The 144,179-nt window shown below is 38.4% G+C and overlaps 1 protein-coding gene, 1 long non-coding RNA gene and 1 other non-coding gene across 3 annotated transcripts; all 3 read left to right on the top strand.

Annotated features, from left to right (window-relative positions):
• Positions 1-20,902: 20,902 nt before the first annotated feature.
• On the top strand, positions 20,903-21,065 carry LOC132530981 (U1 spliceosomal RNA). The gene has a single exon (XR_009543985.1). It is a non-coding gene; the product is annotated as a U1 spliceosomal RNA (small nuclear RNA).
• A 1,446-nt stretch (positions 21,066-22,511) lies between these two features.
• Positions 22,512-25,199, top strand: LOC132530552 (uncharacterized). The gene is made up of 3 exons (XR_009543816.1): positions 22,512-24,276; positions 24,558-24,647; positions 24,849-25,199. It is a non-coding gene; the product is annotated as an uncharacterized LOC132530552 (long non-coding RNA).
• Positions 25,200-27,603: 2,404 nt separating this feature from the next.
• MOXD1 (monooxygenase DBH like 1) lies at positions 27,604-112,822 on the top strand. The gene is made up of 12 exons (XM_060167342.1): positions 27,604-27,918; positions 52,558-52,704; positions 54,341-54,508; positions 54,629-54,712; positions 89,246-89,425; positions 90,068-90,170; positions 91,639-91,805; positions 92,902-93,093; positions 94,650-94,709; positions 98,545-98,687; positions 108,773-108,941; positions 109,475-112,822. Exons 1-12 carry the CDS (start codon positions 27,655-27,657, stop codon positions 109,634-109,636), a joined length of 1,839 nt encoding a protein of 612 aa, XP_060023325.1. The 5' UTR covers positions 27,604-27,654; the 3' UTR covers positions 109,637-112,822.
• Positions 112,823-144,179: the final 31,357 nt, after the last annotated feature.

A 144,179-nucleotide genomic window follows, 5' to 3' on the forward strand; every position in this document is an offset into this window, starting at 1 on the left:
TTCCTTTGGAATATTTTTTCTCCTCTCTTGGGTAGCAGCCACATGCTTTGGGTGGAATTGACTCCAACCTAACTCCAGAGATGGTGGGCACTACTTTAGATAAATCAGCCCATCCCATTCCTTTTGCCTTAGTGATTGGTTCAGGGAAGGGCAGAAACCCAGTCTAAACAATCAGCTCAAGGATTCCTCTCCTCCAAACTATAATCCAATCTGGATACCATGTGGGTTGTGGTGCACTGGATATGAAGCTGGACACTAGTGCAACATTTTAATACTATGAGGGATGATACAGCTTCAAGACAAGGATGTGAAGTTGGGTAGAGTCGTTCATTTATTCAATAAGAATTTGCTGAGTGCTTAATAAATACTGGGCCCTAGGAAAAGCAAAATCTTATTTAGCAAATTCTGACATTGGGGACAGTGAAATTGTTTATAGCTTCCACAACAATTAGAAACATCTCTTAAAACTTCATCCTTGTATCTAGGAAGACTTTTGCTTTTCCAGTCAGGAATTTTAGTTCCAGAAAAAGAACAAGACAATGAAAACATTGTATGAAAGGTTTCTTTCAAACTTTTCTCAATCAACAGTTTCTACCCCAATCATCATGATGCTGAGAGGCTTCAGAAACACAAGTGACTCTGTGTTCAGGCCAAGTACTTGGCCTCAGGAAGATGAATGATCAAACCTACTCACCATATGATTATAAGGGTCAGGTAGTTTAAAAAGAAATTACAATCTGAATTGAACCATGGATGAACAGTGTTGCTATTGAGCTTCAAATCCTAGCTAATAAGCATAACCTTGTAAAGAGAGGTTAGCGTTTGGGCAACTGCATGTTCTTGCAGAAGAGCAAAGCTTTTGCAATATAAATAGTTGTGAGTGTACTAGCTTTCATCTTTGATGCCTTAACCCTCTGTGTTTAGAGTTTTTGTATCCAGGGCTGGATTGAGAATTTTAGAAGCTCCAAATACTAAAAAGATTGTGATGACAACCCCATATGTAATTCAAAAGAAAATTTATTTTTTCAGAAGGTCATAAAACACCTAAATACTGAAATTAAAATGACTTTTTTCTAGATTTTCTTATTTTGAAATGCTGCATAAATTCATCACAGTTAAAATTTCTTAGTAATTTCTGGTTCATCTGCTTTGTTGGTATCTTAAGCACTTAACTTAGTCTGTTGGGTAATAATTCAGCATCAATTGCATTTTACATTATTAATTTTTCTGTAATTTTCAAAATACAGACGGAGGGGAAGAGTATTATTTCAGAGAGGGATTTGATCACTCACAGCCAACAGTATCCTTTGATTTGGGGGTAGTCTAGACTTTTTTCCTGAATAGTTCTAATAAGGAAAAACCTTTAATCCCAAATATATTACACACTGACAAAGTAATATGGGTTTTAGAAAAACAAAGTAGGTCTTATTTTGGTACTATGCAATGTTTGGTTTAGATTAAACATGGTTGGAGGAGACACTTAGGTGTGTAAGGATCACTGGGATTCATGGGTCAGGCCTTTTGCTGACTTGCTTTTCTAAGACTTGGTAGTACTGTGCCTCAGAGAACTAGGGTGAGGTTAGCCAGTCATTTTTGACTAAACAAAGAAGACTGCTTAAAGGTCTACTTTTTTCTAATCCTCAAAGCTATTTATGATTTGTAAAGTAGTATGATTTAACCTTTAAAAAAAAATCATTGTATTAAGAGAAAAACGAAAAGACCAAAGTCTCCCACCTAATGATTTCAATATGACATTTGTATTTTTTTTTTTTCCATCTAAAAACCCCCTCAAGCTCTATGGAACAGAGCAAAGAGAAATTGACTGCTTTTTGTTGGGTGAGTAATTCACTGGAAAACATTTGTCATATCAAGATCTTAGAGCAAGAATAAATATTGCCCTCACTGAGGAAACCAAAAAACCTCAGTTACATTATCCTTCAATACTTTTAATTTAACTTTTATTTCTCTGCTTATGACTATTTCCAAATTATCTAAATTTAATGATGTTTTTTAAGTTTAATGATGTTTTTTATATAATGACAGTACTGTTTGGAAGACTGTTCTTTTTTATTGAAGCATAATTATTGAGAAACAGAGATACACACAGGCAAGCACATACTACAGTGGCACAATTTTATCGGTTGAATAGCATTTAAATCACTGTTTAATATGTGGTGTTGTCCTTTGGGTCATCAATTATACCAAGTTATCTCAGACTCTTAGCTTCTTTGCCCTTGTAATTCCTTTAAAACTATCGGGGGGTGCTGTTGGGAAAGCCGTTAACAGGGAGAGGGGAAAATGGCCTTTCTATCAATAGCATATTTTAAGGAGATAAAGCTAAGTAGTTGTTTTCATTTAAATTATAATATGCAACTAGAGACTCTCAAAAAGAATGAAAACACTATAATTGAATCACAGTACTTCTTAGTTTACATCAACATTCTATCACCTATTCTGTAGGTCTCTGCCTTTTAACCAGCAAAGAGATAGTTGCCTTTTATTAAGACTCTCTTCAGTGGATAGTGACTTCAGTTCCACAGCTGAAACCACCAAAGGGAGAACCCATGCTCCTTTCTCCTTATGAAAGCTATCATAATGTAAGAAAACTGTACTGAGCAGATTAAACAGGCAAGGGAGACTTTATTAAATACTATTGTAATAGGAGAAAGAGATTGAACTTACCTCCACTGAAACAAAAGGTAAGAGAACTTTTAAGCACTGAAGTGAGGTGGTGAAAAGTACTGTTGGGCATTATTGGGGAGGTTAGTCAATGCCATTAGGCCATCTCTGTTTGCCAATTGGTGCTTATTGAGGTTAGTTCCCTACCTTTTCACAGAGACTAGGAGATAAACGTGCAGTCTTTCTAGATGATTATGTTTTAATGGGATGGCTCCCAGGTCCTTGAGAAAGACATTCTTGGTATTAAAAATATAACATTGGAAGGCAAGGTTGGTTTACATCTAAAAACAATTAATGTTACATACCATATTAATTGAATAAAGCAAAAAACCGACTTGATCATCTTAGTATATTCAGAAAATTCATTTGACAAAATTCAATACTCATTCATGGTAAAACTCTCAACACACTAGGAAGAGAAAGAAACTTCTTCAACCTGCTAAAGACATCTTCAAAAAAAGCTAACACCATCTAAAATGGTAAAAGATTAAATGCTTTGCCCCTGAGATTGAGAATAAGACAAAGATGCCTATACTCATCACTTCTATTTAATATTGTACTGGTGTTTATAGCCATTGCAATCAGGAAAAAAATTTTTTTTAAAGGCATCTGGATAGGAAATGAAGCAGTGAAACTGTCACTACTTTCAGATGACGTGGCCGTTTATGTAGCAAGTTAAATGGAATCTAAAAAAAAGCTACTAGAACTACTAAGTGAGCTTTGCAAAGATGGAGGATACAAGGTTAATGTACAAAATCAATTGTATTTCTATATACTACCATTGAACATTCTACAAATTAAGAAAATAATTTCATTTCACGTTAGCATCAAAAAGAGTAAAATGCTTAGGAATTAATTTAACAAACGATATACAAGACTTGTACACTGAAAACTATAAAATATTGCTGAGAGAAATTAAAGATATCTAAATGGAGATATAGTTTGTGTTGATTGGTTGAAAGCTCAATATTGCAAAATGGCAGTTATCTCCAAATGTATCAATAAACTCAGTGCAATCTCAGTCAAAATACCAAGTGGAATTTTTGTAGAAATTGACAGGCTGATCCTAAAATTTATATGAAAATGCAAAAGTCATGGAGTAGCCAAAACATTTTGAAAAAGAAAAATAACATTGGTGGATTTCTACCTGATTCCAAAGCTTACTACAAAGGCACAGTAATCAAGACAATGTGATATTGTCTCAAGAATGGACATATAGATCAGTGGAGGAGACTTGAGAGTCCTGATATAAATTATTACATTTGTGGTCAATTGACTTAATTAATTTAAACCTCGTCAAAATTAAAAACGCTTCTGTCTTCTGCATCTGTCCCTGCAGGGTCAGCCCTTGCTAAGTCACAGCCTGAATGGGAACCAGACAACAGCTTGTGTTGAACAGACTAGTGCCAGGTGGATAGGCCTTCTTTAAGAACGAGAACACAAAATTATGAATACAAAAATAAACTGTGAATTGTGAGTATTTAGAATGAGAAATCACAAAAAATTACTATATTTTAAAAAGAAAAATAGCACAACACAATAAGTAATGTTGATGATTTATGATGACAATAATCTGCCTAACACTTTTATAACTTTTTTTCCTGCATTTTCAGGCTGCATACACTTTTATCTCTTCATATGAACATTTTTTGTAATACTTTTTCTTGAAAGACTAGAAATATAGTTCATTCTTTCCTCTATCATGATTGATGGAAATTGAGTGATCAGAAAGCTTTCTTGCCATTTCTTCATTTGTTACCGGTAATGCCACATCTGAGTTTCTTTCTCAGGCATTGGTCAAGAAAATTATAAGAAAACTCCAATATCACTGGATATGGACCCTGATAACCCCTGCCACAGCAGATGGTTCACTTTTATTAGGTCTTTGCTGCTCCCTCTTCCCAGTGGGCAGTACCTGAAATGATGGACAGAAAATATTCCTGAATTCTCGGTCATAGTTGCCCATAAGCAGGGAGACATCTCCTTGGGCTCAAAGATAGGGTCCGGAGGCCTGATGCTATATCTGGAGTCCCAGGATGATACAGTAGTATTCCTGGTAGCCGCTAGTACCAGTGCAGTTCCAGTACTACCGTCAGGTTGTAGAGGGTGACCACCAGGCTGGGCAGTACTTCCTGCTTCCTGTCCATGGCTAGGGCCACTCCTTCTCTAGTCATCCAGAGAACACAGCAAGCCTTAGAACGGGTACAGTGAGAGGCCCTAAAGATTAAGATTCATTAACAACGTAGTAAATCTACCTCTGACCACAGTTGACATCTTTCTGGAGGGTGTGTTTGTACATCGCCAAACAGATCCTCAAAGCTTCTCTGTCACGGAATGTTAGAAGGCAATTAGCCACATGCTTTCATTTACATAACACCCCTACCAAAGACCTTAAAATTAGTTCAGAGTTTGGGTTTAGTCGAGTGGAGATATGCCAATGGACAGACGGAGTACGGTGAGGGGGATGGTGAGTGTAGAAGTGGAGACAGATGGCAGGAAAGCACAAGAGGAGCCTTTGGGGGAAAATATCCAGTAGTAAACTGTGTGGCAGTTAGACTCAGTAACAGTGCTTGACTGGTGTACTTTACAACGTGAGGCTGCCATAGGGACAAAAGAGAAGAACAGTATAAATTGCCACCGGGGCTATTTCTCGACTGTGAGAACTTCTCTTTGAAAGAGCTGGACACGGGGAGAGGACAGTGCTTTCCAAATGGCAGAGAGAAAGCGGTCAACACTGGGTATCAGAAGGCATATTGCAGAGAGCGAAGATCTCAGACAGGAGATGGCAGAAATGGGAGCATGAAATCTGTCCCAGGTTAGCAGAAGCCAGGTTCTGATTCACACAGCTGTGGGCATCCCTTAGCTGAGGCAGCCAGCACCACTGAAACTCCATGGACCAAGAGGCAGGAAAGAAGAGCTCTGGCATCTGCAGGGGAAAGTGGGCCCCGAGAAGATCACACTGGAGTCAGTATCACCCCGTGTGTCTCCTAGCGTGGCTGTGGGGCAGATGCCTTTCCTGAAGGCAAAGCGTTTACTGGTAGTAAGTGACCAATGAGCTAGCTCTGACTACACATAACACACTCCTGTTTCCTGGAAAATTCCAGACAGACACAAGAAGGGAGACCTGAGGCTTTGTCGCTTGGTAAACTGAGGCTCTTAATCCATTTATCAAATGTAAGGTTAAAAACAACCATGCATGAGATACCATTGATGGGCCTCAGGAGAACATTGGGTGACATATTCTGAGTGCCTTCACACTAAGAATTCTCCAGGAAGAACCGTCTTTACCAAGAGTCACCTGATTCCCTCCAGACCAAGAAATGACCAGCAATATGGTCCTTCCTCTGCAACTGACAGTCTCTAATGAAGAGATGCTGTTGTTCTGCTCCCCACCAGAGTCTCCTAGAATATGTGGCAGGGATGAAGGTTGCTTCATTGGTCCTGTTGGCCAGCCAGCAGAGAGAGTCAGAATGACAGTTTATACCTTCTAAACAACACCATCGGGACTTCCCTGGTGGCGCAGTGGATAAAACTCCGCACTCCCAATGCAGGCGGCCCGGGTCTGATCCCTGTTCAGGGAACTAGATCCCACATGCTTGCTGCAACTAAGGAGCTGATGAGCTGCATCTACGGAGCCTGCCTGCTGCAACTAAGACCCGGCACAACCAAATAAATAGTTAAAAATAAACACAAGCAGCTAAATTTTCACTATGTTATGATTTTAAACCAATACATAAAAATAATGATCATGAAAATATCTTTACTGATTTTCATGTTTATAAAGATAATTCATGCTTATTTTTAAACGATGTAACAATATAGAAGGTAAAAAACAATATCCCCCTTCCCAATAAAAAGTGTTTAACAGTTTGGTTTACACCCTTCCAGAATGTTTTCTAAATAAAATAGTTTGAGTCCCCATCCTAGGTCGTTTGGGGAATCTAGCATTTTCTTCAGTTGTTTCAGTGATTCCTGAGGAAGATGCTAATATAGTGGTTGCGTATTCGTCTTGCTCTGGATCCTATTGTGAATTCAGTTGCTTATTGCTTTGTGTTGCCTCCTGTTTACACCTGCTGACTGCTCCAGCTTTTCTCTGGTTTTCTTGGCTCCAAAACTTCAAAACAGGAATTTCTTCTGTGGACCATGCTTTCCCCAATGTGTTCAGCAGAGAAAGGGATTGCTTCCTCGTAAGTTCAGTAAAGGACCTTTCAGGAAAACAGGTGATTGTTTCAGTGGAAAGCTTCAGTGAGTAGAATGACTCATCTTTCAGTCCTAAGACCTGCCTGATGACATCAGTACAACAGCCTATGTGCCATGATGCCCGCCTTCATTTTAAATCCCTTTGAGCTATGCTTTTTGGCTCCTGCAGAAGTATGTGCCTATGGGTACGTTTGGCCATGCTTACAGAGATTCATTTAAATCTTAGCATTGGTAGATTAGAAAACCTGTTTTAAGTGGTTTATAATTTTCAGGATATTTGTTGGTATTATTGTTCTTAAATATATTTATGTTTAAAAAGCAAGCTTATATAGGATAAATGGAATAAGCTTGACACAGAACTAATACATATTTTAGTTTCACATGTAATAACATGCTATTTCTCTAAAGCAGAATCCCAAACATTCAATGATGTGCTTATTTATTCCTAGTAAAAACACCCTCGGAATTATATCTTTTTTTAATTTTGTAGGCCACATTATTTGATATCTAATTTGATTCAGTTGATGATGTGTAAAGAAGAGATTTCACAGGAAAAAAAATCAGTTAACTAGTCCAAGAAATAATATATCTAAATATTGAAACGCATACTTTAAACCAATAAATGACAGAGTTGAGAGACGTTTAACCTTTAAAGAAGAATAGAAATAATAAGATATTTTCTGTTTGCAGCCTCAGATTTTGTTTAAAATAATATTGCACAGTGTTGATTACTACACCATTTGGCTCCGTTTGAAGAAAGAACATGATTGTAAGAGCAACTTTTGACATTTGAAAATCAACGTTGTTTACATTTGAGAAAATCACTATAGGTTGTTTTTAATAAATTTAAAGAGATTTACAAACACTCATATAAACTTTATTCTATGTTCATATTACTTCAATTATATTTTTCATAAAGTTTAATAACTGTAAACACTCTAAATGAAGCCATATGTCCAGAGCAGGCACTGATTATAATTCTTTTATATTATACTTGAGTTCAAGACATTTCCCCAGTTACAAATGATTTAAAAGCTAACAGGGCTTCCCTGGTGGCGCAGTGGTTAAGAATCTGCCTGCCAATGCAGGGGACACGGGTTCGTGCCCTGGTCTGGGAAGATCCCACATGCCGCGGAGCAACTAGGCCCGTGAGCCATGGCCGCTGAGCCTGCGCGTCTGGAGCCTGTGCTCCACAACAAGAGAGGCCGCTATAGTGAGAGGCCCGCGCACCGCGATTAAGAGTGGACCCCGCTCGCCGCAACTGGAGAAAGCCCTCGCACAGCAATAAAGACCCAACACAGCCAAAAATAAATAACTAAATAAATACATTTAAAAGCTAACAAAAGGTGAAAGAGTTGGTAGGTTCATAATTGGAAAACAAGTTATGAATAGAGAAACTAATGATTGTGAATTTGTATCCAGAACATACAAAAAAAAAGAAAGAAAAGAAACACGAAAAAAATTTTACCCAGTTATCTGTTGGCTTTCTGATACAGAATATGGTATTAAATCCTATACGCAACAACATACATTATGGATATAGATGTTTTACCAGTCAAAAACATTTGGAATTTAAAAAATTCCAAACAGAATGAGTTTGTTCAGTTAGGGATTGAGTTTCATGTTTGTATTTTTATCCTTCACCCTTTACTCTTCATCCCCAAAACATTTACTGAGTGACCAGTATGTAGTCAGTTGATACATATTTATCATTTTCAGGTCGAAGATAGCAGCTGAGTGAGTGTAATTAGTGAAGGAGGATTTTCAACGGGCACTCATGTTCTAGGACTCCCAGTTTAAAAGGGGAGACAGAGCTAGGAGAAAGATTTGTTGGACGCAAATATGAGTAGGAGTAAGGGACTATACCCCTTGGATCAGGAAATTAACCCCTTTCTCTTGTGTGTCAAAAGATACTCTAAGAGGGCTTCCCTGGTGGCGCAGTGGTTGAGAGTCCGCCTGCCGATGCAGGGGACACGGGTTCGTGCTCCGGTCCGGGAAGATCCCACATGCCGTGGAGCGGCTAGGCCCGTGAGCCATGGCCGCTGAGCCTACGCGTCCGGAGCCTGTGCTCCGCAATGGAAGAGGCCACAACAGTAAGAGGCCCAAATATGGCAAAAAAAAAAAAAAAAAAAAAAAAATACCCTAAGAAAAAAACATCTTGCGATGCCCTCAGGCTTATGCTTGGTGAAGGCAGGAGCCCAGGGACCTAAGTGTTCGGATATCTCAGTAAAAGGGTTTACGGTCCTATTGTGTCCCTGGCCTTGTCTTATGACCTTTTTCCCTTTTCAGCTGCAATAATCCATTCCTTCAATAACCTTGCTATCTCTCATTATATACTATACGTACATATGTATAGTATATATAAAATGCATAAGTAAAGAAAACCAACCCAAGTTCATCTTCCTCCTTCAAGTTTAGGGATTCTCTAAAGATCAACACAGACTTTCCCTCCTCAACTTCCACTGAGACCTGGAAGTCTCTGTCTTCTCAGTGGCTGTTGACCCTACTGGCCCACAAAACATTGCTGATTGCTCTAGTTTCTGTATAAGTCTTACATTAGCTCATCTAAAATTAATTTAGTTCATATTTCCTGGAGGACAGTAGCCTGAAAACCTACTGGAATGGCATCTGCAGGCACAGGTACACTGGGGAACTTTCCTCCAGGAAAATTACATGCACTTAGGTTTTGTACCAACTTAGTGAAAGCTCTTCCATGTGCTGAAAAGATACACGCATGACAGCTTGATCTCCGGGCTGCAGGTAGACGGAGGAATGAAAGGTGTGCTGATCTACTCTCCCTTCCTCCCCCTTCCCTCCATGTATGTTTACATACCTGTTTCCATTTGCCCCTGTGTGCACCTGAAAAATCTCTCTAGTGAACTGAAAGCAGTTTAAACTCATTTCAGAAGGGGTGAGTTGGTTTTAATAAAACAACGTATGACTATCTCCAGGAAAGGAGAATTTTGGATATTTTATATGTAATTATGAATTATATTAACTGTTCACTGAAAGTGACAATAACAATAATAATATCCTCATCATTAGAATATACTGTGGGCAATGGGTTCATATTTTCTTTTTATATTTTCTGTATTATGAAAAAAAACCCTGGAGAACTAAAAATTTATTCTATTTTGGTAGGCATACTCTTGATTCTAAGTGACTTGATTCTCTGTTGTATCTCTCCACCACCCTGACAGCTGAATTAATCTAAAACCAGCAAACATTTTCTAGTGCAGTTGGCTTGGTGCATTTGTCATGTGGAGATCTGACTTTAGTCAGCCAAATAGCAGTCTCATGACATATTTAAAACATCCCTATGCTCCAGGGATAGAAATAACCTTCTTCTCCATACTCTGTTCAAGTAAATATTTCCTGGTAGGATTTCTCAGGGCAATATTGCTTACGTGAAAAACCAACTGTTCCTTGCATTCTTTTTAATACAATAAATGGACATGCTTTAATTGGTGTTCTCTGGCACAACAAAAATCTGTAAGACGAAAGCAAGGAATAAGTCTAATTAGGTCACATTCTTGCTTTTGGAAATGAGCATTCTTCACTTTAATACTTACAATAAAAAAACACAACTTTTTTTTAATGAAGAATAGCCAAATAAACATAATCTTTTTGTGGAACTTTAACATTAAAAGACCATTTTGGCTAAATATGCAAGGAGGAATAAAAATTTTTAAAGCCTTGTATTTAGTTTTCTTTTTGGAGTTTTCTAATGTTACTAGGTGTAGGAGTCTGTATTTTCAAATTTAACTTTATAAGGAACAGGGTTTACAATGCCTAAGTTTAAAAATTAGGTGAGGTGATGGAGGAGATGCTGAGCCAAAATAAATGGGTGAAGTTGTGAAATTTATACCCCTTTTCTGGTTTCAGAGACCTGAAAAGTGTTAGTTCCAATATGGAGGATTTTGTTTGTTTGTTTTTTTTGTTTTTGCGGTACGGGGGCCTCTCACTGCTGTGGCCTCTCCCGTTGCGGAGCATAGGCTCCGGACGCGCAGGCTCAGCAGCCATGGCTCACGGGCCCAGCCGCTCCGCGGCATGTGGGATTCTCCCAGACCGGGGCACGAACCCACGTCCCCTGTATCGGCAGGCGGACTCTCAACCACTGCGCCACCAGGGAAGCCCCTGGAGGATTTTTTTCTATCAAAATAAGATTTAAGAAGTAAATAAGAGATCAAACTTGGGCCAAAACAAACTATTTCTAGAAAAATGGGAAACTCAGGGAATTTCACTAGCCAAAAATTTTAATGATAAAGAGCTAGAATAGTGCTATAGACGTTAAGAAGGATAGAAATGAACTGGAGGGAGAGCATGGCACACTTCACCTCCAAATATGGAGAACTGAGGCTTCATACTACTGGGAATTACGAAAGCTTTGGGGAGATAGAGTGTAATAGAGGAAGATCTTATCAAGATAATGTGACTGAAACTCAGGCTACAATTTCATCTACTCCGTTACGAATTCTACAAATATTTCTTGGACATTAAGTTTTTGCCAGGACATGAACTGCTGTCTTTGGGTCACAGCAGTGAGCTAGTCAGAACAAATTCCTAGCTCTTAGTAGAATATATGTTCTAGTTGGAATATAGACAGTTTTTTAAACTGAGGGCTTCTCTGGTGGCGCAGTGGTTGAGAGTCCGCCTGCCGATGCAGGGGACACGGGTTCGTGCCCCGGTCCGGGAAGATCCCATATGCCGTGGAGCGGCTGAGCCCGTGAGCCATGGCCGCTGAGCCTGCGTGTCCGGAGCCTGTGCTCCGCAACCGGAGAGGCCACAACAGTGAGAGGCACGCGGACCGCAAAAAAAAAAAAAAAAAATCCTCTCCCTAAAAGCAACCATAAACCTGGACAGAACACCATATGGTCATTTCAATAGTTACAGAAAAAATATTTGGCAAAATTAATACCATTTATGAAAAAAATATCTCAACAAATTAGAAATAGAAGGAAACTTCCTCAACTTGATAAAGGGCATCTGTTAAAAACCTATAGCTAACATTGTACTTAATGATGAAAGACTGAATGTTCCTTCCTTGTGATCAGGAACAAGGCAAGGATATCCACTCTTATTACTTCTATTCAACATTGCATTGGAGGTTCTAGCAAGAAAATGAAAGGCATCCAGTTTGAAAAGAAAGAAGTAAACTTTTATTTATTCAGGTGACATGACTCTGTATTCAGAAAACCCAAGGATTCCATTAGAACTAATAAGCATGTTCAGCAACGTTGGATACAACATCAATACATAAAAATTGATTTTATTTTTATATACTACCAACAATTTGCAAATAAAATTAACACAATTTCATTCATAATTTCATTAAAAAGAATTAAATACTTAGGAATAAACTTAACGAAAGAAGAGCAAGATAGGTAGAAGAAAAAATATAAAACTTGGCTGAGAAAATTTACAAAAGATCTAAATAAATGGAAAGACATTTCATGTTTATGGATTGAAAGACTTAATATTAAGATGGCAATTCTCCCTAGCAGAAGATTTGCAAAAATTGATGAACCGATCCTAAAATATATATGGAAATGCAAAAGACCAGGATAGCTAGAACAATTTAGAAAAAGAAAAGAAAATTGGAGAATTTAGAATTCTTGATTTCAAAAGGTAGTATCAGCCTGCAGTAATCAAGATAATGTAGTATCCTTTACACTTATGGTGAATTGATTTTCAACAAAGGTGCCAAGGCAATTCCTTGGGGAGAAAGGCTAGGCCTTTCAATAAACAATACTGGGACAATTGAATATCTGCATGCAAGAAGAGGAATTTTAGGACTTCCCTGGTGGTCCAGTGGTAAAGAATCTGCCTTCCAGTGCAGGGGACACAGTTTAGATCCCTGGTCGGGGAAATAAGATCCCGCATGCCTCAGGGCAACTAAGCCCACGCACCACAACTACTAAGCCCGGGTGCCTCAACTAGAGAGCCTGCGTGCCGCAAACCACAGAGCCCACTCTCTCTGGAGCCCGTGCGCCACAACAACATAAAAAAAAGATCCCACATGCCTCACAGATGATCCCGCGTGCTGCAACTAAGACCCAACACAGCCAAAACACTAAAAATAAAAAAATAAAAAAAAAAGAATTTAGATCCTTATCTCACACCATATACAAAAATTAATTCAGATCGATCACAGACCTAACTGTAAAAGCTAAAATTAACTTTCGCTTTATGTGTGTTATTCGTTTAGTTTTCTATGTATGTGGCTCATATCTATCTTTAAACTCTAACTTAAAGTCTAAATTTTCTCTCAAAACCTCCAACACAACAGGTACCCCATCAGTTTCAGAGTTTTGGAAGTTCTCCTGGAGTGTTCTGTTCCATGCCCATGTGGACTGATTCCTTTCCATGACAGAGTCATCACCTCTGAATCTCTCCCCATCCAACTCTTGGAGGGCTCTCCCTTTGTCTCTCCCATATCTAAGACCCTGATTCATGGCTCTTGCTTTATTTCCTCCAGAATATTTTTGAGAAAAGATGTATAGGAGATAAGTTTTTGAGATTTTGCAAATCTGGAAATTCTTTATTGGTCACCTTATCCTTAATTGGTCATTTGGCTGGGTGTAAATTTTTTGGTTGGAAATAATTTTCCTTAAGAAATTTGATGGCTTTGCTCTAATGACTTCATGCCAGTGAGCTACTGGGAAATTTGACTCAATCCAATTCTCACTTTTTTTACACAATTTTTTTCCCTTCTCAGGCAATTTTCAGATTGTTTTCATCCCATGTTTTAGTGATTTCATGATGATGTTCTTTGGTATAATTTTATTTTCATCCTGGACCCAGGGGACCCATTTCTACAGTTCTGGGAGATTTTCTTGGATTATTTGATAACTCTCCCCTCCTCTCCAGTCAAGTTACTCTGCTTTCTTTTTCTGGAACTTCTGTTATTTGGATAGAAGCTTCTTTGTTAATTTGGTGTTATTAAAAATAGCTATTTTGCATCTTATTTTCATCTCTCTTTTTTTTGCTTTGCTTTCTTGTGTGTTTTTTGTTGTTTTTTGTTTTGGGTTTTTTTTTAACATTATTCTCTATGCCTTCTTTTGAGCTTTTCATTTACTGTATTTTATTCTTAATCTCTCAGCTTCCTTTTATTATCTGATTGTTTTCTCTTATGGCATCTTGCCAGTTTTCACAGATGCTATATTATTTCTTAGCTCTCTGAGGATATTAAAGACAAAGTTTTATTTTATTTTGTTTTCTGAGGATAGCTTCCATTTCCTCAAGTTGCATTTTTTTGATGATTTGTTTTCTGTTTTTCTCCCTCTCTGACTTTCGTTTTAGAACAGTAGAGAATTTCCTCAAATACCTTGTGATCTTTTGCAGTTCATTCATACTGAAAGTTGGGGAGTGAATGGGAAGTTCTAGGGTCTAGTGGGACATGTATACTGTGGGGTGACCTGACTCGGCTGTTTTATTGGGAAGCGCCCAACATCAACATCCACATCCTTAGGCTGAGTAGATTCTCCAGTGAATGATCTTCTGTCTGGTGAGTTTAAGTCAGCTCTCAGGGTTCTAGAAGCTAGTGGAGACAAAACTGTAATCTGACAGTCTGTACTTTATGTATTCCCCATCTTCCCTTCCAGGGCTGTTGCCCTCAGTGCTGCCTGGTCCCCTCACCTCCTTCCCCGATTCGAGTTGCTCTGTTACCCTTTCTGGAGAATAAACCTTCAGTTTGGGGCTGGAACAGATGAGGGTCATTGACGCAGGTGAGTAGAAGAGAGGGGATTTTTTTATCCAACTACTTCCTAAATTTTCAGAATCTTGCTATTTTCACTGTACTCCCCAGCCCATCACCTTCACTTGCAGAGGTATATGGAATTCACTGGCTTGGTCATTTGGAGATGCTTAGATTCAAGTCACTTTTCTCCTTTCAATAGAGAAATAGACTTTCTCTATTGCCAGGTTAGGATTTAGTTTTTTCAGATTTGCTAAGTTGGTTACCATCGATCCATATGCGTTATGGTTTCCAAAAGTACGCTGTTCTTTTCTCCCCTAACATTCTCTTTTTCTGTGCGTTTAAGGCTTTGAAAAACCATGTTAGTGCATTTCAGGAGAGAGAGAGGTCGGGCAAATCAAGTGTTCAGTTAACCATCTTTACTTAAATGTGTGTTATATTATTCTTTATGTCTTTTTGTGCCAGAAAGTTTTCATAATTTAAATTAATTAGAAGAATTTTCTGCTCTGAAATAGGTACATTCAGAATAAAGCTGGTGGTTGATTATAGCTAAGGGGATTGATCCCAAGAATGACAGGCACTGTATTGTCAGCAGAACCCTAAGGAACCAGCTTTCTCTACTACACAGAGAAATTACATTTCTCCTGACCTCAAAGGAAATTGCTATCCCTTTCTTGGTAAATGTAAATAAAAAAATACTTCTGGCTTGTTTCTTGCTACATATTGTACTTTTTTTTTTTTAGCATAGATTTGAATAGTGATTTAGTAAATTGGAAATTAAGGAACAATAAAAAAATAACCCCCAAAACTCACATTTTAAATTTCCAGAATTAATGACTGGTTCAAAACGATTTCCTAGGCCCACAGATTTGTATTTTAACTTTCCTACAAATGAATAGCTATCTCAGAACACTTTCAGGCACTAGATCTTTCCATCAGGTCAGAGGGCAACATGACGCAGCTCATAGAAAGCGAGTGCTTGTGGGGTGATGTATAAAGCCTCAGGGAGAGTCTGCAAGTCTGAGAGGGGCTTTATTCATCCCAGTCAAACTCAAGGGTCCCAAGCAGTCACCACTCAAGAGACAAGGGAATGCAAGGTCTAATTTCAGTGTGCTCCTTGATCTTCAAGAGTAACTGCCGGTAACTCCACTTAGAGGCTCATCTGCCAGATTTGGTGAAAATTTGCACTTACGGTCAAAGCTGCTGGTTTGGTTAGTCTGCTGGATGACGTTAAACCCAGCCTGTCCTGGGAGGTTGGGTGGGACCCCTTCGCACTAGCTCATTCCCTTTGCCTTTGATGTGATTTGCCCTGGAGCTCTTCACCTCTGTATTTATGGTTAAGAGCAGACCACTTCTCTTGGAACTGTGTTTTTGGAGTCAGCCAAGGGCAACAGGACTCTTTGCATGCTTTTAATTATAGGCTGTTTTTAATGTTTTCTTCTGCACTCCTATATTTCACTGTTAGTCAGTTTTGCTATACTTTTCTCTCTTTCCCCTCTGCTGCTCTAAAGTCATTTAATTTCAGAAGGAATCCTGCCTTATATTAATGACCAGTGGAGTGAAAACAATAACTTCTGGAATTTTTATTTACAAATGTGAATTAAATGGACAAGAAGGAATCAATTTCAGTTGCTTGAAATAGAATATATTTGTTGGGCAAGGTTGGTGCGATGGAGGAGGTAAACAAAAACTGGGTGGCTTGACTAACTTTCCATAGTTTTCTTCTAGAGAAGTTATTTCTAAGTGAAGAGCAGTTTTGTCTTTAGGCTTATTCATTTATTTTATTTAACATGTATTTAAATAAGACCTCCTAGTGCCAAGCTTTAAGGAATTTATAAGTATGAGCTCATTTAATCCTAACAATCTTATGAGATATCTTTAATTTTATCCACATTTTATAAAGGATAAAAAATGAGGCACAGAGAAGTTAACTAACGTCCTTAAGGTTGCACAGCTGGCAAGTGGCAGGGCTGAGATTTAGCTCCAGGTGGTCCTCTGCTCCAAAGTCTGTGCTCTTCTTTTTCTAAAATACTGAAACCATACCTTGTTACCTACAGGTGTGTTCTGCTTGTAGAAATTAAACAAGGAAGGAAGAAAGGAAGGGAGAGAGGGGGAGACAAAAGGTGTGGAGAAGGAGGAAGGACAGAGTGAAAAAGAATCATAAATGACAATGATTAGTCACTTTCAACACTACATCACAAGCTGGGTTTATTTAATTCAGTACCATACATTTAGAGTACATGCCATTTGAAAATGCTTCCAAGGTAATCTTCTATATGCTGCGAAGCCAAGTGTACCTGTACTTGAAAACACTGAAATAGTGCATTCCAATCTGAATCTGCTTTAAATCAAACGTTTCAATTTTCTAAGTAGACAAGGATTGTAGGGGAATAAAGAGATTATTTCATCATACTTTTCAGAGTATTCAGAAGATTCACAATAACTGGCTAGGGAGAATATGGGTATCAAAAGGAAGATTTCAATTTCTACTGTGTTCCTAAAAATTGTATTTTCAAATGTAGATTCAATAACTGAGTTTTAACTTTTGCATAAATTGATTAGATAGATATTAGAAAGATGTATGTTTTTTGGGCAAATACAGCTCTCCCACAGCATACAGATATTCTTAAGCATGTGATTATGAAATATATGATGAAATTGGAGATGTATTTTAATCGCGCGCGCGCGTGTGTGTGTGTGTGTGTGTGTGTGTGTGTGTGTGTTGCAGGGGCAGAAGTCTAGAGGGTGATGTCAGGACACAGAGGAAATAAGACTTCAGAAGTGAGCTGAAAGAGTGGGATCCAAAGAGTGATTGTGTGTCAAGCAATCTGAGGAAATATAAGACAGGAGGAGATAAAAATATTTACATTACACAGTTAATGATTCAAAATGTCATACCTAAACATTCATTTGGTTGACTGAATTTGCTTCCTAGTAAATTAATTTGATGAGTTGAAACAGCTCTGCTTTGGAGCATCACATAATGAAATGCATTGGCCTTTCACCCTCTCTCTGCTCTAGTCCTGCTCAGAATGGCACATCTCCATTTGTTTCTTTAGAGCCTGGATGCATTATTTCTTTACGGTGGTTTAAACTTTGTGTCTTGGCTCCACTAAGAGTATCTTGATGCAGTTCTCTCTTATATAAATACTCTTCCCCCCAATTTTTGCTTTGTTTTAGTTACTCTCCATGTTCCTATAATTCTTACCACATGGAGCAAAACATTTCAACACTATTTATTCAGAATGGAGGCCCTCATTTTGTTCTTTCTTTTGTTGGAGCTCAAAATAAGAAAGTGACAATATTTCAAAAATGGTTTTATATTAAAGAAAAATGTGTGCTGTATCCAGCTCAAAAGAGGAAATCTTGTCAGGTTTTTGACGAACTTAATTTGATTCTTTTCTAATGCTCCCTGAGTTACTTAAATCACTAAAATGCAAGCTCCATGAGGGAATGGATTTTTTTTTTTTTAAATGGGGCTTTTTCAGCAATATCTCCAGCATCTAGAAGTGTAGGCACACAATAGGTTCTCAAAAGTATAATGAATAAATGAATAAAATAACATCCTGGAATGCAATCTAAATAAAAAATTCACAAATTTCAAATTAAAAAAATATTTAAAGGGATTAATCCCAACAAACTAAGGACATATTCTTTCATAGGGTTGTGTAACCATGATGATTTCTTAGAAAGGTTTTGTTTCACAATACATGTGAAAACTTTATGTGTGCTTGTTTAGACGTTCTCATGAACACCAGCTGCTCTGATAATTTTTAATCATTGCTAAAAATCCAGAAACTTGTAAATTCTAGTGACTATTGACAAAAGGCTGAGTAAAAAAAACCAAACTTCTCCATTAGAGAATGTATGCTGTGAACATTTCTTTCTATTAAATATTTGAGTAGCATTTCTTAATTTTAAAATGTTCCTTCCGTAAAAATCACAATATTCTTTTTTTTTTTTTTTTTTTTTTTTTTGCGGTCCGCGGACCTCTCACTGTTGTGGCCTCTCCCGTTACAGAGCACAGGCTCCGGACGCGCAGGCTCAGCGTCCATGGCTCACGGGCCTAGCCGCTCCGCGGCATGTTAGGTTCTTTTTTTTTTTTAAATCACAATATTCTTAAACTTTCTGATTTTTCTGGTGCTCCCCAACCTAAAATTTCTCCTATAGATGGAAATCTTTCTTCTAACCAAAACTTCATAGAAGACTCTTCACAAGTCTGATGTCATATATCATATATACCTTAAATTTTGTCTTCATCTTTAACTTTCCTTTTCAGGCCGGGTCTTTAAATAAACTCAACTCCTACAATCATCTCTTTGCACCAGCTCATGTTAGCTGGGCAGAGCTGTCTTGCATCATCTAGTTAAGTTTCTGTTTTCTGTTGGAACATTCCAAGCTTCGGCTCTCCTGGTTTAGAAGCTCTGTTGTGAAATACCGCCAACTAGCCAAGTCGGGGAAATGGCTCTAACTGATGGAGAGTCACCTTAAAATGGGTGATCCAACAGAGGTGGCAATCATGTGGGCTGAAGCCATGAGACTGATGTTGGCAGGACTCTGGTATGCCCCTTGTCACCCTTGTCCTTTTTTACACATTTCTCACTCTTCTGACTCACTCAGTGGGATTCGGTCTGTTGCTTTTTCTAATCTCTCTTTTTGCATTCTTGGCCACCAAAGAAACATACAGCATTCACACCACCTTAGACAAACACTTTTCAGGTAATTCCTTCATATAAAAGGTAATTCAGAATTGACAATAAATATGCTTTAAGAAGTGGCTACCGTATAGTTTAACAGTTTGCCTAACTTTGCCCCCCTCAGATAACATGCACTTTATCACATGGTGTTTGCTGTTGTTCACAGTGAATCAAATTAAAATTAATATTCTTTACTTGGGAGTACTTATTATTTCCTTGGGGGAATATATTGTTACAGGAATATCTGCAAGACTGAATTAAAACATCATTTTTAAATAGGAATGGGGACTTCCCTGGTGGTCCAGTGGTTAAGACTTTGCCTTCCAATGCAGGGGGTGCGGGTTCGATCCCTGGTCCGGGAGTTAAGATCCCACATGCCTCATGGCCAAAGAACCAAAACATAAAACAGAAGCAGTATTGTGACAAATTCAATAAAAGCTTTAAAAATGGTCCACATCAAAAAAAAAAACTTAAAAAAAAATAAAAGAGGAAGAGGAAGGAAAAATAGAGCAGGAGATGGTCTGTCTGGATGATATTTGGCCTCTTCTCTGTAGGAGGCGGATCAAATTGATCCCACAGGTCAGGTCAAACCCCTTTCCGGGAATATTTAGGCCTCCTAAATATTCTTCACACAAAAAAACCTACCTTACAAAGGAATATTTTAAAAAATATTTTCAAATCAAAACATTGGTTATGCTAGTCAAAAAAGATTTTTAACAATATTGGAGATATAGAAATGACACTTTGATTTCTCTGGTTTATATCCCAAATCATGATTTTTTTAAAAACTCCCTTAGGTTTTTTTTCCCTGACTTAACAGTCCTGCAGTATAAGTAGCAATAATAAAACATTATTTGTCAGTTCTTCCTTAAAAAGAAAATAAATTTTCTTTTTAAAATTAGGTTTTCAAACTATTTTACACCCACTAACTGGTTAATGTTTGTATCATGGTCTAAATTACCTAAAAGCCTTCACTCCCTAATGTCACTAGGGGTCATAGAATTAACCTACAATTTGAAAAACAAAATGTGATCATGGCAATTTTCTGTATAACTTCTTGCTGCTGTGAATTCTAAACACTGATTATATACTTGAGGAAGAGAGATTATTCATTTTTTTTCTAAGTTATTCCCTACAAGACACCAACTCTCATTTTATATCACATGAAGTTTAAATTTGCAACATGTTTAGTTTTTCTCTCCTAACACCTGAAAAGTGGAGGAAAAAAATGGATTGACAATTACCATTCTGCCTAACAAGATTAACTGAGTGACTTTAAGTTGTGTCTGAGTGTATGTGTGGAGAGAGAGAGAGGAGAGAGTATAAAGGAGAAATACTATTTTAAAAAGATGACTTACTTTCTTCAATTTCATTCAAAATTTCACTTCCCCTCTTCACCCTCACCATGAATTTTTAACATTAAATTTTTATATGTTCCATTGCCATTGAACCAATCTTAGTATATAGACACTCCTCAAGGAACTCAGTAACCACATACAGTTTTAGAAACTTGTGTCAAGAAAGCTCCAAATATTTGTAGCAAATTGATTACCTGTGAGTTTTTGTTTATTTTATTTATATTCAATAAAAATACTACCAGTAGAGTTGTTTGATAAGAGATGTAAAAAAAATACATACCTGGCAGGGGAGGTACCATGATCTCGAAGGTAGTTTTCCCAGGGGGAGGTTTATCCATTGCCCTTTGGATGTGCTGACCCGTGCGATTTCCCCAAGTGTGGGAAACTTGACTGCATAATTTGTAGCATTTGGGGGACTGTGTTTATGGTTTCCACAGAAAAACAAAGAGGTGTAAAGAAGTTTCTAAGACATGTAACAGTTTATGGTTATTAATAAATATTTAATATTATAAGAAATTTCTTCCTTTACAGTTGAGAGAAGATCCTGTTGTCTTTGCTTTTATAGAAGTTGAAAAACGTTTTTCCCCCAGTTTCCTTCAAATAGGGAGAAAAAAAACACTGACTTCATAAAGTTACTCTAAAGATTAAATGTGACAATTCATGTAACATGCCTGCGTCACTTTAATAAACATATTGGTATTATTGTGATGATCGTTATGATTATTATGATTTTACTTCTAAGGCTATCAATACTTGGCTCTCCCCATATCCTCATTTTAACAGTTATTCTTTATTCTTTTGGTGTGTCAAGCTCACTGTTGGCATTAGTTTTACCAAATATTAACTTCCATAAACACACGGGAAGGTGAAGAGTAGAGATGAAGAGGTCGTGAATACAGGGAAATTCTCAAGTGTAGGGCTCCCTAGAAATTACCCTCTGGTCATGCTCCTGTGTTCTCATTAATATTAATGGTTTTACTCCTAAGGCTTTTGTGTAATGGCCTGGGGTTTTGATAGGCTCTTTTTGGGCAAACTCTGCTGTAAGTGAGGTGATTGACCAGCAGTTATCTAGTCAATTAACAGTGACAGTCAACCTGATTATTTGTTTTATTTGTTTAATTACCTAAAGAAAAAAAAGATGCCTTTTGAAGACCAAATTGTGTTTATGTAAGGCTAAGTCGATTAATCTTTAATTTCTAAGTTAATTAATCTTTAATTTCTTTAACTTCTAATTTGGATATTTAAATGTGGAAATTTCCAAAGAACTGAGACTAGAGCTTAGATTTAAAAATGAAAAGAAATAAAATCTTGCAGCATAGGAAATAAACACACACATTTTTCCTTTTTTATTCAAGAATTGATTAGAGAGCTTCAAAACCTAGTTTAACACTCATTCCCAGACTATGTCTTATATTTGCCAGTTTCCACATGGAAAAATAATTGCTAATTATTCCAGTTTTGCGTTTAAGGGAACCTCTTTTCATTATTTATTATGCTTAGTAATGATTGTAATTACTTTCATTATTTTTTTATTTATTATGTTTTAGGCTGCTTTGGGTCTTATTTGCAGCACACGGGGTCTTCATTGTGGCATGCAGGATCTTTCGTCGCGGTGGCACCCAGCCTTCTCTTTAGCTGTGGCTTGCGGGCTCCAGGGCGCGTGAGCTCAGTAGTTGTGGCGCGCGGGCTTGGGATCTTAGTTCCCCTACCAGGGATGGAACCCGAGTCCCCTGCATTGGAAGGTGGATTCTTTACCACTGGACCACCAGGGAAGTCCCCCATTATGTTTTTTAATAATTACATTTTTATAGTTCTAGTCTTTATGTTTTTTCATTATAGTATAGATTTCTTTAATTTTTTTCCAAAACCTCATATGGAATTTTGGAATCAAGTAGTACTGAATCGTCTCATTCATATTCAGTTTTTGAACTTGATGCTGGTTGCTCATTTTGACTAAGTACGTAAACTTTTCTTGAAATTGATGGTTATAGAAGCATAAGCCCATAGAAGCACCAGCATTTAAAATACCAAATCTACTGTATAACCAGAAGGGTAATATCTAAGGAGAATATTACTGTACTCACAATGACTTCTTTCTCCCAACATGTTCACAGAGGTTAAAATTTGGTAAACCAATACCAGTGGTGGACATGAGACATCCAAAAGAATAACTGTTAAGAGGAGGATGTGGGAAGAGCCAAACATTGTTAATTTTGTCAGGCAACCACCTTTCCTGCTTGTATCTATTAAAAAATTGTAACTTTGAATAACAATTCACTTCTCTCTAGGACTTGCTAGCTTCAGCTGCAAGATGAGAGTATGGACTGCAGGGTCCTTGAGGTTCCTTTCAAGGCAAGTCCTAGGATATTCCTAGGACTAACTCAGCACATTTTATCACCCCTCATTTCTCCTCCCATAATCACTGACAGCTTCAGTTGCTTCGCTGCCATAGAAACTAAATTTAGAGAACATGGTTATTTTTCTTCCTCTAAAGATCACTCTGATAAAGAGCACAATTCCGGGGTCTATTGCTCTCATCAACGCCCAAACAACTTTTTAAAAAGGCTTCACAATGCTATAGGCTGAGTGCTGGTATAAATCAATTTCTTCCCTACCACGGTATTGATACACATCATAGTTACTTGTAAACGGAAATTCTAACTAGTGATAAAAAATAAAACAGTATTATTTTTTTCCTCTAAGAAAATTTTACTACTTTTTCTAGTTGAAACAGTTTGATTTCAGAGCGCGGTTTATAGATAATACCGAAGTGCAGGTTCTGCACAGAGAAAGTGGTTTGCTTGTTGTCATCTTCATATGGAGGGATTTCCAAGGCCAACTGGCACGTATTTTCAAAGTAACCTCAAGAACTCAGTTAAGCCCATTTCAGTTTTTTAATAATAAAAATAAATGCACTTCTTCGTCCGTGCCACCATCATCATTGGTATCATCCGTTATTAAAATAAGGAGTATAATATTGGGCTAATAGCGGATCACGGCATCTGGCTCGTGTGAAAATTAACAGCCCCGCTGAAAGTTTCATGAGGATGATCTGGTAGCTTTAAAAATTACTTTTTTTTTTAGTGGATATGAGGTGAGAGCTAAGGAAAGTATGTAGTCAAAAAAAAAAAAAGAAGAAAGAAACCAAAGTTCTATTTTTGGCTTTTCTGCCACTGACTCACAGTATTAACTTGAACCAGTGGCCAACTTTCGTCTACTAACTAAGCCTATCCACACAAGAGGCTTAGTTAACAGATGAAATGAGAAATGCTTCAGCTTCCCTCTTTGAATGCTGGAGAACTGCTGAGATCACTTATATAAATATTTTTCTTTGAGCTCCCTAGAAGACAGGAACTTTATAAATATTTAGTTTTATTGTTGCACCTTAGGTACAAGTAGACCGGAAATTATACTCCCATACTTAAGTAAGAAATAACCTATTTCAGATAATCCTGGTTCATACCAAGGACTTTGCATTGGCTTGTTAGGGTCTCTTGAGCTTTCTTTTTTTCCATCCTCCTCCGCCCTTGCAGTTGACAAACGTGGAAATATAAATAAACCTTCCACAGCAGCGAGGGTTCCAAGGTAAGGAAGCCCAGCATGGATGCAGACACGCTGGCTGATGGCAAGCTGTGTATCAGAATGGGTAAGGATTCAAAATACACATCACATTTAGAATTCCTGATTGAAAAGTGTGAAAAAATGATTCATTTTTTTAAGAATGAGTAATTTGGTTGAATGTTCTGAACTCAAGAAGGACCTCACTGAATCTCTAGTTTTGTATTTTGTTTCTTTTTTAGATACATGTGTAGAGAAGAAACCTAAAAAATGTGATTGTAACCAGCAGGTTTAGAGTCACTCTGTTTATTTCAAGAGGAGTTTTACAAAAGTAATTCACCTGTTACTTTGCAAATTCTTATTCAACAGGCTCTTCCTTCAAGGTTTTAATGGCACTAGGTTCTGGAATGATGTTCTCGGAATTCATACAAGTGTTATTTTTGGATGGTGGAATTTCAGGTGATTTTTTAAGTTTACTTTCTTATTCATATTTTTTGCATTTCCTGATCATTTGCTTTAAATAAGGAGCAACTATCATTTTTACAAAAACAGTAGTTAAAAAAGTAAATTTGAAACCTCTTGCCACTGATTTCATTCTCTTCTCGGCTCTATACCCTGAGTTTTTAATGGACCTGTGATTTCTTCCTGCTTTCCTTACAGATTTAAGACAAGCAGTTGTACAGTAATTAATTTCCCAGCTGGGAAACTGCGACTTGATGCAACTGAGCGGGGAGATGGTATTGATCTAGGGAACTCAGGCAGCTTATAAAGCACACTTAGATAAAATTGTCTCTTTTGTCTTCATTTACTGGGGTGATTCAAGCCAAGGCAGAATGGGTCTCTTGAGGATGAATTATGCTAATGATGTTCTGTTTGTTGACCTAATCTCAATACGATTATATTAGTTTTAATAGTTCTTAAGCACTCAGGGTGTTTTGGATGCAATGCCAGTTACAGACAAGCAAAGGGCAATAACTTCACCCTCAACATGCTGACTTTATGAAAGAATAAAGACCATTTAAGACTTTCTCTTTTGTGTATTCATGTATGGTCTCCTTTTCTATTTTTACCTCAATACCAGGGCAGAGCAGAACATTCAATCATATCTGGGGGCCAAGCTTTCCCTTCACAGCCCATCTTTGTTAAGAGGATGCTTCCGGGAGGATCTGAAAATGCATCTATTTATTCTTCCTACAAGTATTTATTAAGCACTATTGCATGTTCAGCCATATTCTAGGCAATGTGCTAGAACAAGGAACCAGAATCTGTTCCTGACTTAAAAGGCTCCTGGAGGAAAACAAGCATATGGACAGACACTGAAATGTTAGGGGCGCCATCATGAGGTCTGGACAGAACATTCCATGGGCATGGGTACCACTGTGGAGGGGTCAGTGCAATCTGACGGACACGTGGGAAGAAGGATCAGAAAATACTTCGAAGAATGGAGGGAAGAAAAGGCAAGTGTGGCAGAGTGTGAGCAATCTGAAAAGGCACAGTGATGGGAAACAGCAGGGCTCTTTTTTGAGGATTCTAGAGGCAGCTTTTATGTGTCCGGTTGGAAGTGGGTGAGTGACATGGCAGTGATGGAAGGTAAAGCTAGAACAGTAAACAGGGGTCAGATTCCAGATGTGAATTTGGGATTTATATAACAAACCCCAGGAAGCAGATGTAACCATGTATTCCAGGCTCCTCTATGCTAGGGATAAAAGTGGGGTCACAAAACAGGAAGTTTGCCTTTGATCACTCTGCAGTAATGTAACTCCCCTGAAATGCCTGTGCCTCACATGGTATCAAGACCCACTCTTCTTGGCCTCCATGTCCACCATTTTGTTCCCCTCTCTCCACATTCCCTTTCTCTTCCTGGCCAGAGCAACAGCAGTAGCCATGCCCCTGTGCTTGTATAAATGCAGTTCTAAGGATGCGATTCTTAGTTTGCTGAAGTTGATGTCTGCCCAGGGAGCCCTGTGGTGGCTGGTAGTTCATACTCTCAATGCCTCAGTTCTTTAAAGGCTTCACAGGCTCTTTTATTTCTTGCCTTATCCCAAGGTTTCAACATTGCTCTACTCTGATGGTGGTCTGTTTTCATTGACTAAACCTGTAGACTTCAGTCCCCTCTCTGCTTGGGATGAGTCCCTTCTCAAGCAACTCCCTGAACTCCCTGGTAAACAGATCCGGTGGAAGGTTGCTTTCCAGAATTAGTCAAATATGCCCGAATCTTTGGGAGAGCACAGTTTTGATGCATGGTGGCAACTCTGGAAAAGTTATGGGAAAAGGAATGGCAAGAGAAAATAGGAGCAGGAAAAAACAGGCTGAAACGTGACTCGAAGAGAGAGAATTAATATAAGCAGCTTGTGTGGAGCCTCCAAATCCAAAGGAAATAGTACATATTTGTAGTTTTCTTCTTACCCATATTTTTTTAATCTGATATCCTCTTATTTTTATATTTTGTATTATTTGTATTTTATAAGCCACCTTAGAACTCTTTTGAAACATGGCAGAATATAAATAAATGAATAAATAAAGAAGGTAATTTGCAGTTGCCACACGGAGTCATTAGCATTCTGAAGACAGGAGTGATGTGGGCACTAGTGATAAACATGACTAGGGCCAGAACTTGAAAGAGCAGGAAACGAGGATATCAAATTAAAATCTAACTCCCAAATGATGCTTCAACCCTGACCTATTTGCTGATGGCAGAGTGGTTTGGCAGAATTTTGTCCCCTCAAGACCAAACCAAATCAAACAAAAACCCGGCAGAAGGAGGCAAGCCTGAAGGTGCTGACTCCTGCCGTCAGGAACCAGATCTCCCCAGACTCAATGAAAGGGTGAGAGAGATGCGCTAGACGAGGTGAACCGTGTTGCCGGCGGGGTAGAGGCATCGCTGTGTACAATGGTTTCGGAAAATCGACAGCAGCGAATACCGAAATATTAAGCGGTTAACCCTGGACGGGACTTTCTCTTACTTGCCCTCCAGCAAACCCAGCGTTATCCCTTTGATTACTCGGGTCCTCCCCTCCTCGGTTAAGCTAAACTTACCCTCTGTCGGCAATTCCTTATTCTTTCCCCTGGGATCCCCACCCCCTGGTCCCCAAGACGTGCTCACTCTCCCCGCTCCTTTTCCCTCTGCCCCCGACCCCCTTGCCTCGGCTTCCACCTCCTTCTTTCTCCTCCCAGGACGTCCGTCGCTCCGCTCCTCACTGAATCCCACCTCGGGGACCAAAGCAGGGGCGCGGGGTGGCAGATGGATGGGCGGCAAGGGCGGGACGCAGCTGGAATCGGCGGGACCCGGGCCGACGGGCTGGAGGGCCGCCCGGGCCTGGGAGGGAGAGCGGGACGGTCCGGCCCCTCCCGGCGGGCGGGACGGGGGGCGGTGCCCAGCCGCCGGCTCTCGGCCGCCGCTCGGCGTGCGCCCACCGCGTTCCAGGCGGCGGGAACCCAGGTGCCGCCAGGCGGGACGCGCCCGAGGATGTGCCGCTGGCCGCTGCTCCTGCTGTGCGGCCTGCTGCCCGGCGCGGCGGCGGGGGGCTCGGGCCGGCCCTTCCCGCACCGCACCCTCCTCGACTCGGAGGGCAAGTACTGGCTGAGCTGGGGCCCGCGGGGCAGCCGGCTAGCCTTTCGCCTCGAGGTGCGCACCGCCGGCTACGTGGGCTTCGGCTTCTCGCCCACCGGGACCATGGCCGCGGCCGACATCGTCGTGGGCGGCGTGCTCCGCGGGCGGCCCTACCTCCAGGTAAGCGCGTCCCCTCTCGGAGCCGCCCCGCTGCGCCCCGGCCGGTCCCGACCCCGGGCCACCCGGCTTTCCCTCCGTCCGAGACTGGACGCCGTCGCGCCCCGCCGCCCCGCCGCCCCGCCGCCCCTGCCCGGCACCCGTTTGCCTTCGCCGTCCGCTCCTGTAGCCTCCGGCGCCCAGGTTTCACCGCTGAGCACGGTGACCCCAGGCAGCTTTTCGTCTCTGAGCACTTTCCTGTCCCCAGCGCCCCATTTAATACATCCCCCAGGTACACACCTGCCACGCACCCCCCCCTTCATCCCTCACAGGAAAGGAGAGGGACCCCGGCTTTGGGGGCCTAACGAGACAGCTCTCAGGGTTGAAGGGACCAGAGAGCCGTAGCATTTGCTGTCTTGCTATCGAGGGTCGGGGATCTCAGAACTTCCCACATCTCGGCTATTCTGAAGCCTCCTGGCTCGCGGGCTGGGTCAGCTACCTTACCCGAGAGATGAATGAAAGGTCCCCAAGAATCGCTAGGAGTTTGCTATTCTGAGAGCCGTTTAGGAAGCCGCAAAACCTCCAAAACCTGGAGTCCCCAGGCAAAACCCCCTATTAAGTGGCAAAACTTTTCACTTACTTTAATAGCAAACAAAATCAATTTGACAGCTACAGTTTTGCTTTGAAAGAGCCCGAGTAGAGTCGTTGCCTGTTCACAGATGTTTTTATGAATAGGAAATTTTTTTTTTTTAATTATGAGATGACCAGAATGATTAGGTAGGTAAGTTTTCTGGACATCTTTGTTCGATCTTGACCGACATTTGGACACTTCTCCACGACGACATAACATCGTGGTAAATATAGTGTTGCTTATCAAAGTTCATCCAAAAATGCTGACCATTGCCAAAAGTCTCTTGATGCAGATGAAAACTAGTTGCTCTGGCATTGTATTAAGGCTTTGATGATGTTAAAATCGGATGTGCATGATGGATTTCAAAGAGCATTTCTCAGTAATTTTATTTCTGACTTCTAAGTTTGATTTCCACAACATTCTGCAATTGATTTTTAACGCTAATTTTGGCATTGGCCTTTTAACTCCGGCTAGAAATTAAAAAAAAATGACAGCAATAAAAACTTTAAAACCATTCTGTTGTCTATATTTTCATAAATTAGTCCTTTCCTCCCCAAAATAAGGACAACTCCAAGAAAGTAAAGTTATATGAGGATTACACTCTGTTGAAGTCATTGATGTATAAATTTTCTCCTTCTGGAGCATCTCAGACATTAAATTTGTAAACCAAGAATTTGACCCCAAACACAGGCCTCACTAGCTGAATAACTTAGCTCTCTTCTGATATGAAGTAGACAATACCTTATTTAAACACCTGTTGAGCCACATCTTTTTGTTCGTTTGTCTGTTTGGTTTTTTAGGGTGGGGAGAGTCAAATGCCCCTTAACTATCCTTGCAAGTTTTGTTGAAGGGCGCAAGTCTTACTATAGTGATATCATAAAACAGAGCATGTATACTTTAAAAGATAACTTGATATTGATTTCCCCAGAAGAGTAGCAGTTCTAGAAAGCCCATCCAATTTGATATCAAATGAAAGACTAAGAGTAGAATTCTGTTTCAACATGCCATAATGGGCACACCACAAACACAGGGTTTGTTAAACTACAGTATTTTCACACTGCTGGTGGTTCTTCATAAAGATCACATAAGAATTAATTAAGTGCTCTTTAGATGGGTTTTGAAACATAGAACTTTTCTGAAAGTGATTACTGAACACATATCACTATGAAATAAGCCTTGGAAACGGATCCTTTCCCAATATATTTAATGAGCACGAAGTAGGACTTTCCCCTCTGTTTTTATTCCTAAGGAGATGAAATCTTTATTTTCGTGTATGAAGGATCACCATTTTCTTAGTTGACTGACATCCTTTACTATTCCATGTTTTTAAGCATCCCATTCATTTTAGGACATATAATATACAATAAAAATTATGCTTATCAGTTAAGGAGAAAGAAAATTTATTAAAAACTTCTTCAATAAAATGAAAGACCCCAGACACTAAAAATAAAAAGAAATGTATCAGTTCTAGCCGGATCATCCAGGCTGGGTGATTCCATTTCCCAACTCTTGAAATTGTATCTTCCCCCTAGAAACTATTGATTTGAGATTCTTCATGCAATGGTGTGATAAGGGTATCCTCAGCAACTATACCAAAAGGTAAATAGGGTTGTTAAACATTGTGTATGTGATTCCACTAGTAGACTGAATTTTGTGTAATTTTACTCCCAATAAGAACAACTTTTGGGGCTTCCCTGGTGGCGCAGTGGTTGAGAGTCCGCCTGCCGATGCAGGGTTCGTGCCCCGGTCCGGGAAGATTCTGCATGCTGCAGAGCGGCTGGGCCCGTGAGCCATGGCCGCTGAGCCTGCGCGTCCGGAGCCTGTGCTCCGCAACGGGAGAGGCCACAACAGTGAGAGGCCCGCGTACCGCAAAAAAAAAAAAAAGAACAAATTTTGCATGAAACAATACAACAAAAAGCATTGGCTTCTGGGGCACAATGTAGGATGGCATCAGAGTGTATGATAACAACCTAGGTTGACATCCTAGTCACCTCCCCTTGTGGCTATTTTCTATATATCTTATTTCATCCTTTCTTATTTAATTAAAAAAAACTTGACCTTTACATATTTTTTATTCTTTTAGTATTATGACTTTTAATAATGATGATTATTAAACTCAGTTTATTATTAAACTGATGACCTTAAACTCTTCTTTTCAATAGAATGTTAACTCCTGGATAACTATTTAAGAATAAATCCTAACCAGCCAGGCAGAGAATTGTCGTTGAAACAGATGTCATAAACCCAAATTCATGTAGAGGTCAAGCAGCAAATGTAAGAGTGACAAGTCTTGAGTGGAACAGGCAGGATTGTAATGCAGCAGAGTAGAGGGGAGAGAAGAAACCCGAGTTTTTGCATGTGAATTACTGTTATGTAGAAATGCAAATCGAGTATTGCCAGATCTTCCGTTTGTTTTTGTTTTTTTGAGAGAAGAAACTTTTTTTAAAAATTTATTTATTTAACTTATTTATTCTTGGCTGCGGTCTTCATTGCTGCGCGTGGACCTTCTCTAGTTGCGGTGAGCAGGGGTTGCTCTTCCTTGAGGTACGCAGGCTTCTTATTGTGGTGGCTTTTCTTGTTGCGGAACACGGGCTCTAGGCGCGCGGGCGCGCGGGCTTCAGTAGTTGTAGCATGCAGGCTCAGTTGTTGTGGCTCACAGGCTCTAGAGCGCAGGCTCAGTAGTTGTGGCGCACGGGCTTAGCTGCTCTGCCGCATGTGGGATCTTCCCGGACCACGGCTTGAACCTGTGTCCCCTGCATTGGCAGGCAGATTCTTAACCCCTGCACCACCAGGGAAGTCCCAAGAGAAGAAAGATTTTTAGTTTGTGTGTGTGTGTATAAGTAAAACCTTCTGATTGGTAAATAGCAGCCACAATTCAAAGTTGTACAAAGCGCCCTGTAGTGCGCACGTACATACACAATTTCAGTTGAGGTATATCCCATGGACAGCTTCATCCGGGACCAAGAGGAAAAGAAGCTAAAGTTAATAAAGAATCAACCCAAATTATGAAAATCCAGAAAAGGCAGAGAGGCAGCTCCCATTTCTCTTCAGGCCAGATTTATTCTGTGTCAAGAAACGTCCAGCGGGGACCTTGCCCCTTCTTTTGGTTGTCTGTCATTGTGTAACGAAGCACCCTGTACCACAGTGGCTTATTTTGCTGCAATCTGAGCAGGACTTGGTGGTGACAGGTCTTCTTTGCTCCACGTGGTGTCAGCTCCAAGGTGAGTGCTTGAGTCACCTGGAGGCTCTCTCACTGGTTTGTCTGACAGGCAATGGATGCTGGCTATTGGCTGGACCTCCGCCGGTACTGTGTCGGGAACGTGGCCTCTCCACGTAGCTGCCTGGCTTCCTCCCAGCAGAGTGGCTGGGTCCCAAGAGTGAACATCTGGAGAGGCCCAGGTGGAAACTGGATGGCCCTTTATAATTTAGCCATGGAATGACGGACTGGGTCTTCTGCTGTAGTCACAGCCCCACTGGATTGAACAGAGAATGTAGATGCCACCTCAACCTCGTGCTGGGAGGAGGTCACATGGGAGGGGAAGGTATTAGTGTGGCCATCTTCGGAAAGTCCACGCAGCCACACCCATCGTCACCAACTTGCCAGTTCCCTTCCACCACCGCTTCTGAGTACCTGTCACCATGTAGTCACCCTCTCTTGACACTGCGCGGTTTGGGAGGCAAGTGCTTACTTTTTCATCTCTTTCCTTACCCCCCCCTTCACACTCACACACACACACACACACACACACACACACACGCGTGAGCGCGCACCCGCGTTACTCACAAGAAGTTAGTGAATGGTTAGCCTCCCAGTCCCCATTCCTTCCACCCCTCCCCCCAGAAGAAGAGTTCTAAACCTCCACAAACCCACATTTTTCAGTGGTTGCCCATCACTAATTCAGGGCTGGACCCAATGAGACTGTCTCCGGAGGGCAGCGCGACATTTGCTTGTAGAGTTGTGGAGTGAAAAATCAGATTTTGATTTCCTTGCCTCAAGGCAGTATACTGGCTTGGACATCCTTAAAACCACACCCAGAGATGAGGTATTGTGGAAATTTGCCCTGCCCGTTTTGTAACCCTCCGACCCCGTCTGGAGATATTTCTTCAAATGTTGTATAACCAGGTACCATCAAAATGGTAAAGAAAAGAGAGAAACGCGGTTGTGAAGTAAAGCCCGTCCCAGTGTGCCCTGTTGGGTAAGTTGCTCTGGATCGGGTTACACTTGGGGACACGTTACCCCTGGGATGCTGCTGAGGTCAGTTTCAGAGACAGTGTGTTTCACAGAACAGCCAGGGGTGGGGGTGGGAAGCGGTCTTTCCTCTTGCGTCGGCTTTGGAAAGCCTCACTATTTTGTCTCAATGAATTAACTCAACTCTCACTTCCCTGATGCACTCAGATTCGTGTCCTTTCCTTGTACTTTGCCCCTTTTTGACACAGAGTGATCCCACCCCGACCCAAGCCACTTAGCAACTGTGAGTCCCCATTTGGGGGAAGTAATCCGGGTTGATGAATGCCTAGCTTGTGTGAGTTGGAGAAGAGGGCAGCATTGTCAGATGTGCCTGTTGAATTTGCACAAAAATGGATTCACTCTTCCTTTGGGGGTGTAAATCGCTGGGGAATGGAGGCTGAAACCTATGTCATCATTTGTTACAGCCTTGCTGGTTGGCCGTCGCTAGGACTGAAACTTTTCTCTGATGAGAAGGAAGTCTTCAGCAGCAGGGTGATTGCTGCAGGGCTGCTCCCTGAGGAAATGTTCGGAAATTATGCTGTGATTTGAAATCACAGAAAACAGTGAGCATTCTTTGTGGTTAACGATGTGCTCCTTTTAAGTGCACCGGGGCCAACGGCAACAAAGAAATGTTTGGAAAGCAAATTGAAAAGCTGTAAGGGAAAGATGAAGAGAGTGTGCAACCCTGACACAGCTCAGCTGGGGCTTTGTTAAGAGATATTTATAAATCTTCAAATTATGTCCTCTCCCCCCCCCACCATCAATTTCCAGATGATGAAGGGACCTCTCCAAGCTTCATGCTTTGTGCATTAGTAATAAGTACACATGCACCAATGTAAGCTGGAACAGCAACACACCAGGATACTCTTCAGCTGTGTGGTTCTCCCTGGAAGAGCAGATGATTTCATAGCGCCAGCCTGAGGAAAGGGCAGAGTAAGAGCGAAGAGAACAGTGCACCTGAATTGACCATCAAGGTTTAAGACTTCAGGCAACCAACAGCCTATTTCTGGATTCTTGGAAGGAGAGGCAAGAATCCACTTCAAAGAAAGTGAACGGTGGTTTATTAATTCATCATTTGTAATAGAGCCTTATTAAAATAAAGTTGCTGGCAAAAGGAATGAATTCATTATATATCATGTTTCTGGAAATGTTTGATCCATATGTAAAAACAAAAAACAAACAAAAAAACACCTCTGTCTATGGATGCCTCACAATGCTGCTTATTGTAACTTTTTATTTTATTTTATTTTATTTTGGCAGTACGTGGGCCTCTCCCGTTGCGGAGCACAGGCTCCGGACGTGCAAGCTCAGCGGCCATGGCTCACAGGCCCAGCCGCTCCGCGGCACGTGGGATCTTCCCGGACCGGGACACGAACCCGTGTCCCCTGCATCGGCAGGCGGACTCTCAACCACTGCGCCACCGGGGAAGCCCTGCTTATTGTAACTTTTAAAAAATAATTAGTACAGAACTTTTTTTTTTGTGGTAAAAATTTTTTGTTTATTGAAGTATAGTTGATTTACAATATTGTGTTAGTTTCAGGTGTAAAGGGATGCAGTTATATATACATTCTTTTTTTATATTCTTTTCCATTATGGTTTATCACAGGATATTGAATATGGTTCCCTGTGCTCTACAGTAGGACCTCGTTGTTTATCCATCCTGTCTATAATGGTTTACACCTGCTGACCCCAGCCTCCCACTCCATCCCTCCCTGCAACCCCCCCCACCTTGGCAACCATAAGTCTGTTCTCTGTGTCCATGAGTCTGTTTCTGTTTTGTAGGTAAGTTCATTTGTGTCATATTTTAGATGCCACATAAAAGTGGTATCATATGGTATTTGTCTTTGTCTGACTTACTTTACTTAGTATGATAATCTCTGGGTTCATCCATGTTGCTGCAGATGGCATTATTTCATTCATTTTTAAGGCCGAGTAATATTCCATTGTATCTGTATATATCACATTTTCTTTATCCATTCATCTGTCAATGGATATTTAGGTTGCTTCCATGTCTTGGCTATTGTAAATGGTGCTGCTATGAACACAGGGGCGCACGTATCTTTTCAAATTATAGTTTTGTCCGGGTATATGCTCAGGAGTGGGATTGCTGGATCATATGGTAGCTCTATTTTTAGTTGTTTAAGGATCCTCCGTACTGTTCTCCATAATGGCTGCACCAACTTACATCCCCACCAGCAGTGTAGGAGGGTTCCCTTTTCTCCACACCCTCTCCAGCATTCGTTATTTGTAGACGTTTTAACGATGGCCATTCTGACGGGTGTGAGGTGGTAGCTCATTGTAGTTTTGATTTGCATTTCTCTAGGAATTAGCGACGTTGAGCATCTTTTCACGTGCCTGTTGGCCATCTGTATGTCTTCTTTGGAGAAATGTCTATTTAGGTCTTCTGCCCATTTTTTGATTGGGATGTTTGTTTTGTTGTTGGTGGCAGTATGATAAAAATTGAGCTGTAACCCAAGTGAACTCTTTGGGGTCCTCAAAAAAATGTTCAGATTGTACAGGGGTCCCGAGATGGAAATGCTGGCATGTCACTGGTGTCTGTCAGTCAGGCAAGGGATGCGTGATGAGCCGAGTGGCTCATCCAGTGAAAGTGCCCCACGCACAGTTCAGTTCAACCTCTTTTTCCCCTATTGTTATTTTTCTCCTTTGTGTGGGTTCCCGGGAGTGGAGTTTCCAGATTAAGAAGCAAAAAGGCTTTGGAAGCTCCCCACTCCAACTTATAATTACATATTTCAACATTTTTAAATTTTATTTTAATTTTTTTCCCCAATCATGGATTGGACCCGGGCCCTCAGCAGTGAAAGCACCGAGTCCTAACCACTGGACTGACAGGGAATTCCCTAAACATTTTTTTTTTAACTGTGGTAAATTATATGTAACATAAAATTTACTGTCTTAACCATTTTTAATCGTATCTTCCCAAACTGAAACTCTGTCCCCATTAACCACTCAGCCCCCCATCCCCCTCCCCAGCCCCAGGCAACCACGAACCCATGCTCTGTGTCTGTGGATCTGCCAGTTCTGGACGTTTCCCATCAATGGAATCACACACTCTGTGTCTGGCTTCTCTCACTGAGCATCGTGTTCTCAGGGTCCACCCATGTGGTAGCAAGGGTCAGGGCCTCACCCTTTCCGTGGCTGAGGGACGTCCCCGTGTGTGGAGGGACACGGTGTGTTTCTCCGTCATCTGGTGATGGACACTCAGGCTGTTTCCACCTTCTGTGCTGCTGTGCACACACACGTACAGGTTCGCTTTGGAAGTTTGTAGGTTTGTGTTGCTAAGCCCCTTCCCCTGGCTGGTCCCCACGGGCACGCTCTTCAGCAAAACTGCCTCATCGGTCCCGGGTCCCGAGGATGATCCTGTTGCTGAACGAGGGGGAAGGGCTGCATGTGTTTGGGTTCCTGCAGCTTCTTTCCCTTCTGCTCCCGCTGACCACTTACTCTTCCAGGGCCACGGCGGTGAAGACTAGGTCCTCAGCGGGTGCCCCCCGCACGTCTTCCAGGATCTGCTCCTCCGTGGGGGGCGCCAGGCGGGTGGGCAGCACCACGCGCTTCTTGGCCTTGGGGCCCATCCCTGGCGGCAAGACTTCAGCCACAACCGCGGTCCAGTGGCCACTAGTACAGAACTTTTAAACACAGAATATTTCTCCAGGAAACCTCTTCCCAATCTATGTCTTTTTAACTTGTTAAATTTTAAAATAGACTGGGGAAAAAAAGCTTCACATTAGGACAACATACAGCACACACATAAGCAGAGAATTCTACAAAAATAAAAATAACTTCAAATATATCACTTTTTGTTAACTGTAAAAATGGGATTATATATGAGTGCAGTGCAAATAATGTATAGACCAAATTTAATTTACCACTGAGGTCTTTTGTCGTCATCGAATGTAGCCAAAAATTATGAGAAAGTCTTTAAACAATGTTTGCTTTTACAAGTTAAATGTTGATGTTTTGGGCATTTACTTCCTGCTCGTAAGAGCTCAGAGTTCAGTTGATTCCCCTTAAATTTCCTAAACCACCCCCGCCCCAATTTTACGGTTAAGAAACTAGGCCTTAGGTACCTATTAAACGACTTGTTGGAGGCCATACAGATCAGTAGCCTGGATTCATTTCCTCTCAGTCCTGGTTTGGTGGTCTTTCTTCTCCTACAAGCAACTGGTAGCTTACATAAAAACATATTAACAGTTTTCTTCCTCAATAGTGAAAAACATGTTAATAAAATGCATTTTTAAAAAGTGATAAAATCATAGTATCTCTCTCACTACTTTTGTTGTACTATGAATGTCATAGATATACATTTCTATGATGTGATTTTTTCATTCATGGAGTTCTTGGGTTGTTTTTCGGCTGTGTAGGGTCTTAGTTGCGGCATGCGGGGTCTTCGTTGAGGTGTGTGGGATCTTTCGTTGTGGTAGCGGGCTTCTCTCTAGTTGTGACGTGCGGGTTTTCTCTTCTCTAGTTGTGGCGCACAGGCTCCAGGGTGCGTGGGCTCTGTAGTTGGTGGCACGTGGGCTCTAGTTGAGGTGCACGGGCTTAGTTGGCCCGCAGCGTGTGGGATATTAGTTCCCTGACCAGGGATGGAACCCTTGTCCCCTGCACTGGAAGGCGGATTCTTTACCACTGGACCACCAGGGAAGTCCCTCGTGGAGTTCTTAATATATGCCATACCTTATGATAAGTCCTTAAAGTGTGTTATCTCATGTAATTCTCACAATAGCCCTATAAGGTTAATATCTTATTTCTCCCATTTTGTAGATGTATAAACCTGAGGCTCCAGGCCACACAGCATGAGAATCATTTGGGACTTGCATATGACTGTTTTAGTAAAGTACTCACCCATAGGCAGAGAATGTTAGAATGTTCATTCGTTCACTTGACCAATATTTATGGAAGGTTTATTGAACAGTTCTAGATGCTGGGGATATAGCATTTAGTGGGAGGAAATCAGTGGTATCGGGGGCTCACATTTTGATGGGGAATAAACAAATAAACAAGCAACAAAAATATCAGAAAGTGGTAACTGCTGTGCAGAGAATTAAAATAGGGTGATGTGATAAGGAACAACAGTGGGGCTGTTTTAGACTGGGATGCTTAGAATCAAAACACGAAGGAAAACAAATATCCCAAGTTTAAAGGTTGTCTTTCAAGATTAACCATAGTGTTTACAATTCAAAATATCATATACTATGAAGAAGATTATCTGGCATGGGCATCAAAGGACTCAGTAGACCTTGAATGTAGGAGACTGCCTACCAGGAGGAAATATAATTAACGTGTCTGAACCGCATGAGCTCTCTTTTCTATTTCTGTGGCATTGTCACACAGATGTTTAGTAAGCTTAACTAGAGTCTTTCAGGCTTTGATCTAGAGACTCGGTGATTTTATTTTATTTTATTTTATTTTGCGGTACGCGGGCCTCTCACTGCCGTGGCCTCTCCCGTTGCGGAGCACAGGCTCCGGACGCGCAGACTCAGCGGCCATGACTCACGGGCCCAGCCGCTCCGCGGCACGTGGGATCTTCCCGGACCGGGGCACGAACCCGTGTCCCCTGCATCGGCAGGCGGACTCTCAACCACTGCGTCACCAGGGAAGCCCAGACTCAGTGATTTTATAGGAGTTTCTTTCTTAATACCAGGTATGAATGTTTTTCTCTTATGCTCTGTGTTCTTTCTCGTCTTCAATAATATGAGAGAGCTAAAGGACTTTGAGAAGCTAGAGCAACAAAACCACACGCGTCTGGGGAAGATTTCCATCTTTCAGGCAATTTTTAGACTAAAACTTGGAAGTCTCAGTTTCTAAATTGCTACCATTTTCCCCCTGCAAACTTCATGCACAGAAACCCACTCATACAAGGAAGTTCTTGGTAGATGAAACCATGTAGAAGCAAGGCCTCTGGTACTTTGGATGTCCAGATCCCTTTGGGCAGGGCTGAGGTGGATCTGTGCTACGGTGGATTGGAATCCAGTGGTGAGCAGGCAGAGCTAATGGAAGACTGAGAACTGGGAAAGATGCTTCCTTCATCAGAAATTCCCACATTTGCACATTAGAATCACCAGGGCATCTTTTAAAACTTTCACCATCCAGGCAACCCCCATCCCTCCTTAATACCCATTAAATCACAATCTCTGTGGAGTGGTGGACACAGGCATTAATATATTTTAAAGTTTCTTAATTGACTCTGTGAAGGCAGTTCTGAAATGTGCAGACAAGTTCGGGAACTACTGACCTTATGTGGTTAGGCTCTTTGATCAGAATCGGGTGACTCCTGTGTGGTCCACCTATAGAAGCTTGGAAGATGCCAGGCACCAGGCATGGGGACGCATAGCAGGATTCTGGACAAAGCAATTCAGAGTGACCACTTGATGTTTGAAGCAAGGGCAAACATATGCTTAGATAGTTAAGATTATTTTGTAAAGTAGAAAAATAAAGTGGGTTTTTCTAGAATTGAAACACTTCTGAAATGTTCAGCAGATTTGGTGATACTTCTAAGTATTTTCTCGAAAGTACATGCTGAAACGAGAGCAGCAATGGAAGAACTGTGGGTAGTGGTGTATTTTAAAACATGCTGAGCCAGAAATCTCCCTCCTCCTCATAGCCCTCTACCATTCCTACACACCTTTTGTCAGTCGGTACTAGCTGCTGTATTTCTAAGCAACAGGAATATCTGCCCACACAGAGTCTAAAATTCATAAGTTATATATGGCCACAGGGCATTAAAGGAATATTAATAAATGAAAGTCTTAGATAATTTCTCAGCCTGTTCAAGAGGCGTGTTCTGCTCTAAAATCTTTTTTTAGAATTACCAGTGACAAAATGGACTCCCTTTGTATTTGGAAAAATTCTGAAATGTCTTTCTAGTTACGTAAATAGATCTTCTTTTCCTTCCCTCCTTCATTTTCCAAGGTTGCTAATAAGTGAAATGCCCTAAAGCTATAGTTGCAGTAGGGAGAGGAGGAAAAGAAGCAGGAGTGGTGGATGATTAATGTTTTATTAGGGTGGGGATGCAACATTTACAGGTGGATGAGTATGGCCATGCTGCCACAGTCTTCCTGAGGGACCAGGAAAGAGTCCATGTGCCTGGCGGGTCCTCAAGAAATACCTGCTGAGCAGCTAAAAGCAGGAAGCCCTGCTCTGAATCCCAGCACTGCTCGCTATTTACTCCTTGTGTGGCCCTTGGCAAACTCCTTAACGTCTCTAAAGTGACAGTTCCCTTTATGAAGAAGGGAATTATATCTAACACATGGGGCTTTTGTGAGGATTAAATGAAATAGGCATGTAAAGCTCTTAGCAGAGTATGTGGCACATTAAAAGTACTCAATAAATACAAGGTATTATTATAATGAGTCGCTCAGTGAAATATCAGAATTGTCAGATGATTACATGGAGAGAAACGTCCCAGATTTTCAACTTGGGGAAAAATATCTACTGAAGGAGTAGATGGGGGAGATTCATAGTAATTTTTTTTTTTTTTTTTTGTGGTACACGGGCCTCTCACTGTTGTGGCCTCTCCCGTTGCGGAGCACAGCCTCCGGACGCGCAGGCTCAGCGGCCATGGCTCACGGGCGGACTGTCAATCACTGCGCCACCAGGGAAGCCCGATAGTAATTTTTGAGGAAATTCAAGGACAAACTTTAAGCAACTGGTTTGTGAATGCTTGGCCCTAAGCAATTGGTTTGTGACTAGAGGTCAGCATGGTTTCAATAAACACAAGTTATACTCACAAGACTGCATTTGCTTTTGCATTTGATTTGCTGAACCAACCTGTAGTTGTGGTAATAAATCAATGGTGTGTCTGAATGATTCTAAAGTAATTGGCAGGTCTCTTAGGATGTCACAACATGTTGATAACAGACCGCCTACATTAGTCCGCAGAATAAGGACTCAAAAGATAGTGATATATGGGGAGGGGGAAGGGTGAGCTGTGACAGGGCGAGAGAGAGGCATGGACATATATACACTACCAAACATAAGGTAGATAGCTAGTGGGAAGCAGCCGCATGACACAGGGATATTGGCTCGGTGCTTTGTGACCTCCTGGAGGGATGGGATAGGGAGGGTGGGAGGGAGGGAGACGCAAGAGGGAGGAGATATGGGAACATATGTATATGTATAACTGATTCACTTTGTTATAAAGCAGAAACTAACACACCATTGTAAAGTAATTATACCCCAATAAAGATGTTAAAAAAATTAATTTAAAAATTCAACTACAAAAAAAAAAAAAAGACAGACCTACTAGAGAATGGACTTGAGGATATGGGGAGGGGGAAGGGTAAGCTGTGACAAATCCAGAGAGAGGCATGGACATATATACACTACCAAACATAAGGTAGATAGCTAGTGGGAAGCAGCCGCATAGCACAGGGAGATCAGCTCTGTTCTTTGTGACCACCTGGAGGGGTGGGATAGGGAGGGTGGGAGGGAGGGAGACGCAAGAGGGAAGAGATATGGGAACATATGTATATGTATAACTGATTCACTTTGTTATAAAGCAGAAACTAACACACCATTGTAAAGCAATTATACTCCAATAAAGTTGTAAAAAAAAAAGGATAGTGGTATATTAAAATAACGGAAGGAAACTAAAAGTTAAAAATTCACTGAGAATACAAATAAAGTTAAACGCTTGGTTTAAAGATTAGTTGTGTATGTACAAAATGTGTAAAATTGGACTTAATTGGAATTCATATGAAAAAGGTCTAAATATTAGTTCTTCTTAAGCTCAAAAGATGTGCTTGTTGAACACAAATATGCAATATTAGCCTATAAACTCTACGTTTACATCAAGGGAAGTAATACTGACATTGTAATCTGTACTAGGCTAACCGTAACAGAAGATACCTTCTTAAATAACTTCTTTAAAGGATGTGTGGGTGAACTGGATCATTCTAAAGGAGAATTCCAAGGATGATTGAAATCTCTGGAAATTGGGGTACTTTAGTAATGGGAGACCACTGGCAATGTTTGCTTGGAAAAAGAACAATTAGAAAAGACATGATCATTGCCCGTGAAATAGTGGACAGTCTTCCTCAAGAAATATGGATTAGATGCTACCTATTAGGTTCCAGAAGGAAGAAAAAAGACCCAATTAGTATACTCTATTTTAGGTTAGTGTAAGAAATACATTTATGACCATCAGAGGTGTTAAAATTGAATGAGTTGCCTTGTGAGATTGTGAACTCATGAGCTTTGTCACTGGAGATATTGAATACTGTGTGATCCTCTCTTAAAAACATTTTTGAGAGAAATCTTCTTGATAGGAGCTAGGATTAGGTATCCTTCAGGCTGTCTTCCAACTTGAGTGTGATGCTGAAAAGAAATTTACTCCACAGGTTATTCTAGAAATTAACAGAAGGGAAGACATTAGCAACTATGAAACTGTCTATGTTGTTTTTTAACCTGCCTCAAGAAGGTCTGCTGTCTCTGTGGATAGCTATGCATTGAATCTTTACATTAGTTGTGAGAGTATTTCATTTCTTTCCCTACTATATATTTCAGTATATTTGAATTATATTAGTGAATATATGTTAATCATATATAGTGAATATGTATTAGTTTTGAAACCGAAAAAATGAAAAAAAGAATGTCTTATGACTTGTATATACTCAAAAGAATTTGGAGGGCTTCAGGAGCCTTTATATTCAAGGCTGAATAAAAGTTGGTAAGTTTCAGAAGCTTGGTTGATGCATTTTTTTGATCTAAGAGCAGTCTACATATTCTCTGCCTCCTGACCTTCTCACCTGGATGTCTAGGTAGCATCTTAAATCTGCTTCTTCCCCAGCCTTCCCCATCTCAGTAAACGGCACCTCTGGGTACCTCCGGTCAAAAATTAGGGGTCATCCTTGTTTCTTCTCCTTCCTTCTTCCCACATATAAAACCCACCTCTTCAGATTCTATTGACTCTTCCTCCAAACTAAATCTAAAACCTGCCCACATCCCTTCAGTTTTACTACTACCACTCAAGCTTGAACCCCTGGGACCGCTGTGTGACTCCTGTCTTCTGATCATGGCTCTTCGTTTTTCTTCTTTTCATTCTCCACACGGTAGCCACAGTAATACACACACACACACACACACACACACACACACACACACGTATATATATATTTTCATATCAATCAGAATATGTCTCTTTCTGCTTCAAGCTCAAATAACTTCTATATAAGTTTAGTATTAAATCTGAACTCCCTATACTGACCCATAAGGCGTTCACAGCATCTGGGGCCTCATGTGATCTCTGTTGACCTCATTTTTCTGTTCCGGGCACTACAGTTCAGTCACCCTGGTTTTTATTTGCTTCACCAAACTGGATAAAGCTCGCCTTGCCCCCTTCTAGGTCCTTTCCAATAGCTGCCCTCTCTTCCTGGACCTACTTCCTCCTCACTTTCCATGGCTGGCTCCTAGCTGTAGTTTATTTCTCAAAGTAAGTTTGTGTCTCAGTGGTGACTTTTCTGATCCCTCAACCCAAAGGCTTTCGAATCTGTGTCTAGAATCTCTGTTTTATTTTCCTATAAGCACTTATCAAAATATTTTTGGTTATATTGTTATTTAAGTTTAAAAAATTGTCTGCTTATCCTGCAACTCCACTATCAGTTTGATTATAATAAGGACTTTGTCTTATACTGTCTGTACTGTACAATCGTGTGCTCTCAGCCCTACATCAGGGATGAGGAATAGTAATGCAATGAAATATGTGTTGGAAAAAGGAGAGGAAGAAGGAAGGGAGGAAGGGACAGAGGAGGGAAGGCAGGAAGGAAGGGGCCTTCTCTTCAAAATTTATTCCTTTCATAAACTGGTCATGGAAAATTAAGAGAAGTCATCTAAATTTTTTTAAAAATTAAAGTGGTGGAATACGGTGAAAGTAAAGTAACATCTTATGTCAATGGTAAGATTTGGAATTGTTTTTTCCATTGAAGCCTATTGTTAGAGATCGAGTCAAAGTTTTCATTTTACACTTTATCTGATAATTCTGTAATTATCGCAAAGTCTTAAATGACCTATATGAAAACTAAAATGAGATGATTGGCTGTGGGAGAAAATTCAGGATGTGTATTTCCAGAAGGTGGCACTTAAAGGACAGATTGCTCAGATGGGCCCCCCATGGAACGCAAGCCAATAGGGCGCACATTTAGGCGTTCTGGCAGCATTTAACAGATCCCTTCTCAGAGCTAGAGAGTTTCAGTTTTATCTGAAGTGGTTTCTGGAAGGCAAGCCCCTTCTGTTTTGACATTCCTCTCAAATTTCCAAGATTAGCGAAGAAATAACATTAAAATCAGCTTATACTGAAATCTGAAGATTATGTTTATATAGTTTGTTTATATGGTTTTATGGTTTTTTAGGATCAAGGATTCTCTTGAACACAAAAATATCTATTATTATACTATCGGTATTATTAAACTACCATAACACTTATTATAGAAATGGATATTACAAACAGGAATGTTGGAAGTAACAAGGCTTTTGTGATTTAGAAAAAGAAAAACTACAAGCACCTGTTGAAGAAAATGATGACGGATGGTAACATTTTTCTCAAGGGTCCCTCTTCAGCTGTGCTTACATTCAGTTCCCCAGGCTGAACCGGGGTTTATTCATATCTTTTATTACACCATAAAGAGTTTTCACTTCATCCTGTTTAACACAGCACCGGTCAAAGCTCTTTTCTGTTAACAGAGATTTTATTCAAGAGAGGGAAAAAAAGACTGACAATGAGTGAGAACCAGTTTCACATCTGTGTAATCATATTTTTTAACGAGAGGTCATAGCAATCTTGTGGATTATCAAAGCTAGTGTTTTTGGTTTGTTATCTTAGTTTGAAGGTGGCAGTCCGTACTCTGGCTACCATGCGAAATGCTAATGCCAACTTCTGCTGATGCTGTCTTTACTATTGCCACACAGCGTTTTGAAACCTCAGTAATACACTTTATCATTTATTTCAAAGCATAACATGTTCAAAAGGAAAAATATCCTGTGAGAATATGCTTCAGAAGTAATATTTTATTTATTTTGAATTTTATTTAGTTATTTATTTATTTATACAGCAGGTTCTTATTAGTTATCCATTTTATACACATCAGTGTATACATGTCAATCCCAATCTCCTGGTTCATCCCACCACCACCACCACCCCAACTTTCCCCCTGGTGTCCATCATTTGTTCTCTACATCTGTGTCTCTATTTCTGCTTTGCAAACCGGTTCATCTAGAAGTAATATTTTTATGACACAACTGCAGGTTAATTTTATTACGAGTCTAATTATCAACTCAATTTTCAAAGGTAAAAGCTAATATTTTATCTTTAAAAAGTATAAACAAGGTTAATACATGATTAATATAATAATCTGCAATAAAAACAAAAAATAATACCTCAATGACAATTCATATTGAAGCTGATATTTATGCAGATATTTGAGTTAGAATATGATTGAAATCCACATAAAACCATTTATCTAGGGAAATGTTACTTCACATTTCACTTCATAGAACATTAAAAATGAATAAGTACAAAGAAGAATGACTTCTGCATACCAGCTTTTATATTTACACAATTAAAACTTCTACATATTTTTATTCTTAAATACTTACAAAATCTCTATAGGATCATGATTCTCTGAACCCTCCTCAACCCTCTTGCCCTCATAAAGTCAATTTTTAATGATACTTAATCGGAACCTACTTTTATTTATCAGCATTTTATGTTACATTTATAATTTATAAATATATTTAATACATATACAATGAGATTTTTATAATGGCTGTTATTTTTATAATGAGACCATGACAATGAGAGTACACTGTGATCAATATTTCTATTTTTATTTTTTTTATTTTTATTTTTTTTTATTTTTTTTGCGGTACGCGGGCCTCTCACTGTTGTGGCCTCTCCCGTTGCGGAGCACAGGCTCCGGATGCGCAGGCTCAGCGGCCATGGCTCACGGGCCCAGCCGCTGCGCGGCATGTGGGATCTTCCCGGACCGGGGCACGAACCCGTGTCCCCTGCATCGGCAGGCGGACTCTCAACCACTGCACCGCCAGGGAAGCCCTCTATTTTTATTTTATAAGTCCTGGAATATCAAACACTACAGCAAGGTGGCTGAGGAATGGCCTTCACCACAGATGTACAGTGAAGCTGCATCTGGCCCCACTTGCTAAATGGGATGTGGAGTGGGAGAGAGGGGCACCATTTTGTTCGAATTCTAAAGGTGAAAATCTGATAGTAAAACTGATCTGGAAAATTTCCTTAAATAGCCCATAAGTACTATACTGTATGGTTTTGTGAATATAAATTTCTAGGTGATGTTATCAGTATTCAAATTCTTAATTGGTCAATGTTTTGCTGTTAATTTCATTCTCCATTTTTTTTCCCCTAGAAGATGATAGTAACAAAATAAGTATTCCATTTAATTATCCCCTTGTATAACATTTATCTCTTTGTCAGACTGTCAGGAAACCCTTAAACTCGCTAAATATACTTTTTTTTGGTTTGGCCAATCCGCAGGATAAATTCTCAAGATTGTTCTCTGAGTGACTCGCTTTATTTTCCTCCTTCCTTCTTCCTTTTTTCCTCCCTCCCGTCTGTCCTTCCTCCCAGGGAGAATAATTGAATGATAAGAAATTTGAGACCCAGATTTTTTTTGCCTTTTTCTCTCCTCTTGCCTCATTTAATTGTGCTTTTAAGGTTTGCCAATATGCCATTTCTTACGGTATAATATTGACACCATCAGTCCTGTGTTTGATTATAGTTCATGTATCTTCTTAATAGAGGCTGAAGGAAGAAAGTAGGTGCTACTGCGGGATATTTTGCTCCCACCAAGTTAAACTGTTCCTTTACCACAAAGATGTGAATATCGGAGGATAGGTTATGGGTCCTTATCTTTTAGTTTCAAGATTATCCCCGCATTTAGATTTAGCAAAAGGAAAGGCAGGATTCTTCTTTCAAAATTGCACATATTTAATGAGGCTCTGCAATATGCAAGTCCCTCCATTAGGCACTGAGGATATAAATTAACATCAGAAAACATTCTAAAATAGGGTTTCCCTTTCTCAGATATTTTTTTAAAAAAATTTCTTTAAAATAGGTAGGGAATACCATCCTAGTGTAAAAGGATTTCAAAGAGCTGTGGCATGTATAAACTCTTTTTCTAAATGTTGATGTCAGTTTCGTAAGATTCATGTCCATTTAGGGGCTAAAAGGTCATAACAGCGTTCCCAAATTTCAGTGCCAGATGTGTCTGCATCACACGTCATGCAGACCCAAACTCATTCTAGCATCTGGTTAAACACCTTCCACACCAGGTCTTAACCATATGTAAATATAATTGAGAGCAAATGGGAAAATAATCTATTTTTCCCTTTTTTTGTTCCATTTACAATGTAAACAACTTTTCTAAAGGATAAATTTATAACTGGATTAACAGGACTTGCTGTCTATTTCTAGGCAATTACCACTGGTTGAGAAGATAATGTTGTGTGTAGAATATATTGCATGCAACACGGGAATGGAAATAGAGGAATAAAAATTCAGAGAGGGAATGATCACTTCCAGTTGGAATGCTCAAAGAAAACTTCGCAGAGGAGAGAGAATCATGAGTCTTGGAGAGAAGGAAGCATTTCAGTGGAGTTGTTTCAGTGGGTGGAGGTAGTGGAGTGGATATCTCAGTGGGGTGAAGAGAGGGGGGAGATAAAGAGGAAGAATGAACAAAAGCAAAGGGCTTGAAGAAGATAGATTATTTGAGGGGAATAATAAATAGATAATAGAGATCATGTGGTGAGATTTTTTTTTTAAGTCTTTATTGAATTTGTTACAATATATCTTCTGTTTTTATGTTTTTGGTTTTTTGGCCACAAGGCATATGGGATCTTAGCTCCCCAACCAGGGATCGAACCTGCATCCCCTGCATTGGAAGGTGAGATCTTAACCACTGGACCACCAGGGAAGTCCCATGTGATGAGATTAATGATAGACACTCTGGAAAACCAGGTTAGGCTAAATTCTAGAGAAACTTGAATCTAAATTATAGAACTTTTCACTCTATACTGTTGAATAAAATGTAATGACACGTTGAGAGTGATTTCCAAGGAAGACCTTGACAGAAGTACGAGGTGATAGAATCTGAACTGAGATAGGAGAAGCTGAATGGAACAGAAGTAAAAGCTGAGTTATTTTTTTAAAGGAGGAACTGATAGGAGCAGAGATTATCTGTGGAGGTGTGAGTAGTAAAGGAAGAAGTTATAAAACTGTGGTTTTGAATTTGGATGGTTGGGAGAATGGCAGTACCAGGAAATAAAAATCCTTATAGATAAAGGGTGAATACAATTTTGGATACATTGCACGTGAAAAGACGGTAAGACTTCCAAGTGAAGGTATCCAATGGACTTTTTGGGTATGTAATCCTGAATAAAGGTGATGATTGGAAACTCCTGCAGTAGATGAGATTCCCAAAGGATGAAAGATGAAGACAGTGTAGTATAATGTCAAGGACAGAAGTTCCATGACTGTAATTAGGGAATGGGAATAACAGACAAACTGTCACAGGCGGACAACCAACAGTGGAACCTTCTGGAAGTGGGGAGTAGGGCCATCCTTGCCTTATTTTCAGGACTTACTTGTTCCCAAACTTAGTGGGGAAGAATTCAGCCTTTCATTGTTAAGTGTAATATTAGCTATAGGTTTTTATAGATTCCTTTTATAAGGTTAAGGAAGTACCTTCTGTTGCTAGTTTACTGACAGATTTTGCCATGAATAAATGTTTTTCTTTTTTTTTTTTTTTTTTTGCAGTACGCGGGCCTCTCACTGCTGTGGCCTCTCCCGCTGCGGAGCACAGGTTCCCGACGCGCAGGCTCAGCGGCCATGGCTCATGGGCCCACCCGCTCCGCGGAACGTGGGATCCTCCCGCACCGGGGCACGAACCCGCGTCCCCTGCATGGGCAGGCGGACCCTCAACCACTGCGCCACCAGGGAAACCCTGAATAAATGTTTTAAATGGATTTTCTACATTTTTGAGATGATTGTATGATTTTTTTCCTTTTTAGACTTTAGTATAATGAATTGCATTGATTGATTTTCTAAATCAACTCTGCATGGTCATAATATCTTTATTTCTTTTTTTTTTTTTAACATTATTGGGTTCTATTTGCTACTACGTATTTTTAAGAAAATTTGCAGTTAGGCCCATGAGAGATATTGATCTTTTTTGTAGTGTCTTTGATTTTGGTATCAGATTAATGCTGGCATCAAAAAATGAGTTAGGAAGTATTCCCTCCTCTTTTATCTTCTGGCAGTTTGTGAAGAATTGATATTACCTCTTCCTTAAATATTTGGTGAAATTCCAAGTGAAAACACTTTGACTTAGAATTTTCTTTGTAGGAAGATTTTTACCCATAGGTAGACTATAGGGCTATTCAAAGTATCTGTTTCACTAAGTTTTGCTGGTTTGTGTCCTTCAGGTATTTTGCCCATTTCTCATCTAATTTATTCAAGCTTTTTACATCAAAGTGTGTATAAAATTGTTAACCTCTTAATGTTTGTAGGATCTGTTGTAATATTTCTTGTTCATTTCAACTACATCTATTTGTTTTCTGCTGGTCCCATTTACTCTTTGTTTTATATTTCTCTTTTCCTGCCTTATTTTTTTAATTTATTTTTTTTAACATCTTTATTGGGGTATAATTGCTTTACAATGGTGTGTTAGTTTCTGCTTTATAACAAAGTGAATCAGTTATACATGTACATATGTTCCCATATCTCTTCCCTCTTGCATCTCCCTCCCTCACACCCTCCCTATCCCACCCCTCCAGGCAGTCACAAAGCACCCAGCTGATCTCCCTGTGCTATGCGGCTGCTTCCCACTAGCTATCTACCTTACGTTTGGTAGTGTATATATGTCCATGCCTCTCTCTCACTTTGTCACAGCTCACCCTTACCCCTCCCCATATCCTCAAGTCCGTTCTCTAGTAGGTCTGTGTCTTTATTCCTGTCTTACCCCTAGGTTCTTCATGACATTTATTTTTCTTAAATTCCATATGTATGTGTTAGCATACGGTATTTGTCTTTCTCTTTCTGACTTACTTCACTCTGTATGACAGACTCTAGGTCTATCCACCTCATTACAAATAGCTCAATTTCATTTCTTTTTATGGCTAAGTAATATTCCATTGTATATATGTGCCACATCTTCTTTATCCATTCATCCGATGATGGACACTTAGGTTGTCTCCATCTCTGGGCTATCGTAAATAGAGCTGCAATGACCATTTTGGTACATGACTCTTTTTGAATTATTCCTGCCTTATTTTAGATTGATTTTTTAATGATTCCATTAAGTAATATTATTTATACTAGAAAGAAGGCAAGATGTGAGCTGTCATGTATCATAACTGAAATTCTCTCATGTATCAATTTTCTGAATATTGAAAACTCAGTGGTTTACATGAGGCAGATGAGCTCAAGGGATTTTCAGTAAGTCCTGAATGAAGTTTCTCCTGCTTTGTCATAGCTAAGTTATCTGAAAAGCCAGAAAAAGGTGGAATAGCTGAAAGGAATTGGTTTTGGTGAGTGGAAATAAAACAAATGGAAAATTGGCAAGCCAGCTGGATATTTTGTGGGACTAAGGTTTTGGAAACATATTTGCAAGACTGGGATAATTATTCTACTCTTTGAACTGATTACATTTTGTACTGTATTCCTTCTGTTTGCAAAAACTGTGACTACTTGAATCACGTAATGAAATGTGAGCTTGGTGTAAAGGCACAGTCAGTTTATCTAAATCCCTTGTTGTCCACAGGCATTGTTATTTCATTTACATACTGAAATCTATGTGATCAAAAGTGGGAAAACCATAGTATCATAGGAATATTTCATTTGAATTGCTTCCACAATTACAGCTGGTTCTCAGGAAAAAATGTTGGACAAACCCTGACTTCAGCAGTAGAAGAAGTAACATTTTCTGTGAAAAAAACTTGATAAGATGATTTTGTAGCCAGAAAGATAGAAACTAACCCGTCCTTTTCCAGCCGTGGCCACTATGATGTAGAACAGTAAAGAAGGATAACCTAGGATCTGACTGCCTAGGTTTCAATACTGGCTTTACAACTTACCAGCTGTGTGACCCTGGGCAAGATGCTAACCTCTTTATGCTTCATTTTATCTCATACACTTGATCTGAAGATTAAATGAGTTAATACGTGTAACATGATTAAACTATAGAATGTACACAGTAAGTTGTAGTTGTTACCAGAGTGAAAGAGGTTAGTTAGGCTCTGTGCATTACTGATAATGTGGGGTCTGAACAGTATCTAGATCTGGTACCCTGGGTATCAAATTTACACACACTTGATAGCTAATTTAAAAAGGTGCTAGGAGGGAATTCTCTGGTGGTCCAGCGGTTAGGATTCTGCGCTTCCACTGCAGGGGGCACGGGTATGATCCCTGGTTGGGGAACTAAGATCCCACATGCCGCACGGCCAAAAAGAAGAAAATAGATGCTAGGAATAGAAATGCCAAATACCATCCATTTGAGTATGACAGTTATAGACAATTTAAGGTTCTTCTCTTGTACACTGTATTTTCTCTGTCAAGCATGCAATCATTTCTTCAAATGTTGATTTTAGTGTTAGAAAAACTAATTATAATTATGTTTCAACATGTTTATTCTAAATCAAGTCTTTGTGATCATCAAAAATAAAATATCCTTATGTACTGAAAAACCAGTATAATTACGGCAAATTTTGTGTCTTCTGTTAGTGATAAAAATTAACAACGTGATTTTTATAACTCTAAACATAGAAAGCTAATGGTAAAAAGCATGGAGAATATTTTCGGGAAAAACCAAGCTCTAATTGCAGAAGAGGGAAGGAGATTGGCATTGAATGAGCTCTAACCATGGTTGGCAGTTTTTTCCCTCATATACTATTTCACTTATTTATCTTTCAAAATCCACAAAATAAGTATGTGTCATCTCAATTTTATTAATGTTAGAACAGAAGTTCAGAGTTTGACTTCAACAATTCGTCAAGACATTTCAGAGTAGAGCTGTGGGTCAGATCCTAGTCATTTGATCTCAAAGCCCACGCCCTCTCCATTGCATCTGTCTGCCTCCCAGAAGTGGTCTTACACCACTGAACAAGCTTAGTATGAAAATTATAGCTGAACCACCAAAACAAAACATCCCTAGCTTTTCAATATCTTATAATTCAACTAGTGTCATTTCTTTCCATATTTTCCCATTGCATTTCATTTTAATAAACATATGCCATTGAAGCTCCTACTAAAACAACCTATAATCTCAGGATGGGTCTCCTTGCTTTTAGGAGTGCAGAAGGGAAGCACCACAAGGTATAACAGTGGAAAAGTGCTGACCCTGGCCCTGGTCCTGGTGTTGCCATGAACTAGTTATTTCATTTGGAGCAAGCCATTTCACAGTGTTGAAGTTCTTTTCATTTGCAGCATGAGGAAAAAGTACTCAGCAATTGTGAATATTCATTCATTCCATCTCTTTCAGTGCTCTGTGATACTATAAATCCATTACTGCCTTTTCCTGAAGGGCCAGAAGTTCAAAATACGGACCAGTTTCCTAGGGAACTGTCCCTAGTCCCAACTATGCTGTATCCCATACTCCAGCCCCTTGGAAATTCCCAGGACTTAAAAAATGACTATAAATACAGGGTTTTGTAATAAGCAAACTGAGAATTAATTTTTTAAGGTGATATATGTATACTCTTAATCTAAATTATTTTCACCCTGAATTTAGGACATCCTAATTTTTCTTTTTCATATTTTCCACAGGATTATTTTACAAATGCAAATAGAGAATTGAAAAAAGATGTTCAGCAAGATTACCACCTAGAATATGCCATGGAAAATAGTACACACACAATAATTGAATTTACCAGAGAACTGCATACATGTGACATAAATGACAAGAGTATAACGGTAAGGAGTCTATCAGTGAATGCAGGCATGAATAGAGTGTACATTTGCAATTGGGAAACACTTTACAGAATAAAAAGAAACAAATATTTTAAAATAACCATTAACAACAAAGTCACATAGTCTTTGGAATATTTTTGAATTCTCTTTAGAAGCCACAAAAAAATCTAAGGCTATAAATTTCAGTGAAGGCAATTTTTGTGTGAATCTAAAATTTTGAAGAGCTGTTTAAAGTGTGTGAGATTTTTACCTATAAAAGGTTTTAGCTTCTTTATAAAGTTTTAAAATAGGTAATAGATAAAGGTTGGAAAAATTGTATTACACAAGAGAGAATTATGATACTGAATATTAGGCTGTAATTCATCTGAATTGTAACTGATTCATTTTTGTAAATTTCTAAAGTCAAGATGAATAGTAGACTGTTGAAAATTGCCTGTCAACATATTATACAAGATTTCTTATTGTCAGACATCATGCAAAAATTAACATCTTTGTGCATATGCAAATTAGGTATTTAGAGGATCTAAAATTCATGTGGTACTTTGAAGGTTTCCATAAATTTCTTGAATCAATTTCGTTTTGTATAGACCAACAAAATTATCGTTTTTATTTGCTGAGTCAAAGCTTTAAAAATGGGAATGTAAAAATCTGAAGCAAATTTGATTAACATTCAGCATAAAGGGTAAAAGAGGAAGAAAAAAAACACATGCAAAGACATGGGCCTCTTTTTTACGTAATATACAGTGCAATTATGCTTTAATTGGAGTAACAATTATAGTTGTTTGACTTAAGAAAGAATATAGCTTTTAAAATAAATAGCTGTTGTTTTATTATTTATTTTCAGAGTTCTTATTATGAAGAGCTGGCAAAGTCATCTTTATCTGTGGGGGCACTGAACTGTTTATACCCCAGCAAAGCCTCCCCACTGCCCCGCTGCCCTTTGGGCAATCTCTCATTTACTAAATGGAAACCGATTTCACTTGACAGTGCTCTCCCTAGTTGGGATACCCCAGTCCCTAGGAAATTCCCAGGATTCATAAAATGACCATAGATAGATTCTAGGATAATAAACAAACCTAAAATCAGAAGTTCCTGCTGTATTTCCACTTTCTGTAAATACATACATGTGAGTGGGCTAGTGTCTGGGAAAAATCTATTGTGAAAATAAAAATCCTGACCTGGGAAGTCATTTTAATTTTCATTTTATTTATTTGTTTTCCCTAAAATGTTCCATTGCATAAAAATAGGTTGTAATTTTCCCAAACCCCTGCTGCTTAACAAGAGTATTTGCTTGGTAACTACTAGTTTGCTCGTTTGGAGGTTTAGCGTGACTATGATTTACTGTTGCCGTAAGCATGAAAGCATAACTACTAAATCAGTTGCCCTTCATTCTGTTTTGGAACACATAATCTTGCATGGGGGAGATGATTTCTTCCAAAAAGGAACTCATCTATTTGGATTGTTAATGACTTAATCAGATTTACACAGTTCATGTGAGAGACCATATTGATAACTCCAAATGTCATTATTCTCTTTTTTGAGCTTCTATATCCTGCTTTGAATAGAGTTCTTTAAACTCAATTCAATGGTAAGGAAAGTGCTCTCATGAGACATAATCATGCCCCTGTCTGATCACCAGGAGAGCACGGTGAGGGTGATCTGGGCCTACCACCACGAAGATGTGGGAGAAGCGGGTCCTAAGTACCACGAATCCAGTCGTGGTACCAAGAGTCTGCGGTTATTGAATCCTGAGAAAACCAATGTGTTGTCTACAGCCGTACCATACTTTGACCTGGTAAATCAGGACGTAAGTATTTTTTCAGGTTTTTATGGTTCTAGGGGTGGGTTTATTGAAAATGTTTTATTGTTTTTAATAGAATGTCAAGAGAATGTGACTTTTGTCCCCCTCTCCTTTTTTTTAAGACAGGTCCCCATCCCAAACAAAGGTACAACATATTGGTGCCAAATGTTTAAGATTCCTGTGCTCCAGGAAAAGCATCATGTAGTAAAGGTATGTGACTCGCTCACAGGCTAAACTTAGTTCATATGAACAGAGGAGAAATTGTTGTTCTTAAAACGAAAATAATATCAAATTTATAGAAGTGATTTTCAGTTATTTAAAAGTTACCTAGAGAACAAGGAACTGGCTTATCTGACCCACACACTGTCCTAAAAGTCACTGAATTTAGTGAGAAACTCGGATTGTAGCTAGTATTTTGTGTTTTGTCTCCTAATTTTATATGTTTAAAGGTTAAAGTTTTGGGATGCATTTGTACACCTCTGGTTATTTCGTAGGCAACAATTCAACATTTGGAATGATTGGAATTGCAATTTAAAATCATATATTTATGTATCAATAAATTCTATCTGGGAAGTTCACATTCCCCAATATTGTTTGAGAGTATCTGCTTCATTGAAAATACTGGATATTGTCATAAAAATAACTGTTACAGTATATTTTTGAAAACAGGAAAACAAGAAAATTGTAGTGAATTTCTACAGAGTTGTAAAACACAGAATGGGGAATAAATAAAGCCTAATTTGCCGGTGGCATCTAATTCCCTCCCACCTCCTCTAGGGATAGGTCTCCCAAATCTTTTGCGTCTAGTTAGTGACTGAACAAGTATTTTTAAAAATTTACAAGTCCTTGGCTCTGTGCTAGGAATTGTTTGGGCAGTTCCACGGAGGCTGAATACATGTTTCATGCTTTCAAAGAACCTACAGTGAGATTGTAGGAGACGTGACCAAGACACAAGAAAGAATAAGATAGAATTAAATAGTGCACACAAAATACTGCAGACATTCAGAAGGCCAGACATTGCCTACTTTTTGTCCTCCCCCAGACTATGTAATGAAGTAGTGTGGACGTGAGAAAGGGAGAAACTTCTAGATTCTGAAATCTAGAGGGAAATATGAGGGTTCAAATAGCAAGTTGGCTCTTTAACTATGTGGTCTCAGATAAGTCACTCTGGGGTAGCGCTGCAGGCCCCATTTCCTCATCTGTAAAAGAGGGTTATTCGTCCCACTTTTCCTACCAACCTCAAACCATTCTGGCAAAGATGGAAACACTGAGCACATTCTATAAAGTGATTTAAATGTGTTAATTTCTAATGTATTTCTCCAGTGGCACAGATCTGCCTTTTGTTTACAGAATGATTCATAACTACTTAGAGAAGCAAGAGGGGTAGGTTGAGGAAATGTTTATTGAATTAATAAGTAGTCCTAAATATTTGTAGGTTATTTTTACAATCAGAAGACTTACCAACAGTGTGACTGTGGATGAGTCAATTCACCTCCATGCAATGTTAGTTTCTATTTCTTGCATGTGAAAGGGGAATGCAATTCTATTCTTACATACTTAATATAGTGCCTGAGTCCTTCCCTTAAACCAATGAAAAGTCTTTCTCAGAAAAGAGAATGGTATATTTATACATACTGTGTGTCATACATTACTATGTGTCATTTGCAGTAAATTTAACTGGAACCTGGCTTAAGGGTCAAATGTAAAACTATAGGTTAAGCAAATATTTCACAAACCAGGTCCTTGATTCATTTTTCAGCAAATGTTAATTGACAGGATGTAAAGTCCTTAACCACTTACATGAATGCATTTTTATTCTTGTTTTTATTAATGCTAATAATTAAGTTAAATGAAATAAAAACAGTTGTCTACACTTAACGGATGGCAGTATATGTTCTGACCCTCTATGTAGGGTATTTGCTTAGTACCTCATCCAAGAAGTCTTAGCTAGCTTTCCTGTCACAAGCATATCATAGTAAAACTCAGATATGTGTGCATCTATTATCTAAGGGTGTGCTTTGAATTAAGTACTTCCGGGTTCACATTGCTGTCTTCATAGGTATCAGGAGGGATCTCAGTGACTGGAAAGGCTTTGGAGCAGTTTTTTTTGTTTTGTTTTGCTTTGGGTTTTTTTGCAGTGGTTGGAGATCTGTAAGATGACAAAAATTCTTTACCCTGAACAAGAGGGGATTTGAGGGAGGGGCGGCAGGTTGGAGAGCAAGGCTTATACAGACTTTCGTTGTTTCCGGGCAGAGGGTTGGTAGCTAAAATTTTAAACTCTTATTACTCATGAATACCGCTTATAGACCAGATTCCTGAGCTTGTTGGTAATCCCTAAAATATTTTAAGTCATTAAGTATTATGAAACATTTAAGTCGCAAATGAACTCAAATAGGATAATATACAAAAAACAACAAACACAAAAACAAGAGAGAGCTCTATTGGGAAAATAAATTGAAAATATTTAGGTTGTATAAATTTTGAGATAGTCTTTCAAAAACGGTTTTAATTTGCACTTCACAACAAAATTTTAATAAATATTTAAAGTAGAATTCATAGATTTCTAATTTACCTTAAGAAGTTATCTAATTTCCATTCTCTTTTCCTTAGCAGAGATGATTTCTAAGAATTTAAGAAAAGTGTATCTTCTTTTCATAGAACCAAAGACTCCTATATTTCAAAAATCCATTGGCTAAGTGCTTCTCCTTATTCCTTATTTTATATCCCACACATTGGCTGCATGAAAAAGCCTCAGTCCTTCTCTGATACAAACAAAAAGTGCTTTCTCAGAAAAAAGAACATTGCTTTTATATTGTATTATGTTGTGTGTCATTTGCAATGAGTTTTAAGAACATATTGATTACACTAGTATTATGAGAAATCAGTTGTATTCTCTGGACTCTATTTCAAAGCAAATGTTTATAATTGAAGTTTAAACATTGATAGTATTGCCTAGTATACATTTAGTAGTTGTAATAACTATAAAACTAAGCAGATAAATAAAATATATCGGTGATTTGATCAGTGAATACATTTAATAGAAATGACTAAAATTCAAAATACTAATTACAGCTTAAATTTTAATCATATAATGATAAAAATGATTTACTACTAAAGCACAAAATAATTTCTAAAATTATAACAAAGATAAATAATTTTATCCATAGGAAAGGTGGGATTATGATATAAATTATTGGTCGTTCCAATTTACTTGTGACTCCAGTTTATTGATTTGTTTTTTTTTTTTTTTTTTTTTTTTTTGCGGTACGCGGGCCTCTCACTGTTGCGGCCTCTCCCGTTGCGGAGCACAGGCTCCGGACGCGCAGGCCCAGCGGCCATGGCCCACGGGCCCAGCCGCTCCGCGGCATGTGGGATCCTCCTGGACCGGGCCACGAACCCGCGTCCTCCGCATCGGCAAGCAGACTCTCAACCACTGTGCCACCAGGGAAGCCCTATTGATTTGTATTTTGATGCTTGCAAAAAATGTCTAAAATTATGACCTGAAAATGTTGATGTTGTCAGATGACAGATATGGAGATTGTGAAAAAGAAAATTCTTGGTAAATTATATTAAAACCACACTTCTCACATGAGATCATCTCTGTGAGTCCCTCTTGAGACCTACACTCCAGCCCATCTCCTCATATTTAAGCATGACCCTATTTGAGCTTTGCCAAATATGTGATATTACCCCAAATTTAAAATTTTTAGAGAAAGTGATTCTTTCCACTCCCTTTAGTCAATATAATATCATTATCCCAACTTATAGTAACGCTTGGATATACTCTGCTAGAAGCTGGGGCTATCAGTTGGTTTAACACACTTTTTATTTTTCTTGAGGAGCTTTTAGCGTCAGGGGATTTTCCCCACAGATGAACTAAACTTCTAATTCATCTGTTTAAATCAGATGTGTCTTAATCAGTTTAATAAATAGTTGTTGATGGCTTATTATGTTAAAGAGGAGGAAAAAGAAAAACAACCAGGTTGAATCACCATCCTTAGTCATCTCCGCTTAAAAGAGATGACTCCCTAATAGGGAGGCAGTAGGGCGGGTTCTAGGCTTTGTTGGGCCAGGGTTGAATTCCTTCTTTCTACTAGTCACTGAACGGCGAGAAAGTTATTAATCACGTACAACTCAGTTTTACATGGGAATGATACTTTCCTGATGGGATTGTTTAGACTAAAGATTAAATAGCAGGTTTAAAAAAAATTTTATTAGCTCTTAGTACAGTATCTAACACAGAAGAGTCTTAATAAATTCAACTACTCTTATCAGTCCATTTATTTTCAGTTTTGCTCTCTGAATGACTTTTCACTGAAAACTACTATTTTGTGTGAAGGCCCAGAAAAGGACAAACATCATGCTAGAAGGTTGACTATTGCTGAGTTTTAAGAGAGGATTACTTTGACTAGTTGTGTGATCATGGGCAAAGAATTTACTGTCCTGTACTTCGGTTTCCTCATCTGGAAAAATGGGTATAATAGTTCTCACCTAATAGGGTTGTTATGACCATTAAATGAATCAAAAGCATTTAATATCTGTAATTTAGAACAGGACCTGGCACATAGTGTTTGTTAAATAAAGTAACTTAATAAAATTATGTTGATCACTAGTGATACACAGTTGCTAATCTGTTAAACATCTTGTTAGGCTTCTGGGTTTCTGAGGGATTCCAAAACAGCCAACCCTTTCTACACAGTCAGAGTTCCAAATAAAACAGAGATTGTTGCTCATTTCATTTAGGAAGGCCACCTTGAGAACTCTCTGCTCAGGAGAAATGTGAAGTTGAGTGAAAAAAACACTCATCATTCTCCTCTTCAGCAATCTACACAAGAAGTGAAATGCTGTGCTTTATACTTGTTACTGGACAGAACATCTTTCTTGCCATGAAATTAGATGCCGCTGTTCTTTTCCATTGCTGGCATTCATAAATCTGAGTGATTTAATTTGGGGAATGTTTCCTAGGATAAGAAAATCTAAGCACAATTGACACCGAATAACCATGAAATGTCCTTGAAGCCAGAGTACTGTATAGCCATGAAATAGTCACTCAAAAATTGATTTTCCTATGCTAGACACACGGCATGAACCTTTGACTTTATATACGAAATTAAATGAACACTGCCGTCCAGTTTCCCTATTATGTTCATTCCTTCTTCTTTTTGAAATAGAAAGACGCCATCAACTGGAGAAATTTAGCATTAACACATTCTGAAACGTCAAGTGTGATAGTGGGTTTCTATTTCTGAAAATGTGTAAGACTTCAGGATTAAATTTAGTAAAACTTGGAAATTCTCAGTGTCAAACTACATGATTTGACAACTATTAGAATGATCTCTTCTCAGTCAGTGTATCTTCCTTTTTTCCCTGAAATGATATTTCAAAATATACTTTCGTTCATGTGATCTTCTGCCCCCTGATGGAAATAGCATTTTGGTTTGTCATCACGATGCATTTTCACAGACTCCATGCTTTAGTTCTCATTCTTTGATTGTGTGTTTCACTTTACTCTGTGGCAGACTAGTAGGTGTTTGTTATTGACTGTTGACTGAACAGTTGTTTGTATTTTCACCCATTTTCAGTCCAACTCTATAGTACTTTTTTGGGTTTCCTGATGTTTCCCTTTTATCTTTTCCTAATTCAACCATATTTCCTAAAGGCAAACTTTAGCTCTTCAGATAGATCTGTTTAGTATGTTGAAAGAAATTAGCTTTCAAAGTATGCTTCACGTACAAATACTTTCCATTCCTTTTAAATACTTTGCAACACTATATGTGGTTATTAAATTCTTAATACCAATGCATGACCACTGGCACCTGTGGATTTCATCACTGATTGACAAAACAGATGATTTTTGACCTTCTAGAAAAAAATCATGCTGTAAAAATATAAGAATCTTCTTCTTTGGGAATTTGTCATCCAAAATTTGTAAATACCAAAATAATTTTACCCTTATGTCCAAGTATATCTAAGAATATCTGAAATGTTGTACAGCTTTTATCTACCAGAGAAGAGACAAAATTACTTGGGCATTTACTGTGGCTAAAACTATAACTTTGAACAGAAGAGAAGTTGGTAAGAGCACCGCCCCTAGCAATAATGAGTTGACTCAAATTAGCACATTTAAAAAATTGCTGACTTAGATTGTTCAGTGCTGCCAAGTTCTTTCTAGATCCTCGTGGGTTATACTGACTTCACGGAAACATTGGAGATTGCCGAGCTACATGGGTGTTCTTAATAGCCACTTGAAAGTGGAGGTAATTGAATTCACTTTGAAAGCATGTCTTTTCATGGAAGTGATTTATTGCTAACTCTGTCTCTAATTAGCTTTCTGACCCTAGAGAAAGTGCTTAACCTCACCATGATCCTCAAATTCCTTGTCTGTAAGATAAATGGATTGGACCAGATGATTTCAATTGGCTCTTTTTTACTTCTAAATATCTACGACTTGCTGAAAAGTAAAAGTGAAATCTGTGCTGGGGTTTGGATGCCCTGTGGTGTGACTTCCTGATACACTTCATTCTCACTATCCCTGGGCATGCCAGGGTGACAGTGCTTAGGACCCCACTGCCTCCCTTAAAGTTAAAAGCCCTCCTTCTTGAAGTTAAAAGTCTCCTTCTTTAGTCCCTCGGTCATAGGCTCTCTTAGCATACATTCTGAGGCTTAGGTTTCCATCTGTAATTGGGGCTAATAATAGTACTCATCTCAAATGGTAACTGTCATTATCAAATGAGATAATATCTGTAGAGTTCTTATATGTTTGGCATATATTAGATAGCTCAATAAGTACTAGCTATGTTCCCAATTTACATTGGTTTTCAGGTACCTCTAAATCTTGGACATAATCCAAATAAAATAACTCTAAATAAACAGACAAACAACTAACTAACTCTAAATCTTGGGAATAATGTCCTTTTAAAATAAGGATAGAATCAAGAGTGCCAGGGTGAGGAAGGCTTATAGGTTGGCACAACGCACAGGGTGGACTCTAGAGACAGGTAGGGGTTGTGTTCTAACTCTGCTTTTCATTAGCTCAGTGACCCTGGGCAAACTGAACTCTCAGTGTGCATCTTCCCTTGTGAGGTAGGAAAAACAATTTCCAGTGAAGATGAAATGGTTACAAGTGAAGACACCTGTTGCATAATCGGCTCATAATTGCTTGTTTTCTTCTCTTGATGGGGATTATAGAGATGGATGACTATAAATTCATCTAGTATTTTCTCATACTTAAAGTCAGGACCGCACTGAAACCACGGTAGGCAGTAAGTCTCTATTTTCTTTTGACGAAAAGATTCCCTGGGAATTAGATTTCATAGCTTGTTTCCATTATTCTAAACCGAAGGAAATTTAAGCTAATTTCCTCCTGTTCTGGCTAAGTAAGGATAAAAACCAGCTGGTGACTAACCTCTGGGAAATATTCTTTCACATTCTTAGGTCACCCATTAGCCTTCCTCTCTATGGCCTTAAGTGATCTTCAGCCGACATTAAAAGGTAGTTGTTATTCTTTGTTGCTCTTCTACCACCCAACTCTGCCCCCAATCTAGTACACCTATTTTTTTTAAGTAGTTCAAAAGGTTGGATGACAAAATTGAAAAGCATTAGCCCATCTGTTGATAATTATTGGCTATAAAAATTGGTAAATAATTAACAGCACTTCTATTGAAAGAGTACTAAGATGTTTAGGTTGGATTCTAGATGTTGATGGCACTATAGGATTGAGAAGTGTGGTAATATTAAGATACGAATGACTTTTACTTACATAAAGCTGAGTATGTAAGCAAAATACTTACCTATGTTTTTGCTACTTTAAATACATTATCTTGTTGAATTTTTCACAGCCTCCCTTGAGGTTAGTTGAATTACCACCACTTTCCAGATGAACGTAGTGAGGCATGGCAGGCATAAGTAACTTGCTTAACATTGCACAAATTCTGTGAAGCAGAGCCAAGATCTGAACACAGATCTTCATAGCAAAACTAGTGGATCTTTCTCTCTACAATACTACTAGCCCAGGACTTAGGATTTTTCTAGGTGATCTATATCAAGGAAACATAATGTGAATAAGTTACTCAGTACCCAGGCTACTTTTATGTCCTATAGCATCAGTGCATAGACAGAGGGCTACATGAGCAGATCCCACTGGAACCTTCCAGAAATATCAGTATAAAGATCCTGGGAACTGACTTAGACCTGGTTGGATGGCATTTGAGTACACAGAGGCCTACTGTTTTCACTCTTGGGGATTGGAAATGCTCACGAACAAGAGATGACACCTATAAAGTTTCATTTGTGATTTAGGAAGTCATTTAAATACAATTCGATTTAGGCTGATTAGGTGAAAGATTAGGCATATGGATACCAAAGGGCACGGAACGTTAGATCTCAGAGATGATGTTAGGGAGACAGGAACTTCAGTGGAAAGAAGGTAGCTTGCTAATCTGATTGGGCATGTCTTGTAGCATAAGGATCATTGGAAACAAGCCCGTAGCCTTCTCTATAAGCTGAGTTACAGTCCTCTTTGGAGTTAAGTGAAAATAATGGCAACGACCTATTTTATTGCCCTTCACTGGCAATGTGAGAAAAAATACTAACATTTCCATCTGGAAGTTAAATGTATGGCAAAGTGCCTAGAGAAAAGTACCCCAAAAACGAGAAGAGCCATGTTGTTGGAGAGAGGTCTTGAAGTGTTGATATCTCCGAGTGGCCTAAGAACCAGACTGAGTGTGGGTTCTAATCCTGCAGTAACCATTGGTCAGGTGATCACTCATGTGGCTGCACCACAGTGCTTCTCAAGAGATTGAATTCATGTTAAAAACACAGTCCAAGACTATAAATCTGTATAACCAAGAGGTTGTTCTAAGTGATCTTTAACCCTTAAAATTCTATGCCTTTAGTGAAATATTGAAATTGATAAAACTGGAAGTGTATAAAATAAATATTGAAATTGATAAAACTGGAAGTGTAAAAAATAATAAGTGTATAAAATAAATATTGAAATTGATAAAACTGGAAGTGTATAAAATAAATGTATAAAATAAAAGTGTATAAAATAAAATAAATTGATAAAACTGGAAGTGTATAAAATAAATCGACACATTCATACAATTTATAAAATAAACTGTAATAAAAAGTTATACTAAAAATTATAAAAGGAATGAAGATAATTTGTGTGTGTGCGTGTGTGTGTGTGTGTGTGTGTGTGTTCTCATGGGATATAACATGCCAATTTTATTTTGATGTCTATTTTCAATGTAAAAAATTCTATACTTTTCAAAACAGGATGACATCCATTATTTCCTTTTTAATGCAACACTGAAATTTCTTATAGTTTTTATGAATGGAGCTTTTAGTAATTAGTAGAGAAAAGTATATATGTGGTAGAAACTTAGTTTAAATAAATCAGTTATTTACTATTCAAGTTTATAAGGCTGCACAGTTGTGTTCTTTAAAATACCAGGCCTCTCAGTGCATTTAAAATGAATGTATTTCGGGCTTCCCTGGTGGCGCAGTGGTTGAGAGTCCGCCTGCTGATGCAGGGGACATGGGTTTGTGCCCCGGTCCGGGAAGATCCCACATGCCGCGGAGCGGCTGGGCCCGTGAGCCATGGCCGCCGAGCCTGCGCGTCTGGAGCCTGTGCTCCGCAACGGGAGAGGCCACAACAGTGAGAAGCCCGCGTACCGCAAAAAAAAAAAAAAAAAAAAAAAAAAAAAATGAATGTATTTCTACATCAGAAATTCAGATTATACCTAAGAGTTTAAAAATATATCTGTTTTATGAAGAAGAATATTACATTCACATATCAAAAAAGTTATGGCTGAGTGTTGCTTCATTGAATAATTATATTTTTCTTGACTCCTAACCTAGGGTACACATTAGAACCATGTGGATAGAATCTTTAGGATGAAGTCCAGGCCCTTACGTTAGTGGTAGTTGTTGCTGTCATTTGGAAAAGTTCCTTAAGCGATCTTGATATGAACTCTGTGGTTGAGAATCACTGTTTTATATGTATTAAAATTTCCCAGGAGACCATACTTAAATTATATTTTATAGCACCTAGTAAAATGCTCTTCATATTACATAGCATCGGTGCATATTTTCATAGTAATACACTGTCTTATTCAACAAATGTTGTAAAAATTGAACACGCATCAAACATCTACTATTGAAACGCACTGTTAGTTGTCTGCACATGAAGATTTAAGCAATTTATGGTTTGGAGATAGTTTATTCCTGATGCATTGCACATTTTTTGTGCAAGTGGAGAGGCGAAAACACCAGCTGTTTCCTGGAGCCACAGCTGACATTCATTATAAAATTTCAACATGAACTAATTCAGATATATGGGATACTTTCTCCTACGAAGGAAAAAAGACTTATGTTCTAGGGAAATGTACACCTTGAAGTTAACTCTATACATTAATGCTTATAATGTAACGGATCCATTTTAGAAACTGTATACGGAAGACCACCTTCCTGACTTTTGAATGCATCCCATTACCAACAAAGAGACATCTTTTCATCACTGAAATCCCACTGAATTGCTCTATGTGGAATCTTAAATATTGACTGATGGTCAGACCATGTAAATAACTGTTATTGAGTACATAAGTGCTAGAGCCTTTCAGCCTTTTAGCTTGGCGTGAGAAGTCCTGAGAATGTAGGAGAGCCACTTTGTGATATGTTTCAGAAATCAGACGTGTACTTAATACACAATATGCTTAATCAGCTAGAAATATACCTTCATACTATCCTCTAAATCGCAAAGAAGAATCAGTGAGTGTCTAGTGAGTGTCCACTTCAGAAAATTCTATGTCTTTTGTCAGATACAAGGCAATATAAGACCTAACCTTTCGCCCCAATGATGTTCCAGTCTAGATGAGGAGAAGAGATGCACACATGCATAACAGAGAAACCCCAGAGCCGGCAAGTGAACATGGTGTCAAACTACAAAGTACGGGCAGCTGAGGCAAAAAGAAGGGAGAGAGCAGTAAAGTTTTGGGCACAGTCCCATGCTGTATGGAAAGAATCATTTGGGGGAAAGTACAACCAGATGGATCTTAGGTAAGGATCCAGGTGTGGTGAGGATGACCAGGAGGCAACCTCCCTGTCTATGTGCTTCAGCGCCAACATAAAATGAGATGAAAGACAACATTTACTGAGAACACTGTACATTCTGTGAGGCATCAATCCTCATAAAAAAACTCTAGGAAAGTAGGTAGTAGTATTATCCTCATTTTAGGAAACTGAAGCCTAGAGAAGTTACATAACTTACTCATTGCTGATACTTCTCCTGTTCGTATACTTTTCCCTGAGGAAGAAATGTCTCAAAGAATCCTTGATGCTCTGGCCAACATCTGCCTGTGCTAGAGCTAACCAGCAGGGCTGGCTGAACTTTAAATTCATAGTCATGTCAGATTAGAATGCAGAATCCCTGCAGTTACTTGTTGTCAGGGTAACTGCATTTTTTGATCAGAGAATGCCTTGGGCATACTACGCCAAAGCCCCTAGTGTCAAATATTGAAAGGGACTGTAGACTGTGGCCTTCACTACCTAAATAGGGTCACTGATTTTATCTTGAATGGTACCATTGTGTAGCTTTATCCCCAGTCATGAACTTATAGTTTTACTTAATGTTAGACCTCTGGCAAGTTGCATCATACACTCTAAAATAGAAACCAAGGCTACCTCTTAATTGCACACATATGCATATAACCATTTAGTTCTTTAAAGAAAAGCTGCAGACAGTTCCTCAGAAGAGAGTGATGGCCTTTCAGTTCTTATGGAAGTGAGAGGTCTTCCCCAGAGCTCCAGTCACTGTAGGGTGACTTGACTATTGAGTTTGTTGGACATCCACTCGCATTGTCAACATCAGTCGAGTTTTCTCAGTAGTTTACAAGTATGTAATGTGTGGGCTTCTTTATACAAGAGGTTTGTATCACTTAGCTGTTCATTTTGTTGAATCATGGACCTGGAAGATCTCGAGATAGTTTATTTATTTATTGCCTGAGCTTTGAAGAAATATTTCTTTAAAACCACCCTCCAAAGATGAATGTTTCTCATAATTATTAAAATATTCCATAGACTTTCCAAATTTATCTTTATTAATGAAATTGGATATTTTCTCCATAATAGCCGATTTTAACTTCATGACTTCAAGGCAAATTAGTCCTTTTGAATGGAAACTGAACACAGTTTCATCACAGCAGTAAATACCATGGTCTCTTATTGAATATGCCCCTCTTACCTTTTATGATCTTGGTATCAGTATGTACCCATCTGCAAAATGGAAGTAATAATTCCTGTCTTCTCAAGATTACTCTGAAAGTGCTTTAAGAATATTGAGTTTTCAAAAACAAATATTTGTTGATTGTTCTTTAGGTACCAGGCACTGTGCTTTACTTACTACTTATGTCATTTTGCAGATGAGGAAACTGAGGCTCAGAAAAATTAGATGACTTTCCGAATGTCACAGAGGATTTAATATTATAAAACGTATCCCTGTAGTCTAGCAGTGGGAGCTTACCCAATTTATTGAACTTATATGAACCTAAGTATCGAGGACCTTGTTTTCACGGTCACTTAGAGCTGGTTTCAAATCCTGGCTCTCCCATTTGCCACTTGTGTGACCTTGGGTAACTTAAACATCTCTGGATGTCACTTTCCTCATTGGCAAAATGGAGACACTACCTATTCACAGATTAATTATTTGAAGATGCTTGTAGAGCATCTGCTCTAAAGGCATCTGATATACTTATATTTTACTCTGACACTCTAAACCTTCTGTTTGCTTTTGTCATCATTTATTTCATGGTTGCAGAAAATGAAGTCTCATGAAAAACAAAACTGCCTTCCTCATCCAATTAATTAATTGAAACTGTGATTCAAATTTAGGTCATAAATCCCAAATTGCTGTTATTTATCTGTGTCTTCAGTATATGAAATACAAAACAATTTTAAGGTAAAAAATATACCCAAGAGTTATATCCCTTTCTACTCGGTCATCTTTTAATAATCTCTAATGAAAGAATTTTTAGAGCTTTTGGAAAAGCTCTAAATTACTTAAATGTAACTATCCAGTAATTTAGAGCAGTTGTGAAACTCACTTTGATTTCATTGACTTTTATGAGACATTAAAAAGAGGGAAACATTGAAATATATTTATATCCAACTGGATTTCATATGGTATATTAGCTCTTTATAATTTGCCGTTCACTCTTTCTACTATCTTTGCTTTTTGTTTCTATATTCACTTTTTAGATAAAGCTTGATTCCTCTAAGAACTAGCCTGCCAAACGTATCTTATTTGTTATGTAAGGCAAGCTCTCATTGCAAGAAGTTGTAGGATTCACAACTGAATTAAATTTACAAGGTTAGAGAACTAAGTTCTTTTTTTAAATGATAAACAGGAAATGTCAGTACTCTAAGTAATATTTTCCACTCATATAGCAAATAATTCCAATGGAGTTTTGGGTTGGTCACTTTATTTCAAAGTGTATTTGTTCCAAGTGCTAAAAGATATTTTAAAGACTACTTTATTTCTTCTTCAGCTTGAATTAATAACCATATGAAATTTGAATATGATATGATGTCCTCCAGGACTGACCTTTAACAATCTTGAAAAGAGATCACAACTGTTGAAATTTTATCCCTCATTAGTTGAAAGATTAAGGAGTTTGTTCTGCGCACTGTTTCTCAAGAGAATGCTTTAGTTTTTTCTTCTTTTTTGGGGTCTATTTTGTATAATGTTTTTGTCTACCTGTGCTGATTGGATATAAAATTTGAAAACTGCATTTAGTGAAGTGACTAGATGTTCTTATTTTTAATTTAAATGCTGGGAGTTTTTTAAAAAAGTATTTTCTAACGTGTGTACATACTTCATTTTCAATGTAATGAAAACTTGTTACAACAAGAAAAAAGTTAACTGTATAAAAGAAACAATAGCGGTGTCCCCCTTCTTCCAAATTCCACTTCTCTGGGGTAACCAATGTTAACAGACTTATTTGTTAATTTCTATAACTTTATGCTCAAGGAAAAAATTACAGAATTATATAGGATTTTATTGAGTTAATATCCCTTCTTTTTTGAAACAAAAGTAGGATAACTATATATATATATATATATATATATATATATATAACTTTGAAATTTGCTTTTTCAAATTACCACCCTTAATCACTGCAGGTCAAACTATAATAATACATACGCTTTAATATTTATATAATTAAGTTCCTTATTACGTATAAACCACAATTCTTGCAGCGATCCACAATTGATGTGCATTCAAGGTGATTTAAATTTTTTCTGCTGCTATGAACAGTGCTTCAGTAAATATTCTTGTAAGCATATGCTTATGTATTAGTGATTTCATTTCTGTAGGATAGATTCATAAATGAATGAGTTTGCATATTAAATAGTTTATAGATAGATTAAATAGTTATAGATTTTAACTACTTTATAGATTAGTTTATAGATTAAATAAATGAGTTTATAGATTCATAAACTTTAACCTTGAGTAAAGGTTATCTGCATTACAAATTTTAATTTATTCATTAGATTACTTTCTAAAGTTTACACACTAGCAATGTGCCGATATTTCCTCATTCCCTCTCAAGTACTGAATATTTCAGTCTTTTAAGTTCATTGCTTACTAATGGATGAAAACTAGTATTTATGAGTGCTTTAACTTGCTTTTTTCAGTGAGAGACTGATGCTCTTTTTATTTATATTACCTCTTTGGTGAATTTGCTGTTCAATTCCTTACCGATTCCTTTTTAAAAAATCCTTTTACTGAATTAGATATATAAAAGTGTACAAACACTAGTATATGACTTACTGGATTTTCAGAAGGTGAACTGACTCATGGAATCAGAGTCAAGATCAAGAAATCAGAACATGACCACTCCCCTGGAAGTGGCCCTTGAGATCCCTTCCAGGTACTGTTTCTCTCCAGATATAACCACTATTCTGACTTCAGTCATTGTTTATTAACTTTGCCTGTTTTGAACTTCATGCAGAGAGAATCAGATATTCAGACTTTTTGTGTCTGCCTTCTTTTCCTCAACATGCTGTGTGAGTAGCCACGCTTTTGCGTGTAGAAAATAATGTGTTCATTTTCATCTTTGTGTGATATAGCGTTTGTCTGTACATTCCAGATTTTTTATTTGTTTGTCTCAGTTAGCTATTGCTGTGTCCCAAACCACCCCGAAATTCAAAGGCTTTAAATAAATACACATTTATTATAGTTTACAGATCAGCTGGCAGGTGTTCTTCTGTTTATTGCTTTGCTTACTCATAGGTCTGTAACAAGCTTGGGTTGTGTAGGCGGTTCTTTAATGGTGGCTGGGCTGTCGCATGTGGTTGGGAGTCAGCTCTTTGTAGGCTGGTCTAGGCGTCCTCAGCTGGGAAGTGGGCTCTCCTTTACAGTAGCATGTTCTCCAGAAGTCTAGATTGAGCTTGTTCAAAGATGGTGGCAATGTTCCAAACAAGAAGGTAGAAACTCTAAGGCCGTTTGATGTCTGCCCTTGGGATTGGCATACCATTACTCTTGCCCCAAGAATACAGTTTCAACCTAGATACAGGACAGTTTTTCAAAGTGTGCAATGGTTCTAGTTGCTCTGTATCCTTGTAAATACTTGATATTACCAGTGCTTTCCATTTTTAGCCATTCTAGAGGGAGTATAGTGGTGTTGCATGGTGTGATTTTTAACAGGTTTGCTGAGATATAATTGATGTCCAATGTCTTGAGACACTGCTCAACATCGTTACTCATTAAGGAAGTGCAAATTAAAACCACACTGGGATTAGCTATCACATATAAAGCTACTACGAATACTCTTTTACAAGTCTTCGTATGGACATATGTTTTTATTACTCTTGGATACATATCTAGTAGTGGAATAGCTGGACTACATGGTGTGTATGTTTAATTATTTAAGAAGTAGCCAAATAGCTTTTCAAGGTAGTGGTACCACTTTATATTCCCATCAGCAGTGTATTAGAATTCCAGTTACTTCACATCTTGCCAACCCTTTAATTTTAAGCTATTCATATGGATGTGTGATAGAAAACTGATAAACAACAGAAATTTATTTCTCATAGTTCTGGAGGCTAGGAAATCCAAGATCAAGGTGCCAGTAATGTGGGTTTCATTCCCAGACCTCTTCTTTTTGCTTGTAGGCAGCGGCCATCTCACTGTGTGCCCATATGACCTCTTCTTTGTGCAAGCACAGGAAGAAAGAAAGAGAGAAAGCAAACTCTCTGGTGTTTCTTCTTATAAGCCTTTAATTCCAATATGAGGGTCCTACCCCTGTGACTTTACTTAACCCTAATTACCTCCCCAAAGCCCCATCTTCAAATACCATCACATTGGAGGTTAGGAGTTCAACATATGAATTTGGGGAGGACGTATTAACCCAGATTTGTGACAGAAGCAGATTTTCTCATTGGCTGCCTTTGGTAGCATTTAGATTTTTCTAGCCTACATTTCACTAGAGTTGTATCAAATTGAGGGGTCCAGGTTCTATGTCTAAATGGGGGAGGGGGAAGAGATATGTGTCAAGTTCGGTCTCCCCTCTCCTATCATTCAATTAGCCTATCCTGTCACCGTTATTCCTGGAGACTCTAGGATCATAGTATAGACATACATTCTCATAGGAGCCTCAGTTTCTGTTTTTGTTTATCACTTTGATTTCAAACATATATACATATAAATTTACCTTTGAGAAATTTCCCTTAATTTCTTACCGAGCTTATCAGTACATTTGATGGTACGTTTAAGTTTTGAGAATCCAGATGTTTTCCAACTGAGGGGTGTTTAAAACAGCTAGCTATCCTACTGAAAGCTCAAGCTGTGATGGATACATTTCAGTTTTGCCAGATTCAGGATTGAGGAGGCTGGAATGCCATGACCACAGGCGCAGAGAACGGATCTTCCTAGTAATGTTTGAGGGTCTTGTGACATGATCCTTGGAGCATGGGTAGGAGGTTGAAAAGTGAGTTTCTCTTGAGGCAAAGCAGAACTGTTGCATTCTGACTAGAGGAATGGCATGATTTGTTGTTGAGATTTTAGAATACAGAAGCTTAGAGATAGGAGTTTAGCCTCTAATCTAGGACAAGTATACGTGAGAGGAAAAGACAGCCTCCACTGGGAGAGTGGCTTGGGAAATAAGGAGAGAATACACACAAGTGTTGTTGTAGAGGTGGAAGTTGAAACACTTGGCAGCTCACTTGATATTAGGGTTAAGACTTTAATAAAAATCCAAAGGAAGAGATGGTTCATGGGGAAGAGAAGATGACGAGTTCTTTCTTGGAACCATTATCATAATTCGATTTATCAGATCATTTTTAGGTTTCTTCTTTCAACTGCCAAGAAAGGAGATTGGCCACATTTCTGAAACTGCACATTTCTCTCGTAATATGAATACCTATGAAGGTTGTGAATAATGAAGTTTAGACTGAGTGTGGCTTTTATCTGATTGAGAAGGATATGGAATAAATCACCCATGCTTTTTATGTTTCTCTCATAAATAGATCCATTTTTTGTGTAATTACTATAACAGCAGACCTAAGAATATTTAAGCTCTGATAAAAAGTATTGATTGCAAAAGCTATTTGAGATTTAATTTAAAGAAGATGGAGACCATGTTTAGGAAAAAGAAGATCAGACCTGTTAAGCCTAATGACCCGTGAGTTATTCCTTGAGATTCTGAATGCCTGAGTTTGCCATTCAGGTCACCATTGAGTGCCTGGTGAGAAGAGAGAAATGTGCTGGATTTAGTGGGGGCAAAGAGGAAAAACAAAGTAAAAATGACAATATGCTAATTAATTCTGGGTGGTTGCTATTATAAATGATGTTATTTTCTATAGGTATAAACTTTTTAAAATCAGAAACAAGCAAATAACTTAAAAGATTAATGAGATACTTGCTTTGCTTTCCAGAAACCTACATCTAGAGGAGAAGACTTATTTATTCAAATAGCTAGAAGGCAGCAGGAGACTGAAGGGCTTTGAAAAGGTGAATTCAGTGTGATCCTGTTTACTAAGCTAAGCAAAGGCTTCGTGGAGGAGGGGTTATCCATCTAGAGTGGAGGTTCACCCACAGAAGAGCAGTGTTAACTCAGCCATAGCCCGAGTGAGACACTCTTCGTTTTGTTGTTTTCCCCTTTTCATGGAATTGCCCTATAAATGAGGACTTCTTTTTATGGAGGCCTCATGTTTAAACATGTAGAGAATAAGAAAGAAACAAAGAGGCGAGCCAGAATTATAAAAGCCATTCGCTGGTATTTGTTTAATTTTCCTGAAATGTAAAGACTATACATACGTATTTCTTTTAATCTTTAAAATTTTTTTTTATTTAAAAATTAAAAAAAAATTTTTTTGACCACATGGCATGCGGGATCTTAGTTCCCTGACCAGGGATGGAACCCGTGCCCCCTGCAGTGGAAGCACGGAGTCTTAACCACTGGACCGCCAGGGAAGTCCCCATATGTATTTCTTAATTGTAGTAATGGCTAATCACAAATTCTGTGAGATCACCTTCTTTTTTTATTATTTTTATCATCCCTTTTCCAACCAGAGGGCAAAGTTCCATAAATAAAATCAAATGACTCTTTGAAACAGTACTGTAGTGTTAAAGTACAAAATTATTTCTGAGCCTTATTCCAATTCTTTTTCTAACCATAGCTCCCCCTTCAGATCCCCACTGCAGTCTGTGTGGAGAAGAAAGGGAGACAAGAACTGTCCCCCAGAGAATGGGACTTAAGCTAGTCAGCCCTGGGTGCAAATTCAAGCCTGCTACTCAGCAGCTGTGTGAGTTTGTTCCATTGACTTAACTGTGCCTCAATTTCCTTGTCTATAAAATGAGGCAATAATACCTGTCTCTGGATGGTATGAAGATGAAATGAAATTAAATGTGATAGTATGTGTAATGTGCTTGGTACACATAAATACAATTGATAGCTATTACTGATGCTATAGCACCTATATATTTCCTATGGGATGCATCTTTTTACCTAACCTTAGAAGTTAAGCCCCAGGGCAGTTGTGCCATGCTCATCCTTAGACCTTCAGTTCTGGGTACAGTTCCTGACAATGGTGCTTAATGAATGCTTGTTGGATGAATGACTCAAATCTAAATTCAAGTCAGTGATGGTGAATTATAAACAATGTTCAGTAAAGTATCTCTTATCCCTGAAACAAATGAACTTTGAATGTGTGGCACTGTGGATTATGTATCTAATTTCTGGGCTGAACTGAACAGTTCTGCTCTGTTACTTGTAGACACTTCATAGAAAGGGCCAAAATTCAATGAAGTGAATTATGATTTGGAAACCTGCATTTACTACCAGCTCTAAAGCGACATTATTTTGTATCTTAGAGAAAAATACTTAACATCAGTTTCTCCTACTTTCATTACAGGATAAAAACATAGACTATGCCTTAAACTTAAATTTAATTTAAATTTAAAGAGCAGTGAATTCTACACCTCTGGATAAAAGCCAACATAGAATTCTGCATGAGGCAGTGTTATTCATTTGTATTGCTTACAGTTACATCTAATCTTTAAACTATGCGTGAAGGAATAAAAAATGCCATGTAATGTTTATTTCCATACTCCTAGAGGAAAAAAAAAAGTTGGCCCATCTATTAAATTTCTCCAGGAAAAACAATCCTTAAATTATGATGAATCAATGCTAAAATAATACACTTTACTTGAATGTGCCAAAATTATTATGATAAATTATATATAAACACAGGTACTAGAAGTTTCAGGATGTGGAAACAAGTCTTGAAGAGTTAGTTTTAAAATATGCAGAATTACATCAGTTATTTTTACATGTAAGTTGTATTGGGCTAAATGAAAAACTAAATTTTTTCTTTCCCCTAATTTGGGGCTATGGCATTTTAACTTGTGGATCATCTGTTAGTAATTGAGTTCTGTCCTTTCATGGATGGAATTATTAGGCCTTTAAACCATTAAAAAAAAAAAACAAAACACACACACAACAACAACAAAAACAAAAAGCAGACCAGCAACTGTAGCATCAAAGGAGACCAAGAAGCAAAAACAATCCAGGGAGACAGAACATGTTTGATGCAGAACCAAGGAAAGGTCTCGGTGTCTTTGCCGGGACCCTCCCAGCAGGAGCTGTGTCTGTTCAGAGGTGAAGCCAACTCAGTGACATCTGCCAGTGGGCTGGAAAGTCTTGACAACAGGTTTGGGGAAGAAAACTCTTTTATTCTAAGGGCTTAAAAATCTGGACGCTATAATTGGGTTTTCAGAGGAACAGAATGTTGTTCCATCCTGGTCAATTATTACTGTAAATAACTAATTTTAAATTAAAAAATCATGAGAGGAAACAGACTATTGTTGCATTGACTCAAGATTAGGGAAATAAACATTTTTTACATTTTTGGGGACTGTATTATATATTCAAGTGTAATAGCATAACACAAATGAGGTATATATGTAACATTCAAGGAAGTATCCTAGATAGATTATGGATAGGAAATATGAGAACTAATATTTGATGTTTGTATATACCATGCACTGTTGTAGGAGTTTCTAATATCTCATGTGATTCTCACAATCACCTTATGAGGTAGGAAAAAAAGACTCAATTAATTACCTTGTCAGGGGCCATTCAGCTAATAAGTGATGAACCCAGAATTCTTAAAATATATTATAAAATTAATATTTCTTCAGTGTAAACAACTCAGATACAGAAGGCCATACAATGAAAAGCAAAAAGTTCTAATTTCTGCCATTCAAGTTCTGCTTCTCATAAGCCATCATTAATGTTTTCTTGTATTTTTCTGAAATTTCCTATACATATGCAATCATACACCATTATGTCTATTTCTGTTTACATTTTAAGTCCTCTCTCTTTACATATATATTTTTTCTTGTTTTTATATTTAGACTTCAAAGGAATTAAACTATATATTTTGACACTTGCTTTTTACATTTAACTATTTCTTGGAAAATGTTTCACTTCAGTATGTACAGATCTATTTAATTCTTTTATGACTGTGTAGTAGTCCATTGTCTGAATTTAATATAATTTAATTGATAACATTAAATATTTTCAGTTTTCTGCTATTACATACTTCCTGTCTGTATTAGTTTGCTCAGGCTGCCATAACAAAATATCAGACTAGGGTGGCTTAAACAGCAGATATTTATTTCCCACAGTTCTAGAGGCTACGAGGTCCAAGATCAAGATGCTAGCAAGGTAAGTTTCACTCTGAGGCCTCTTCTCTTGAGTTGTAGATGGCTCTTTTCTCATTGTGTCCTCCCATGGCAGAGAGACAAAGAAAGAGAAAGAGAAAGAGAGCACTCTCCTGTCTCTTCTTATAAAGACACTAATCCTATTGGATTAGGGCCCCACACTTATGACCTCGTTTAACCTTAATTACCTCCATAAAGGCTCTCTCTCCAAATATAGTCACTTTGGGGATGGGGACTTCAATGGATGAAATTTTGGGGGATACAGCATTCAGTCCACTCTCCGACATTGCCTTTTAACAAACTTCTAACATGTTGCCAATCTGATAGGTGAAAGAGTACGTGTTTTCATTTCCATTTATGTAGTTATGAATGACTTTTAACAACTTTTTCTCTATTTGTAACCACTTGTATCTCTTTGCTATATACTTTTCACTCATGTAACTTTGCCTGTTTCTACTATTGTCTTTTTGTTTGTTTATCAGAGCTTTTTTATATCAAGGGAATTGGTGCTTTGCTTGACATAAATATGAATATTTTCCTCATTATTTTGGTAATTTAATGTTTACTTATCTTTGCTCAGCTCAGTGTTGCTTCCAGTTCTTTCATCTATTAGCCTATAGTCCACTTCTCCACAGTAGGAGGTTGGGTCACTTTAGATAAAGTTGGAGTGTCCATGCATTTTTATTGCACTGTTCTGTCTCCCCTGTCATTCTGTGATGTTGAGCTATGTTCCTATCAGATATCCCCCATTTCTGCAGTTTTTATCCTTCATAAAACATGTTGGTCCACGTGTGTCTCTGTACCCTGCATAGGATTGGCAAAAATCCAGTTATACTCATACCTTTGATATATGTATCGTTACATTGAATAGCATGCACTGACTAATAGCACTGTTGGATAAGTTCTCTGAACCATTTTTCTGCAGTATGAAACAGCAAATTATATCTATTTTATATAAACAATATGTACTTTTGATTCCATGAATTGCTAGAATCTAAATGCAAGTTTACCTAAAACTTCAATTCATTGTTTAAAAACAGCTCACACAAGTAAGTTAGAAATTGCATGTCAGAGAATAACTAGCAATAACTAGTCTTGATGTTCTGTTTTCTTAATTAAAGCACAGAAATAATAAAGACTTTGAAGAAGTCTGCTCCATGTAATGAATTGTCAACAAGTGGTAAGACAATGAGTTGCTACTCCAAGTAGGGAGAAAAAAACTCATGTATGGAATTATTGCATCCAATAAGGAAAAAATGATAGATGTGCTAAGTTATACAGAACTGAGTAGAGTTTTCAACCTCTTACTATGAATTATTATGTGCTAGACACATTTTCTTTTACTTTTTTTTTTAACATCTTTATTGGGGTATAATTGCTTTACAATTGTGTGTTAGTTTCTGCTTTATAACAAAGTGAATCAGTTATACATATACATATGTTCCCATATCTCTTCCCTCTTGCGTGTCCCTCCCTCCCACCCTCCCTATCCCACCCCTCCAGGCGGTCACAAACCACTTAGCTGATCTCCCTGTGCTATGCGGCTGCTTCCCACTAGCTATCTATTTTACGTTTGTTAGTGTATATATGTCCATGCCACTCTGTCACTTTGTCACAGCTTACCCTTCCCCCTCCCCATATCCTCAAGTCCATGCTCTAGTAGGTCTGTGTCTTTATTCCCGTCTTACCCCTAGGTACTTCATGACCTTTTTTTTTTTCTTAGATTCCATCTATATGGGTTAGCATATGGTATTTGTTTTTCTCTTTCTGACTTACTTCACTCTGTGTGACAAACTCTAGGTCCATCCACCTCACTGCAAATAACTCGATTTTGTTTCTTTTATGGCTGAGTAATATTCCATTGTATATATGTGCCACATCTTCTTTATCCATGCATCTGTTGATGGACACTTAGGTTGCTTCCATGTCCTGGCTATTGTAAATAGAGCTGCAATGACCATTTTGGTACATGACTCTTTTTGAATTATGGTTTTCTCAGGGTATATGCCCAGTAGTGGGATTGCTGGGTCGTATGGTAGTTCTATTTGTAGTTTTTTAAGGAACCTCCATACTGTTCTCCATAGTGGCTGTATCAATTTACATTCCCACCAACAGTGCAAGAGTGTTCCCTTCTCTCCACACCCTCTCCAGCATTTATTGTTTCTAGACATTGGCTTCTAAACCAAGTCTTTGGCTTCAAGCTACCACAGAGTATTGCCTCCCAAAAGAAGTTCAGAGAAACAAGGCAAATGTGAGCCAAAATAATCAGAGAAGGAATCCAGGGAAAACAAAAGCTGGGCTTTCAAGAATGAGTAAGACTTTAGCAAGCAAAGTTGAGTAAGGGGAATGTATTGGATGGAGAAAACAGTGTTAATGAAATCATGGAGGTAAGAACGAACATGATGCATAAAGACAAGTGATTCTTATGGATGGAAATTCACGCATATAGGGCTCTGTAACTAACATGCAGTCAACGACAGAGCGCCCCGGATGTCAGAGAAAGAAGTGTGGACTCGATTAGCTACCAGATGGGTGGTATGGAGCCGTTGGATAGTATTCAGATTGACAATGTGGAAAGTGGTAACCTGTGAAGATGGTTTGGCTGGGATATGGAGTGTGGTCCAGAAAGCAAGCTCCTAAACAGTTAAGAAGATGAGTATGTGGCTATCGGTATAATTCAGGTAGGATGTGCAGGAGGTGTAGAGTAGGATGAATGCTGTGACTGGAAAGTAGCTTGAAGGATATTTTGAAGATGAGAAATATGAAATAGGATGAGCCACATTGCTTTGGCATATTCTAAATATTCAGTGTTCTCATGAAAAAAATCAGCTTTCAAATATGTTATAGAACCAGAGACGCAGCCATTAGCTAATATTTGGGGAACTCTTTTTTTTTTTTCAGAAGTCTTCATTAACAAAGCTTCTAACTTTATCCAGGTTTGGGTGCTTATCTCAGTTTGCATTGTTTGTCTAAAGAGAGGGAAGAAACAAATGAAGGGTAACTGAAGAAAATAATTGTCATTGATAATTACTGCCAGCATCAAACCCATTTTTATTTCAACTGAGCATTGCTTGCATTTATTTCAGGCAAATCTGTTAGTCTGGTGGTTTGTGATGTTTCAAGAGCTGCAGCTTCATTTTGAGTTTGGCCTTTACCATTGTGTTGTCTTCATGCTTAGGCTGTTTTCCCTCATGGTAGGGAAATGGCAGCCTCAATTCCTGATGTAACACTTTCTCTTTCACATCTTGAGGAAGGGAGAGGACAGCTCTTCTGTCAGCCACCATGGAAAAGTCCCTGTGATTTGACCAATTTAAGTTCATGTCAAGGATGGGATCACATAAATGGGTTTAGGCCACTCAGGGGAAGTAGGAATCATTAGCCCAATGGTGTAGTTAAGCAGTTCAGGATTCTGGTAGGAAAATCAGTGCTGGAAGGCAACCAAAAATGATCATTCTCTGGCCTTTGCTTCTCTACCGTTCTAGAATATGAGCCATATGACTGTCAGATTCATGTACGATGCATCTTTGTTTCCCCCCTTGGCTCCTAACAAAGAGCAAACAGTAGAGTAGATATTGGTGTGTGGGGGGGGGGGGTTGTTTTTTTTTTGTTTTGTTTTTTAGTTGATTAGTTGAGTGCGTGAATGGAGGGCATTTAAGAGAAAAGATTTTCAGAGCAAAATGATAAGGAACATGTATATTCAAAATTATACAGCAACACACATAAGTGTCAATGTAGCTAAGTTTCTTTTGGAGAAAGGAGGGTGGTCGTAATTCAGAAAAAGATCTCTGTCAAGAAAATACGGCTCAGTCTTATGTCTACAAATTTGAAACTCAAATCCTAAATAAATTGACAAGGCACATATAAATTTGTATTTCATATGATGACATATTTTGCAATAAAACATTTGACCATGGTGATATTTTTTTGATTGAATATTTATAACATAAAGCCTTAAAATTTGATTTTGAAATACTGGCGTTTGTGAATAAATTATTTGCATAGTTTTGCTTGTTATCTATGTGGGCACAGTGTTAAAAATGTATTTAAAAACCCAGAACCCAATTTATAATAATACATCACTTTTTGAGCACCTACAAGGTGTCTGTTGCTTTATAGGTACCAGCCATTTGATTCTCAAGTAATCTTGTGAGTAACTTTCATTATCACTGATTTTCTGATAAAGAAACTGAGATAGAGAAACAGAGCAACGAGGAAACAGAGATAGAAAGTCACGTAATTATCAATTCCTTTTTTTGTGGTGGGAATAATTAAAATCTAGTCTTTAACAAGTTTGATGCAATTATATTACGGTGTATAAATGTATCAAATCAGCATGTTGTACACCTTAAATTTACACAATGTTAAATGTCAAGTATATTTCAAGGAAAATAAATAAATATGAAAGTAATGGAGCCAGATTCAAACCCAAGAAAATGTGGTCCAAAAATGCTCTTCCATTATGCTACTTGCTTTAGGTTGGGTTCCCAGATTCAGTCCTTTAAGACAAGGTTTTATGTACAAGGATTGATTAAGGAAGTACCAGGAGAAAACAGTAGGGGGCAGAGTAAGGCTAGGGAAGGGGAAGAAGCCAAGCAAGTGTGTGACTGCCTTGTAGTTCCAGGTTTAATTTAATCCCATTGTCTTAGCCCGTTTGGTCTCCTCTAACAGAACACCATAGACTAGGTGGCTTCTAAACAACAGAAATTTATTTCTCACAGTTCTGGAGGCTGGGAAGGCCAAGATCAAGGTGCTGGCAGCTTTGCTATCTGACGAGAACCTTTTCCTCAGAGATAGCTGTCTTTTCACTGTGACCTCACATGGAAGAAGGGGCAAGGGAGCTCTCTGGGGTCTCTTATAAGGGCACTAATCCCATTCATGAGGACCTGCCCTCATGACCTGATCACCTCCCAAAGGTCTCACATGTAATACCATCAGCTTGGGGGTTAGGATTTTAATATATCCATCTGGGGGGGGCAGGGGCACCAATATTCAGTCCGTAGCACCCATGAAGAATATAAAGTGTGTTTAGAGTTGTCCTATTTAACACAAGATTACCAGACATTCATATTCTCTTACCTTTCACCTTCCGTAGAGGAATGTACATTTTCTGGTATTTCTTGCTGTTTGCAAAGTGAATCCAGAATCATGCCTCTGGTGCCTAGAAATTAGGCACCAGAACCTGGGTGATCGGTCCACAGTAAAGGCTACAGGGAACTGAAGTGATCTTGGTGGAGTAGACGCTGCCCCATCTACTACCCTGCCAGTAAAGAGGCCAGTACATCAGTGTGGTGGTTAGGAACACGGACTCCCAGTCCAGGCCGCCGGAGGTCAAACCAGGGCTCTGACACTTGGGCAAGTTTCTTAACTTATATGTGTTTTACTTTCCATTTCTATAAAATGTGTGAAAATTCTGTTACCTAAGCTCATCAGGTTGTTTTGAGGATTAATGAATGTAACATATATGTTTATATGTCTAGTCTGTATATAAATTAGAGCCTTAGAGCCTGATGGAAAGTAAGAACCAGTGTGATGGGACTTGCTCAAGGTCATGTCGCACAGCCAGTTAGTGGCACAGCAGGAAGTGAACTTGGTCTCCAAACCTCCAGGTCATTCCACTACTCCTTGCTGGCCATATAGGTGTTAATTTAAATTTTCTTAGAGTAGGTAGGTGATCTCTAGCTTATTAAATATCTCAGTTAACCAAAAATTAATATATAAATATAGGGCCAGAAGCTATCTTAGAGTTCATGAATAGTCTATTAAAAATTCAAAAAACAGTACATACACTGAGCATGCTGTTATGAACTTTCTTAAGGGTAATTTTCTGTTTTATTTATTTAATATGCTTGAAGTGTTTGGCAAAAGTACCTCATTAATTCACATGCAGAAATTAATGACTGTAAATCATAATGTTTTACCTTTCTCAAGGGTATTTGCATGTTCACCAAGTAAAACAGCCTTACTACTAAGTGCCTATGTGGAATCTCAGAAATCAATAAGCAAGGGAGAGAGACATTTATGTGTGTTAGAGGGGGTGATTTTTTTCCCCCATATTGCCTATTAAGGGCATTTTATTGAAGTAACTTTGTTATTAACTTACCCAGATCCAGTTAAGAATAATAATTAAGATAAAAGAGTAAAACAAAAGCAAAGCAGTTTTATATGGCAAGTTTCCTAAGAGAAAAAAAGATATTTTCAGATAGCATATACATAAATGCACACACATATTGATAAGTTGATGATATATAGTTGTGTGATTATTAATCAGGGCTCTTGGTTGCAAGTAACAGAAACCCAACTTGAACTAGCTTAGGAAATAGAAAGGAATGTACTGATTCATGAAATAAGAGGAAAGGTTGAATAAGTAAGCCACAGAATGGCAGAGATGCAGCTGGTCTCAGGAACAGCCTAAGTTAGGTATTCAAAGACTGCCTTGGCTTTGGCACTTTCCTGTGTGCTGACTTTATTGTATCTCACCACATGCTGGCTTCTTCCACAATCTCCGCCTTCTAGAAGGCAGTGGGTTCTTTTTCATAGTTTGAAAATCCCCAGAAAGGATGGATGCATTGGGCACCCATCCCTGGACTGGTCAGTTGTGGCTGCATGGGCATGGTCATGCGTGAAGACGGTAGTTCCTAGGAGAATTCAGCGTTGCAGTAGGGAGTGAATTATTTCCCAGCGATCTCCTTTCCCTCGGTGTTTCCCTTTTCTTCATTCCTTTTAGTCATCTCCATCTGATTTGAACATGATTTCCTGGGCTTTAGCTGCCAAGTCCGTTCAAGCTGTGACCTCTTGATGCCATATCAATAAGTCGGGTTTTGCTTTGAACCCTGAACTTTTTCAGAGTGGATTACCTGTGGGACAGTGATATCATTCTCTTGCTCAATTTGGGTGCCTCTTAAAAGTCAGATATATTGTCATTCTCAAAGAGTTCTCCTCATCAGGGATGAAGATAAAGAGGGAGAAAGGGAGCGAGGGAAGCAAATAGTCACATGACCTTATAATCGTCTATCTATACTACTAGTTCTGGCTGAAATGTTCTCATAGGCTGCATCACTTTACGAGCCAGGTGCCCTTTGGATAACCTTTGTCAGAGCTGGTTTACCTGCTATTACATGGACAGCAACCTGTGCTTCGGGTGCGTATGTAAAGAGGGATGCCAGGAACAAGGACGGGCAGGAAGAAAAGTGGTGATGGGGATTTACAAAATTTCCAGCTCATTACAGATTCCACCCATCACCTCTTTCCTTTTGTTTTAATTTTTAATTTATTAGACTGCAAGTTGGTTTTGGAGAGCTATGTTCCACTCATGTTCCAGCAAGTCACATCTTAAATGGGTAGACTTGGAAGAATAAGTATAGGAAAATTGTTCATAAGAGCTCTAATTACTTCCTGTTTTTCTCACTGAGCTCAGTATATACTTAGACCAGTCAAGAAGGGCATTTTATCCCCCTCTTTTTTACCTGCCAAAAATAAAAACAAAAGCAAGATAACACATATATTTAGCTATAGGTAATGAATCTTATTTGTTTTTACTTTTTACACTTTTTATTTTGAAATAATATCAGACTTACAAAAAGAGTTGTAAAAATAGTAGAGTTTCCTAAATGCTAGCATCTTACATTTACTTGGTTTGATTATCATAACCAGGAAATTACCCTTGATACAATATTATTAACTAATCTACAGATCTATTCAAATAAGAGGAAACAATGTATATTTGTGATAAGTTCACATCACAAACAAATGCAGAGACAACCATGGCCTAGGTACAGGTGTAAAAATCTGATAATTGTTAGTTTTTTATTTAAAAAAATTGAGATGGGGGGCTGTATTAGATTCCTAGAGCTTCCATAATAAATGACCACAAGCTGGGTAACTTGAAACAGCAGAAATTGATTCTCTCAGAGCTCTGGCAGCCGGAAGTCCAAAATCAAGGTGTTGACCGGGCCATGCTTTCTCAGAAGGCTCTAAGGGAGAAACCTTCCTTGGCCCTTCCAGCTTCTGCTGCCTTCTGGGGTTACTTGGCTTGTGGCAACTTGACTTCAGTCTCTGCCTCTGTCTTCACGTGGCCATCTCCGTGTGTGTGTGTGTGTGTGTGTGTGTGTGTGTGTGTGTGTGTGTCTGAGTCTGAATCTCCTTCTCCTCTCTCTTCTATTAAGACACTAGTCATTGGATTTAGGACCCATCCTAAGCCAGTGGAAACTCATCTTAACTAATTCCATCTGCAAAGACCCTATTTCCAAACAAGGTTACATTCTGAGGTTCCAGGTGGACATGAATTTTGGAGGAACATTGCTCAACCCAGTGTAGGGGAATTAAGCAAAAAATAGGTTTCTTTCTGCAAGTGTTAGTACTAAGGTAATTGATATTTGAAAGTTGAGAAAACATGGTTACATTCAGGCTACCTTTTTTTAAAAAATAAATATATTTATTTTATTTATTTATTTTGGCTGTGTTGGGTCTTCGTTGCTGTGCGCCGGCTCTCTCTAGTTGTGGCGAGCAGGGGCTACTCTTTGTTGTGGTGCGCGGGCTTCTCATTGCAGTGGTTTCTCTCGTTGCGGAGCACGGGCTCTAGGCACGTGGGCTTCAGAAGTTGTGGCATGTGGGCTCCAGTAGTTGTGGCACGTGGGCTCAGTAGTTGTGGCTCGTGGGCTCTACAGCGCAGGCTTGGTAGTTGTGGCACACAGGCTTTGTTGCTCCTTGGCATCAGGCTACCTTTTAAAGGTAGCACTCACTGGACTTGTTGGTCGACTGCGTCTCTGGGAGATGGTGAGGGAAGTGGGATGCAGCATAAGTCACTGGAGTTGAGATGGTCAGGAAGTTAGGAGGCATTGCATTTGATGACTCAGCCTTCTTAATGTTGGCTTCATGAAAAAGGGAGTAGTCACTTCATTTCCATTCAATAAGTAGTTATTAAGCAGTCTGGGTGTTGCAGGGACTTTGCTTTGACCTGACTAAAGAGGTCAAGAAAAGATGGGGTCATGAGAAACAGTATAAATATCTGGGACTTTTCAATGTCTAGGTCATTTTACCGTCGATGTTAATTTTCATCTTTGTCTTGCCTATGCTTAGCAGCTCTTATTTCTTCTTCTTCTTCTTCTCTTTTTTACTGCTAAGTCCTCTCAAGAGTATCCCAAAGTTCCAGTTTCTTGAACTAACTGGAGGGGTTGTTTTACCTGCTAAAATCCTTCAGGTTGAAGACTTCCCTCTTTTTCATCTGCGTTTTTGCTCCCTGGCTGTGTTTTAGTTTGCACCCATGCTAACAGATAACCCGTGGCTGCCAGGCCGTCCTTCCCTGGCTTCTGTTGCATACGAAGGTGGGCGTACCGGCCTACCATCTGCTCTAGGTCTGTAAATTCCAGCTATGTGTAAGAACACAGTGGTCAATCACACAGTTTAATATGTCATGAGGTGGGTGTCATTGCCACCCACTTCCATAGGCACTTTTAAAAAATATTTCTTTTTATTTATTTCTTCTGCTGGCATACAGCCAACTAAAAGCAAAATTCAGTTAAATGTCCATGACAGTCTCAGGAATGCCAGTTTATTTATATTTGTGTACTTTATCTTGCCATGACCTTCTGTGACAATTTCTATCATTGTAATACTTTTCTGAATAGAGGCAACTTTTGGCATTCCCATTTTGATTGTGATAATAATGTGACACCTATGAAGTAGTAATCAAAATAGGAAATCCTTTGTAAGTGCTGTCCCTTATAGCACTGATAGACAAATAAGCCTTACAGCCTTATTTGTCTCAGAAATATTTAAATACAAAAGTATAGCACTCCACCGTTGTTTCAAACAAGGCAGTGATGCAAAAGGAAAATTCTTTCGTGTGGACTGTTACCAAGAGCACAAGAAAGAGTAGTGTTGAGTGTTTGCATTCAGCCAACAAGCAGCATGAGTCATGGACCCCTGGTGCACCTCACTCTCCTTCAGATGCACTCACTGGTCTCTGCCTCAGCCTTACCTGGGAGAAAAGAAGGATATCACCACAGGAGATAAAACTCAAGTGCTGTGACTGCTTCAGATGTTCGTGGAACAGGTTGCGGCAGCAGAAGATAACGTGCAGCCGTCATCTGGTGATTGGTAGCCATGCACTGGCGTCACTAGGCTCTTAAGCATGACAGGAAGCTTTGTGGGAAATTCTCTCCTGTGCTGGGCACCATAAGCCAATGGCCCTGTCCCGCTCTCATCAAGGAGCTCACGTTCCCTGGAACTTGGACCCTGCGCTGTCGGGTTATTCACATCTGTGGGGATATTCTTGGTGTCTCACTTAATTATCCCCCATGGTCAACTTAAAATTCTCTATCAAGAAATTCTCCTCTTTTCAGGAGTTTGCTGACTCGTATTTTTCCTCCGTCCGTGGCCTCTTCATTCAGTAGTTATCCTTACCTGTCATCCTCAGACACTTCTCTTCCTTTGTCTCTTTCATCTCACAGTAGAAAAAAAATTCTTTTTTTCCAAGGGCTTCACTTCTTCCAGGGCTTCCTATATTTTCTTATGATCAGTACCTAGGTTTGCCTGCAGTAAGTTTCCTTCTTGTTTTATGAGTGTATTTTTCTTAGGAAATCCTCATTTTCTAGGCTGTACTGTCCATTTGTAACCTGGGGCTTGGATTGCAATTTAATTCTCCTTAAAGCCTTCACTGAGTTTTGAGGAGAGACCTTGTTATTTGCTCTCCTTAGGCGAGAGCACAGTTAAAGGTCACAGTCTGTCTCCTCTCCCTAGAGGCTAAGGGTACTTGGACTAGGTGGCAAGGAGGGCAGGAGACTCCCCAGGCATGACGCTCCCTCCCAGTCTGGCACTGCTCCCCTGATGGCATTATGGCATGGGGATTCTCATAGTGGCTCTGAAAGCACCTCCTGGCATTGACATCTGCCCGACAGCTGTCGGCAACTTGCCTTATGTGAAACCCTTCATCCGCCCGCTCACTGGGAGCAACCTCCAAGGTCATTGGTGCATCTCCAACGTATCTTCCTTCAACAACGTGTTGCAGCAGAAGAGTACTGACCTTGGGGTCTGACCAGCCTAGTTTCAAATCCCCATCCACCACTTCCTAGCCATGGTACTTTGAACTTGCTGCCTAAACCTCTGAGTCTTAGTTTTCTCATCTGCAAAATGGAGACAATAACATTTACCTTATAGATTTGTTATAAATAGTAAATGAAATATGTGAAATGACTCAATAGTGGCTGGTAGTTAGTAGGTGCTAAATAAAAGACAGACGTTACTGTTATTGTTCCTAGAATGCATTGTTAGCTTGGCAACTTGGTGTTGGCTTCAGCACTTCCTTTGTACATACAAAGGCACTTGTTCTTAAAGAATTTTTTTTTTTAAGAAGTTTATTTGAAGCTCCTCTAAGACAGGCACCACCCAGCCTCACATACTCTGCCCCCACCCTCTCTTAGCGCCCTCTTGCTGTGCCATTATGAAGGCCTCTAGTTTATGTAGCTGCCTTGGCAACAGCCAACCCTCATTTGCCCTAAGGGCTCCTATCCAGGACCTACCTTGTAGAGCTCGGTACAACCTACAGGTTCTGCCTGAACTTAGAAGGCACATAGCAAAAATCTCACATGTGCCTGAATATTTTACTATGGACATATTAGCAGTTTCCTGTCCCCCTTGGAGTACTGAGGTGCCCAAATAAGTACTCGCAAAAAAGCTCAAACTAAATGTGCAAACTACAACCTCGTAGAAATCCTGGGCTGTCCTTCTGTGTACTTGTTATATATTACGCAATCATGCCTGAACAATAACTGTCATTTTCAAGCAAAATAGAAAATAGTTTCTGTCTTCAGGGCACACGATCCTCTAGAGATGAGGCGAGTGCAAACACAACCATGTGCAGCGTCATTTTCTGTGAATGTGATGTTAAAAATGTACGTGTGGGTTAGGTGTGGCAGGACTCTGCAACACAAAAGAAAAGCTGGGTTTAAAAACTTGAACCTCTGACTGCCCGTTCAGATCTCTACTCACTGCCTACTGCTTCTCTCTTTGGCTGCTGAGATTTTCATATATATATATAAACATATATATAAACATATATATAAGCATATATATAAACATATATAGAGAGACATATACACACATATATATAAACATATATATGTATAAACATATATATATACACACATATATAAACATATATAGAAAGACATATATATACATATATATAAACACATATATGTATAAACATATATATAAACATATAAAAACATATATATATAAACATATATAGAGAGACATATATACATATATATAAACACATATATGTATAAACATATATATATAAACATATATATATATGTAAACACATATATATAAAGAAAACTAGAAAATCAAAATGGAGAGACTTAGGAGAAAATAGCTGAAAACACTTCACCTTTATGACTGTCTAAAGCAAGGATTTTAAAATGAATTTTTTGCATTTGAGTAGTTAGGGCTAAAAGCACAAATGTGGATGAGCTCTAAGACAGCTAAACTCTTGGAAATTTAGGAACACACCAGGCCTTCTTTGGCAGATGAACAGAAGGTTCAAAGAACCCTGTAACTAATGGCAACACCTATAGCCCAGCTAAGCTAAGTACAGGGCTCGTCCACTTCCTCTGGATATAAGGCTCTTTGGGTTGTTAGAATGTGCTTTTAGCTCATTCTGGGTTCCTGGACAATGTTCTGAAGGGACTTACAGAAGGGACAATGGAAGAAGCATAGTCACCTAAATCACGCTTTCAGGACCAACTTTACCACTCATTCTATTTTCACCAGTTTTCTTCTTCTAATTTGAGCAGTGTCACAGGAGTGCATCGCTACAGTGACTTTTTCTCTCCTAAGTTCTAATGGTAACATTCTTGTTAGAATTTGATTTTAATCACTAAAATAAAAATATCCTTTATTGAGCCCTCCTTTGTGCCTAGCACTATGCTCTGTACCATATAGATAGATGATAGATAATAGAAAGATAGATAGATAGGTGATACATGATCTATTACTGCCAGTAGGGTTGGGTAAAGATAACATTTTGAGGTGGTAGAGAGGGAGACTGAAGGCGTTTATGCCTGTGTGATTTTTTCTTTTCTATGTGAAAAAGAGAGAGACAGAGAGACAGAGACAGAGAGATGGAGAGAGAGACAGAGAGAGACAGAGAGTGCCAGGGCAAAGTAAAACCTGGAAGAGAGCAAGCAAGTTTTGAAACAGCTGCTATGCAGAATGTTAAGGGAAACAACAGTGAGTTAAAAAAGCAAACCACAGATTAGTGAAGTCCTAGGATTCTCGGAGGAGTAAATGGTTATCGCATCTTTGCTGTTGCCATTGTCTTTGCCACCACTGTCAGCACCACATCATCACCGTCATCGTCTCCAGAACAAATTATGCTGCAGCCGCATAACCATTACGTAGATGAGAAAACGATTCCTTTGAAAAACTAATAATCATTTATGCTCATCTCATGCTTATCGTAGGGTGTTGTAGGCTGTTTTTATTCACTGCATTCACCTGTGCTTGCTTAGGTTAAGCCCGTGATACAGAGAGGCCACGAGAGTCTGGTCCATCACATCCTGCTCTATCAGTGCAGCAGCAACTTCAGCGACAGCGTCCTGGACCACGGCCACGAGTGCTACCACCCTAACATGCCCGATGCCTTCCTCACGTGCGAGACTGTCATTTTTGCGTGGGCCATTGGTGGAGAGGTGGGCCAGTGATTACTGAGATGTAACGAAGTTAATTGATCATTTTTTCCCCCTACGAGTCTAACACTTACATGTAAAACTCTATATACTTTTCTTTTAATGTATTTATTTATTTTGGGCTGCGTTGGGTCTTCATTGCTGTGCGTGGGCTTTCTCTGGTTGCTGCGAGCAGGGGGCTACTCTTCATTGCAGTGCACGGGCTTTCTCATTGCGGTGGCTTCTCTTGTCGCGGAGCATGGGCTCTAGGTGCCCGGGCTTCATTAGTTGTGGCACGTGGGCTCAGTAGTTGTGGCTCACGGGCTCTAGAGCGCAGGCTCAGTAGTTGTGGTGCACGGGCTTAGTTGCTCTGTGGCATGTGGGATCTTCCCGGACCAGGGCTCGAACCCGTGTCCACTGCATTAGCAGGCAGATTCTTAACCACTGCGCCACCAGGGAGGCCCTATATGGTATTTTTGATATGAGGGTGGTTTATTTTTCTTTCCATAGGAAGTAATTCTTTCCTTAAGCCATTTTATTTGATCAACTATAGATGAATGGAGTTGAAAAACGTTGAAATATCGTTGAGAATGGCTGGATTTTGGGTGGAACAGAGCTCTGAGGGACTTTCACAGGACAGTATGTCATGGAATTTTGCTTGTTTAGGGTTTTTCCTATCCACCTCATGTTGGATTATCCCTCGGTACTCCGTTAGACCCTCATTATGTGCTCCTGGAAGTCCATTACGACAATCCAACATATAAGGAAGGTGAGTGTATTTTTTATACATTCTACCTATGATTTTAAAAGTTTTGTAACTTTTTATTTTAACGGAGTTAAACAGACTTAAAATAAAATAGCATCCAGTGGTAGAAAGAATTAACCTATACATTTGTCATCCAATTAGGATACTTTTATTAGAATGAAAAAGGGCACTATTAGTAGTTACACTGGGACAACAGTCATTAACCAGCAATGAACCAGGCAAATGGGCGCATGTGATCACTAATTTTAAAAAGCAATTTGCATATTACTTACCAGGAAGTAGAATAATAGACTTTTCCCTTTATGATGTAAATTAGTCCCAAATACATGGTGCTTACAAAATATTTTCTTTCTAAAAGCATATTTAAAAAACTATCATTCATCACACTAGAAAATATTAAGCATTTTGTTGTGTGATAGGCAAACCATAAATATACTCAAAAATATTTATGCAGTGACACTGTGTAATATGATGTCAAAATGAAGAGAGGTAAGTATTTACACCTGAATTTACTATGTAATATTCCAAAGCCAAAAAATTGAAGGATTTAATATGAAATTATCAACAGAAGAAACTTAAAGTTATTATTTTACACTGATTCGTGCAATTTTTCAGCAAATACTGAGCACCAGTGATGTGCTGGATCTGTGTTTAACAACATAATGTCCCCACCCTCATGGACATTATAGTGTAGGGGAAAAGAGAAACAATAAAATAATCACAACAATTGATACAAAATTATATATATGTTAATTGATCAAAGGTCAGTTCGGTAGTCACAGGTAGGTAAGTCATCACTGCAGAGAAGAAGCAATTAATTTTATAGTGGAACGGATTTATGAAGTGTTGGGGCTCATACTGTCCGTCCTTATGATAACTTATGTCACAGAAAGAGATGTGTCTTATTCATCTTTCCTCCCCACTGTGCCTGTTGTTGTGCTGTTCACATGATAGATTCTTAATAACTGTTTGTTGATCGAATGACTGACAAATTATTAAAAGACTGGTAATAAACTATAAATAAAGTTAACCATTAATACTTTTCTCCATCACCAGATGGTTTCTAGACCAAGGGGTTTTCACCTCTACGTAAATGTTACTGAACTTCACCTGAAAACAATATAAAATGAAACTCCTGTTGAGTTATTCTATATTCTAATGAATGACTTTAGAATTTTTGTTCTGTCTTCATGTTAGGTAATTGTGGAATATATCAGCTAGTCAACACAAGTGTGTCTCCTGTGGTATGCTGTGTAAGTCAAGAATGGTTGCAGACCATATGGCAACTCATCTTTTAATACCTCTTTGTGAAGCTGAATGTTGCCATCCATTAATCTTTGCTTGTACTCCTTTCCCTTGTGAGATTTTTAAGAAAAGCCAATGAACCCATTTCAACTGAATCTGGAAAACTTTTTCTTTTTTAAGAACTTAAACTCACTTTTAATTATTCTTGTTTAAACGCTCGTTCCAGGCTTATTAGATAATTCTGGATTGAGGTTATTTCACACGACAGATATAAGGAAATACGACGCTGGGGTGATTGAGGCTGGCCTCTGGGTAAGCCTCTTCCACACAATCCCTCCAGGCCTGCCTGATTTCCGGTCTGAGGGTCACTGCACCCTGGAATGCCTGGAAGAGGTATGCTATGTCTGAGTCTATGAGCTGCTGTTTCCAGATTAATCTATGCTCTTAGAAACTATGTTTGGAAAATTCCAAGTTAGTTTATTATTAATCTTTTTCTTGTTGTCATGCTGTAAAACAATTATTTACAATTTTAGCAAGACCTTTATTGCTTTTTTAAATCTTGAAGACTACAGGTGTAGAATTCTAAAGACAGGAATAATTTTCAGGGTGTTTTCCTTCCTTTCCCCTCCTTTGATTGTTTCATAGTGGATACTTCACTTTCTCTTTTACAATTTTGACCTTTGTTTGTGTAGTCCCCTTTTCCTTTCTCAACTTTATCTTTTATTCATATTTGTTTTTTCCATGATTCATTTTCATTTTTTTCTCATTTTCTCTGATTTGTAGTTGCCTTCCCTTCTTTAACCAAAGAGCCAGAATAACTAATATAAAAATACATATTGGATAAGAGAAAACCATATATAAGTATTTCATAGTGGCTGCTTCCATTTATAGTTCTTTTTCCTTGAATTAAAGTATTTCGACATGGTTAGTATTCCTTACGAATTATAGGATATTGTGGTTGTAGACAGTGTGGCAGACTGGTGGAGTGGAAAGATTGTGCTCTTCTGAGTTATTTAAGCCATTTAGACCATGAATTAAATTGCCATGACATCAACCACTAGCTGTAGGACCATGAGCATTTCATTTAATTTCACTCTCCCAGTTCAGTTTTCTTATCTGGAAAAGTGGGAATAGATTCTCCTTTTAAGAGTTTCAATGTGCAAGCTACCAACATACTGGAAGCTTTCTGCCAGGAGCTTTGACTGCTTTCTTACCTACTAAAAGAAGAAAGAAGAAAGATAATATTTAGAAGTGGTCCAGTTGGTCCTCAGCAAGCATTAGTTCCTTTTTTTCTCCCAGCCAGTATTGCTTCACAAAGATATCACTGCTAGGTATAAGTCAGGAAAAATCCAAATTCAAAATGTCTGGCAGCTCATGCATTCACTCAAATTGTGTAAGCGTTTCTTCTCAGTTGTCTCTACAAGTCTGTTTTAAGATGAACTGTCTGAGCTTATTTGGGCTAATCAGGCCTCCCCTGTGTCCCCTGTAGGCTTTGGAAGTTGAAAAGCCAAGTGGCATCCACGTGTTTGCTGTTCTGCTCCACGCTCACCTGGCAGGCAGAGGCATCCGGCTGCGTCATTTTCGCAAAGGGGAGGAAATGAGATTACTCGCTTATGATGATGATTTTGACTTCAATTTCCAGGAGTTTCAGTACCTAAAGGAAGAACGAACAATCTTACCAGTATGATTGTTTTGTTCTTTTTCACTGAATGTCATCAAAGTCCTGAGACGTAGGTCTGCTGAGAATTAGCCAGGTTTCTACTGGTGAAATGACTCGCTCATCCATATCCTCAAAGCCACCCACGTGGCTGTCGCACAAGCCACGTGGAACGTGTTTGCTCTGTTTTCCCAAACTGAAACTCATTTTTCTTACTATTCCCAGGGGCAGCTCAAGTTGTTGATTAACAAAGAAAATAAAAACTTGGGTTTTGTGCTGTAAGCATCATTTTTTTTTTTTTTTTTTTTTTACTTGACTCCCCAGTTAACGATCCTTTGGCTTGCAGTTCAGGTAACGGTAAGATCAGAAGTTTGCTTTCACCATAAGATAGTTTTTGGAAGTTTCATTTCCGTAAAAATGAATATAAGGTAATTCTTTCATTTGACAAAGATATTTGGACATAGCTAATTATTCTATTGTGTGTAATCCAGCTTGCAACAGTACTTGGGGTTCTAGTGGAAGGACACAGAAGAGGATTTTATGTTTTATAATAATGAAGAATTTAAAAAATTTTATGATGCTTCATTTTGTCAAATTTTTTGTTTAATGGCCATCAAGCTCAATAGTTATATAAATTCCTACCCTTATTCTCTTCTTAAAAGTCAGGTACTTATACTAGTTATGAAGTGAGAGTAATAGCAATATCTTTCCTACATGCAGAAATTCCCTGATACACCCTGAGAGTAGGAAGATGAAATTTGAGAAACAGTGATCTCAAGATTCTTAAGGACTACCCTCCATTTTATGGTGTTGTCTTGTCTTGGGACTCTCCAGCCAGTTTTATTGGGTTATCTCAGAACTCCTTGTGACACATAAGTGGTGTGCCATAAGTAGGGTATAAATATGTTGAGCTACTGATCTCTGGGCTCTCTGAATATCTAGGCAGGGAGGACAAATCTGGGGGCCATTATCCAGAGCTCACTCCCTCTGATGAACAGCCTGTCCACTCACCTGACTGGGGAGCCATAAAAAATTATTTTCATTATGTGCAGAACTGTTCAAAAGGTTGGAAAGTACGGGAAAAATAAATTACTAGTAATTTGCCTCATAAATCTGTTTTAAGAAAATGAATACCTAAGGACCTTTAAAGAAAATAATGTAGATGAGGAGATAATCACAATAACTAGTATCTGTGGCTAACTTTTATGAAGTGTTTTATCTGTACTAAGAGCTAAATGTGTGCTCTGTCATGTAATCTCCCAACAGCTGTGCAAGATAAGTGCTATTTTTATCATTATTTTTTTAGATGAACAAATTGTGCCCAGTTGAGTCATTTCCTTACCTAGGTCATGCAGCTAGAACATGGTGGAGTCTGGCTTGAACAAAGAGAGCCTTATTTGTTTCTTTGTTTGCTTATTATATGAGCAAACCTAGAATTTAATAGATCAAAGGTCTTCTTATGAATCAAAGTACTCAATGCATGCATTCATATAGCAAATTAAACTGTTGGTCTACAAATGTATTAGATAAATAGAACAACATGAAACTCCAATCTGAAAGCTTCTACTTTTATGTTTTAGGGAGATAATCTAATTACTGAGTGTCGCTACAACACAAAAGATAGAGCCCGGATGACTTGGGTAAGAAGAATTTTATTATTATTAAAATTTATTTGTGGAGGAGGAGGAATAAACTTTGATCTTAGAAGAGAAATAAGTGAAAAGCATTCACATTTGGAAGCAAAATTCCTGAATGTCTCGAACATGAATCATCACAAAAGTAAAATCAGAGCTGTTTTAGCATTTTATCAGATTAACTAATGATACTTTGGTAGTATTTGCAGTATAATTTAGTGACCCCTTCAGGAAAAGCTATCCTTAGTCTTTCAGTTTTTCCTCACCAAATATTATTATAAAGACCTGTGGTCACTAATGACCATGCGCGTGAGTCTGGACTTAGATGAATCGAGACTTCAAAAGGAAGAATAAATTCCATGACCTTAGCGCTTCTGACCCAAAGAGAAATCTGGTCCCAACAGATTTACTGGGGAGTTCTGCCACACATTCAAGAAATAAATCACTCATGCCTTCCTCGGTCTCTTCCAGGGAGCACAAAAAAAGGGGGAACACCTTCTACGAACTCATTTTAGGAAGTTAGCATAAGCTTAATACTGAAACTTGATATGGGCAATACGAGAAAGGTCCACAACATGCACCAGAGGGAAGTAACTTTGACAAAGTATTGACAAACCAAATCCAGCATTATATAAAACTGTAATGTTAGGACTGATTTGGGCTTAACTGAGGAATGTAAAATTGGTTCAAATTAGAAAATACACTAATGCCATTATACATTAAGAGATCGAAGGAAAAAGACTTATGATCACTTCGATAGGGGCAGAAAAAGCATTCATAAAATTTGTCAGTCATGGGGGGAATAAAGGACATTTAGCAAACTAGGAATAGGAGAGAATTACCTTAACCAGATAAACATTAGCTGTGAAAAATCTATAACAAATATCAAACTAAGTGAAATGCTAGAAGTAATTCTTTAAAGTCAGGAAGAAGACAAGGATGTTTATTATCACTGGTTTTATTCAATATCGTAGTAGAAAAGAAAAAAATGAGATATAAAGATCAGAAAGGAAGAAGGGAAGAAATAAAACATTATTTACAGATATTGTAATTTTCCACATCAAAACCTCCCCCAAACTGATAAATCTAAAGTTAATTGTATTTTAGTGTACAATAAATTATCTCAAGAAAATTCAATTTAAGGCTATAAATCCTATAGAAATAAAATAACATTAGATGTGTTTGATCTCTATGGAGAAAATTATTAGTCATTATGTAAGACATTAAAGATCACCTAAAAAAATTAAGAGATACTGTGTTCATGGATAGAAAAGCTCAGTGAAGCAAAGATAATCTTTCTTTTTCTTTTTCTTTTTTTTTCTTTTTAAATTGGTTTATAAATTTGATATAATTTCAGTAAAGAAAGGTCAGAGAGCTTTTATGATTTGGGGTTTTGGTGTCTAACTAAGAAATCTTCACCTAGCCAAAGGTTTTCTCCTATTTTTTAAAAAAAAATTTCTAAAAATGTTAGTTTTAGCTTTTACACGGAGCAAGTTGATTGTAAAATCTACATAAAAGAGCAAAGCGTTAAGAATTGGCAAGACACTACTAAAAAGAACAAGATGGGAAACAAGCTACTAGATTTGATGACTTGTTTTAAAGCTATGGTGATTAATAGTGTGGTTTGGGTCCAGAGTTGGAAGAGTGGACCGGAATAGGGATCCTGGAAACAGACCTACAAACCCCCTGTATGAAAACTTGGTTTAAGATCGAAATGGCATTCAGATAAGTGGCAGAGGATGGACTTTTTCATTAAAGAATTACTGGCACAGTTGGGTATCCAGATGACAAAAATAAAATTACATCTTTATCTCCCACAATGCACAAAAAAATAATTTCTAGGGAGATTAAACATTAAAATGTGAAAAACAAAATATTAAAACCACTAGGAGAAATATATATAAATATAACTTTAGTACTTTGGGGTAAGAACTTATTAAACAGAACATAAAAAGTGCAAACTATAAATTAGAAGATTGATGAACTTGATTACCTTAACACTTTTGGTTACCCAAAAAACACTATTAAGTGAAAAGATAAGTTCTAAACTGAAAAAAAAAATTGCAATACACAAAGCATTAGTATCCAGCATATAAAATAAATTCTGTAAATCCATAACATAAGACAAACATACAATAGAAAAAAAGCAGAAGTGTGTCCCTCACTGGACATTGCCATCAGTGTCAAGGAATGACCCACTTAAAGTTATACTCTCTTCAGTGGGGCAGCCAGCAGCCAATGACTGGCTGATGTGAGAATACAAAAGCCCAATTCCCTTCCTACAATTTGGTATAACTCTGAATAGCCAACCCAGCTCAGGAACAAATTAAATATATTTACTGAGGTGTCAGCTGCACTGAGATCAGCTTCTCCTTTTGCCCAATCCTGCATCAAGTGCAAAGCATTCTGTTTTGCAGTTTGTAAAATCATTGCATATTAACCACTACATTAATGTATAACTATGAACAACACTACTATGTTTTTCACCTTCACTTTTGAAAGGTAGATGATTTGCTGGATACAGAATTTTTGATTAATTTCATTTTCCCTGGAGCACTTGAAAATGTGATTCCAATATCGTTTTATTACTTCCATCATTTATGATGAAATGTCAGTTGTTCACTGTATTACTGTTCCCCTATATGCAATGTATCGTTTTTCTTTGCCGCTTTCAAGATTTTCTCTTTGTCTTTGGCTTTTAGCAATATGACCATGATGTGTCTAGGTATGGCTGTCTTCATAATTATCTTTGGCATTTATTGAGCTTCTTGGGTCTGTAAGTTAATGTTTTTCACTAAATTTGGGAGGATTTCCACCATTTTTTTCAAATATTTTTTTCTATTCTTTTTTTCTCTTCCCTCTCATTCTGGAATTCAAATTACATACATGGAACATTTAATATTATCTTACAGATCTCTGAGGTGTTTTCACTTTCTTTAGTCTTTTTTCCTCTGTTCTTTGGGTTGGGAAATTGCTATTGATTGATCTTCAAGTTCACGGCTTCCTTCCTCTGCCATGTCAAGTTGCTCTCGAGCTCATCCTGTGAATTTTTAATTTAGTTATAGTACCTTTCAACTCTAGAATTTCTATTCGGTTCTTTTTTCTAGTGTTTTCCTTTGTCTGATGTCATTCCTTATTTGTTCACTCATTTTTCACATATTTACCTTTAATTATTTGAACATCTTTCTTTAGCTCTTTAAATATATTTATGTCTGTTTTTAAGTCTTTGCTGAATCCAGCATCCATGTCCTCTCACAATTTATTTCTACTAACTTTTTGTCCTGAATACAGATCATAGTTTCCTGTTTCTTTTCATGTTTAATAACTTTTGGTTGAAAATTGGACATTGTTGTAGCAACTCCAGATGCTGTTCTTCTTTTTTAATTAGTACCTAATTTACTACTTAGATTCAAACTGTGAACTGTGCCTCCCCTGTGGTATGCAGCTGCTGATGTTTATACACATGACAGCAAGATTATGGAAAACTCAGTGCAATCAGGCAAAGATTCCATCACACTGACCGATCGGTATCTTGTTACTGAACATCCTCTGAAATGTTCACTGTGGTGAGAAGTTTACATCACATACTCTGAACTTTGAGGACATTATTAAGTTACTTAAGAAAGGCAGCTTTTAAAGAGATGGAAATAACTTTATTAATCTTTAACTGTGCCACTATCTTTTGAAAAACCCAATTGGCCTTTAAGTGATGATTTTTCAGCTTTAAGGTTTATGACGTTTCAATACGGGAAGAAACTGCATAACATTTGCAGCTTGTGTTCTGTAAGTGTCAGAGTTGGTGGAACATATACGTTTCTAAATAAAGTATCTCCATTTTCAGGGAGGATTAAGCACCAGGAATGAAATGTGTCTCTCATACCTTCTTTATTACCCACGAATTAACCTGACTCGATGTGCGAGTATCCCAGACATTATGGAGCAACTTCAGTTCATTGGTGTTAAGGAGATCTACAGGCCAGTCACGTAAGTAGTAAACGGATTTCATGGTAGGGGTAAGGATGGGCTTTATTTTCATAGTAGATTCATCACCATGGTATGGGATTCCTTCATGTGCTGTTCTATTTGATTATTTTCAGTTGGGGAGTCCAAGGGACCTTCTTGCTTGTTATGTCCAGGGTCCTTGAGACTACTCTTAGGTTCAGTAGTTTTCTAGGAAGACCTAAAGGATTCAGCTTATAGTTGTACTCATGACTAATATTTATTACAGTGAAAGAATATAAAGAAAAATGAACAAAAGGAAAAGGCACATGAGGTAAAGTCCACAGGAAACCAAATGCAAGCTTCCAAGAGACCTCTCCTAGTGGAGTCACACAGAGTGTGCTTAATTCCACCCACATCAAATTATGACAACATATATGAAGTGTTGTCAACTGGAGAAGCTCATTAGAGACTCAGTGCTGAGAGTTTCTATTGGGGGCTGGTCACATAGGTGCCCTCTGCTTAGCAAATACCAAAATTCCAGACTCCCAGAAGGAAAGCAAGTGTTCAACATAAACAGCATCATTCGTACAGACAGTCTAGGTACAGTAAGTTACTCTTATCATTTGGAGAAAGTTTTACGTCCTATAGGAAATTGTTTGCTATTTAAGTTCCCTGATGCCAGCCAAAGGTCAGCCTTCCAAGCAGGCGTTCCTAAGGATGGCAGTCTGACGCCTTCTGTGTTAACTCTTTGTGCACAATTGCATATAATAGAAATGACTTAGGATAAAATTATAAACAAGAGAAATATCATTCTTGCTCCCTTGAGATTGTGTGCAAGAGTGGGGAAGAGGTAATAAGCAAATAAACAACACAATATAAAATTTCAGATATTAAAAGATGTTACGAAAATAATCAAGACAGTGAAGGAAGTGTATAGTTGTTCTCAGTAGGGTGGTGAGAGCTTCTCTTGGGAGGTGTCTTAGTCCATTTGGATTCATTACTGCCATAGACAGGGTAGCTTATAAACAACAGAAAATGTATCTGTTACTGTTCCAGAGGCTGAGAAGTCCAAGATCAAGATTCTGGCAGATTCAGCATCTGGTGAGGACCCACTTCCTCACAGACAGCCATCTTCTCACAGTGACCTCATGTGGCAGAGGGTCAAGGGAGCTTTCTCAAGCTGCTTCTATAAGGGCACTAATCCCATTTATGAGGACAGAGTCTCCCAAAGGCCCCACCTCCTAATAATGTCACCCTGGACATTAAGATTTCAACATGTGAATTTCGGAGGGTGGCGGAACACAGGTATTCAGACCATAGCAGGAGGTGATGTTTGAGCAGAGACCTCAGCGATCAGGAGCCGGTCAAAGAAAGATATGCAAGTATACTCTTCAGGGAGAAAAGCCAGTATAATGGATGTTGGGTATGAGGTTAGCATGTTCAAAGAACAGCAAGAAGGTGAGTTTGGCTGAAGCAGAGCGAAATTTGGCAGAGAGTAGGTGACGAGGCCTAAGAGCAAGTGGGACCATATAGTGTAGAACTTTTCAGGCAACATAAGGACTTTGGGTTTTAAGTGTGAAGAGAAGCTATTGTAGGGTATAGGGTATTATGAATGTTAATTTAGCTACTGCATTGAGAAGGGACTCTAGGAGGGCAAGACTGGAAAGAATCATATCTACCTGGAGACTTGCGATTGTCCAGTTGAGAGATGAGGGTGCCTTGGACCAGGATGATGCCAATAGTGTTTATGGGAAATGGTTCCAATCAGGTTAGCTTTTGAAGGTAGCCCTCTCTGGACTTGTTGATTGACTGCATCTCTGGGAGATGGTGAGGGAAAGAGAAGAGTAAAGGGAAAGTAAGGATATGTGAATGGTGCAGGGAAACATGTTTGAAGAAGAAATGGAGAACTATTATTAATTAATTATTATTATTAATATTAAGGTTGATGTAGAATAGAAGGATTTTATCCATCCTTAGTAGTGCCACAAAGAATTAGGGCGGCTGGTAGAAATTTTGAAGTGTAGATTTTATTTTAATATAAGGAAGTATTTTCTAATGATTAGGATTTTTCAAAATGAAAAGGACTGATGTAATTAGGCAAAAGATACACATAGAGTTTTGAGGGGGTGTATTTAAGGAGAGCTTAAATAAACTCTTAATGAGGATGTGGTAAAATGCAGATCTGAAGGAGAATATAATTATGGTCTCCTTTCTTTTTTTTTTTGCGGTACGCGGGCCTCTCACTGTTGTGGCCTCTCCCGTTGTGGAGCACAGGCTCCGGACGTGCAGGCTCAGCGGCCATGGCTCAGGGGCCCAGCCGCTCCGCGGCATGTGGGATCTTCCCAGACCGGGGCACAAACCCGTGTCCCCTGCATCGGCAGGCGGACTCTCAACCGCTGCGCCACCAGGGAAGCCCTGGTCTCCTTTTTGTTCCAAAATTTTATAGGGATTATAAATTAGGAACTAAAAACACTTTTATTTTTAAATTAAACCTGCTAGTCATAGATATGTTCTACTGCGTTCTTATCCAGACAACCCAATGACCACTAGACAATAAGTCTGTATCTACTAAAATACAAATAACAAAATGCTGGTGTAAATTAGGTTGTAGGTTATGAAGTATTTTCACATACATGAGTTCATTTAATTTATTTTCACACAATTCCAATAGGTAGAGCAGTATTTGCAATCCCAGTTTAGAGGAGGAAATGGAAGCTATGAGATTAAAAATCTGTTCAACCTCATAGAGTACATACTAAATGGGGGAGCTGGGGTTTGTATTGTGGTTGCTGATATATGTGCCTTTTTGTTCACAATCAATAACTACATTGCAAATAAGTAAATAAAATATCCATAAAAATCAAAACAGCACATAAAACATCATTCTAAAAACAATAGGATGTAGTCTTGTCTTTAAAATATTGAGATTATATTGTTTCTTACTAAGACTTAAGTAGGTTTTTTTTCCCTTTAGAATATTTTTAACGTATTGACTAGAAACTTTTCCTAATCAAGAGAATGTTGGAGTGAATGTTGGATGAACATTCAAAACCGTGTATTTACAAGATGAATGAAATGTGTTCTGTGGTCCAGTTATTTTCTTTTGTGTTCAACTTGTGTGAAGTCTCTGAAACACTCAGCTCCTGTGTCCCAACGAGCTCTGTCAGTGTCCGCACGTTTGGTCTCCTTCAGGAAATATTGAAGTTGGGGTTTTCATCACTTCTCAAGACAGGGAGGGTTGCTTCAAAGAACAAGGCCAGTTTTGAGATGTTATTGCCCACATAAAACCATTTAACTACATGGTTAAATATAGTTATTCTTCAAAAATATGAGTGAAAAAGAGCCTCTGTTATAGAATACATGTTTGGACTTTAAATCAGACTTTCAAGTCTAGTTCGTCATCACACTGACATAAATATCATTAAAGGCCAAACCAACAAGGTTCTGGTGAAAAGATCAGAAAGAGAGAAATGGTTTGAGTGCTTTTTTTCTGTTTTGCTTATAAGAATATCGCTAATTTGGTTTTAGGACACAATACTAAACAGGAATATTATATAACATATAACCTAGAATGTCCTATTTTTGCTTTTAATATAAGGACTATTTAGGTGTCCAGTTTTTTTTAAACATTCTGTAGCAATTCTAGGATTAAAGGATGCATTGGCGGAAAGATAGAGACAAGTACATCCTGTCTCAGGAATGGTCTGTTTTGGGGGATGCAGTCTTTCTCTGCCTCCTACAGATCTGGCAAGGCTTAAGGAAAAACAAAAAACTCCCGAAGATCAGATAACAGAGTAGACAATGAGCTCAGATAAATTTGTATTCTCTGCTGCACCATACATCACCACTGTCTGCGTGGTTCCAGTGAGGTTTATGTGATGGAAAGTTCCTGCCTTATTTGTTCTATTTCTTAAAAAAAAAAAAAATCAAGAGAGGTGTTTGTGTTTTTCTTTGCAGGAAAAAAATTACTTTATGTTGATAAGGTGTAAAAGTCACACAGGCTTTATTATAGAGTTTAGGTAATGCGGAAAAAGGTTTAAAAAAGAGGACGGGGCTTCCCTGGTGGCGCAGTGGTTGAGAATCCACCTGCCAAGGCAGGGGACAGGGGTTCGAGCCCTGGTCCGGGAAGATCCCACATGCTGTGGAGCAACTAAGCCCATGCACCACAACTACTGAGCCAGCACTCTAGAGCCCGCGAGCCAGAACTAGTGAGCCCACATGCCACAACTACTGAAGCCCACGCACCTAGAGCCCATGCTCCACACCAACAGAAGCCACCGCAGTGAGAAACCCGCACACCTCAACGAAGAGTAGCCCTCGCTCACCGCAACTAGAGAAAGCCCACGCACAGCAAAGACCCAACGCAGCCAAAAATAAATAAATTGAAAAAAAAAAAGAGGACGAAAGCAATCACCCCAAATTCTGTTAGAAATAAGCAACACTAACAGTAATGGAATGTCATTACAGACATTTTTCTATGTAGGTATTGATATGAAGATGAATAGAGTAGCATTAGAAAGATTATAATTTGTGCACTGCTTTAAACAAAAATATTAAAATTTAATTTTGTTTCAATTTATCAGAAGAAAAAGAAACTAAATCAAAATTGAATAACTGTTGAACAAATAAACATTGCTATTGTTTTTAACTACAAGAGATAATATTGTATAAAGGAGCTCTCAAATGTTGAGAAAATAGATCATAAAAGATATTAACACATTTTTTTAAAAAACATGTTTCAGTTTTAGATCATAAAGATGAGGACATTCACATTTTCTCCCAACCTCCCTTTTGTACCTCCAAATATGTATTATTTATATTAGAATTTTTGTATTCTCAAGATTTTAAATTTTCACATTTAATTCTAAAACATAATTTCCACAATATTTAATGCAACTTTTATAGATTCAGTGATAATCCCTAATCTTTATATGATTTCTGCTTTTCTGAGTTCTTTAATTTGATTCCTCAGGGTTTTGTCCTCAAGTTGCTTAATCAAGAAGGGCTTCCATGTGCCCTGAGCTCTTTTATATTTGAAAATTTCTGCATTTATATTTGGGCAGCATATAATATTTTGGGGTCTTAGGGTTTTTTCCCCCTTTGGAGATGTCTTTGGATGAATGGGCTCATTCTTCCTCTACCTGGAGAATTCATAAGTTAAATTGAACATATTTCAGTGTTGAGCATGTGAATCAAATTTTCCCGAAACACAAAGTGTTCTTTCAGTACATATATTCACTTCTTTTTTTTCATTTCAAGGGAATTTTATCTTATATCTACAACCTTTTTTCTAATCTATTTGGGATTTTTCTCAAGCATCTTCCCATAATTTTTCAGGAGTGCTCTTCTGCTCTCTGTTTTTTCTCACTTATTTGGTACTAATTTTTTTGTCTTAAGTTTATTTCCTTTAGTCTGCTATCCCTCTTTTCATCTCATTGTGTTGTTTTATCATCTTGTATTTGAGCTCTTGTTTAATTGAATTCATGTTCTTATTAAATAAACTTACAGCATGAAACACTTGAGGGAATTCTCTCCAGTATAATTGATTTATATCTTCCTCTAGAGTTGATTTTTTCTGTCTCCTTATATGAAATGTGATATAATTTCCTTTCACCCTAAGTTTGCATGGTTGTTTGTCATTTCTTGCTTACGCTGAGCCAGTTCTGTTTAAAACTTCTCTTTGCTCTGGTAAAACATAGGTGAATTTTTACTACCTTCCAAGCAAATCTGAGAGAGCTTTCTTTCTCTCCACACCACAGTTTGAAGTTTGGGTGATGTGTTTTTATGTACTTCCTTTCCTGTATTTTGAGGGTAAAGGGCTGTGTGTGTAGAGGTGGGACTCTATATCACAATGCATGGGTTATTCCTTCCTCAGATTTTATTAATAATCTATTAGAGGATGTTTACTAAGTGGTTAGGGCTGAATGCCTTTCCATAAGGGAATGTCCCAGGCCTTATATCATGCTGCCAAATCTGTTGCAGCTCTCAAGCTTTTGCTTCCATCAGGGAGATTCAGCTTTACTGGGTGCTTCCCAACATTCACTGGCTCAGGCAGTGTCCAGAGGATTAGGAGTTGTGCCTCGTTAAGTCAGATTTCCTGGTTTCCTTCTTTAGCAATTTGATTGGTAAAGTATATACTGTGTCTTTTCTGTTGGTTTGTTATGTTTTTATTTTTTTTTAAGTCAAATTGCTTGAGGTAGAACATACATACAATAGAATGCCCCTGTGGTTAAGTATACTGTTCTAAAGTTTTCTCAGATGTGTACCCCTGTTTAACCACATCACAAATGAGATACAGAGCATTTTCATCACCGCCAAAACTTCTCTCGCACCTCTGGAGACAATCCCCCCTCCACACAAAGCTCCAGGAAACCATGAAACTGCTTTGTCACTATCTATTGGCTTTGATCTTTTCTAGATTTTATGAAAATAGGATAAGATGGTATATACTATTTTGTGCCTGGCTTCTTTAACTTACAGTGTTTCTGAGATTCATCTACACTGATGAATGTATACTGAGATTCATATATATACATGAATATATATGTATGTATGTAGCAGCAGTCCTTTCCTTCCTTTTTATTGCTGAGTAGTATTCTCCAGTGTGTATATACCCAAATTCATTTATCGATTCACCAGTTGAAAGACATTTGGATTCTTTCCAGTTTGTGGCTATTATGAAGAAAGTTGCTATGAACATGATTGTGTTCATCCTTGTATGGACATATGTTTTCAATTTCTGGGTTAATACCTAGTGGTGGAATCCCTGGATTGTACACTAAGTTTATGTTTACTGCATAAGACTCTCAAAATGTTCTCCAGAAGAGCGTACCTTCTTACATTCTCACCAGATTAATAAGATCTGCTACTGCTTAACAATCTTCCCAATGTATTTTGTATTTTCCAGATTTTAAATTTTATCTATTTTAATGTGTATGCAGTGGTATCTTATTGTAGTTTTATTTTCCATTTCCCCGTGACGCATAATATAGAGCCTCTTTTCACATGGTTATTAGTCATTTATATATGTTCCTTCATAATGGTTCAAATTCTTGTCCATTTCATTGGGTTACTTTTTAAAAAATTATTGAGTTGTAAGAGTCCTTCATAATTTTAAAGAGTTCTTTATACTTTGGATATAGATCTTTGTCAGGTATACGTTTGCAAATAATTTTTCCCAGTCTGGCTTGATTTTACTTTTTCAACTGTATTTTTTGAAGTCTGTTTTATCATTTTTGGTTTGTTTTGTGCTTTTGATATCCCACGTAAGAAATTGCTGCCTGCTCAAGGTTGTGAAGATTTTCTCCTGTTTTTTTTCCTAAAAACTTTATAGTTTTATCTTTAGGTTGATGATCCATTTTGAATAATTTTTTGTGTGTTGTATATGCTGAGGTTCATTGTACTTCACACAGATATCAAGTTGTACAAGAACCATTTGATGAAAAAAACTACCCTTTTCCTATATAATTACTCTGGAAGGTTTGCTGAAAATCATTTCACCATATACTGACAATTTCTGGACTCTGAGTTCCGTTTCATTGTGGTACATGTTTAGCTTTACTATAATACCACACTCGATTATTATTATAGTTTTATAGTAAATCTTGAAATAAGAGTGTGTAACGTGTAAGTCTCCAAACTTCTCATTTTTTTTCTTTTTCCAAAATTATTTTGGATAGTCTGTTTATTCCGTATTTGTGTATTTTTAAATCAACTAGTCAATTAAATTAAGCTTACAAAGGAAAATTACTCATCAATATTAAATCCTTCTTGTTTATCAACTATAGTGATATATAAATAATACGCTTCTATTTATATGTATATCTGGGTAGTCATTTGGACACTGCCCAGATGTGCAGAAATGTAACTGTTTTACTTTCTAGAACATTCCTAATGTTTCTAATAACTAAGTCCCAGTCCCAGTGAGAGCAGAAGAACTTGGTACTTCAGCATTACCTGTTTCTGGTTTACAGCTTAGTCTTTTAAGGAAAAATACTCAGGATAAATATTTACTTTTTCAGGATTTCTCCTCATTCTATCTTTTCCTTCTCTTTTCTCCAGTGGTAATCTGGAAGTGTGGTGTAGGACAGGCTGGAAACGTTAGGAAATTAGTTGGTGTGATGTTACAGAGTAGGAGCCTGAACAAATTTAGTAAGAAGGGAAAGGAGACAATAAAAATGAGACAAGATGCCAGGTCAGGGAGGTTGTGACGTGCTTCTCCTCACCCAGCCTGTCATGCTGGCTCCAACATAGGATTCATTGGGTCTACCCTTTCCTACATCCTTTTCCATATATTTATAGTAAGTAAATAAATGTGTTTATACCTCTTCTGTCATTTTATACTGTGAAATTTCAAACAGATACTAGTTTACTAATTTGTTTTAGCAGTAAAACTTTTTAAGATTTCATCTACGTATGTAATACACTGTTCACTCTTACCAGCAAGGCTGCGGAAAATTTAGGGCACTTCGTCCACCTTAGTGCTTTAGCAGAGATTCCATTGCCACCTTGTGGTGTTTTAGGTGATTACAGGCTGATGATCTTCACACCCCCCGACTCCCACCCCGCTAACCCCAAGCATTTCCCTGGTGATGAAGTTGATTTTCCTTTTTTCAACACAAATACCTTAGCTCTTTGAAAAGTAAATTTGATTTTTAATATTTGATTTAAAGTTATTTTATATTTAATGAAATATAAAGCTTTTAGTGTATTTAAAAGGACATTGTATGTGAATATAATGGGCCTCTTTCAAGTCAATTTTTACTTTATGCAAGTTTTTACATGTACAAGTTTTATTTTATACTAATTCTGGATTGTATCTCTGCAAGTCTTCACAGTATATTTAATTTACAGTGTTATAGATCTAAGGTCATTGCTAGATATGTTTAATGTAGTATGATGGTCATTGCTGTCTATGGTACTTTAAGGTCTCTGTGCAAAATAGTACATTTAAAACTCAACAAAGATATATTGACTTTAATTAAAGGAAAAAGAAGGTTAGGAATAAAGAATATAAAGATTCTCATATATGACCTATTGTATTATTCATTGTCTTATTAGAGTACAGAGGAAATGATTTTGTTTTAAACATTAAAAATTTATCTTCGTAACTGTAAAAGATTAATAAAGGATGTTTAATTTAATTAAAAAGATAATATTCAATGTGCCTGAGTAGGTTATGTGTGTAAGAGAGAGAGTCAGTAGTGACATAATTAAATGAAGAAATTGTGAAGATCAAATATTAAAAATATAGATTTTTCAGCTGGAGGTTAATTCATTGTTAATTACTGAAAATCACTGGAACTTCCTCTTGGGGTGTCAACCAAATACCTACTGGTTACCCATGATAATCTCCTGGAAGGTCCGTGGAGTAGTTTATGTAAATTTCTGAGCTATGCCAACACTTACACTTTTCCTTTTTTCAAGAATCAATAATATCAAACTTATATTTAATGAAAGACGTCACCTGAAGAGCACCTCTTGAAGCTGGTCATGTCATTCTTCTGTGATTTCGTCCTTCTTTCTTGGACATTTAACATATTTTTTTTAGAGCAGCAAGTAGAAGCAGAAGGTATCATCTGTAGGGTATTTTTTTCTCAGTGGAATATTAAAAACACTGGTTCAATTTCAAATTTTTCAAAACTTTTTGTCACTTAGGCAAGCTAAAACAGGGCAGCCAGCAGCGGTCAGGCTTTTCAACATCATGGAATTGAAATTTCCAACGTTGTTCAGTACCTTTTGAGATTCTGTACGTTTCTTCATTACACCATTAGCATTATACTCGTCAGAACTGAATGCTTACCAGCTATATTGTTAACTAGAACCAAAACAAGTACGTGAGGAATTAGGAGGCTCTGGGGAAGCTTTCTAAGCCAAAACGATTTGTTTAAAAGTAATACCCATCTGTTACTAAACCGAGGAATTTTGTTTTTTTTTAAAAGACTCCTTATTTTATATGTATTTCTTCTAGCAACTGCTTAAGAGTTCATCAGTGCTTTGCATTAGGTTATCTGTGTGTGTAAAAATGAACAAGTATGAAGTCTATTTTAGAATGTTGAAAAGTGATGGAAACATGTAATGCTTTTGTTCTGAATATGACTAATTATGGTTATTTATTTTAAATTCAGGACCTGGCCTTTCATTATTAAAAGCCCCAAGCAGTATAAAAACCTTTCTTTCATGGATGCAATGAATAAGTTTAAATGGACTAAAAAGGAAGGTCTTGCCTTCAATAAGATTGTCCTTAACCTGCCGGTGAACGTGAGGTGTTCCAAGACAGACAACGCAGAGTGGTCGGTAAGCCCCACTTTGTTTTAATCTTCGGGGAAATCAGATGTTACATCTTACCTGAATCCACAACAGGTACAATCAAAGGAACAGACAGATATCCGTAAACCCAGTGGTCCGGCTCTTGTCACCTTTTTTGGTTCTCTTGGTATAGTATAGATTAGCCAAATCTTGTCTTTTGATATGTCTGCGAATTTATTCAGTGATTACTTAGATTGGCCCCAAACTCCTGATTCCACTTCCTTTGAAGAAGGCAATCTATTCTAAAACTAAAGTTGGGGTGAAGAAGGAATAAAATGGGATGAGAGCTTCAAAAAAAGACAGAGCGTGTTTTCTATCTCTTCTTTCCCAAGGGCGTGTCCGGCCCTCTTCGCCCCCTCGCTGGGAATCCTTAAGGTTCCGACACCCGGAGGGTGCACAGCTTCAGCATCCATACCGCCACCCCTTTAAGCCCTGCAGAAGCGCAAAGGCTGAGCAAGCTTGGCCGCAGTCCTGCTCTTAAATCACACACTCAGTGGCAATGTCTGCTCTTTCCTTTGCAGATTCAAGGGATGACAGCATTACCTCCAGATATAGAAAGACCCTATAAAGAGGAGCCTTTGATGTGTGGAGCTTCTTCCACTTCTCTGCGTGGAAGTGTGTCTCTCGAGCTGCTCCTGTGCTTCATGGTTCTGGGCGGCACACTAAGCACCGCGAGCTTGTAGTTATGTGCACCGCTAAACATGTAATCCTGTTGTGCTCCGTCACCATGGTTTTCCGAGATCCGAAAGTGCAGGTTAAAGACACTTTGGGCGTGAAGGGTGAGGGTGAAGCTCTTGGAGACTTTCCTTTCACATGTTCCCTTCCTCCCCTCCCCCTCTTCCCAGGCTGCCTGAGAGATGTCAGTCGGGTTCTCGTCTTTTCCTCAGAAACATCTGATAAAATGTATCGACCCCCAAATAGAGCAAAGCTGGCCTGACTTAATATAACCTCTTAAAAACTATGGATAAAGTCAAGTGGAAGTAAAAGAATTCTTTATCTCCTTCTGTATTTCATTTTATTGAAATACTCCTTGTTATTTTACTTTTTAAAATTGTTGATTCGGTTTCTATATTCCTTTTTTTTTTTTTAATGTTTTCATCTTAAAGGTGTAAAAGGAAGTACTCTCCCTTCCAGTTGTCTTCCTCTTTATTGCTCTCTGGTGTGACTTCCCAGATGTAACAGTGGTCCTTCCTACCTTTCCGCGTTACCTGGTTCTGTCCTTTTCTGTGCATTACCCACGGACCTCAATGCTTTCTGATGGTGCCCATTCTGAGTCTGAGTCCCAAACTACCCTGAATCCATCTCAAAGTACTTTTTTTTCCCCCTTCCCTGCTCAGCACTGGCCAGGTGAGTTTTTTCCTTGAGCTCTGTCACTATCTAAAAAGAAAGAGGCTATGGGAAACATAGAAATGGTACATAACTGATTGTAGGCTGAGGAGAAAATGTAATTGGCTGCAAACTCTGTGCTGTGAGGGGTGTTTTGTGGGGCTCCAGGGCAAAGGCCAGATAGTGTGAACCAGCTGAGGAGGGTGTGAGGTCCCTCCCTGACCATGGTGGGTGTCACACGTGTTGCATACTGGCTCAATCTGAGTCACAGTTGCTCTTGTAGATGTATTTTTATATTAGATAATAAACTAACTTTCCATCGTAAAATTGTCACCAACTGAAAATCTTGTCACCTTTTTTGGTTCTCTTGGTATAGTATAGATTAGCCAAATCTTGTTTTGTGTCTTTTGCTCATTTCTTAAACTAAGTCTGTTTGGATCATATTAATAAACTAAATAAAATTAAATTTTTGTGTGGTATCTTGCATACTCCTTGAGAGAATCAAGTGGTTCAATACCGCTTGATTTGCCAGTCCAATCAATTAAGAATGTTGCAATTTCCATTCCATTTTTAAGCCATCTCTCCCTAGCAAACAATGTCTTCAACACAAACTGTATTGTCTTTTAAATAAATATTATGTTTCGGAGTTTTTCCTTCTTGATTCTCAGAATTTGTCCATCTAATGAAATACTTGTAATGTTTTTGAGGAATATTTTATTGTTAACTTTAATTCTTTTTATTTCATAAGTGTTATATCAGATTCTATGATTTTCCTTCTAAATATTTATGTAAGAAATATGATCATCTCAAACACTCCCTATTTGAAATTTCATGTTTATTTTTACTTCAGAATTTCTGAATCTGAGATATCAAAGTAAAATGATTTCCTTTGGAAATTGTGTAATATTATATTTGTTTTCATTGTTCTTAGTAAGGAAGGTGCACATACCGGCTAGAAAAGGATACACAGCTTTTGGAAACTCAAATCTTTGGAGCCAGGGGAATCTATTTTTCTACTTAATGTTGCTAAGAATAAAGCTGACATTCTTTTGGTAGGAATTCTCATGAATATATATAATTTTGAGGCATTGACTCTTTCTTTGAAATTGGGATAGGTTATCTGTTGAATATTTGGTAGGATTCTGATTATATTCTAAGTTAGTTTGCTCTTTGGTTGAGCAGACCTTCCTGAACAGCCCAGGCTTTTAACTGCTGCCCTGGATCAGGTCACAGTACCTGTTTCCTAGGCTGTCAGGGAGGAGTGCCTGAGACTCAAGGGAGGACAGAGTCTCCATGTACAATGGTCCCTGGTTTGAGCCTCCGTGTGATAAAACCAAACTTCATCAAGGCTGTGTGAGGTCGAAAGTATCTTGGGTGATCATTTCCTCTGGAGTAGTCTCAGGCAGGGTCAAGGGTGAAAAGAGTGATTCGAGTGATGCAGTCAACAGAGGCAGATGAATTAAGAGCTCCGGACTTTATCTTAACGGCTACGGAGGCCAATGATGAATAGCAGATAGCAGGACATTTGGAAGCAGGATATAACTGCACTATACAATTTGCTCAACTAAACTCTTATTGTTGGACGTACAGGCCATTTCCAGTTTTTCAGTATGATAAACATTGCTGTGATTAACGTTCTTATAATTAAAACTCTCATTTCTATAAGTATTGCCTTATAAGTTACTAGAAGTGGAATTACATATTAATAATTGCATATTTTTGAGAATTTTGATGACTACTGCCAGATGCCTTCAACTTGTTGTTCAAATTATTCTCAAATGGTTCAAAGAAGAATCCTATCTATCTATCTATCGCTCTATCTATCATCTATCTATCATCTGTCCACAGGGAGAGAATAATAATTCAATATGGTAAAATGATACCAATTGAGGACTGTGGGTGAAAGATATAGGAGTTTTTTAATTCTATTCTTGCAACTTTTTAAAATTTGAAATTATTTCAGAATAAAAAGTTACAAATGCAATAATGAAAAATCCACCTATAGTAAAGTGATCCAGGCAGGTGACCTTCCCTAGACAGTGGCGAAGAGAGAAGTTGGAACGTGATTATGCCTCAGATGCCCATGGGTAAGTGCAGGGATGACTGGCAATTTGCCAGTTCTGACTAAGGATGGAATATATTCCCAGTTTAGAGGTCCAGAACAAAGGGCTTGAAAAATTTAGCGATTTGGAAAGGATCCCAGAACAAAAAAGGAAGAGGTTTTGGAGCTGGAAATCATTAAAAATATGTATCATTTATTTCATGTTTTTTCCCCTGATTATAAATCTAATGTGTAGTAATGCCTATTCACTGAAGAAAATTTAGAAAATATGGTCATTTAAAAAATAAACAAAACCCAAATCTGTTAATCCTATTACCTAGAGACTACCAACTCTAACTTTTTGGTTCATATGCTTCTAGTATATGTCTGTGAAGGTATATATTTATGTGAATCCATATTTAATATTAGATAACACTAGCTTCCGAAACAAATTCCAAAATATCAATGGCTTAACGGAATAAAGTTTATTCATATTCATTTACTAGTTTGATGTGTGTGGTTCATTTGCTAATTGGCTTTCCTTTTTTTTTTTTTAAACGTCTTTATGGGAGTATAATTGCTTTACAATGGCTTGTTAGTTTCTGCTTTATAACAAAATGAATCAGCTATACATATACATATATCCCCATATCTCCTCCCTCTTGCGTCTCCCTCCCTCCCACCCTCCCTATCCCACTCCTCTAGGTGGTCACAAAGCACTGAGCAGATCTCCCTGGGCTTTCCTTTTTGTGGTGATTCAGAGACCCAAGATCCTACGGTTCCATCATTCCTAGAGCCTAGGGGTCCCATGCGTTCAGCCAGCTAACAGAGAAAGACCTGAACTAGAGTGACATAAATGACCACTTTCACTTTGCTGATTAAAATTAGTCACGTGGCTTCACTGGAATGTGAAAGGGGCTGGGAACGTAATGTCTGTTTGGATAGCTGCCTCCTAATGATAGCACTACAGAAGAGAAGCTCTGATGCAATAGATATTTTTAGCAAAATTGACTTCCATCTAATCCAGTAAATTCCAAGAGTTTTGAGTTTTAGAGACAATTATCAGACCAGTATAGTGTTGTCAACTGTATATATATTTGTCAAGTAGGTCACTAAACAGGATAATTAGTATTTATTTAACAATTTTTTTGAAAGCCTGCTTGGAACCAGGCTCTTACTAGAATGTTGAGCTTATGATTGTGAGTAAAAACATATATTGTCTCTGCCATGATGGAGATTATAGCCGCATGGTAAAGCTCATAGCTGAGCCAAATAAAATCTCCTATCTTTATTTATTTATTTTTTAAATGGAAGGATTCAGAATAAGTGTCAGTCCTTCAAACTGAATAAATTTAGCTTTATGAAATGCTTATTCACCATCCTGAACCATCCCTTTTCCATAGATTATTTGGACCACAAACATAGTTTATATAGTTTTATCTATGTTTGGTCATCTTAGCCTTACAAGATCTTGATTGACAGTTGTATCCAAATCCAGCATAGTCAAACTGGTAGTTTATGAGAAGAAAATGGTCAATTGAATAGACTTATGGCAGCATCCCCTACCCCCCTGGCGAGAGGTGTGTTCCATGGAAAATATGAATAGCGGTGGAAAATTGATACAAAGTTAAAGAGGGTTACTGTTGCACTTTTCAGAGTTTCAAATATATGAATGTACATTTGAAAGTCCAAGCTATATAGTATGAAACATTTCCCGAACTCATTGACCACTCTACCACGTTGTAGTGGAGCAATGTTCCCTAAGGAACAAACTTTGGGGCACACACTTTTCCCCGCAGAGCATGTCCAGGTTTATGGAACAATTTTTCTGAAGATTGCAACGTGTTCATGGCTAGCTGCAAAGCATAGCCCAAAAGACACGGGCCTTCCACGTGTGTTCATTGGTCTATTCCTTATTTGCTGTTCTTTTTGCCAACAAACACTATTTTTTATTAATCTAGAGTTAGTACAATTTACGGAGAACAAAGAAAAGGGAATTTACTTTTTTTAATTAAAAAAATACACTAAAATGAATTACATGGCATGAATAAGGTATCTGAGAAGTGTTGACAAGACTATATTTTTGGAAAGTTTCAGACCTATAGACACAGACTAATGGTGTGGAATTGATGCAATGAAAAAAATTAAAATTGGGAATAACCATCTACAAATGTAGAATGCAATCCTGAATTGAACCAATTTCTCCCTTAATATTTTTAAATAAGCCCATTAAATCTTGACAACCAAAATAATTCCATATATTTATACAATGCTTTGGAATTTGCAAAGTGCTTTCACATTTCTCAGTGTTTAAAACTGCTTTTACAAGTGAGTATTTGTATTCAGAAAAGCTAAGCAGACAGCGCGTTGTACTGCAGTAATCATAGCAGACCTAAGTTTCAATCACTTTACAAACTACACGTGTATAAATTAGATCCAAATTACTTGGATTTACTAAGCTTCTGTTTCCCATTTCTAACCTAATAAAATTGCTTGTGGATTAAATGTGATAATGAAGGTATAGCACCTGGCACAATGAGTTGTCAATATTAGTTTTTGTCCTCACTTTGCAAGATCTCACATTTCAGGTGCACAGTATCTGATAACAAATGCAGATTTTCTCTCCTACCTTACAGACATAATCAACTGAAATTTGACTTTAACCAAACCACTTTTGCTGAGTGAATGATGCGTAATCAAATGAACATTAGTCTGAGTGAATTTGGCAATCACGCCCTCAAAAAAAAAAATCTTTAACGACTGTCTACTTGTTATGTTTTATGTTTCCAAAGAGGTAAAATACTGTTTTGCTCTTTTATTTCCTCTTGAAAATAATCTGTTCTCATTGAAACTAATGACATTTCAGAGTTCAAATGAACTGTTTCTTGTCTTCTATGTGATTAGTTTTTATGTGAATAGCTTTAAAGTTCTCTATTTTTTATTGCTTCATGAGACTTTTTCTTCCACATTTGATTACAGTAACTTCACCTCACCTTGAGAAATTATTTTATAAGTTGTCTTCTCTTATTAAGATATTTCTGGAAAAATGGACTCTTCTAAATAATCCTACTAAATATAATGATACTCTGTTAACCAAAAATAAGGAAAGATGGGGGAAATAAAAGAGTGGGGTGAGAGAGAGATCCATAGTAAACAAGGAACGTGTTTCTATTCGCCACTAGAGGGCGCTTTGTGTATCTCTCGTCAATCCTGTCAGCTCTGGAGCAGGATTTAAACATGCTGGATTCGTCCAGCTGCTCTGAGGCTTCACATGTTGGACTCTTCCTACTTCCTTCCATATTACCTTTATTCTTGCTAATTCTAAATTCAGTTACCTAAAGTTTAAGCTTTCTTTCTGAGGGTTTAGCTCGAAGGTCAATCTTAAGTTTCTTAACCTTTTACTGTGATGATTCTAAGCCTCTTTCTAAAATTTCCAAATTGTCATTTTACTGTAGCTTGTGTTTTATACTTTCACCTTCGATTTTGGGATTATTTAGATCTTCAACTTTCTGTTATCTTATCTCTCACTGTTTTCTTTTCGTTTTTTAAATTTAATTCCCAGTTTCAATTCTGATCTAACCATCTTAATCATTTCTTCCCAATCTCTTTATTATTAAGTCCATCAGTTCTCCATCAAAAAAAAAAAATATATATATATATATAGACTTCTTTAATAATAGCTTGATGCCCTTAAGTGGGATTGTGAGCAGTAGCGAGAACACACTCTATAAACAAGGAAAAGTGGAGGAAATTTTGCCCCAAACTCTCTGCATCTACATCACAGGCTCCCTGTACAGGGTTTCCCAGGGCAGATGAGGCTGTCTTCAGTGCTTGAAGTCATTGGTTAATCTTTCTAGAGTCATAAACCCTATCGCTCAGATGACACACTGGATTTGCAAGGATAGTGTTACTTTTTACAGACCATTTAGTGCTCGAATGAAATACTCTGTTCTTTACAACTCCATAGTCTCCAAATTATAAAAGCACAGGATTTGGAGTAAACTATGACACTTTCATTCCCCTAGCCAGGAGCCGTATATGGGCAGTGCACTTGGAGAAATGAGCAAATATGGTAACTAGGCCTACTCTTGGGGTTGCCTGTTTTTTTCTGTCACTTTTTGTGATTGTTAATGAGCTGGAGAAATTTTCTTTTTTTCTTTATTAAAATCGTCCATTTTTACAATTAACAAAGATTTCCTGCAGTCTGTCCTTTGCATAATTGAGATGTGGTTGTACATATGAGCTCTGCAGGAAGTCCGTGTGCAGCCTTTAAACAATTTTAACTTTTCATCCATCATTTACCCTTCAGCCAGACATGCTGCTACAGACTTGAAATACACTGGTGAACAAGAAAGCTCAAGTTCACATCTCAGGAGAAAAAGATTGTAGGTACGGCTTTAAACAAATCTTTTCTTTTTAACTTTTCTTTACATAGCTAATACAGCATCAATTCTGATAGCCATGGGACATAGGTTTTTTTTTACATATAGTTTACAGCTTTACTTGTCGTAATGTTTGACCTATATATTGCTTACAATTAAGTGTTGTATTTACCGTCAATGTTAGTGATATTTTTAGGACTGTTAGCTTATTTTCTGTATTATTTACAGATGAGTTTATTTAACAGTTAAGAGGGTTTCCTTTAAGTAAGATATGCCTGCATCTCTAATATGAATATTATTTTTCATGTGATGTGGATCCGTTCAGCTTTAATTTATAAATTATACTTGTGAGCACTCTGCTTACAAGAGTAAGACGGGTAGGAGGAGTGAGCAGAGAGCTCTCAGAGGAAGAGAGCTCGGGTTGTGTTTTGTGGCTCATATTCCATATCTACAGAAAAACACTTTTGCTTGGAACTGTTACAGAATGCTTAGTCTCCGGGTCATAGCAGCTTTTAGTACTTATTCTGATGTGATGACTTGACATTAAATCTTTGCCTTACTTCATTACAATGAACATAAGATTGATTTAAAGTTGACCCAAGTACAAAGAAGAAGCTAGAATAAGATATTAACTTTTCTAAAATCCTCTTTAAATCATCGTTTTAAAATTCATGTCCGTTAGACTGTCTAATGGGATTTAACTGAAAAATTTTCATTTTCCTTTGTAACCCCGATACAGTTTAGCACAGTGAACTGCCTATAGTAATTTCATTATAAGTATTAGTTAAAGAATTCTGAAATATGTAGTTTTAGAGTATCTCCAATTATGCTTTTAAAGTTTTTTAAAAGTAGGCTGGGCTTCCCTGGTGGCGCACTGGTTGAGAATCTGCCTGCCAATGCAGCGGACACGGGTTCGAGCACTGGACTGGGAAGATCTCACAGGCCGCGGAGCAACTAGGCCCGTGAGCCACAACTGCTGAGCCTGCGCGTCTGGAGCCTGTGCTCCGCAACAAGAGAGGCCACGACAGTGACGGGCCCGCGCACCGTGATGAAGAATGGCCCCCACTCCCCGCAACTAGAGAAAGCCCTCGCACAGAAACGAAGACCCAACACAACCATAAATAAATAAATAAAATTAAAAGAAAAAAGTAGGTTGCTAATTTCCAGTAGGCTAAATATGTTTAATATTTAAAACTTTAAAAATTTTGAATTTTTTTGTACCAGAAGTGACGTAAAGCACGTAATGTCAGACTAAGTAAATCAAACTTTTTCATATAAAGTTCTTTTATGGGATATCTTACTGTTGGTAGAAAAACACAGTAACCAGAACTGAGACTAGCTTAAGGCCATGTCTGGTACGCAGGGCTTGCTTTGTAAATAGGCCAAAGGGTAACCATCATGTGATCTAGCTTTATGAATTCAGATACTTAGAGGATGAATAGAAAAACTCTGCCTAGCTGGCTACTGCCTAAAATTTCAAAAATAGAACATTATTGTTTGGTCATTGGCAAGCTAATACATTAAATATTATTCCTTCCTAAGAAAGAAGGAATTTTTTTTTTTTTTTTTTTTTTTTTTTTTTTTTGCGGTCCACGGGCCTCTCACTGCTGTGGCCTCTCCCGTTGCGGAGCACAGGCTCCGGACGCGCAGGCTCAGCGGCCATGGCTCACGGACCCAGCCGCTCCGCGGCATGTGGGATCTTCCCGGACCGGGGCACAAATCCGTGTCCCCTGCATCGGCAGGTGGACTCTCAACCATTGCGCCACCAGGGAAGCCCAGAAAGAAGGAACTTAATGGAATGTGGTGGAGGTAAGAAGGTTGGAGGAGATGAAGTGGGTCGAGTATTCAGATGAAAGAATGAACAAGACTACCTGCAAAAAAAATAATGGCCACTAAACAGAATCTAAGACAACCTTCTGTCCAATTTCTGTAGTTAGCACTATATGTGTGCCTAAGCCACACAACCAGGGTTTGTCAAGGTAATTTGCATTTAATGCATTCTCTCCTGTCATCCGTAAAAGCAGCAAGATATTTACTTCAGTATAAAATAGGAGCCTGTGGTTTAACATGAGGAAAAGTCTAAGGCAAAGTTTAAAATGGGTCCCCATACACAACAGCTACATTTTCTTTCAGTCTTCTGTGAGTAGAAATGGCCTTAATTAATCAAGAAAAAACGTTATGGGGTGAAATGTCAAAGGATAACAGTGTTCCTTCTCCCCTTTTTGTGGTAGGTGTGACCTTCCCAAAGAATAGAAGGAATAACACATCGTTGAAGTCCCCATTTGGTTTTAAAGGACATGGGTGCCACTGTGGGGACAGATGCCCAGGCAGCTACAGAAATATTCTCGATCCTGGAGGGTCCAGCAGTCCGCTCTTGCAGACAGAACAATAGTCTGAGGTTTGAGCAGACACTGTGGTCCCGCAGATTTCTCATCTTTCTTCTTCCTTTCCTCCGTGTTCTCTCCCCACCCTCCCTTCCACCTTCCATTTCTCCCCTCCTGTCTTCATTCTGTCTTGCAAACTCTCAGCTAGACGGCACACATTTACTGAGCACCAAACTTGGCCGGGTTATCAACAAGACAAATTTCCTGATTTTGTGGAATTGACAGCCTCAAGGGAAAGCAGTACCATGAACAACCATCACGCAAATACCACTGTTCAGATATTAGAATGGCTGAAGTCAAAAACACAGAAAAAAATGCTGATGAGGATCTGAAACAAAAATATATAAACTTACACATTGCTGGTGGGAATGTAAAGTGGTACAGCCACTTTGATCAAAGGTTGCAGTTTCTTATAAAGAAAAGCATTCATTTAGCCTACAACTCATTCATGGAGCCATCACATTCCTGGGTGTTTACACTAGAGAAAGGAAACCTCATGTTCACATAAAGCCCTACATGAATGTTTGTAGAAGCTTTATTTATAATAACTAAAAGCTGGAAACAAACCAAATGTTCTTAAATGGGCGAATGGAAAAATAAACTGGGTACATGCAACTTATGAATTACCACTCCAGCAGTAAAAAGGAGTGAACTATTGATACAAGGACTTGGATACTTCTCAATGTCATATGCCAAGTGAAAAAGAAAATCTCAAAAGATTACATAATGTATGATTCCATTTATAAAATATTATCAAAATGACACAATTATAGCGATGGAGGACAGACCAGTGATTGCCGGAAATTAGGGCTGGGTGTAGGATTTGACTGTAAAGGGGTAAAACGAGGAAGTTTCTTTGTGGTGATGGAATAGTTCTGTCCCTTAATTGTGATAGTTACACAAATACGTACCGGTAATAAGATTTCATAGAACTATGCACCCCTCTCCTTAAAAAAAAAAAAAGTACATGCAAATACTGGTGAAATGTAAACATTGTCTATAGTTGAGTTAATTGTATTGTAACAATATTGATTTACCACTTTTGACAATATACTATGATTATATAAGATGTCATCATTGGGGGATTTATTGTTCCTTATATATTTTTCTATGTGCTCTGGCCTGTGAATTCCATGAAGACAAGAATTATAACTTTGTTGTCTCACTTGTTCCTAACATACTACCAGGTACGGAGAAAATGCTCAATAAACATTTGTTGCATAAATGCATTCTATCATAAATTATCAGATGAAAAGTCAGGTTGCTTCTGAGATCAATCTCATCCAATGTCTCTGCTATATTTAACACAGTGATCTCCTTCTGTCTTCTTCATATTTCCCCCCCCCCCGGCTGTGCATTACAATTCTCTCTTTGTTCTTTCCTGGACTTTTATCTTTTCTTAAACCCTACACAGTCCTTGAATCGAGGAGGGAAATGCCATAACTATGGTGACAAAGTGGGTAATTTAAATAAGGGTTTTACTTGATGATCATAAGAAAATGTGGAATGAAGAGGTCTGTGTCCAAATCGGAGAACACAAAACTCAACTGAAGGTTTTGATTTTTTTTTTTAATTAAAAAAGTGTTGAGCAGACCTTACAAATGCATTTATGTGATCTAGCACCTTCCTGCTCTTTAGGGTTCTGTCTTCCCTGGTGTTCACGAGTGTTATAATTCCTGGCCTCAAACATATTGGACTAGACATAGCAACAGAAATATATGTACACAATTATACAATTATAATTATATATAATATCTACATATTATCTATATGATAATTATATATAATATATATTATGGTATATGTAATTATATATTTCTAATTTCAAATCTCAAATTTATTATACCCCAGATAGAACTCCTCTTGCCCCAAAACGTCTATGTTCTTATCTATTTCCTTTTTTGTGAACTGGCCACACAGTCCTCTCATTCACCTGAACTGGAATTTGAACTCATCATCAATTTCACCCATTTCTTCAATCCTCACGGTCTGTCTGTCCCTATGTCTTGTAGACCCTTGAATGCTCTCTGCCATTCTCACTGTTAGGAGTTTAACTCAAGTCCTTATTATCTCTCATTTGATCTTTTCGCCATAGTCTCCTTGTCAGTGATTCCAAAACCTGGATGTGTGTCAGAATCACCTGCGGAATTTTGTAAAAATAAAGATCCCTAGTCCCAGTCGCCACGTCATACCTACTGAAGCATAATCTCAGGGATGGGCCTAGAACATTCGCAGTTGGTTCATTAAAGCAATGCAGTGACTTAAAAATGCTCATCAATATTCTTACCGTTATATCATCAGTCTATACTTCTTACTGAAACCATTGGCAGCCATGCTGCTCTTTTTATTCCTCTTCCTAAAGAGCAGGCAGCACCCTAATGCGACAAAGAGAAACCATGGTCTCAGGTGCTGCTGTAGAGCCCAGAAGTGCCTCAGGCTTGAGGACTTTAATAATGGACCCTGCAAGTCAAAAGGCACAATGAAGGCAGACATTCCAGCTAGAAAATTATCCAGCTAAACTCAGAAGAATTGAAAACCTAATTGTAACACTAAATAATGAAATCATTTTCCTCAAAAAATAATTTATCTTTTTCATGGATGAATTGCTATTGTTTAAACAAAGTATTTCTGTTGGTTTTGGTGAGAGGGTTTTAACCTTGTACTGGAAGCTAAGGGCCATGTGAAACCCAGCATTACCTGAATTAAATGAGGCTGTGCTCAGGGGCTGGAGAAAATCCCTCAAGTAGAGTGAAAATATCTCTTCATTTCATTGTTGTAACATTTAATCATCTTTGACAGAAACCCATCCTTGAAAAATAGAAAATTTTCATAAGTAGATGAAAAAAAAATCTAAAGTTTCTTAATTAAGCTTCTACTTACAAGAAATATTCTTTCTTCAAAATGACAGCGCTGATTGCCAACCCAGAGTTTTGAAAAAGAAACTGACTGGCTCAGGGCTGGCAGCACAGCTGTGATGGGGGAAGAGGCGCCCTCTTGTAGCATGAATAAAAATGACCAGAAGCGCTGAAAAACCAACAGTTCTCATTCCACTTGTTTTCTTGCCTTTGGAACTATTGAGCTAATAATGACTTCTCTCTTTTATCTCCATTCAAATACAATAGACACATGCAAGTGTTTCTTTTGCAACAGCTGAAACCTTCTCCGGTAACCTAGGACAGAGTGCTGTTTCGAATTTTAGCTTCTTTTAGATTGAATTAGAAGGACACTGCCCTCTTGTGGTAGATATGTCACTTTGCAAAGAGAGTGATAAATTTCTCCTGACGGACTCCCAACGTAAGAATTTAAATATTGCCAAAAGGGCGGGTGGGCACTTGAGGAAATGCATAGATACCTTGAATGAGGGCGGGTGGGCACTTGAGGAAATGCATAGATACCTTGAATGCAATCCTAATAGAATTTCACATTTCCTATTAGCATTACATAAGAAGAACAAGAAAGTTCATCTTAATACAGCCTGTTAAAAAACATTTGTTATAAAGTATTGGTTTTGAACTCAATGTTTCCTTCCCTTGTATTCTCTCATCTGGTGTTCATTAAAAATAGTGACATGGCTAAGTGTTTCTAGCTACTTCAAATAGAAACAAACAATAAAACTTCCCCAAATTTATTGTCAATATTTATTTGTGAGAAATGCTACTAAATTAAAATTTTCTATCTCAAGAACCTGAATGTTTAGCAGGGGTCTGGCATTAAAAACATACTGGTTTCATTGAATTTTGTTTAATGAATAAATGGAAAGCCTCACATTATATTACCTGTCTGCTAGAATTCAGATATCATCTTTCTCATGAAATAGATGGGTTGGGCAAAGAAAGCTGTGTAAATTAACTTTTATATTTTAAATGCACTTGAAAGGAGTTTATTGTGTTAAACATGTATTTAGTGCCTGCTACATGTCAGAATTGTACTGCATACAAATCGTATATAGAGAAAAGTATAGCAAGTATAGAGAGTATAGAGAGAAAAGAAAAAGTCCTTACTTTTTAAGGAGTGCACTGACCAATGAAGCAAATAACTACCCACTATGTTTTACTTTTTAAAAAATGAATGTTTGTTTTTAAACAAATCACAAATTTGTTTAAAAATAAGCTATATATTAATTTAGTTTCTCCCCCCCAAAAGTTTACTTTTATGGCTGATTTTTCTATTTCTTAAACTTCCGAAATAGAGTGAAAATAAAATTTTAATATGAAACTGTTTGCACAAGATGGCCATCCTATGAGGCCTGTATAAGTCAAGGTTCTCCAGAGTAACAGAACAAATAAGATATATATAGATATTTATAAGAGGAAATTTATTATAGGAAATGGCTCACAGGGTTATGGGAGTGGAGAGGACTGTCTGCAGGCTAGAGAAGCCAGAAAGCTGCTGGTGTAATTCAGTCTGAGTCTGAAGGCCTGAGAATTGGAGGTTGGTGTAAGTCCCTATCTGAATCCAAGGCCCAAGAACCAGAAACATCGATGGCCCAAGGACAGAAGAAGATGGAGGTCTTAGCTGAGAGAGAGGTAGAGATAGAGATAGAGAGAGAGAGAGAGAGAGAGAGGAACAGAGAGAGACAGACATAAAGAGAGACAGAGACATAGACAGAGATCAAGTTCATCCTTCCTTTGCCTTTTTGTTCTATTCAGGCCCTCAGTGGATTGGATGACCTGCAGCATTGGTGAAGAAAACTTGCTTTACTCAGCTCACCGATTCAAATGCTAATCTCCTCCCTACACACCCTCACGGACACGCCCAGAAATACAAAATGTTTTACCAGCTGTCTGGATATCCCTTAGCCCAGTCACGTTGACACATAAAATGAACAAGGCCCATTCTTGCCTTTTGAATAGTTATAGAACACAGAAACTTGAGATCACAAGACACTCAGATAGAAGAGTTTCCCTTTTCCATATAATTACCTTAGCACAAACCCTTCAGAACAAAGTAGGGGCCACTGACTCTACCCTAGGGGTAACCATTCTGCAGCTTTCTGGAAGCTGCAGAGGGCCTGGAAATTAGCAGACTAGTTCTGGGAAGATAGGATTCTGCGGAATAAAATGCTTATCAGATTTTTTTTCTCTTAACTTGGGGACTCTGCGACTGAACTTAAGGCATATCCAACATAATAATACTTTAATTCAGGAAGAATAAAGTACACCAAGAGTTATGTTTGCTCTTTTCCACAGGAGAGGTGATGCCTGTTCACTTTGGAACACAAAACTAGAAAAGGTATTTTCTCCTTGGTTTTGACTTGCAGTGTTCTAAAAAGATGCTACTTTGAAAAATTCTTCCATACTGGTCTGGTCTAATGCCTGACATTCCATTATTCCTTTCACACAGAGAATCACAGACACTTTCCTATATGCTTAGCACATTCTAAGCACTTAGAAAAGAGTAGAGTGAGGGGAGAGAATTTACAATTTGCTTTTCAGGATCTATAATCTGGTCAAAAAAAGAAAAGTCTCAATATAAGAAAAAATGGGGGGCTTCCCTGGTGGCGCAGTGGTTGAGAGTCTGCCTGCCGATTCAGGGGACACGGGTTCGTGTCCCAGTCCAGGAAGATCCCACATGCCGCGGAGCGGCTAGGGCTGTGAGCCATGGCTGCTGAGCCTGCGCGTCCGGAGCCTGTGCTCCGCAACGGGAGAGGCCACAACAGCGAGAGGCCTGAGTACCGCAAAAAAAAAACAAAAGAAACAATGGAGACCAGCAGAAAATGAAAATCAGTGTCACAGGAAGGTACAGGCAGGGGGAAGGATCAGAGTTATAGTCAGTACTTTCCCAGTGCCACCGTCTTCATGCACATTTTCTCACGTAATCCTCAAAAGTCAACACATAAAAGTGTTATAGAAAGGGGGACCAAGAGAGTGGGCTCTTGTCTAACACTTGGAAATGAAATGTCTGAGGAGACACACATACTGACAAAGCAAAAGACTTTATTGGGAAGGGGTGCCCCTGGCGGAGAGCAGCAAAGTAAGGGAACCCAGGAGAGCTGCTCTGCCTCGTGGCTTGCAGTCTCAGGTTTTATGGTGATGAGGTTAGTTTCTGGGTTGTCTCTGGCCAGTCATCCTGCTTGGCCCATATTTGGTCTGACTTAGGGTCCTTCCCAGTGGCACATGCATCTCTCAGACAAGATGGATTCCAGTGCGAAGGGTTCTGGGAGGTTGGTAGGACATATTATGGGCTGGTGTCTCCTCTCTCCTTTTGGCCCCTCCTGAAATCTCCTGATTAGTTTTCGGCAGCACCATGTTCCTTCTCAGGACCTCCTGCTGTGAGACAACTCAGGCAAGTTGTTATCATCATGCCTGGCAAAGGCAGGCAGTTTCGGTGAATGGTTCCCTAACAAAAATATTTCATGCCAAAGGTCATACACTGGCTCTGTAGAGAACCTGGGGTACAAATAACAAAGATAAAAATAATACAATTTTTATAACAAGAAGATATAGTTGTTTTTTTTAATACATGTATTTATTCTATTTTATTTATTTTTGGCTGCGTTGGGTCTTTGTTGCTGAGCCCAGGCCTTCTCTAGTTGTGGCGAGCGGGGCTACTCTTCATTGTGGTGCACGGGCTTCTCATTGTGGTGGCTTCTCTTGTTGCAGAGCACGGGCTCTAGGCATGCAAGCTTCAGTAGTTGGGGCACACGGGCTCAGCAGTTGTGGCTCACAGGCTTAGTTGCTCCGCAGCATGTGGGATTTTCCCCGACCAGGGCTCGAACCCGTGTCCCCTGCATTGGCAGGCGGATTCTTAACCACTGAACCACCAGGGAAGCCGAAGATATAGTTTTTTTGAGGTTCAGTTATATATCATTTATTATACTAGATAACAGGTCTGTGAAGTAGGCACAATCATTCTTATTTTGCAGGTGAGAAAACTGAAGTTTAGGGAGATTAAGTAATTCCCCTTTATTACCCCCAAAAGAATAAAAAATGACTCGCTGAGAATTTAGAGTCAGTTCCAGCTGAGTCATAGGCTCATGCTCCTGGCACTCTGCTGGGATGCTCTCACATCTGGGCTCTGAAGCTCATAATTTTGCCACTACTGTGCCCTCTTCAACATTTCTCCTTCTGCAGCATGAGCCATCCATGCCAAGAAGATTTCAGTGAATATTACTGTAGCCTGAAAGGTTCTTTGGGTCCAGAGGTTCTTGTTGAAAACCACACATCTCTAAAGGGTTCAGTTCTTTAGCCTGTGTTTTCTACTTGTCACCAGAAAGAAGATCCATGTGGTCAAGTAAGGTTGGGAAACACTTGGTTCAACAACATATACAAGTTGTTTTGTTTTTTTTTAACTTGAGGAATTCTCAGTATCATTAAATAGTTGTAGTAATAGTAATAATTTTAATATTCCCTGTTAACATATATTGAGCACATATGATTTGTCAAGTATTTTGCTAAATGTTTAATATATGGCCCCTGATTTCATGCTAACAAAATAATAGGAAGAAGAGACTATTACTGACACCATTTTATGGAAGCAGAGCAGTTAAGAAACTTATTCAGGCTCCTCTGTGGAAGAACTGACTCTGAAATTTACAAATCTCCCTTGACCTTGGGTAATTTCAGTTCATACCATTTCCCAGGCATATTTGAACTTGGAACATGTTTTGGTGTGGCCAATCAGAAGACTGCTTTCTTTAGGAGATGCATTGGTAAATACCCCTGTAATAATAAAAACTAATACAGAGAGGCACCATGTACCAAGCCGGGACTCAAGGCTTTTAAGAGATTGTTTAATTCATCCTTGCCTGTTAGTAAGGTCACGTTTTTAGGATGTAAAAGCCAAGCCGCAGAGCAGGTAAGAGACCTGCATACGGTTGGGAGCCAAGGAGTTCATGCTCTCCAGGCCGTGCTCATCACCCAGCACCATACTCCTCCCTGGCCCCTCACCCCACGAGCAGCCATTCTTCTGGGCTCTGTCCCAACTTCCTGCTTTCTGGGAAGCAGAATCTTGATTTGAAGGTTCCAGACAGACACTAGAGACCTGGAGAGAAAGGGCCCTGGAACAGCGGTCTATCTTGTTAGCAGGAAGGCAGGACTGTAGGTCTGTGAGGGACACAGAAGAGAAGCTAGTCATGGCGAGGTGAGGGCACCAAGCAGGCTGGAGCGGAGGGTGGGAAGAAACGTCAGGCCGAAGTGAGAGCTAGAGGGGGTGGGGTGAGCAATCCAACAAGTGTTTGTGTTGGGTTCTGGAGTCAGCCTGGGATAGGTAGGGGAAGCCCTCAGCTGTCTCCCTTGGCCTGGACCACCTCTGTGAGGCTATAATAGGAAACAGCAAATCTGACTCCATATTAGGTCTGTTGCTTTGACTTCAGCCTTTGTTTTCTATTGCCTTTGCTGCAAGTGAATCCCTGAAGAAAGTTTGCCTGTAGCTTAAAACATACGTAATAATCCATCTCCGGGAACCCTGCCCACCATGCCTGAATGTTAAGCTAAAATGCCTTTGTTTAGCTCACAGGAAACATCCTGACCAGGTCCACCTGCGAAGAACTGCAGGAAAGAAGAATTTTAACACATTCCCTCTGGAGTCTGGCCAGAACCAGGAAATAGCTGCAGCAACTTATGGCCTTTTTTACTTTACCTCCTTACTTCCGTCTTTCTGTATCATAAAAGAAAGTAGTATCCAAACCCAGGCAAGATGGTTCTTTAGGACATTAGTCCACCATCTTCTAGGTCTGCTGGCTTTCTGAATAAAGTTGCCATTCCTTGCCTCCACACCTTGTCTCTCCATTGATTGGCCTGTTGTGGGGTAAGGGCTTAGACTCAGTAACAAGGAGACTAGGTGACATTCACTTGGAGGGCTTGGGGGCTGGCACAAGCATGGCTGCTCTCACAGGGAGCAGGCTCCCTGCCTCAGCTGCATGAGGCCATGTTGTGTGTGATGCCTCTGACTTGGTCTTAGAGGAGCAGGCCCCCTCACCCTTCACCCCCAGATGGTTTATTAGAAAGAATGGCACCTTTGTCCCAAAGAGACAATACTAAAGGGGTGGCCCAATAGATAACACATGTGACCATCAGGAGCTTTTATTTCATGAGGTTTCCTTGGACTCAGGCTTCAAACGCCAGGTAGGGCCTGTGGAGGAAAAATCCACAAACAGAATCCAGCAGCTCATGCCTGGAATTCATATAGTCAAAAATTGTGTTCACTGAAATTTCCACTATTTGGTCATTACTGGAGAGTTCCAAGTTTAAGACCAACAATGATAAATCCTCCAAAATGCCAAAGGTAACTTGCTCCAGAAATAGCAAGGAAAACAGTGCTGAAGAGGAGAAGGGAGTGATGCTGATTGTGTGGCATCCTCTGAGCCAGGACTTGAGGAACTTCTGGGTAATTTTAGCACATTTCTTAGTTGGAAACACCGTGTGTCAGGGGCACCTCTCCAGTTCACGCTGGAACGCGTTGCAGAGATGAGGGGAGCCCTGCTCTAGTTTAATCTGGCTGATCAAGGAAAGGAACGGAATGTGCTCCTTCCACAGATGCAGGACCCTCCTGTCGTGGCACTTGCTGCTCCAGGAGAAGGTCTTGTCTAGCATTATTAATATTCTGGAAAGTTCTCTGACTCGTAACATTGGAGAGGTCAGAAACCCTTTTCTATCCATTACAGTACTGTAGAAAAGCTGTAGGTAATCATAATATGACCATATTTCTCAAATTGGCCATGAGGAATGCCCAGAGTGATCGTAAGAGATAAGAAACCACAATGACAGGCCGACCTTGGAGACATCATGGGTTTGGTTCCAGATCACCGCAATAAAGCAGATATCACAGTAAAGTGAGTCACATCAATTCTTTTGTGGTTTATTTATATTTTTTGCTTTTTATTTTATTTGAAAATTTTAATTTTATGTTAGAGTATAGCTGATTAGCAATGTTGGGTTAGTTTCAGGTGTAGAGCAAAGTGATTCAGTTATACATATACAAGTATTTATTCTTTTTAAAATTCTTTTCCCATTTAGGTTATTACAGAATATTAAGCAGAGTTCCCTAAGCTTTAGAGTAGGTCTTTATTGGTTACATATTTAAATATAGTAGGAGTCGCACCAAATTTTTGGCTTCCCAATGTATATAAAAGCTCTGTTGACACTATACTGTAGTCTGTTAAGTGTGTGATAGTATTATGTCTAACAAAATGATGCATACACTTTAATTAAAAAATAATGCTGTTGGGAAATCTCTTGCATTCCTATACACTAATGATGAAAAATCTGAAAGACAAATTAAAGAAAGACTCTCATTTACCACTGCAACAAAAAGAATAAAATACCTAGGAATAAACGTACCTAAGGAGACAAAAGACTCCTTATGCAGAAAACTATAAGACACTGATGAAAGAAATTAAAGATGATACAAACAAATCCCAGAGATATACCATGTTCTGGGATTGGAAGAATCAACATTGTGAAAATGACTATACTACCCAAAGCGATCTACAGATTCAATGCAATCCCTATCAAACTACCAATGGCATTTTTCACAGAACTAGAACAAAAAGTTGCACAATTTGTATGGAAACATAAAAGACCCTGAATAGCCAAAGCAATCTTGAGAAAGAAAAATGGAGCCGGAGGAATCAGGCTCCCAGAATTCAGACTATACTACAAAGCTACAGTAATCAAGACAGTATGGTACTGGCACAAAAACAGAAATATAGATCAATGGAACAGGATAGAAAGTCCAGAGATAAACCCACGCACATATGGTCACCTTATTTTTGATAAAGGAGGCAAGAATATTCAGTGGAGAAAAGACAGCCTCTTCATTAAGTGGTGCTGGGTAAACTGGACAGCTACATGTAAAAGAATGAAATTAGAACACTCCCTAACACCATACAGAAAAATAAACTCAAAATGGATTAAAGACCTAAATGTAAGGCCAGACACTATAAAACTCTTAGAGGAAAACATAGGCAGGACACTCTATGACATAAATCACAGCAAGATCCTTTTTGACCCACCTCCTAGAGAAATAGAAATAAAAACAAAAATAAACAAATGGGACCTAATGAAACTGAAATCTTTTGCACAGCAAAGGAAACCGTAAACATGATGAAAAGACAACCTTCAGGATGGGAGAAAATATTTGTAAATGAAGCAACTGGCAAAGGATTAATCTCCAAAATTTATAAGCAGCTCATGCAGGTCAATATAAATAAAACAAACAACCCAATCCAAAAATGGGCAGAAGACCTAAACAGAAATTTCTCCAAAGAAGATATACAGATTGCCAACAAACACCTAAAAGGATCCTCAATGTCACTAATCATTAGAGAAATGCAAATCAAAACTGCAATGAGGTATCACCTCACACTTGTCAGAATGGCCATCATCAAAACATCTACAAACAACAAATGCTGGAGAGGGTGTGGAGAAAAGGGAACCCTCTTGCACTGTCGGTGGGAATGTAAATTGATACAGTCACTATGGAGAACAGTATGGAGGTTCCTTAAAATACTAAAAATATAATTATCATATGACCCAGCAATCCCACTACTGGGCATATACCCTGAGAAAACCATAATTCAAAAAGAGTCATGTACCACAATGTTCATTGCAGCACTATTTACAATAGCCAGGACATGGAAGCAACCTAAGTGTCCATCTACAGATGAATGGATAAAGAAGATGTGGCACATATATACAATAGAATATTACTCATCCATAAAAAGAAATGAAATTGAGTTATTCGTAGTGAAGTGGATGGACCTAGAGTCTGTCATACAGAATGAAGTAAGTCAGAAAGAGGAAAACAAATACCGTGTGCTAACACATATATATGGAATCTAGAAAAAAAAATGGTTCTGAAGAACCTAGGCACAGGACAGGAATAAAGACGCAGACCTACTAGAGAATGGACTTGAGGACATGGGGAGGGGGAAGGGTAAGCTGGGACGAAGTGAGAGAGTGGCATGGACATATGTACACTACCAAATGTTAAATAGATAGTGGGAAGCAGCCGCATAGCCCAGGGAGATCAGCTTGGTGCTTTGTGACCACCTAGAGGGGTGGGATATGGAGGGTGGAAAGGAGATGTAAGAGGGAGAGGATATGGGGATATATGTATATGTATAGCTGATTCACTTTGTTATAAAGCAGAAACTAACACACCATTGTAAAGCAGTTATACTCCAATAAAGATATTAAAAATAAATTAATTAAAATAAAAAAAAGAAAATAGAGTATAGACATATGCCATTTGTCATCTAGCAACATCAGGTAATGGGGTCATAAAGATCACAAGCATATATTGCCATGTGATTCTCAGTCTCTTTTATGTGGGATATATGATATTGTATTTCAGTAATACAGCACCACTGAATTCAACATCAACATTCAAAAATATAAATTGATGTGGAAACCCATCCTGCTTAGCTTAATGTACTTAGACTTTAAGTATTCAAAATCTTCTGTGCGTGTACAAACTGTGAAAAAATTAATTTTATTAGATTTCAATACTTTAATCTTGGGTTTATTATTCCCTCTTTGATTTTCCGAAGTATTCAGATCTGCTCACAGTGTGGAAATATAAATATATGAGCTTGTACATACACATGAGTCATAATAAAGAGCTTGTCTCATCTCAGTGGAAATAAATAAATAAATAAATAATGCTGTTGGGAAAATGGTGCTGATTAGCTTTGCTGTGTTGCCACAAACCTTCAATTTGTAAAAAAATGCAGTATCTGTGAAGTGGAATAAAACAAAATATGCTGGTATAAGGCATTAAGAAGGAATTTAGAGAATCGAACTGACCTCCTCCAGCTCTATAACCAGTCCAGGGGCTAGGTTTCCTTAGCTGTCTGAGCTCTGTATTTGGCAGGGTTGAGTCTCATCTGTACTCTGCAGGAGAAAGTAGCTTCCTTAATTAATGATGTCTCCTACCAGTGGAGTGATGTCAACTGTATTGTAGGACAAACCTAGTTTTATACCAGCTTGTTGAAAAGAAGCCTCTCCCTCTGCTTAGGTAGGCTTTGAGCTCATAGGAATGCATTCTTAAAGCTCAAAAGACGCATTCACAGAAAATTTCTAAGAAGAAATAAGAACAGCGGAGGACAAAGATGAAGAGATTTTGAAATGTATTCCCATATGATATCTGAAAAAGAAAAGACAAAGCTAATAAAGTTTTTTAGCAGGGGATATAATACAAATTTTTTTCACAAGCATTTACATCTTCACATTTTATTCACAGCTAGATATACAGTGACTATTACAGGTATTATAGCTTACAGATTTGTTCAAAATGGAAAAATAGTTTTAATCAACAGTATTGTGCCTACAATAGTAGATTCACTTCTGAACATCATGTAAACTTCTTCAGCTAGGCAGTTACTTATCATCAGCTGTTGACAAAATCTTATATCCAAAGTCGAATTATTCTAATATAACATTGCTTCTTAAATGTTAGCAGTAGCAGAAGCAGCTTACCTTCATTTCTGATTGACCTCCTTAAACTAGAAATTTATATTTTAGGAAAAAATGATCTATATCCAAAGTTCTGACTGATACAGTATGATTTTTGAAAGCTGATGTACCAGATTTTTTTTTAACCTTAAAAGAATGTATTCTAAAAAACAAAGCAACTTCCTTTCCTCACCTCCTCCTTCTGTTTCAAAAGCAAACAACAGAGAAACAAAGAAATAAACAAAACACATTTCCTGCACGCACTTGTGTCTTCATTAGAAGAATAACAGGAACTGACGATTCCCATTAACTATTCAATGGGAAACTATGTATAAGCTTGTGAGCCAGAACTTTAACAAATGTCAAAGGAGTAATATTATTCTACAAACAATATTTTCTACCTGTTTTTAGAGGTCTGGAAAGGTATGAGCCTACCATCCCACTCTACAAGTTATTTTAAAAAGAGGCCCAGGTAAGAGCTTCAGGTAGGCAGCTGGACCCTACACTGGGAAAGAAAGAGGAGGGTTGAGGAAGGAAGTAGGGCTGGTAGTTACTGATGAGCTGTGTTTATCCACACTGAGCTAGCAAATACGAACTAGGCAATACCTCCTGACTCTGGGGAATTGCCAGGTGCACGTGGATAAAGGGAGAACTCAGGGACACAGGAAGGAGAAAGGCCAATATTTGTTCTCAGTATCTGGCTGCTAAAACAATTGACGCAGATCACACTGGCTAAGAAGAGGCCAGTAGGCTGAGCTGAGGAGAGGGGAATTGTCTCAAGACATGGAGGGAGTTTTCACATCCTGTTAGACTTGTGTTATTTTTTGCAGTAAAGCTATGGAAAATACTGGAAGGTTTGGGCAGGCAGTTTGAAAACAAAAGTTGTGCTCCTTGTAACTGTATGCTTGCCTCTTCGCCAGCCAGTGTGTGCAGAAGAGAAATGGCCCAGCTGAAGATCATTTCCTCTTGCTCCGATGCTCATTTGCAATGATTGATTCTTAAAGGTCACTGGATGGCTCGCCAGCACATTTTTGTACAAGGAGTCCAGCTTTCTGTTTTGACGTTAGTCAGATACACATGTGGCACCTGAGGAACAAAGAGGAGACGGGAAAGAATCAGATTTTCTTTTGGCTCAGTCACTGTCAACTTGGAATCTCTTACATGTCTGAGAGCCTTATTTGGCCTAGACACCCCCAACCTGGCAAAAAATTCTTTTGTAATATTTTTGTACTACAGTTTTAAGGGTTCACTCTTTGTCTTTTTTTTCCCACCCTTTTAAACGTTTCCCTTTTCTTTCTTCCCTTTCCTTCTTCCTTTCTCAAACTTTTCTAGACCCTTATTATATATGTCAGGTACTGTGCTGCTGGGGATGTATACAGGTATATAAAACAGTCTTGGCATCAACAGGGTTTACAGTCTAGTGAAAGATTTGAAAACAATTAGTAGCAATACAACCTTCTAAATACTACAAGGGACTCATGTACAAAGTGACATGTGTCCTAGACAATGACCTGCCAAACATTAGAGGTCCACACTAATTGGTACTTTAATACAATTAAAGTACCAATACAATACAATACAATTTTGATCTCTCTCTCTCTTTTTAAGCTAATTTATCTATCTGATCAATAAGTGGGTTTTCTTTGTTTTGTTTTATTTGTTTTTTTTTGTTTTTGCGGTACGCGGACCTCTCACTGTTGTGGCCTCTCCCGTTGCGGAGCACAGGCTCCGGACACGCAGGCTCAGCGTGGCTCACGGGCCCAGTCGCTCCGCAGCATGTGGGATCTTCCCGGACCGGGGCACGAACCCGTGTGCCCTGCGTCGGCAGGCGGACTCTCAACCACTGCGCCACCAGGGAAGCCCAATAAGTGGTTTTTGAAGATTTTTATTTTTTACCTTTTCTCTCTTTTTAAAAAGTTCACTTGTAGAAGATTGCCACGATGTGTTGAATGGTTATTATGTGCCAGCCAGGCATAGTGCTAGGATTTCAGGGTTACACAGATGACTAGAAAGGGCCCCTGACTTAAAATAGTTCATGGTATTATGGATGAGACAGATTTTCAAAGCAATACCATATAATTCAGGCAGGTAAGTTCTAGAAGTTATGGATGAGGTACTATGAGAACACAGAGCAAGAAAAGGTTACTTTTCAGAGAAAACTCTAATTCAAAAAGATACATGCACTCCAATGTTCACAGCAGCACTATTTACAGTAGCCAGGACATAGAAGCAACCTAAGTGTCCAGCAACAGAGGAATGGATAAAGAAGATGTGGCACCTATATACAAAGGAATATTACTCAGCCATAAAAAGGAAAGAATAATGCCATTTGCAGCAACATGGATGGACTTAGAGATCTATCATACTAAGTGAAGTAAGTCAGCCAGAGAAAGACAAGTATCATATGATATTTCTTATATGTGGAATCTAAAACATGATACCAAAGAACTTATTTACAAAACAGAAATAGACTCACAAACGTAGAAACAAACTTGTGGTTACCAAAGGGGAAAGGGGGTGAGAGAGGGATAAATTAGGAGTTTGGGACTAAAATATAAACACTGCTATATATAAAACAGATAAGCAACAAGGACCTACTGTATAGCACAGGGAACCATACTCAATATCTTGTAATAACCTATAATGGAAAAGAACCTAAGAAAGAATATATATAACTGAATCACTTTGCTGTACACCTGAAACTAAACACAACATTGTAAATGAACTATATTTCAATGAACATTGATAAAAAAAAGAGAAACAGTTAATTTTCTCTGATGGACTTCCCAGGAGATGGGTGGGTCAGGTGAAGTCACAAAGAGAGGATGACGTTTGAGCTAATGCTTGAAAATGATTGCGTTCACCAGACTGGTGGCACTGTGTTTAGTTCAGATTGTACCCAAGTTTATGTACGACACAGTGACTTTTTTACCGCTGTGGAATGCATGTAACTCAAAATTAATTATTGCCCATCCCTGTTCTTAAGTCTTCTGGTTGCCTTTACTACTGTAGTCATGGTACTCAGATCCATCCCTCTCTTAAGGCCTCCCCTACCACACTCTACTCCTTTGTTTTTTGGCCCAACACCTTATAGTGTCTTTCAAGTTAACCCTCCATGATCCACTCACCTCTGAGCCTCCTCTTACCTCCAAAGGACTCACTGGTACACAGCAATCAACAAAGATCCACCTAACCACATCATCATACGGTGGACGCTTTAAAACGTTCCCCCACTCCCCCGCCCATGGCCCTGCAACAGCTTCTGTACGTGGAAGGGAAGAGAATAGAAATTTATATTTTCACTATTAATTATCCAAACAACTACTCTACCCCCTAGAAGGTAGAAATCACCACAGTTTTCATTTTTAATCATTTTCATTCCTATGAATTATACTTGACACCCGACCTCATACTTTTCTAGGTATTTTTACACTAGTATCACCTGTTCTTGTTTATTTGTTACTCATTATAGCCCATACCACGTTATATCACATCTCTATAATATAGCATTATATCACATCCCTACAATAAGACATAAATGCAATTACTGCGTACCCTGCCTGATCATCACATGCTAGTCAGATATGATTATACTGCCAAGCTCCCAATTTTCTTAAACAGAAAAACTAAAAAGGCAGTGGAGCCTTTTGGGCTAAAATGTTGTAGACTATCAAGACCAGTCTTGACTGTGAGAATCAGTGACAATAAGGTAAGTCAGCTAACAGTAGGGGACATAAGTGGTTTGAAGGTACTGAAGTCTAAGTTTAATAGATTATCGTTGGTCAAGTTAGTTACAACAAATTCTGCTGTTGCCTTTGTTCTTTAGAGAGGCTGAACTGAAGAGACCCAATTGTTTTTCATTTCTAAGAAGCAGCAGGCCAAGTACATTTTTAGGGCGTCTGCATTTTCTGAACTTCTCCTGAGTTTTTCTCGTTGAATGGAGAAAATATTGCTTTCTGAGAAAAGGTATGTTCTTGGAACAACTGCCGAAAGCTAAAAATAGTGGGAATTGAACATAAGAATGCCTGGAGGGAAGAAAGCCAAACTGTAGATTTTGGTTACTATATTTGACTTAAAACATCCACTCCAAAAGGAAGAAAACAAAATTCTCACAAGTTTTATTAAAATTCCAACTGATATTATTTGAAAAGCAGCTATCTTATATGATTGAGATTTATTTCCCTTAAAATAACACATTTCGTTTCATTTATTTTTCTGAGAATTCAGTATTAATTCAATTGGCATAGCATACTAGACATTATTGGTGGGATAACTAAATTTAGTTTTGTACAGGTAATCATAAAAGAAAAATGAGAATGTTCTATTTCAAAGTATAGGTTAACTTTCTCCACAATTTTTAAGAATGCCAGGTTTCCTTTCCGTTTATAGATGTCATTCTTTTCATAAAGCACATAAAACTTCAAATGAAAAATTAAGACTTGCCTACTGAAAATGGCTAATGATTTATCTGAATCCAATGCCTTGCCCCTTTGGAACTTACTATTTGGGTATTAAAGAGAGAATAATAACACTTTTATGTATCTGCTGGGAGACAACATCTGTGAAACCATATATTTATTGATGAACCCAGAGCAAGCTTTTGTTTTTAGTCTTTTATCTAAGCCCATATACTTTAATTTTGACAGTAAGTGACACTGTGACAACATTCTAGCTCCGAATTAATTTTCAGGCTAATCCAGCAGATGCCATTAATCTTTGAACAGTAGCAATAACATTGGCAGTTCTTCTACCTTTCCTCGTTGATAGCTTCTGAGCTCAACGATGCATTTTCTTTGCTATGGAAACAAATAGCATGAGGGTCCAAGGAAACGAAGCATGATAATTGTCCCAGGAGTTCAAAATTTATTGCATGTTGCTTTGTTGATGGACCTTTTATCTATGTCATTGACTGAGATAACTCAGAGAAGTCCTCGTTCATGCTCTTAATCCTTTCCTACCCAGCACCCACTCAATCATTTGGGCTGTTTTATTTTTTGAAAACATAACATTTCAATTTTGGAAGAGACATCCAAGTTGCTGCTAAATATAATATTAGGTAAGACTATTACACTGGGAAAGAACCATGTGAGAAATTCTTGGTGTAGCAGGGATTGATAACGTACTCAAAACGCTGGGCCTCAGGTAGAGTAAAAAGTCCATTTGTAAAGTATCCAATAAACTAGCTTGGGGGTTGTGGGTATGTAAAGTATGGCTTCATACACAGAATAAATGCTTTTGGGCAATCTCTAAATAATGTGGATATAAATATTGTCAAAGGCCTAATTAATTTTCTTGAGCAATCTCAATTTCAGTGGTAGAGTTGTACATTGAAACACACCATACTCCTCATTTATTAAAATAACTCTTGTGATCGTAAATCAGGTGCAGTGTCTATTATCTAAGGAGATAAAAAAATATCTGATTCTCATTACATTCCTGTGAGAGAGGCAGATGACATACACCATTACCCTATTTTAACTAAAAGATTAACGTTGCCATTAATTCATTGAATACACATTAATTGAGGACCTAACAGGTGTCAGAGAAATTCCAGATGTTGGAGATATGCATTTACAGCCCCTGTTTTGAGAAGAGCTAAAAATCTGTGCAGAGTCTAGTGTGGAAATTATAACATGATAAACCAGGGTTAGATAGAGCCAGCAAAAATGTTTGTTTTGATCTGTATAGATTTTAAAAATTCTACTGATATAGCGAAAATAGATACTTTTCTCTTCAAATCTTGATTTTTAGGCTTTTATTTAAAACCTAACATTGGGCTGCTGCTTAGGGGAGGCATCTGTTCCTTAGTTCCTACCACTTCCTGGCAAATACACGAGGCCACTTCCTGGCAAATACACGAGGCCACTTCCTTCATTTGTATGTAGTAGTAACGCAAGGAATTGAATGTGAGAATCTGTAACGCTTGACAATTCAAAGTGAGAAGTTATAGGGAGTATAGTAAGCAGAATTTCAGGATGGCCTTCACAACCCTCACCCCCTGATACTGTTCCTGTGATTATGTCTTGCTGTATGACAAAGGGGAGATTGTCCAGATAGGGCTAGTCTAATCACATAAGCCCTTGAAAAACAGTTTTCTCTGCCTGGGAGCAGAGGAGAAAGTCAGAAAGATTTACAGAATGAGAAGCACTCAAGTCACCCATGAGAAGGACTGGATGACTGGTCACTGCTGGTTGATGATGGAATGGCAGAGCTGAGACTGCCTCTAGAAGCTGCAAGCGACTCCCAGCTATCAGCCAGCAAGAGAATGATGACCTCTATCCTGCAGCTGTAAGCAACGAAATTCAGCCAACAACTTGAATGAGTTTGGACGGCGATTCTTCACCCAGAACCTCCAAAAAGAGCCGGCCCAGCGAGTACCTTGATTTCAACCTTGCGAGACCCTGAGCTGAGAATTCAGATGAGCTCACTGGGACTTTTGACCTACAGAACAGTGGAATAATAGATGGGTTTTGTTATAAGCCAATAAGTTTGTGGTCAAGTGTTGTAACAGTAATGGGAAAACCAATCCAGGTGAGGAAATAGCTAAAGTCAACTTGGGTGACTGGAAACATACGACCATCTTTAAGTGAGATAGTGAACATAAAAGACGGAATCAGATAAAAAAAAAAAAAGCATGGTTGATTTTAGTTTTGGAATCAGATCCTTGAATGGGCCATGCAGTTTTATTCACTCATTCTTTCATTTATTCAGAAGTATTTACGGTGCATATACTAGGCATTAGGCTTGGTTTTGGAGATATGGCTAAAATTGACCTACATCCAAGTTCTGGCATGTACTAAGCGCTCAATATTATACTGAATTGAGTTGAATTGCATTAAATGCCTTTGAGAAGACTGAGTTTGGTGGCTTAAAATTCTCAAGTTATATAGTGAATAAATGTCTGTATCTTCACAGCCCCTACCCCCCACTCCCACCATGCTGCTTTTATCACTTCTTATTATCCTTGTTGTATATTTTTTACCTTGTTTATTCCTGAACACAGAAACACCATAGTTTAAGTTTTTACCGTCAATTTAGGCATTATATTGTATGTATGTTTGAATATTGCAAACAGAATTCTTAAAATTTGCCATTGAATCAGTGGACTGGACAGACTGGGTTCTCTCGTCTGCAGGTTGCTCCTCTGCCTGAAATACACAGCAGATCGCAGGCCACGGATTCTGTCCCCTAACTTGCCATCATGATGCATCCACCGAGGGGCATCAAGCTGGTCAGGAGACGATCCCCTGCTACAATTTGTTTTGTTTTGTGTTATTTTCATTGCAAAAATCTTCAACAACTGTAAAATTACAGGCTCTTTGTAAGACTTTCCTTGGGGTTCTATTTCAGATTTACTATAAATTTAGTCTTGTTGTGGTGAAAGATGCCAGATCTCTTGAGCTTTGCTTGAATCATGATTTCACTAACCATTATTTACATCAAAACTAATAACGAGGGGCTTCCCTGGTGACACAGTGGTTGGGAGTCCACCTGACAATGCAGGGGACACGGGTTCGTGCCCCGGCCCGGGAAGATCCCACATGCCGCGGAGCGGCTGGGCCCGTGAGCCATGGCCGCTGAGCCTGTGCGTCTGGAGCCTGTGCTCCGCAATGGGAGAGGCCACAGCAGTGAGAGACCCGCGTACCGCAAAAAAAAACCCCAAAAAACAAACAAAAAAAACTAATAAAGAGTATCCAATCAAAATCTTGGAAAAAAGGCACAGTCATTTGTTCCTGCCTTCCTGATCTTATCTTACTCCAGCTGGTCTTAAATCGTTTGGTACCAATATTTTTATCAGACTGTTTTGATCCGAATGGAATTTTTTAAAAAGGAGAAAAGGAAATTTTAGTTCCTAAAATTTGACTTAATCCAATTAGAGCAAGAAATAGAAAGAGACAAAAGAGATTTTAAAATATATGCATAAACAATCTCACTGTAAAATATAATTATTAAGTAGCTTTAAAAGTACTGAGAATTAGCAGTGTTTTAAAAATTAATATAGAATGCTTATAAGTAATAATAATAAGGTATGAAGATTTTATACATTAATAGGCTTCTGTATTCATGTTGAATAATATATGAAGTATATAAATATAGATATCTTAAAGCCATTTACAAACAAAGGTTTATTGAAAGAAAAACTAATACTCTTTCGCAACATCTTCACAACAGCCTTCTTCCCATTCGCCTCTTCAGAAAAGACTTCTCAATTAACTGTGCAAAACATTAACCTTCCCCAACCCCGTGTCCTATATTCTAGACTCTATCATATTATTCCATTTTATCTTCTCCATAAATTAGCAATAATGGAAAAGGTTACATTTATGCTTCTGTTGTAGTGTTTCCCGTCAGTGTTCTCCAACTCCCAAATAGAATATGAACTCCTTGAAGAAGTTCTTCCTTTCCACATTTATATCACCAATATCTAATACTTAGTAGGTACTGATAATTATTTGTGCACGGATTAACTTGCTTTTCAAATATGGTAAATAATTTTGCCATAAACTTATAAAAAGATGTTAAAATTAGAAATAGATACAAGCACTAAGATATAGTTCTTTAATCTCTTTGTTTTGATGTAGTAGAAAAAGCAGTAGGTTTAGAATGTGTATAACTGGCTTTGTTATGGTGAAAGATGTATTCCATCCATCCAAGAAACATGTATTGAGAGCTAGTCATGTGCAGACACTCTTCCCTTTCTTTCATTTACTCATTTAATTTACAATCTGGTTGAACATTTTTTATTTTCTGTAAAATAATGACAATGATCCCCATCTACTTCTCCCATGAAGTCTATGTGAGAGTGCTTTGAAAACTGTTGAGTTACCCTACAATAGTAAGATATTATTATTATGACTAACATATTATCGCTAGAAATGAACATATTCATATAAATGAGGGCCAGAAATTCATGGACTTGTATTCAAATCTTTCTACAGCTCTCATATATGCTCAGACAAATGGAGGGTAAAGATAAATTTCTACACAACTTTTTCATGAAAGAACAAATCATATACTATGTGATGGATAACTATACATTTGTTCATTCATTTTAAAAGTCATTTATTTGACAGACAATTATTGTACCAATACTACATGCAAAACACTATGCTAGGCACCTGCTGTGAAATGAACTCTTTAAAGAAGGCAATTTAAGGATAAGCCAGTGTTATTTCAAATCTTTAAAAGATCAGTTGATCAAATGATTTCAAATATTTTCATATTCCTAATCATTTAAATAAAGTCTGGATTAATGTCTTGTTCCCACTTTCAACCCAGGATTCTAGCATCATGTAATGCTGATGGTAGGTAACATTTTTAGAATACCGCACCTGTACTGCTGTACTTGCATTATACCATTTAATACTCGCAACAAATCCAAAGAATAAATGTTCTATTTCATATGTTGGCAACAATGCGTCTGAGGTCACATACTTAGCCACTATTTTGTACTACTTATGCTTTGTTCTCTGAATGCCTAGATACCCCATTTCATATACCAATTAGTGGCTCAGTAATGTGATATGTCAGCGGTAATTGCTCTCCTGACTGAGCCCAGGTCCTAACTTGTGTGTGTAGATCACAGAAACATACAGTAACTAGAATTCTGTAAACATAGGTAACTTTCCATCTTGTCCTTCCCAGATACCACATTTTGGCAGCATAAAAAAGTGGATCCATTAAGTGTGGAGAATATAATAATACCTCCGAAAAGCTGGGGAATGTTTCAAAGCTTGTCAAGCCAAATCCTGCAGCAAACGCTTCTTTGACTTCACACGACTGAGGATGTCCCAGCATGTCTGCCTCTAATGTGTTCAACAAGAGTACCATTGAGCACAGTACCTTCTATGCTGGGGAAGCATGCTGGATTCCAGACAGCCATGGGTCTTCCTCCTCGCTTACTCCTCAAGTGCAGATGCAAAAGTCATTTGAAAAATAGTAAGAGTGTCCTAGTTTTAATGAGAGAACCATTACAAGAAGGAAATTCTCCTTAGCTCAATATGATAAAAATCAGATGTGATGTTTTCCTATTTACAGAAGGAGAACTTTCATCGAAATCCTTACCTGAGAGAGATTAGAACAGACAACGGTTACACAGAAGTTTGGCTTTGCTGGAACTGAGATATGCAAAAGGGATGTTACCCATCAGCTGCCTCATTTGAAGCCTGCACCAGAGGTTCCTTGTGCAAACTGGAGGACCATGTCTGCAGCTGCTACACGTCCAAGAGTAAAACAGCTTCAGAATTCACCTAATTAACGTTTAGTGTAACAACCTGCTGAAATCTGCTTCTGTGATTGGCAAGAAGTCCAAAAGTAGCCCTTGTTTCTTTTTTTTTAATTGAAGTATAGTTGATTTACAGTATTGTGTTAGTTTCAGATATACAGCAAAGTGATTCGGTTGTATATATATATATATTATTTTCAGATTATTTTCTATTATAGGTTATTATGCAATATTGAATATTATTCCCTGTATTATACAGTAAATCCTTGTTGCTTGTCCATTTTATATACAGTAGTGTGTATCCATTAATCCTATACCCCTAATTTATCCTCCCCCTTTCCCTTTTGGTCACCATAAGTTTGTTTTCTATGTCTGTGAGTCTGTTTCTGTTTTGTAAATAGATTCATTTGTATTATTTTTTTAGATTCTACATATAAGTGATATCATACAATATTTGTCTTTATCTGACTTACTTCACTTAGTAGGATAATCTCTAGGTCCATTCTGTTGCTGCAAATGGCAATATTTCATTCTTTTTTATGGCTGAGTAATATTCCATTGTGTATATATATCAAACTTTAAGAAGAAGATATAAAAGGCCTTGTCTCTTTATTCATGGAGTTATCCAAAACTGTGGGCAAGGCGGTTCGATGTACATCCAATTATGATTAGATCTTCCCCTTCTTCTACATAGAATTCTATATATTGCTTGCAGCCTAGAACAATGCATCCAGATAAGTCTAGATTTAGGGGGGGACCACTGCTGTCACTGTCCTGTTTAGCTTCACTGGCATTACTTCAACATGGCCCGAATCTCCTTCTCTGTTGTAGGAAGGTCCAATGAGCTGGAGATCAGAGATTCTTGGCTCTTGTCCCACACGGCTACCAGTAAGCCATGTATGACCTTGGTTATGTCTCTTTATTTCTCCAGCCAATGAATGAGAGTCTGGAAATTTCTTTCTAAATCTAAAACCCTCTTTTTTGTTACTTTCTTTTAAGTCGACATTTCTTTTCATCCATGGACACCTCCGTGACTTTAGCTATTTGTTCACGTCCCTTCTATCTTGAACAATCCAAACACTCTAATGAGGCTTCTTCAAATTCAGCCGTTCTCTTGTATGGAAGCTTTAGTCTTTAAGTAGGACACACCATATATTTTCCAAGTTACTGAACTTTGGGAACAAAGGAGGGTCTGAGAGATAGCAATAATTTGTAGAGATTTTATTGGAAGGGAGGGGAATAATAGCAGTCTATGATTGTTGTAGACGATTTGAGGAGGGCTTTGCTTGGGAAAGCAGAAGTGCAGCCAATTATCTCGTGCTTCTCAGTGACATCCGAGAAAGAAGTTCTGAAACCCTCAACAGAGCTCACCAAGACCAGAATATGATTCTGTCCCTACATCCTTCCTGACATTAAAATTTTATTTATTATTTTTATTTCATATATTTCATATTACTACTGCTTCATTGTT

Source organism: Lagenorhynchus albirostris, chromosome 12 (assembly GCF_949774975.1).
Source record: "Lagenorhynchus albirostris chromosome 12, mLagAlb1.1, whole genome shotgun sequence".
NCBI lineage: Eukaryota > Metazoa > Chordata > Mammalia > Artiodactyla > Delphinidae > Lagenorhynchus > Lagenorhynchus albirostris.

What these genes read in the sequence shown, in the direction of transcription:
- MOXD1 (XM_060167342.1), top strand. Translation starts at nt 27,655, where the DNA reads ATGTGCCGCTGGCCGCTGCTCCTGCTGTGCGGCCTGCTGCCCGGCGCG. An exon ending in TAAATGACAAGAGTATAACG is followed by an intron (nt 52,705 to 54,340) that starts GTAAGGAGTCTA and finishes TCTGATCACCAG; the next exon opens with GAGAGCACGGTGAGGGTGAT. An exon ending in ATAGAGCCCGGATGACTTGG is followed by an intron (nt 94,710 to 98,544) that starts GTAAGAAGAATT and finishes CTCCATTTTCAG; the next exon opens with GGAGGATTAAGCACCAGGAA.